Raw genomic sequence first — 103,823 nt, forward strand, 5'->3', positions numbered from 1 at the left:
TCTAATGGCTTGTCTGATGCTGGATTAAGCTCTCCATCGTGAAAGCTTGTCTTGGCGGTGGGCCCCTCTGAACAAGGTGGCCAAGGCCCCCAGTGGCAGAGCCAGTGACGTACTAACGTGCAGCAGCAATGAATCACTGCAAGACAATGCCTCTCTCCGTACCTGATGTGTTTGCAAATGAACATTCACCATGTAGGTATAACACCGGAGCAACTGTTTTAGGATGGTTATTGATTGTGCAGGAAATAGTGTTCGATGTACTTGCTGGAAAGCAGCTTTGCATCTTCATAAAAAACAAACAAACACACATTTATATAAATATTTATGTGCTGCAACAGAGTTAAAGCCCAATCCCAAAACTTGACTTAACTTTTATCTCAACTTCTAAAAAAAATAGAACTCCCACGAAACTCTCCGTTTGTTCCCAATTAACTTAGTCAGGGGGGAAAGAAGCCAGCAGGTGTGGCGCCTATAGGCCAATTCCTAAAGCGTGCAAGCGGACGCCTGTGCACGCGCACGCACGCTCCCATATGACTCATCTCATCGAAACTAAAGCACTTTGTCAGAGGGGTCCATTCACGCTACACCCATGCAAGTACGCGCAGACTCATTCTCAGCTTGGAGAGAAGCACTTATGGTGAGGGTGGGTATATAAGTCCATTCAGCATCCACCTTTAAAGTAACTATATACTTGCATCTTCAAAGGAGTGAAAGAGGGCGGCTTCTTGCCAACTGTCTGGCAACCTTCACGGCTGTACTGGACTCCCTGCACTGAAGGTATGGAAAAATTTATGTACATTTTACTTTTTCTTTCTTAATATTTTTCATAAATTGTGTATAGATATATAGATATATATATCTATATATATATAATTATTCAAATGAATTTGAGTTACGATTGGTGCAAAATACATTAACTGACAGTTTTTTAAAACATTTACAGTATTTTAATCTTTCTTTTACAATATAAAATAAAAGATAAAGTCTAAATGATTTAATTCTTTATTTTTGCATCATTACAAAGCCAAATCAGGATAATTACCCACACTAAGGTGCAATCTTACAAGACCGCACATAATTATTTATAGGTGTAAAAATGTAACTTACAGCCCTAGATAAACTATAATGCCAGTAGCAACAGTTTCAACCACTTTACATTGTTGCAGTGCCTGTTTTTGCGTGCGCAATTCCCTCTTTTACGCACGGCATTTTACCCGTATAATTGCGCATTTTCATCTTCAAGAAAACAGTTTGTTTTTTGTTTTTTCCAGATTCCAGCTGATATCCTGACATGAAGCTCAATTTATTTGGTACCACCGTGATTCTGCTTGTTGCCTTTTTGCCGCGCTTCGAATGTCGGGCTATTGAGAGCCCTGGCGGAACCCTGCGCGTCCCAGCTCCCCAAAACTCCCAGCAGCAGCAACAGTCTAGTCCCATTCTGGAGCGCCTTGGAGAGGAGTATTTTATTCGACTGGGAAACGGGGACTCAAACTCTTTCCCGTCATCGTCTCTGTATCCCGTCGGATCCCCTTCCATCTTCAACAGAGCGTTGCAGCTCCAGCGTCTCTTGCAGGGGAAAGTTGGGAACATCAGAGCGCTTCTAAGCGGCTTCGGGGATCGCGGAGAGGAATCAATGGAAAGAGGAAGGAGGTCCGAGGATCCGCCGATCTCTCTGGACCTGACCTTCCACCTGCTTCGGGAGATGATGGAGATGTCCAAGGCGGAACAGATGGCTCAGCAGGCGCAAAATAACAGAAGAATGATGGAGCTCTTTGGTAAATGAAGACCTCTCCCCAGTTCGCCAAAGATCTCAGTTCCCTTTCTTTTTCTTTTTATTCTGCATTTTTATCATCAGCACAAAACATGATCTGTGCAATATAGTGCTGCTTTATCACTCTATTATTTAGAGCTTTAACCTCAAATTATGGAGCATAAACGGGCTTGACTTAGAATGAGTCGATTGTACCTTGCCATTGTCAAATCTGTAGAGTTATGCTGTTCTTCATATTTGAGATAACATACTTTTGTTGTGGAAACATGAATTTCATTGAGAAAACTGGTATTTTGTTTTAGATTATCAATCACTGTATTTATGATATTTATTGTTTGTTAATAAACTCATGTGCAACCAGTCATTTTCTGTTGTGCAACAGAAAGTCTTATATCTATATTTTTTAATAAAAAACTAAAAGCAACGCTCACACTTCTCTGTCAACATCCTTAAGTTAACAGTAAATCCTTTGGGGGAAACAATTCTAATCTAATTTTGAAAAAATAATTGTATTAATTTGTTACTTTTTAATAAATAACATACATATGCCAGTAAACAGTTGTTTAGAGAGCAACAGTGTACTTTGCAGCTTGCATAGTGATGCTGGTTCATAGAAAAATGCCTGCTGTGTCAGCGGCACAGCCAACTAACACGCAAAATACTTTACTGGTTATATTTAGCCCAATATTTGTGCAAAAAAGTGCTTCCAGCTGCACAGATTGAGCTTCCTACAGCTTTCTATCTATTGGAAATTTAGCTATCAAAACCCATCATAATATCAGCTGTGAAGATGTTAAAGATGCCCCTGACAGCTTATAAATGTGGAATACGTTTAAGCTGCGCGTGCTGATCTCTGACCCAGTCGGAGTCGGGGTGTGCTGAACCAAAGCTGTGAGAGTGAGTCATAGCTTAGAGCTCAGTGTTGCACTGAGCGATTTTGTAAAGGATCCAACTCCCAGAGTAACACTCCACAGCAACCAAAGTAGAGTAACAGCAAGGTGAGACCTCAAAGTCTGCCTGCAGACTGGCCTATAAACAGTTTGCAGTAATAACTGCAGCAATAATATCAATACAACACTAGTACACATGTAGTGACCAAATATTACTTTTAATATCACAAAATATACAGAAAAAGCCATAAAATGTTCAAGTGCTACAACAGACATGAAACAAGGATCTGTAAAATTCAGCAAGTAAACATTTTTTCACTATGTTGGTGCGCTTAAAAAATTATATCAGTCTCAAAAATGAAGTGTGACAGCGAGGAAGAGAAAACAAGGCCGTCTGCTAATCTGGTTTAATGATGCGGATCATGTGTCGCGAAAGGTCAGCAAAGGAAAACTGTCGGAGTAAATCTGAATCTGACAAACCACCAATAAAAAGCTTTGTTTTGTCACCAATTATGATAAAAATGAAAACCAGGAAAAATAATGCAAATTTATTCAGATTAAACAAAATAAGATCAGTCTGTGTGTGTTCTGCTGTTACTTAAGTCTTCTGTAGATCATAATTCAGTTCTTTTAGCCTCCTCAATCTAAAAACATTATCAAGACGGACCTGAGACTAGTGTCAAGGTGCAACAGTGTCTGGCTTCTCGTTTGGAGATTATCTGTGCTAAGAGAAGACATCTAACTGGTAGGGGTCTTAGTTTGATTGAGCGAGGAGCTGTTCTGCAGGGCACTCGATGGCTGGACAGATCGCATCAGAGACAGCCGGTGGTCCATCTCTGACCTCTGCACCTGCATTGCCACCTTCCTCATTCTCATTGTCATCCTCTGTCATGAGCCATAAGACAGACACAAATATATGAAGCAAAGTTGACATGTGATAGAAAAAAAAAAGGAGCCATAAACAGTTTCTGTTGCCTCACCTTGGATGAAGTCAATGCAGTGCAGAGCCTTGCCCTCTTTCTTGAAATCAACGGTATAATGATCCATTTTCTCATACCCCACTTCAACTTTGTTCAAATGTGCCATGCTGGAGACTTCCGCTATCCTGAGTGATGAAAATAGAGTATTCATGGGAGAAAATTTAGCCAAATATAATCAAAACAACACTTTTTCAATATATTTTTACATCCGCAATGCTTCATACATTCCACAAGTTATTTAGGGAGGATGCAGGAACCATTTGCATCATTTCACAGAATTATTTTCTACTGCTGACACAGAGAAGGTGCGATTTTGCAGCATTGCTGAGACAGTTACAAGTGTGGTAGCAGATTGACGTTTAAAATTTTTTTATAGGAATATTTTTAAAAACTCACATGAACCACTGTAACGAATAGTGGTGATATTTTAATTGAGTTTATTTAAGTGGTTTTGGTAGACTTACTTTTTGAGAAGAGGTTTTATGCTCTAAAAGACATGAAAGACAAATTGTTTTCAACATATGTGAGATATTTTGGTGATTTCAATCAAGAAAATACTTTATGTAAATCAATTTCTGTTGATATCACCTGAAGGAAAACAGCCATTTCTGGCTCCTCCAACGTCTGAATTCCCATCTCTACGATCTTGCAGCTCTCCTCCAGATGGTCTCCGTATTCCTTTCCCAGGTTCCTGATGTAGTTCACCTTCTCTTCCTGTTCAGCTGTCAACCTTTGACTCATGTCTCTCTTCTTCCCTTCCAGGATGGTATAAAGACGGTCAAACTTTTCGCACACCAGAGTCTTCTGTCTTCGACCGTTCTCCTATACTTAGAGGAGCAACAGATAAATGGAAAACAATGTTGTTTAAAAATAGGCACAGACCATCTATATTTTACCACAGGAACTGTAAAATGAGCAACAAAAACTAAACAATTAGGTATATTTTTGGGGAACCATAATATAAACAATGTTGTCTGAACTTACAAAATGTGCAAACTCCTTCGCATCTGTCAAAAACTGAATCGGAAGACCTAAATTTACCAGAAAAGCATTGTGTCTTTCATTATATTTTACATGCAAAAACACAATCTTGGTAAAAATTTGATTTAAGATTGATTTAAGATTTTAAAACTATTAAAAAATATATTTTCTTACCTATTTGATGAACAACTGAACGTATACAGATTCATTTCTATCTCTTTCTATTAATATGATCATAATTGATTCTGATTTTTTTTGTTTTTTGTGAGGCTCTCTTTATGAATAAACTGAGTTGAATCATTTTGAGAGTTTTCATTTAATCGTTTTTTCCATCAGATACATTTTAGCTTGACATCCATCCCCAGAATGTCTTATTGTCTTCAGTGTAGGATCTGCCTTTTATCATTGGATTCTGGATCGGGTCACTCTTTAACATTTAACCTTTCCTCTTAATATTTGGGTGTGAGACGCAGCTGCTGCAAAGGCAGAAAATGGAGCAGCTCAGTAAAAGACGGGCTCATACTGGAGGAAGCTTGTAAAAGCAGGGAGTAAAGAAATAATTTTATTTCAGGGAGCTAGGACACTAAAAATAGAAAGATGGGTTGAGAAGTGTAATGTGGTAACAGAACATAGAGCTGTTTTGACGCGTTTCGTTCAGCACCGGTGTGTTCTGGCCTTAAGGGGGGACACATGGGGAACTGGAGCTCATCCAGCTTCCTCTTTACCCTGTCCAACAGTGGCACGTGAGGTAGCGGGTGCAAACAAGAATCAAAGAAAAAAAAAGGAGACCGAGAGTCAAAGGTGTGGCATCACGACACTGATGAAGCTCTAAAACTTACAGCTAAGAAAGTGGTCACGACAAGAAGGCAATGGATCAGTTTGTGAGTCTGCGCAGGTGCATTCATACACGCACAGAGTGACGCTTGCTGTGTGAGCGAGCAGCCAGGCACTGCAGTAGTTGGACACTGACCTCTATGGCACGACAGGCTTCCTCTAGATTACTAATGATCCCCTGCATCCTGTCGTTGTTACCAACCATCATGGTAATCCCATCGCTCAGCTCCGTCTAGTTTGAGGAAGCACAAAATGTGTCACACACGCTTTAGAAACAGCATTCACAACATCCACAAGTGCTGAGGCCTCACCCTTTTTGTGTGGTAGATGCTGCTGATTGGTGCCACCTCGCAGTCTTTGTGTGCTCCAAAAACCTTACACATGGAGCATGTGGGCACCCCGTGGGTAACACAGAAGATGTTGATCTTTTCGTCCTCGTGAACGTCGCACATGGGTGTCTCCTCCTTCCTCTCTGGTGCTAGTGTGCTGCTGTTTGGGAGTAATGGAAGCGGGAGTGGATTCCTGCTTTTTCAGTGCATACTGATGTGACATGAAAGGTCTGGTTGACAATGTCACTGTTATGCATCTCTACAATTTATTGATGATCCATCAGTCATGCCTCGCCACGGGCACTGTCAGCGCAGTAATCGATACATTACCTTCTTCCCTTGTGACCTTCAGGTGTTGGTGCAGGGCTAAGAGGTCATTTCAGATTTATTCAGCTTGCAATCAAATATGGAATTTAAATAAAATAAAATAAAATGAGGCTGAAAGGTCTTGAACTGAGATGAATTAGAGGATGAGGGGAATTGCTTTGGATTTATGTCACACCAGCCTTTTGGCTATTCAGTCAGACTCTGGATAAATCATCTGTACACTTGACTTCAACTAGAAGCCTCCTGTCACCCACTCCAGCAGTCTGACTCAGAATCCTCCGGCACTTGAACCACCACAGTACCTGGTGCACTTCCTGCCACTTTCTCTCTTATTTGCCTTTTATGTTCTGTGACTTGAAAACAGCTTTGACTAATCTGGGCCACTTACTAAACTCAAAACAGCTATGACAACTCATAAATGTTGCATCTCAGTAAAGGTATCCCTCACCTGCTGGACTGTTGCTTAAACATATCTATGATGTTCTCAACCAGCAGGTTCCTCTGCAGGCCGTAAACGCCATGCCTGTCGAGGACCACCTCATGTCTGCAGGATGGGCATCGGAATCGGCCTCCCGATGAGGCAGTCCTTGTTGAAAGGTAAGGGTTTGAAGACTGCAAGCAAAAAAACAGTTAGAGCCCTTACGTCTTAGTCACATGCGCCCATAAGGGGAGTTGACCCGTATGGGTTCTGCAGGTTTTTGGGTTGTCTGAACCCGTGGAGGGTCGTAGAGAGGAGTGACAACATCTCAAGAAAAACACATGTGTGTCTTGCAGTGCCCTTGAGGCTCGCACTCCCCCCCTCAAGGGACGTCATGAAAATGGAACGTACGATTGTTGTGCTTGTGGTAAATGTACCGTTAAATATTTGTAAAGACAACACACTTATGACGTATGTGTGATGCTACAGCCCTTAAGCCACACTCTAGTCATTAGTAAGGTGCGTGCACTGTCCTTACTAACGGGTTGTGCAAAAGTCCAAAGGACGCCCACACAAACTATGCACTGTTTGTCTAATTTCCTAATTTCTATCAGTCAAGCACAGAGCACGCAATTATTACGTGAGCAGCACTGACAAGCACTTGTGGATTAGGGGAGTTGCAAAAATGAAAAATCTGTTTGACAGGCCTTCATCTCACCTACTTCACCCTTTCTCACCCATGAGTGTTGTATTAGTGTTTGCTATGACCTTTTGCCCATATAAAAAATTCACAATGACTGTTGCTATACCACCTTGTTATTTAGTATGGGCCACCTGCGTAGCCCGTACAGGTTAGCCCATTCTACACCCGCAGATAGCCTGTATCCAGCCCTAAGCTCAGTTGTGACGACAGTCTAAATTTGATACGTTGACAAGGTTGTTATGAAAGATTGATTTCTGCAAAGCAAATTAACAAAATGGTTTCACTCAGCAGTTATGAAATTTTAATCCAGAAGATTAACACCCCATGTTAAAGGTGTGGAATTAAAAGTCTGACTATTCAGGATGTAATACTGAAAAAACACACTGTTATATTTCAAAGTAGCTAAAAAAAGGTTTGGTTTTTTGGTTGCTTTATTATCTACAGACTTTATTATATGTCCCGTGCTGTCAGTGGAAATACAAACATGGATTTACATTAAGAGTTTGTTAATAACGGTCTATTAACACTGATCTATGAGGTTAATACTCATCTACTTTAAGAAATAGAGCAGGGGTGCTTACCTGGAAAAAATCATTTGCGCATTTTCTGCAGAGGTTGTGCTGGCAGGGCAGGATGACAACGGGTTTTGTAAACAGTTCCAGACAAATGGGACATATCAGCTGCTTCTCTAAATCCTCCATGGTTCCAGGTCAACTTTGAATTCCAAAAATATTTGTTTCAAAGAGACCCAAACGACCAAAGATTTACTAAGTACTCATTTTCTCAAGGCAGCATGCAGTGGGACCAGCAGGAACAGAGTAGGCCTCTTGCGCTTGTCCCAAAAACTGTGGGGTCCTATCGCACTGGTGTCAGTTCTTTTTTTAGCTGCTTCTCCAGTCACACCAAGGGTTGCCATTTTCACCTTGCCCATATTTGAAATTAAGCAAGGCATTACAGAACAGCTGCCCAACAGCTTTCAGGCCATCTGCGCTCAGTAAGTGAAAAGTTAAGAAACTCATTAAAGCAATCCAAATGCATTTAAATAAAAAATAAAAAAATCCCAAAGCAAAGTTTTCATTTACTTTTTCTAACTCACTTGATCTTTTATAACAGTGGTTTTTATCTTTTTTTTTTGTTATTTTGAACCCTAATAGACACTGCTTTTCAACTTAAAATCTTCTGGATTTTAGTTATAAATTAAAAAGTAAAATATTTTATAATTGCACCGATAGCTTTCTTTTTCCACCGTTTAGTTTAAAATTTTACATTTTTATTTTTATGAGTAGTAATGGAAAGTTTGCTCTATAATTGATAAAGTGTAGGTTTTTTTTCCCTTTTTTCAAATGATATATAATGTGAAAGTTCCCTTTTTTTAATTACCTTTCATTTCCAAGACTAGTTTGTACTTTCACTTGCTGTTTATTTGTTCCAAACATTTCTTTTTTATGATTCTGTCCATGAGTCTATTAAATTAAACAAATAAAAAAGAATATTTGTTTGAAAACTGTGGCTTTATTGTTGAATCAAATTTTCACATGTTCACTATTGACTTTTACTCAAAACTGTTTTACCAAAAAAAATAATTCTTGCAAATTCAATTGTTTTGCATATCTAAAACAATGATACATTTTTCCTGCTGAGAGGTTCAATTCTGAAAGATATATAAAACCAAAAACTGTAAATTGTGTAAAAATTTAAAAAGTAAACCCACATTAGCCAATCAAATTTGACTCAATTTTTTTTTAAACAAAATTGAAAAACGTGATTGGAGGATGCGTGCATCGATCCCGCTACCTGTTGGACAGGAAAAGTTAAAAAAAAAAAGAAAAGAAAAGAACTGCGGCTACGGAAATGAATCTGCAAAAAGTTTAAATACAGTTTAAAGAGATATGACATGGATGCCACCTGAAAATAACATCAATAGAAGAAGAAAAGGGGACGCGAATACATGTATGCGGTTACAGTCACTTGGTTATGTTATTGTTGGCCACAATAGGGCTAGGAGAGGTTAGCCGGAAAAAGTCAGTGTTGTGTCGTTAGCTAACATCTACGTGGCTAACAAAACGCTGTAATCCAATCTCAAATGTGAATTCATTTTTATTTCATCCATGTGCATTGCACAAAAAAAGATAGGAAAGGCAAACCAACGGAGGTCACCACGGGCATTGGTTGCTGTATAAAAAAGCTCCGTCGAGCCATAGTTCGCAACGCCCTTCGATAGCTCAGTTGGTAGAGCGGAGGACTGTAGAGGTTGAGCGGATATCCTTAGGTCGCTGGTTCGAATCCGGCTCGAAGGAGCATTTCTTTTCCAATTCTTTTGTTCACAGAATTACAATGAATACCATATCCGTTGCTTTTCACCTAAATTGCAAATGTTTTCAAATTTATTAGTCTCTCAATTATTATAACGTTTCTCAATTATTATAACCTTTTTTCCCAGTAGACTAGTTTTTTCACAGTGATCGTTAGGTCCTTCTTTCGAGTGCATCTCATTCGATGTTCAGCCTAAGTTATTAATGTAAAAAAAAACTCAATTCATTTAACAGCTTTAACAATTGTATTTAACACTTTTAAGTGCAGTTTGCTTTGCACCAGCACTGAAAGGGTAACATTTCTCACTTCTTTTAGGTTTTTTTTTGAGCTACTAATGAGGCCAATTAAGCTTCCAAAAAGTCAAGTTAAAGTGCTGCTTAAGAAGAATATGTGTTTCTTTAATATCCACGTGAATCTCCAATTTATGTTGTACCATTTAACAGCTAAAGCCAAAACAGGTGTCACAAACTTAAAGATGAAGCCATGAAAAGATTTACAAGCTAATTGCAAATAGTCAATTTCATTTAAAGACTTCGATTTTTGTTTAATTTCTGCATTTCTTAGCATTTGTCATGTCTTGATTCTCTCCTCGAGGTTTCATTCACTTAAGTTTTAACATCTTGGCATTTTGGTCCTGATAAGAAAAACATTCAAAGTTAAAGGTTAAAGGTATACTGACGTTTTTTTCCTCAAAGTTTTTGCATTATCCGTGTTTGATGCCAAACATCCGTAGGAGGTCTGGCAAGTAAGTATACAGCATCCTCTGCATTGACCATCTGAATGTTAATTAATAAATGATTTCACCTGCGAAAACTCTGTTCTTGATGCAGTTGACAGTTTAGCACCTGATTTGCTTGTTCCTAGTGATAAAAACAAACATAATAATTTGTGTTGACTGTGAAATGGCTTATTACTGTGTGGGGATTGCATATTGATGAATGACTCAGAGATGATAATTAGCAGTGGTGAAGAGGACTGTAGAAAGAATCACTCTAATGAAATTTATTATTTTGAGTCATTTTTATCATTTTTTTTTTTGCTTGCTTCCTTTTCTCTTTAGGAACCTTGCTTAACCCTTGTGCTATCTTAGATGACCCTACCATTGCATTGACGTGTTCTCCCTACCATGACAAAGGTGGATAAAGGTGGAAAGATTTGATGGAATCCATGGACACCAGTGAGGTTCGCAAATCATTGAAGAAAAAAGGTTCAGCGCACTGTCTAGTGGGTCTAGATGACCCAACTCCCAATGTTAAAGTGCCTAGGATAGCACAAGAAACTGCAGTAGTAGTAGTTTTTGCAATAGATTGCTAAATAACTGGTAATATATCGAAAAACATGCTCCAATTTGCACAGAGATTTGGGGTTTGACTGTTGCATATCCAGAGATACCAGAAGTGTGTGGGAGTGCTTTTACTCAGAGCATTTAAAATATGTTAACAAAATTAATTGAACAGCATAAAAGCAAGCACTTTTATAGTAATCCTGATAGTTTATGACCAAACCTAATGTGCCCTTTTCTTCTGACTCATACAATATGACATCTGCATCTTGCACCTCTGTTCCCTTTATAGTAAGGCCACATGGAAACACATGCAGTGCTTTTCACACAACCCCATTAGTCAGTGAGTCATGTTTAAACATTTTAGACAGATGTTGTTGCAGAAAATAATGAATGTTTCCTGCCCCCTCCCTAATTTCTCTCCTCTTTGTTGTTATTCGTCCATCCAGGGACATCAAAAAGGCAGTTAGGAAGTGCAGCAGCAAGCATGTACCAAGTTAATGCCTTGGAGGTGAGAAAAGATGGGAAAACAGCTCAAAGTTGCACATTTTACATCCTGCTTAAATGTATAAAGCCACTTCCGTGCACGATTGGTGAATGTATGAGCTTGTAAAACAGCATAATTATTAATTTTTTGCCGCTAATTATAGGCGTTTGTGTTTCTCCCAAATCCTGTCTGCAGTTTAAGTGCTTTTCCTGTGATGCACTACAAATGAAGCTTTTTCTGGGATTTTTATGATACTGTGGGACTACAACTTTATTCACTTTTAATCACTAAAAAGGCTGAACAAGTGTGATTACGTATTCATTAATAAGCGAGGACTGCTCATCATTAAACGATGCCTAAAAGTGAATTCAGATGAGATCAATTAGGGAGATGTTCTGGGTTTTTGTGACTGAAGTGAATTCATAATTTCAAAGCTATTACCATCTGACTCATAATATTGCAGCGCCTGTTGGCAAAAATCCAATAAGGATTGACAAATTAAGAGTAGTATGGAAATTTCATGTAGATGAAAGGCCAGAATGAATGTTAAAAAGTTCTTCCTCTGAAGCTAATGATAAAGAGCACGGTGTGAAAGTCTTGTCTCAGTTGTGAAATGTGGTACTTTTAAGTATTCATAGAAAAAGAAGAGAGTACTTCCAAAATCTACAAAAAGTTGTTTACTCACATGCAATATGTAACATTTCTAGTGGCTTTGAATGGGTGTAAATGTATATGGCAGAGGAAAAGGAAGGCCACCTGTTCTCCTCTATTAATATTTTTGTCAAAAGTCTTTCTTAGTGTCTTAAAAAACATCAGCACATCAGCTTTTCTTTGTATGCCATAATTTGGCACTTCCTGTAAACATTGGAAACATTTTAATTTAGAAAAATTTGCAAGATTACATTTTTTACAAAGGTTTTTTTGGTGGACAAGTTGCAGCACCAACGGGCTTCTGATTCCGAAATTGGTAAGTAATAATTTCCATATACTTAAGTAAAAAAATTGTTTTATTGCACCACACTTTTTTGTCTTATTTGAACAGATTAATAATTAAAAACTTTGCTACTTTCTTGTTTTGCTATAATGGTGATTTTCGATCAAGTTATTCAATAGTCACATGCTTGCATTGTGTAGAGAGGAGTGGCTTGATCTTAAAGGGAGCGCAGGTGTGTTCCCTTGATGCTTGTGCAGCCACCTTAAGGGACGTCATGAAAATGGAGCATACGATTGTTGTGCGTGTGGTAAATCCATAGTCACAACTACCCTTACCGGTGAATGCAGGTGGTTTTGCTGGTCAAAAACTGGCAAGTCTAGCAGGTCACCCGCAGGAAATTTTAAGATTGTAGACAACCTGGTGAACTCCTAAGGCAAAAAAGGTCATGTACATTGCTTTCTGCAGGCATGTTGTGATTGTCAGGTTGTAGTAAACACACATAAGGGTAAGTAAGGGTGAAGTAGGTGAGATGCAGGCGTGTCCTAAAGATTTTTTTTTGACACCCTGAAAATTTGCGTGCAGTCAGTAAGGAGTCAGTTCGTGCACCTTACTAACGACTGGTGTGTTGTGTAAAGCATCACCAATACGTAGTATGTGGGTGTAACCTGCATTATCCTTACAAATGCTTACCACACACAGGCGACAATGGTACATTCCATTTTCATGAAGTCCCTTGAGGTGGCCAAATGAGCCACAAGAAAACTGCAACACCTGCACTCTCATTAAGTTGCTGTTTACGACCCTCTATGGGGCCGGATGACCCAAACCTGCAGCACCTGTACGGGTCAACCCCCGTATGGGTGCATGTGACTAGTGCTTAATATTTAATAATAATAAGCTTTATTACAGACTCAAGGTCCATTTGCCACAAAATACACAAAACAAATAAAAGACTTGACGATAAAAATAGAACACTCAAACAAGTATTAGAACAATGTCATAAAAAGTATTGAAAAACAAACAAACAATGTCTTAAAAGTATAAAAATCAATGACATAGGAATATATAATTTAATTGATGCGTCAATGAAACACATAAATACAGATTAATTTTCTTGTCTGTAATTATTAACCATTTCTTTTAATGCAAAAATGTAAATGTCTGTCCCATATTTGAACTATTTATACTAAAGATGCACAAAAATATTGGTGCAATGTTACAGTTGACAAAAGAGTGTATGAAAAAGAATTTTTTTGCATCATTGAAAATGAAGATGTGTTCCTGTAATTTTTATTGACATGGTTAAATTGTGACAATACTAATAATATTTATATATATTTATATGTATGTAAGTTTAAACCCTGTTTTGTAGGTGATACTAAACTTTAACTGAAGCTGAAGCTCCAGACAAGATAGGGGATAAAAACAAGGTGTGTCTGTGAGGGCAGATGGGGTTTTACTGGAAATAAAGAGACACTGTAAAGGAAAGACACATGTATCTTAAGACATTCTATCAGACATGGAATCTGAGAACATTTATCACCAGGGCAACCAGATGCTATCCTCACAGAGATGAAGCTGGAGGGCCACCACAAGGGCCCACATCATTACAGAGGAGGAGGAGGATCTAAGGTCCAGTCCAAGATCTGGGTAGGTGTAAAGACAGGTTTATATTTAATAGTGATCGGCCATCCCAACAATCAAAGTTTTTGTTATTTGTTTGTTTTTTAAAAGCTTCAATGTACTAAATAACTACACATTTTCCAGTTTTAAATCATTTGCCACCAGCTCCATATCTTAATTGAATAAAGCAGATGGTATAGTTGCATTTTGACATTAACTATGTAGTGAAAATGCATTTTTTTAATTATTTTTTGGAACTGAGTGAGAATGAAACAATGTCTAACCCCTCTTGTATTTAGAATGCAGTAATAGTGGCCTTGTTGTTTGGAAACGGTAATTTCCTGCATTGTGTTTGCTCTACCATTTTGCCTTCTAATCACTCAGAGTACGGTATAGGTCAAATGGCGCCACACACACGCCATAAAGTTCCAATCATAGATGATGGCATCATGTTGTTTCACCTTTTGCTCGATTTTTTATTGCTATGAAGTATAAACCGGCCTGAAGGATCGACCCCCACCTCTGGGAGGAGTGAGAGTAAAAAGTGGAGGTCTTTTATAAAAAAACAGCATACTAGGTCTCTGTTGTAGAAGATGATGGTAAAAATAGTCATCAATACTGGTACCTGATATACAAAAATGCTGAGATGTAATATGTGTAGCTTCTAGTGATATCTCCTCATCTCCTCACAGCACAGAGAGAGGACTCATAGATCTAAGGCTCCTGGCCCCCTCAAAACAACAAAACCCAAGGAGTATATATTAGCAAAAAGGCATGCATGTGACAGCTGCTTGTCTGTGTCTTTGCAAATGTGTTATATCTAACACTATTAATGTCAAAACATCCAAATTATAATTGACCATCTGTGAAATGTAAATCGGGTGCAGCTGTAAGACTAATGTGATGGCAGTTAGCGTTACTAAAGGGTGTTACAAAATGCCAAATTAATATCTGTGACTCGTACGTCAGTCCAGCCCATTTGTAAATTGGCGATTCTAAACTCACAGTAGGTGGGAATCTGCATTGTTTTTTTCCTTATCTTTTTTAAAGATTTGTTAACACTGTTAATTCATTGGATGTGCAGAAAAAGAAAAAACAGTATTACTAAAATAGGGGTTTGAAAATGTTTCTAAATTTAGGTAAAGTTGATCTGTCGGGATGCTGCAGCTGATCCATATGAGGCAAATGCCAGATCGGCAGTTGCAAAGGACGTAAATGTGGGCGACAATGGATCATTCTGCCATTAATCTCATCGCATAATCAAATCAAATATTTGCAGAGCCCCATCAGTCAGTGAGTTAAATATTTACAAAGAGAAGATTCCTGCTCCTTTGGGCTTTACATGTCAAACTGGGTGGAGGTGGTGTGGAACCTAAACGCAGATGAGGATTAGACTAAGAAATGAGGAAAAGCAGCGGTAGTTTGGAGAAATTTACCTTATTCTAACAAGTAAACCAAAAACCAAAAAAAAGATCGATTACTTGAAAATAATAACTGAAGATAAAGTCACATGTTCACATTTTAACATTTCATTTAACTTTGTTCATAAACATATATAGAACATTCTACATTACATTAAACTAACACAAAAATGCACAGGTAACACATAGATAAACACAAAATGATAGTTTCCATCCATCTATTATCATTAAACATGTCCGCAAAATAATTGATAGGAAAAAATTAAAACTTGGACCATTTATAAATGACAAAAGAAAATTTTTTGTGAACATTGACTGCACTTCTGTGGATATAACTACCCAGAATTAGAATAAACCTGGTACTGATTGATTTGCACATTAAATATAACCTGAGCCCACACTCTATTAATATTTTAACCATCATATAAATATTTTAATCATCATATTTAGCACTTATTTGCTTGATCAAAGTACCGATCAGCAAATTTACTCAGATTTCCATATGGAAATTTCTTTAACATCACCTCCCGTACAATGACGTCAAAAGGACGTCAGTGTGCTTTAGCAAGCGCCACTGCAGCTCCTGGTTATGGGAAGCTGAGATGCACTCGGCATTCAAGAGTGTCTCAAATTGACTAAAAGCTCAGGGCCTCTAAACCAGAGGAGGTGCAGTCCAGTGTTTTTACTTGAAAGTGTAGTGAAGCAGTTATTCTCCCTCAGAACAACCGGCTGTTGTTACATCAAGGGCCATCTCCATGGAATTGATACCACTGAGGATGTGGGACACATTTGGAGATATTGAACTTCTACATCTGAAATTCTCTTTAACATTTTTACATAAGCAACTTACTGAAAAAGCATGCAATGCTAATGTTTTTATGGCAGATTTTTTATTTACTAAAATCTATGAATGATAATCCACAACCATGTATATAAAATTGCATAGTGTCTTCCAAATAGATGCTATCTTGAGGACAGTGCTGAAAATGTCTTGATAAACTCATTGTCAAATATACTGATTTATTCCAGCCCAGCGTGTTTTATTTTACTTTGAGAGAAATATGTTGAAAGTAAAAAATTAAATACTCTAAATATTGTCTTAAAAGAAAATACCATTGATTCAAATCTATCGAAAAATTAACAGTAAAATCACACAAAAGCAGAAATTGGTGAATTTTAAATGAAAGTCTGTGTCTGAAAAGCTTAACTGACTGTAAAACAGTGCCATGTTGCCATCTAGTGAATAAAAGCGGTTAGCAGCTTGAAGCAACATGTTCACATGGTATTTCACATTTATTAAGGCCACTGTTTTCATATTTTACGATACATGTACCTTTCAAAGAGTTTTACACCTAAAAAAAGAATTAATTTAAAACAAAAGAGTATAGGCACAGGGAAAGCAGTCTAGATCATTCATGGCAGGAGTCAAGTTATACAATTTTAAACTTAAATGAAACACAAATACTCTGCAAATGCAAATTGAACTGTGAAGGTTTGTCAGTTTACAATCATTAAACTATTATTTTATTTATATTTAATAAATGAAAATTAGCCTTTGAACTATAGTGTACTTTAAAGTGTGAACCCGGTAATCTACTATCACTTTTAATTAATTGTGGTTTAAAAACTAATATTAGAGTATGATGGAATAAGATTATTATTATTCATTTTTCTTTCTCTTTTATTTGCAAACTAGTTGTGATGGCTCCTTTTCTCCACAAGGTGGCTCTAAATGCATGGAGAGAAGAATGGGTTTAGTGCCAACACTGTAACATTTATGGTTTTATGGAAATATTTGATTAATTTTTTTTAATTCTCCATATAATCATACACATTTAAAATGGCTGTATAAAAAACCTCAAATAAGTCAAAAAAACAATGACAATGCTGAATAAAAACAGAGCAGCTATTACATTAAATGAAAAGCAAACCTGTGTGATACTAGAGAGAGTATATGCTAAATCAATTATGTGTCTCTAGTGACATTTTAACAACACAAGAGTCTGGGGAGTGAGACATGAGGGGAATCTTACAGCCATTTTCTGCACCTGTGAGTCTGTAAGCCAGCGTTCTCACAAAAGAGTTCTGAATATATATAACTAGATCCAAGTACGTCTTTGTTCGAGCTGGCATCTGGTTCAAAACCAGAAGGCTGGATAGTTCCTATATTGCTCGCTATTTTTGTAAGATTAGTAATGTTAGATTGGGGTTGTAAAATAACCCCATAGTGTCATGGATCAGCTGGCAGCTGCACCCTTCTCCTCCCCCTTCTGTGTGTTCACCTGTTTCTCTCAGCTGTTTTCAGTTTCCTGATTATGTGGTTTGTTATTTAAGTTTCTGTCCTTGTTGTTTTCAGCGTCGCAGAGTCCTGTTTGTTTGTACAACTGGATGTTTGACTTCTTTGAGATTTCGAGTAAATCTGTGACAGTCTACTTGAGTTCGAGTTTGAGTTCCTCCTTCCTGCGTTTGGGTTCCTTCGGTCACGAGTCGTAACATTACTCTGCGACCATGACCAACCCAGCAGGAGGTTCCCAGCTGAGGGACTTACCTGGATCATCGGGTGAAGGAGGCTCCGCCGCCGGTGAAGAGCTGTTGGCCTTGGCTCAGGAGATGCGTGGGTTCATGTCCGGGATGCAACAGCTCCACGATCGTCTCTCCAGGCTGGAGCATGTTCCTTCACCTTCGACCCGACAAACCAGACTGGGTCATCCCGAGCCGTTCGATGGAACAGCTGAGGACTGCCGGGCGTTCATCACCTCCTGTCGCCTCCACTTTGATTTCAACCCCGACGAGTTCCCCTCCGAGCAGAGCAAGGTTGCTTTTGCTTTGAGCTTTCTGACGGGTAGAGCCAAACGATGGGGTTTGGCAGAGTGGGAGCGCGGAGCAGAACTTTGCCGCTCTTTCCGAGCATTTTCAACCCACCTCCTCACTGTGTTCGACCCTACTACACCCCATCGAGCAGCCGCGTCTGAGCTTCTTCGCCTCCAGCAGGGACCGCGCAGCGCCTCTGACTACGCCGTGGAGTTCCGGACCCTGGCCGCCAGCACCCGCTGGGCGGATGAGGCACTCGTGGACGTTTTTCTCCAGGGTCTCTCCAGCGTCCTCAAGGACGAGCTGGCGGCGAGGGAGATTCCAGAGGACCTAGAGGAGCTGATCGATCTGGCAGTTCGTATTGATCGGAGGATGCGGGAACGGGGTCGTGAGCGACGCCGCAACACCAGTCCCCGCCCTCGCCCGCTTCCTCCTGTGAGTGATCCTCCGCTCCGTTCCAGCACTCCTCGCCAGGATTTCGTTCCTTCCTCGGAGCCCATGCAGCTGGGTGCAGGACGTCTGACGCCCGCTGAGCGGCGGCGCCGTATGGGAGCTGGACTTTGTTTGTACTGTGGACGGTCTGGACATTTTGTGCGCGACTGCCCGGGAAACGACAGGGTTCATCAGCAAGGAGGGAACTGGTGAGCCGGATTTCGTCTTTTTCTTCTCCCTCAAGGCCTTCAACTAAGGTCTTAATAAACTATGCAGGAGTTCAGGAAGAGCTTGAGACCTTAATTGACTCTGGTTCAGATGGCGACTTCATTTCTCATGAAGTAATAAAAACACTCAAGATTCCTGTTGAACATTTGGCTCCAGTTTTGCATATTCATGCCATCAATGGGGCAGTCATTCATAAAGTGTCTGCACGTACGGTTGAAATTCATATAACTGTGTCAGGTAACCATACTGAACTGCGGAGATTTTTTGTTGTGGAATCGCTGAAACCACAGGTTATCTTAGGTTTTCCCTGGCTGTGCAGACACACCCCTCATATGGACTGGACTTCAGGACGTGTATTGTCTTGGAGTTCGTTTTGTTTGTTGAACTGTTTAACTGCAGCCACTATTCGCTCCTCAGTCAAGAGACCTTCCCCTGAACCTTTGGATCTTAGCACTGTTCCTACTGAATACCATGACCTTGGTTCTGTGTTCAGCAAGATCCTTGCCAAGTCCCTTCCCCCTCACCGTCCTTATGATTGTGCCATAGATCTTCTGCCAGGAACACATCCACCCAAGGGACATGTATATCCTCTCTCTCGTCCTGAGCAGGAGGCTATGGAGGAATACATCCAGGAGGGTCTCCAGGCTGGCATCATTCGTCCCTCTTCATCTCCTGCAGGAGCAGGATTTTTCTTTGTGGGCAAACGAGACGGGGGGTTGCGTCCTTGCATCGACTACAGGGGGTTGAACTGCATCACTGCTCGGAACACTTACCCCTTACCCCTATTACAGACTGCCTTTGATCAATTAAAGGGGGCCCAGATCTTCACCAAATTGGACCTCCGAAGTGCGTACCACCTTGTCCGTATACGTGAGGGGGATGAGTGGAAGACTGCCTTTAATGGCCACTTTGAATATTTGGTTATGCCTTTCGGGCTCACAAACGCACCTGCTGTTTTTCAGAGTCTTATTAACGATGTGCTCAAGGACATGTTGAATAAGTTCGTGTTTGTATATCTGGACGATATTTTGATCTTTTCTCCAGATCTCGGGACCCATGTGCAGCACGTCCGAGCCGTACTCCAGCGCCTCCTTGAGAACCACCTGTATTGTAAGGCCGAGAAGTGTGAATTCCACACAACACACACAAAGTTCCTTGGCCATGTGATCTCACCTGGATCAGTTCTCATGGACCAGGACAAAGTGAGGGCCGTTCTGGAGTGGCCTGTTCCTACTGGACGCAAACCAGTTCAGCGATTCCTAGGGTTTGCCAACTTCTACAGGCGGTTCATTAGAGACTTCAGTGACGTGGCTGCACCTCTGCATGGACTCACATCAGCTAAGGTACCTTTTATCTGGGATAAGGGCGCAGACAAAGCATTTTCCGAGCTGAAAAGACGCTTCTCTGCAGCTCCCGTCCTGACTCAGCCTGATCCCTCCAAACAATTTATTGTGGAGGTGGATGCGTCTGAGACGGGGGTGGGGGCTGTTTTATCTCAGAGGGCGTCTGATAATAAAGTCCATCCCTGCGCGTATTTCTCCTGCAAGCTCTCTCCTGCAGAAAGAAATTACGACATTGGGAACAGAGAACTACTTGCTGTTAAACTAGCCCTTGAGGAGTGGCGTCATTGGCTGGAGGGTGCTGAGAAACCATTTCTTGTGTGGACGGACCACAAGAATCTGGAGTATATCAGGACTGCCAAACGCCTAAGCCCTCGCCAAGCTAGGTGGGCTCTGTTTTTTGACCGTTTTGCCTTCACCCTTTATCGCCCTGGCAGCAAGAACACCAAGCCGGACGCCCTGTCTCGTCTACATCAGAGAGAGGAGGGTGGAGATTCAACTACAGCCAGCCCCATTGTCCCGTCTCATTTAGTACTGGGTGCTACACGGTGGTCCTTGGAACGCAGGGTCAAGGCCTTGGTTTCTGATCCTGCAAATATACCACCAGGTTGTCCGGCAGACTGTCTGTTTGTTCCTTCCAGTCTTCGTCCGTCAGTCCTAAAGTGGGGACATTCGTCCCGGTTAGCCTGCCACCCTGGAGTTATGAGAACTGCATTCCTGGTGGCCCAAGGATTCTGGTGGCCCACCATGTCTTCAGACATAAGGGCATTTGTTGCCTCCTGTCCTGTGTGTGCCAGTGTAAAAACTCCCAGAACTCCCCCTGCTGGTTTTCTTCAACCTCTTCCTGTACCCTCCAGGCCGTGGTCCCATATTGCTATGGATTTCGTCACCGGTCTGCCCAGCTCGAAGGGAAAAACAGTCATAATGACGATAGTGGACAGATTTTCCAAGCTGGTTCATGCTATACCACTACAGGGGCTACCATCAGCCAAGGAGATGGCAGTATTGGTGACAAAACACGTTTTTCGTCTGCACGGTCTTCCGCAGAACATAGTTTCTGATCGTGGGCCTCAGTTTGTAGCTTCTTACTGGAGGGAGTTCTGTAAAATGTTAGGAGTCAAGGTCAGTCTAAGTTCCGGTTTCCACCCCCAGACCAATGGCCAGGTAGAGAGGTTCAACCAAGATCTAGAGACCACTCTACGAGCTATGTGCTCAAAGAACCCCAACACCTGGTCATCTCATCTCCCCTGGGCAGAATATTCACACAACTCTCTCATCAATACCACCGGTTTTTCCCCCTTCCAAGCAGCTTACGGCTACCAACCGCCTCTCTTCCCACACCAGGAGCAGGCGGCCTCGGTTTCGGGTCCTGCTGCATTTGTGAGGCGTTGTCGTCGTTTTTGGGAGGACTTCCGACACCGGTTGCTGAGAAACCAAGAGAGGTTTACCGCTGTCGCCAACCGCCGGAGGACTGCCGCCCCTGAATACAAGGTGGGAGATCGAGTGTGGCTCTCTTCCGCAGACATTCCACTAAAAGGGGGCTCTAGGAAGCTGATGCCTCGCTACATTGGTCCTTACCCCATAATTGAGATCGTCAACCCTGTGGCAGTCAGGCTTGGTCTGCCCCGTACTCTCAGAGTTCACCCGGTGTTCCACGTCAGCAAACTCAAGCCTGCAAAGGACTCACCTCTTCAGCCTCCTTCCGTGCCCCCCCCTGCACCTCGTATTGTGGATGGAGATCCTGTGTATACTATTCGGGAACTCCTCGCCTCCAGGAGGGTTGGTCGAGGCGTCCAGTATCTGGTGGACTGGGAGGGTTACGGCCCTGCTGATCGTCAGTGGGTGCCAGAGCGCCACGTCCTCGACCCAAACTTGATTGCCCGTTTCCACCGTGACCACCCTGATCAGCCTCGTCGGGGTCCGTCTGGGAGCCGGACTTTGTGAGGGGGGTTATGTCATGGATCAGCTGGCAGCTGCACCCTTCTCCTCCCCCTTCTGTGTGTTCACCTGTTTCTCTCAGCTGTTTTCAGTTTCCTGATTATGTGGTTTGTTAAGTTTCTGTCCTTGTTGTTTTCAGCGTCGCAGAGTCCTGTTTGTTTGTACAACTGGATGTTTGACTTCTTTGAGATTTCGAGTAAATCTGTGACAGTCTACTTGAGTTCGAGTTTGAGTTCCTCCTTCCTGCGTTTGGGTTCCTTCGGTCACGAGTCGTAACACAGAGTGAAAACAGATGGATGACGGGATGTGGAGGCAGGGTTGCTCCTGGCCTACTGTCCCACCCACAACCCAGAGGCGAATCTCTAATGAGCTACTACCGCTCTGCAGAAACTTTGTCCTAAAAAAACCACACCAATTTAAAAAAAACATAATTAAAAGACCACCAGGAACGCTTTAGAAGTAGATCAAAAGATGATCGGAGTGGGGCTTTAAAGACTCTTCATGCTAACATAAATGTAATGCCATACAGATGTTTTTTTCATTGTTTTTTTTTTTTGAGTGATAAGAATAAAAGAGTATCTTTTAATATTGGTCTAATGATTAAATTGTAACCATGATCAGAATAAAAAATACATTTTCAGAATCGGAATATCAAGCAGGGCCTCTTAGTTAGGGGTTCAATGATGAGGAACTGCATAAAGGCCCATGGAGAGTGGGGAGATTATGCTTGCAATAGCACTTACTGGTCTGACTGTTGCCATGGTGCACTCATTGTCCCCTTGCACAGGGGCATAGACATGAGAACCCCCCCAGTGGAAACGCTCATACCTTGGATGTCTAATGCCATATCGGTAACACACCAGGATACATGTGACACTCCTTATCCCATGCCTGTCAATTTTTAAAATGTAAATACCTATATTATGGTGGTTTCTATCTGCCAATAGAGCTCAATGCAGAAGCAAATAGTTCTTTACTGCCTGCATTTCACACGTGTAGTCTCAGCGAGCAAATAGTATGAATCATGGAAAAAAGGTAATGATGTTGACCGAAGCAGGGCAAGCCCCGTTGTGCAGGAATACCCTTGAGAATGTCCATGCCGCCTGCAAGCGACTCGGTCGAGGAGCGCCCTGGCCCTGCAGCCAATCATAAAAGCCGTTTTATATTAGTCAATTGTATCGTCCAATCAGCGCTTAGATTACAACATTTACCATCACCCTATTGGTCAACTTGTCAAGTTGTGTTTTTTTCCCCTTGCTCGCTTCAACAGCACCATCTCTGGCAGGTGGTGTGCGCTTTAAAAAGCATACAGTAGGCTAATTGTTTAGGTCGATAGACAGGTAGTTGTAGGGATATTTGTATTTAAAAAACTAGTTTAGGCTTTAATTGATTGTTTTTGGTTTCTAGTTTAGTGTCACGTGTCTTTACGTTTCCTGTTGATTTACCGGAGTCGCAGTAAATGAGAGGAACGTCGGGGTTCCCCTTCTCTCAGCGAGACAATTTGTGTTTTTACGACCATCAGTGAATTAGACAAGCGGTCCTTCATCATCTGGCTCCAGAAAAAGACGGAAAAGCCCTTCGTGTTTGCACATTCTCTGACGGCGATCTGTTAGCCAGGACTGTCAAGGTCTCACATCCTGCTGGAGCGGCTTCACCTCGTCCGCCGGTGTTGCATAGAAAATGAAATGTTGATGACATTTTTTGGAAGCGGCCGTGCCTTTTCTTGTGCTCAAATCGGGATATATGTGATATGCGGATCCGCAGACGCCACGAAACCCAAATGAGCGGACGTTTGTTTCTGCTTTGAAAATGAGGAAGCGATTTCACAAAGACCCAGAACATGGCAAGAAGAAGGTCTCGTCGTCCGTGGGCCCGGATTTAAACAAAATGAGAAAGAAAGGATCAGAAGCGGCTGCGGCACGAATATAATTCCCCCCCCCCCCATACAAAATGACGCCAAAAGGAGGCAAAACGGCGGAGGTAGACGAGGCGCTGCATCGATGAAGGTGATCTGGACAAGTTTTGAGTCTCTCATAATGAACAGAAATACTACACCGCTTCGTATTAGATCGTTTTTACTATTTTGAATAGATTTTTTCCGCCTTTTTTTTTTTTGGAAGGTTTTGTAAGCCCCCAGTTTTGAATATATTACTCTTATTTTTCTACTATTTTTGATCCGGATCCCGCTTTGGCTATTCAATGGAAGTATGTTATCAGCTGCCGGTTTTGCCTCTAGACAGGCCGGTTCCCAAGCATGTCCTCAGCCGGAGGGGAGCCATTAGTTTCAGCTCCAGCTCTTCCCTCTTCGGGGCTCCTGATCCACGACAGCTGTCACAGGTACACAACTTTAAATCCTAAGTCACTTGCAGGGGACCACAGGGTAAGAAAATGTGCATTTGCTCTGGAGTAATCTATAGGAATCTTGCAGGTGGGGGTGGGGGGGCTGGATATTTAGGCCCTAATAGTGCATGCAGGCTCTTGCACGGAAGCGTTCAACATGTTATCTCTGAGACACACGCAAGACGTCTCCCAACTTTGTGTTTGTGCATGCTGCCCGCCCCCCGATTAAGGCTCTGTTGGTTAAATGCACTCCTGGGATTTACCCTGTCATAATATGTGCAGGGAGAGGGAAATGTCTTTAGAAACATCTCTGTGCGCAGATTGGTGATGGAAGCTGCAGCTTCATGGTCTGCATGACTCTCATTTGCACGCAAATATGAGCACTGTCGTGTGCATTCTTTTATCAAACATCTGCATTATTGCGTTAAAAATGTTGGACCTGTGTGTATGTGTATGTGTGTGTGTGTGTGTTTTCTCCCACTAATAGTGGGGGATGCCCTCAGAGTCTATGGGGCCACAGCCTCCTATAGCTGCTCATAAATAGATGGAAGAATGGCTTCTTTCACAGCTCAGTTGCTCATCAGCTCAACATTAGGTTACTATATTTGTTTGGACTTTTTTTTTTTTATTGGGGGAGCCATTAGTGTCAACTGCAGATCCCTGCTCCACTTAACCATCCATGTGTGGCTGCCTTGACCCTGTCACCCAGGCGCCCACAAAGGCAGTCCCCTCAAAATCAATGCATAGCCCATTATACCAATCCTGTTGATTGGTATAACTAAATAAGTCAAGTGGTCTTCCCTTTTACCCTTTCAGGCATTTCTTACTTGCCAATAGTTGGGTGATATAGCCATCAAACACCAAATCAGCCTTTAAAGTCCCATTTCGATTATCTTTTGATCTGGTCTTTTAATTTTAAGGATGCAGTTTTTGGCAAATAAAAAAAAAAGAAACCTTGTCGTTTTCTAGGACATAGTTTGTGCAGAGTGGCTGTAAGCCATTAGAAATTCACCTCTGAGTTGTGGGTGGGACCGTTGGTGTAAACCCTACCCTCCCTTCCCCTCCTTGTTTCTAGCTTACAGTACACTAGCGTACAGCCCCGCACACCCCCGACCTAACATTAGCAATGCAACAGATGCCAGCTCGGGTTAGGGTCAGGAAAACGCACGGAAGACGCACATGGATCTAGTCGTCCACACGTGGATGCATTATATGAAGTGGAGCATTCCCATTGCATTTTCTACATCACAAATACCCTCTTTCTAATGGGATTTTGGTCTGCTCCTGATTAGCAGCAATGTGAAAAAAAGAAATACTCAGAAATGCTATTTTTAAGCTTAATTTGCTTCATACATGTACTCCATCTTTAGAGAAAATGCGACAAAACATGTTCATGTATGCAGATTTTCCTCACAGTGGGTCTTTAACTGTCAAATCCAATGATCTAAATTCTATTAGATCATAGCTCTTTCTCATAACTGAGCCAAAATAAAAGCTTCTTGCCCCAAAACTTAGCTGGACTTGTCTTGCTCATGCAAACACAAAGTTAAGGTTTTAAGATCTGTGTCTCCTGTCTCCTCTTTCAGCCCTTCTTGCTCTGCATAAGGTGTTGTGCATATCTGGATATTTCTTTGGAGGTGTAAACACTACACAGAAATGGGCAGTGAGTCATGAACCACTGCCAACTCCAGTCATTTCTCATTTGCTGAAATGGATAAAGAATGCATGCATATGCATGTACTCACTCAGTGTCACATCGCCTTTTGTTGCATAGCAATTACACTTGTGCAAATATTGTGTTTCGGCCCTTATTTATGACCGTAAGGGTGCGTTTGCCCTTATTGGCTGCTGAGATTTTTCTTTCTTTCTTTTGTGTGTGTGTGTGTGTGTGTGTGGAGTTCCACAGGCCTGTTGTCTGTGGATGTAGAAATGGAATCTCCTATTACAGAAAGATGCAGTTTAGCATGTGCCTGGGCCCTGTGGGTTGTGGTTTGGCCAACTGCCAGACTCGCAGATGGCCAGAGTCTCCGTCTTTTTTTTTTGTTTGTTTCTTTCTCTGGCTATCTTATTCAGCTTTACTCGCAGGCTCCCTCTCTTTTTCGTCAGCAACCCCCTCCCTTTCCCTTGCAGATAACGACATTTCCTCTGGTAAACAGAGGACGAGCGCGCAGGTCTAAAGATATGCCTGAGTCTCAGAAGAATCTGTCACTCTCTGGTTGTGGAATGCATATGGCTGGGTGTAAATATGCTGCTGCAGAGGCGTTCCAAATGGCATCAAATAAACAGAGCCGTTTATCCGTTTATGCCTTTTCTTGCTAGAATGCAGTGATCGTTGCTGGTTTCCAGCTATGTCTCGAAAAAGTGAAAGGCAAACACAGGAAGGAGACTGGGCTGATTGGTGCAAATTGAAAGGACGGGCTGAATAACAGGAGTGACGTGCAGGCTTGTGGTTCTCATTGAAACTGTACACATGCAGTTGTGCAGCTTTGTAACACGTGGAGGGGGCTTGGGTTTCCACGCCGTGCGTCTAGAAGTCAGAATTTAGGACTCTCCGGCAGTCACACGGCCGTGCCGTTTACAACTTTGCAAACAAAAATAAATTGAATCAATAAATCATGTTGTCTCTTCCAGTAATAGCAGAGAAAAAGCATTTTACACTGAAAAACGAACCAGTGTTTCCGTGTCACAGTCAGACGTGCCATTGTTGCCACTGATCCTAGATGAACTCTTAGTTTTGAGATTTAGTGCAGACAAGATTGCGATAAGCTGGTGCATGAGGGTGGGATGTAGAAGCAATTGATCCAGCCACCCCATGGATGCTTCTTTGCACAATGTCATTAGATAATGCAGTCCAGTCCCTTTTGTGTCAGGGAGGTACCTTTTTTTATTTTTGAACTGCCGTCAGATTGACTCGGTTTCAGGATGTGGTAAGAATGCTGAAGGAGCCCTTCAGGCTCAGATTTTGAGTGTGTCACAATCTTTCACAAAAGCTTTAACCCCTGCAACACCAAAATGTGAGCTTTCACTTAAGAGCGAGCGCTTTTTTTTTTTTTTTTCATGTCTGCCAGTCTGTGCAAGGGGCCTTCTTTTATTACATGACCACAATGTTTTTGCACAGCAGCGTTGGGTGCAATCGTCCGTAAGAATGCGCCTGCACACATCAACACACAGAAACGGCGTCACCAGCCCCGGCTGAAACACGTGCAGGTCTGCAGGCGGGCAAACTGTCACAGGAACGAGACGTTTGTTTGGCGTCGAACCACAAGGAGATCACACTGGTTTGTGACCTGGCTTTTGTTTTGGCCTGCTCAGAAAAAAATTCCAAGAAAGGGTGGTGGTGGAGTGGGGGGCATTAAGCTAGCCCCAGGAAGCAATTGGAGCCTGAGGATGATGTTTGAAATGAATGAAATTCCTTTACCGGGGCAGACAGTCTGTGACAACATGAAGCAACCCCTGCCCTTCGCCCTGCACTCAGCTTATTTAATGGAGCACTGCAGTTATAATTGTTAAAAAAAAAAAAAAAGAACAAGTGAGGTAACTTATGACTCTTTTCCAGCCAAACAACCCCTCCCCAAAAGCTGCTGATTTCAATCTGTTCAACCAGTGCAGCATTGCTCGCTGAGGCATCGGATCCTCCTCAAACCTGCAGTCCTCACTCCAAATTCACTGCATCTGAAGTGGGTCACGGTGGACATAGGGCCTATAAAACACTCTTCCAGCAGGTACACTCTAGGGCTTTTGTGTATGCCGCGGCTGGTGTACAAACTCGCAGAGGCACTCGATTGCTGCGAACCTGCCAGTGTTTATGGCCTCGCACTCAGTTACCGGAATGTGGCGTCCCACACAGCGGAGCGCTGCGAGAGGTCATAACTCAAAAGGAAGCGTTCAGTTTATGAAACGGCGCCGAGTCCAGCTGGTCGTTTGTGTGTCTCTTTGTTGCTGATCTATCAGTTTATAGTGATATAGCTCACACTCATTTACATGCTGACGTATGCACCTCAACAGGACCATCCTTTGTTCAAGTTTGACTTTTGACTGAAGTGTTGCACTGGTGTTGCAAGTAAAGTGCAAGATGAGTGTTTAATTGCAATACTGTCTCAATTACAATGCTGTGAACAATAAGAAAAGCACTGATCTGCTTTCATTTAAGGATATATTACAGTTTAATTTGCACAAAAATGTGTCTTAAAAAACAAACATCACCAAAAGCAACAAAATTCAGTTGTAGAAAGAGCTTTTGCACGTCTTGACTGGTAGAATGCAATGACATTCTAGGAAGGTCATGTAGGTCTTTACTTCACACCGAAGTGTAGCTCTGGATTTACTCACAAGGTTCAAATTTTGACGTTAGGTCTTGACCTCAGAAACCTGAGTGCGGCGACCTCAGGCAGTAAGAGATGAGGCGCACAGTCGTATGTAAAGCAGCCCACTTGGAAGTGCAGCAAATACAATGAAAAGACTGTTACCATTACAGAAAAATCCAAACAAAACAAACACTGTTGAATTTGCAAAGCTGTAAGCAAATAGTTTAGTTTGCCTTCAAGGGTCAGATGCCAAAAACTGTATGTTCGTAGCTGCAGAAATGGGCATATGCTTTTTATTTTTGCGTGTTTATAAATCACGATGAGGAGACGTACACAAGCTTCATTGCCACTCCTCTTTTTAGACGTAATTTATCTCAGACGTTCCCTTTAATCGACCACATCTGGACACAGACATGGAGCTCTGTTGCGCGGCGTTAATCTGAGAAAAAGGGGTTTTATTTTGTAGCCTGGTTGTTGAATCATGCGAAAAGAACTTCAACTGCCGAATGGCTTTAGTGCACGAAAGGATCAAAACCTAATACAAATATGCTAAATAGTATTAAGTTAGGTGAATTTATAAAAATGATTTTTTTCTTTACACTTGACCATAAAAACGGGGGGGGGTTTCTGCCAGCGCTCTTGTCTCACCAGAGAAGTATCTGGTTTGAATCTCGGCTTGGCCTCCTTGAGGGAATTAACTCTGGAAACTCCAGCTTTATCCCACAGTCCAAAACCACATATTAGGTTGATTGAAAAGCTTGAAGTGAAGTAAATGTGAGGCCTGGGACGACTGACATCTAATGCATCCTAAAAAAACAACAACAACAAAACCAGCTTGAACCTAAGTTTTGTGATCGCAGTTCACGAGTGCATTTTTGGACAGCACACACCGAGTTGAGACTCGCCTTGCCAGCTGGTAGATGTTATCACAGGGAAAATTGTTAGCAATCCTAAATGAAAGAGCAAAATATCATCGCCAAAGAACATTGATGTGGTTGTCATTGGGCCCTGAAGTGACTGGCAGGTTTCCATGGAGCTTTGTTGTAACACACCTGGGATCAACAGCTCGGATAAGGACGCTGAACCACCCGGGGTTTTTTGGGAGAAAGCCCAAATGTACTTACACTCAGTTTTTATGAAGCCAACAGCTGGTACCTTTTCAAAAACAACCCTAGAAGTTCCCACATGAAGTGTGGAAAGAAAAACCCATATATAAATATAACCATGTTCCAATAAGAGTGAAGTGGAAACTTTTTGTAAAACTTTCTTATTTAGTATTTCAATTTCCCCCCCTGTAACATTAAATAAAACCAAAGGCAAGTACTAAAAAACAAATTGTAAAAAAAAAAACCTAAACTACATATACCTTTAGATTATAATGTAGATTACACATATTCAAAAGTCAACATTTTCTGTTTACTTCAATCTTTTGGGAAATGGGGTCCTTCTCCTGTTTAAAAAAATTTAATCAAAAAAATTAACTCTGCAAAGTAAGTTTAAACTTTTTTATTTACCTGTAAGAAACAAATGTTGTTGTTTTTTGAAGAAAGAATGGTTTAAGACTGCTTTACCCGATTCTCTCATTAGTTTTCTTGTGTCTCATTTTTGTCATTCTGCTTTTAAAAACGAAGCCTCCACAGTGCTTGGATGCATTTTTGCTCCGACGCTAACCAGGCCTGCACATTAGATGGCAAATTTATCATCAGTCTGTGTCATACGTAAATTGCCAAAGACGGCGTAAGCTGCGATGAACGGTTCCCTTAAGTGTTTACACATGTGGACGTGTAATACGCATTTGATCAATCAGATGGAACGGAGCCCATTTATGTTGGATGCCTGCTTCCTATGTAGACGAGGGTCATTTGGAATTCAATTTATGTTGAACTTTATTTAAATAAAACTGTTTAGTGAAATGAAAAAAATGATGCATTATAGGGCTGCATATGAGGAAAACCCGTGATTTGCGATATTAGTGATCAATATTGTGATGACATTATAACTTGTGATACATGAACAAATAGCAGAACAACTAAATACATAATTTTCATTTCACTGCAACAGTTTCATTTAAATAAGAGTCAAAATAACTTAAATTACACTCTAAATTAAACTGGTCTACATAGGAGGCGAACATCTAACATAAAAGGGCTCCATCTAATTGGTCAAATGCATAAATGGATTTATTTGATTCGTTAAATACTTAAAGCTGCCATAAGATTGTTTTGGCACATTTAAGGCAACCGTTTATCACAATTTTTGCCGTCTTTTGGGATATGCGTATTGCGCAGCTTTATATGGCGATAACGATAACTTTATTGTGCAGGCCTGATGCATTTGTTGTTTTTTGTTTTGCTAGTTGTTCATCTCTTCCAAGTTACATCGTCATACCTGTTTTTCTTCATATTGCGCGGTCGTAATGCTAACATCAATTCAGAATGGGAGGTTCAGTCACTTCTGTATTGTGTCTGCTATGCATTTTTCAAGCACTGCTTTAAACATAGAACAAATAAACAACTACTAAACATCATAATTAAAATGTGAATTTCTGTTTTGTTCTGAAAAATACAAGACAGCATCTGGATCCTTTTACACTCTTCAGTTCTTTTTCTTATTTTTATTTTTTTAATATATATTATGCATTGTAGAGCTGATGAAACTCTTCACCTGTGATTAATGCTCCTTAGAAGTGCTGTTCATAGACTTGGCCAAAGCTTTGGTGTGCAGATGTGTTTGTTTTTCAGCTGGAAGGTGTGACAGGGGTGTGTTCCATTTGGCTAATAGGGATGTGACATTTCTGTCTTTCTTTTTCTTCTGCAACCTGGTTTGGTTTGTGGCCTCATTTGCATACAGCGAACCTAAACCAAAAAGGGGTAGTTTGGGAAAGTGTGTGCAGGGCTGGTCTTTACCAGCAGCAGCCCAGTAGACCGCATTAAGCAGTTCTCACTCACAGTCCATGCATACATGCACACTATCTATAATTCTCATGCTAAACACAGGTGCCGTGTAAACACACAGACCTGTTGACACTAAAATACAGCCTTGCATGTTACCTGCTCTGACTGGAGCTGTTTGCCATCTGGTAAAATATTAGCTCCAGATTGGCAGCTGTCATGGGCTTAAAGGGCCGAAATTATTAGGTGGCTAGTGTTTGTGAAGTACATTAATAGACTATGAATTAATGAGCGCATTAGGGAGGACATTGTGTTTGCGGCTGTAATAAAATGATTGGGGTCACTGGGCTGCTGAAGCTACTGGGATGTGACCAAAAAAAAAAGTTGTTTAAGCTTTTCCCTCCAAAAAAGGAAGAGGCACAAATAACCGTGCAGGCTAAGCATCTCACCATGCTTTTGTGGGGGGGTCAACGAAGGATCACACATGAACAAAATAGTTTGTTTTTCCTTTTCTTGTTTCTTTAGGTTGAGTGGAAAGTCATTGTTTGGCAGTGAGTTGGGCCAATCTGCCTGTTAGTGGTTATTGGGTAACCCAAGATGCAGGGAGCCCCACGATGGATAATGTAGGGATTCTGCTGGAGGGGGGCCAGGACATTTAGAGTGCACAGAGAGGTGAACCAACGCCTAAGCACAGCCCGGAGCAGTTATCTGTCAACAGAGCAAAAATGCGCCTGAAAGCTTCTGATGCAGCTGCTTTACTTTGACTTTTGATTGCTGTTTTTTCTTTCTTTCTCAGAACCTTCTCCATTTTAGATTTATTGGTCCTTTTGAGCTTCCTCTGTACTTATTTTAATCACTGACTGCAGATGAGGTTCATCGTGGATACAGCACCATTCTTCATCCTGTTACATGACATTAAACTAGGCATGAATTCTTGTTTAAGGAGTCGTTAATAAAAACACTATAGTGCAGTTCCTCTTGGAAATTCCACATAAAACTCATTTGCCGTGGATAAAATGCTTCAAGAAGTAACGCGTAACATTGAAATATTTTATTGGAATTATGCTACAGGTAAACTCTCTGCATGACAACAGGCAGACACTCCCAGAACTTGTTGTCTGAAGTTTTCTTATGCTAATGAGTTCTCAGCTTATGATCATGTTCACGATAAGAGGAGACGGTGACGACAGAGGCGCTCCTAACAAAAAGTTCAGACAGTGTTGAATAGAAAGCTTTGCCAAAGGAATTAAAACAAAAATAAGAGTTCTGAGAAAAGATGCAGGTCAAAGGGCTTTGTTTTCCTGAAGGGGAAACAAACGACGGACGGTCTTCTATGAAAATATCGACATTTTTCCAAATTGACTTATAAGTACGGGTCTTGACAACTTAAAAAAGTCACCCATTTCTCTTAATTCTTCTAAAAACCTGCTCTCTGAGCGCCAGCCCAACCCCAATCCAGGAAAACAAGCGGGTTCTCACATTGTGACGTAGACTAGCACCGCCCCCAGGCTAACAAACACTCCCACTTTCTCGCTTTTGCAAGGCTTGGATGTTGTTTGTTTTCATGGGCGGTGCCTCAGAGAACAAGTCGTCTTACTTCTGGTTAGAAAAATGAGCTGTGAAAAGAACGCATATTTGAGAAAAAGATTCATTCTTGAGTGTGCCAAAGGATATACCGTATGAGGAAGGTAGAAAAGCGTTATACAACTATACGCCATTTACCATTTACCGTATTTTCCGGACTATGTCACCCTTTTTTTCATAGTTTAGCAAGGGGTGCGACTTATACTCCGCAGCGACTTATATTAGAAATAAATTGAAATAAAGACATTGTTAACCCTCCTGTTATGTTCATTTGTGAGGAACAGAGATGATGTTCCTGGGTCAATTTGATGTATGAGGTATGTTAAGTGTTAAGAGTATGTTAAGTGACTCAGAGAATCAGCAAACCTTTTTTTACAGTAAGATCTTGAAGGCTAAAAACATAATATTCTATTTTCCAATGATTTCATAGATTCAGAAATGCAATAAAAATGACAACTGTTTCTACAAATACAGGATGAAAACAGAGTATTAGTTGGCCAATGATGCTTCATGAAAGGAATAAATAAATAAGTATGAGAAAGAATTACAGTAAACCCTTGTTTATCGCGGGGGTTACGTTCCAAAAAGAACCCGTGATAGGCAAAATCCGTGAAGTAGAAACCTCTATTTTTTTTTAACAATTATTATACAATTAAATACTCTGGTATACATTGAAAAGAAGAACAAACCATTTTACAGGCTCAAACATTTGTTTCACAAATCAAAGTACTTTAAAAACGTTTTTTTTTCAACAAATAACTTCTGTACAGTACTGTCAAATAATAATTTTAATCATCAATGTGAACAGAAGGCTTCAAATCGCGGAGATTAGCCCCGCCCACCGCGACCCGAGAGTAATTGAATTAAACGGGAGAAAATTTAAAATGATCATGAAAAAAATACAAAGTACAAACGGACAAATAGTGGCTCAGGTGTATTTCACTGCTCTTCAGTCTGAGAGGCTGCAGTGTTTTCTCCTTCTCAAGCCCGCGGTGCAGCTGTGTGTGTTTGTTCGGGAGAAGAACATAGTGATTGACAGTTGGTGTCGCTCTTTTTCTATGGGTTTTAGAGAAACAGGAAATTGCAAGATGATTTGCATGTACGTAATTTGGAAAGCTGATTTACGTACGTGTACATATTAAACTGCAACATTATTGACGCGCAGGTAGAGAAGAAGCGGAGTGACTTTTTTAGCCAATCAGAATGCAGAACACAATGCACGATGCAAATCCGTGAAGTAGCGAAACCGTGAAAAGTAAACCGTGATATAGCAAGGGATCACTGTACTGTCAAATTATGAGATAAACAGTCTGCTATGATTGTGTCATGTGAGGGTGTGCAAGTTATTATATCTTGGTCTCAGATTTTGTCAAATAAATTTCCCGTCAAAATGCGACTTATAGTCCAGTGCGACTTATCTGTGTTTTTTTCTACTTTATAATGCATTTTTGGGCTGGTGCGACTTATACTCCGCAGCGACTTATAGTCCGGGAAATACGGTATATATGGACTTAGTTTACTCTGAAAGGCTTAAAAAAGCGTGGTATAGGCTCTTTAACAAAACATGCACTTTCAATATTTATTTATAGTGGATTTCATATATGTATTTCAATCCGATCCATTTGGACTCATGGCAAAACATCATAAGGGATAAATGTGGCTGTAAAAAAACACGTATCACATTTATTTCTTATTAAATCCACTAAATTCTTAATTGATGTGTTTACATAGGCAGTTTCTTTTTAATCCTTATCGTTATTGGTACATTTTTATGATCCATCCTTAATGTCCAGGAAGGAAAATTCTTTGACAAGAAAATAGTAAGGAGTACATTTGTAACATTATGAAAAAAGAGTCAACATTTTACATGAATGAAGTCATTCATTTAAAAAGGATGTAATTTTACAAAGTAAAAAAAAAAGTTTTTAAAATATTCTGTAAAAATAAAGTTGTACATTTACAAAAAAGGCAGATTCAGCAAGAATCTTGAGGAGTGTGATGTCCATTCTATTTCTCTAAATTGTCCGTAACAAATGAAATTGTTGAAATAAAATCTAAATGTAAAATGTAACTTTTCGGAAAAAAATGACAGCATAAATTTACAGCTTTATTTGGTTTAATTATGTTTTTTACAAATGTACGCGTTCATTCTCGTGAAATTTTAACTTTTTCCTCATTTCCTTATGACTTTATTCTTGTAATATCCCGACTTTTTTTCTGGAAATTTTACGACCTTGTTGTCGTATAACTATTTTTTTGTTCATTTATGGTGGCCCTAACACTCCATCTTTAAGAAGAAAACAGCAACATTTGCTAGATAATGAGATAAAAAATGTGTAGGTTTTTAAATATTTTAACAATGGCTTCAGGTTTTATCCTCATGACATTTTTATCATTCATATGTAAAAGTAAATCATTGGCTTTAGCTCGTGCTGGTTTGCGGCGCCTTCCATCCGTGAAACCAGGGTTTGAATCTGGGCTGCTCCCTGTTCCCTTCTCTGCTTCCATGCCGGTCCAAAGCCCGGATAAATTGAGAGGGTTGCATCAGGAAGGGCATCCGGCGTAAAACATTGCCAAGTTAACCGTGTGACTCATCCTCGAAAGAGAGGTTGTTTCGCTGTGGCAGCCCCTGATGGGAAAAGCCGAAAGAGAAAGAAGATGTAAGAATTAATCATTAAAGACAGGTTGGTGCACTAAAGTTTTTTTTTCTTCTTGTCATTTCCTCCAAAGTCAATTTAAATACAAATTCAAATACATTCAAATTTCAAACCGATTCTTACTTCAGGATGGGGAAGTACCTTTATTCTATACACTTATTCTATATACTTTAAAGTCTTTCTGTCAGGCATTTTTTAAGGAAGTAAACATTACAGAAAGCCTCTGGTTAGGGGTGGGATTAGGATGGGACGTAATCATTTCTGTTATGGGAAAAGGTGTGTGTTTGTGTTTCTTTGTGTTCACATGTTTCTCACATGACATGACTGATAGCAGTCCCATATCAGGCCGATGATATAGAGCTGGAACACGTTTATCAGTATAGCAACAGAGTACACACACTTTTAGACTCCCCACAGATTAGAATCGACTGTTGCAGCGTTGCGCCACCCTCCACTCACCGCACAACGTGTAAACATTACAGACCCCCTCCGACCCTCTTTTGATCTACTTTAAAAGCATTCCTAGTGGTCTTTTAATTATGATTATGCCATTTTCAGCCAAAAAAAATCATTTTCATTTTCTAAGACCTAGTTTCTGCAGAGCAGCATTAGTTCATTCAAATTTCTTTATCACGAATGCAGTTTTTTTAAACTGCATTTTTTCATCTGGTCCTGACTCACGACGATTTGAATATAGAAATACTCAGACATGCAATTTTCCGGTTTAATTTTCTTTATACATGTCCTCCATCATCAGAAAAAATGCCATGTTAAAAACACCCAAAACACTGTTTTCGTTGGAGTGGGTCTTTAAATTGTGAGAAAAGCGATTCCTGTTTCTGCGTGGAATTTGGGAAGATGAGATATAAGAATCATTTGTCACTTAAGTTAAAACTTTATGTTGATGATGTCTGTTTTTCTTTCCAGAGACGAGGGGCCATCTCCTACGACAGCTCTGATCAGACCGCCCTGTATATTCGAATGCTAGGTAAATGTTTCCTTGCTTTCAGCGCACTGCCATAAGGCACACAACACACTCTTCAAACATCTGAAGCTTTATTTGCTCCGTGATGATGCACATTTCTTAATTTAGAATAGCTCAAACAGGCAGAGGCAGGGGAACAGATGGGGTGGGGGGTGTGGAGATTATAAAGCGAAAAAGATCCCCCTAAAGTGCACATATTTGAAATGCACTCAATCCCTGGCCTTGTTCCTAATCTCTCATTCACAACCAGCGTAAACTGTGTGCATCTGCAGTGCCGAGTCTTTGAAGTTCAGTCCCAGGCTTTTACCTGAGTCCCGAAACGGGCTGAATGCTGGCATGTTTATGCACAAGTGTCTTCGTGTAAACATCATGGGGGTGTTTGCGTGTCTATTTGCCCTTACTGACTCATACGGGGTTAAGCCGTTTAGAAAATGGATGAGAGGATGCTTGGCTCGTAGCTCTGACAGTCAGCTTCGCCGATCAATCAGGCCTTTGGCAACAGATGTGATCAGAGCCTTGTTGCATCCCTGAGGTCTGTCTGCTTAATACAGATGTGCCCTCGGGTGTGACTTATGCCACCCTTTACAACGGTTTAGTGGTTGTTATTGAGGGCTCGCTAGAAAAGTAAAGATTTTCATGTCATTCTGTCAACGCCGCTCCCAAATCGATCTCATGAATGAGATTCAACTGCCAAACAACAAAAGAATCAGTTCAGCTCCCAAGTGATAACCAAATTGCTCTTTCTACAGTTTATTCAAAATTTCATATAATTGCTCCTCCTCCTTCTTCCCAGCCTGATCGTAATCTGACTGCTGCCCTGTGTGTAGTCACAGTGACAGCATGTCTTTAATCATTTCACTTGGCTAAATGAGAAAACTCTCTGTGTGTCTGTACATTTTAGATTGAGCAGGACAGACGCACTAATGCAGACGGGTGTCAGGCCTAATGCTGGTGTGCTTTCAAATAGCAGGACTGGGAGCGTTTGCCACATCACTTATAATGACATGACCTACATCCACCCCGGAGAGGCAGCACTAATGCACCGCAGGGGGAACATGGACCCTGTGACACTGGAAACTCACTAATCACACACATGTGCAGACACGTGCTAAACCCCAGTCCATGCATCTGCAAATGTGACAGATGTACACACGAGGGAAAACACTGGCTGCCTTGGAATGTTTTGTAGATGATTTTTATTTCTTTTTGCCATTTTGTCACTTTCTACAGTGGCCATGAAGTGCAAATCACATCAACTAATCACTCAATGCAAAAAGAACATATTAAAGAGCACAATGACAATGAAAAAGGAAGTGTTTCAGAAAACAAAAGTAATTTCCAGAAATCACAGTGAAATGTTAAAAAATGGAACCAAATAAGAAACCGGAAAAAGAAGGTTTTATGGGACGTCACTGATTGGATGACGATGTTTGTTTACCTTTTGAACATGGAAAAATCTTCTAGCCACTGCAAAAATAAAGTGATTGCTCAATCAACTCTTTACCACCACAATTCGGGCAAAACATCCTTCTGCTTTCGCTCTTCTTCAAAACTCAGACGTCATCATCCCAACAGTCATGTTCTATAATACCTACTTTCTTTTACTTGTCTTGGTTTCTGGATTTTTTGAAATCATTTTTAAATGCAATGTTTTTTATTTTGGCTTTTTTCTTTTTCGTGGTGATCGTTAATATGTGGAGTGATTTGTTGATGTAATTCGCATTTCAGGGCCGCTGTAACTTTCCATGTTGCTGTCCAAACTTTGCAGCTTTTCAGCATCCTGTTCAGGCTCCTTTTGGCTTTGAAGAGTAATTCTTAGTTTTTTGGTGTTTTTGATAGGAGCTTGTGTAGTATTCAAAGAGCTGTTTGCAAGTAAGTAACAAGCTGGTTGTGAGAACACATTCTTGCGACTTTGCTTTTTATTTCTGACGCACACGAGACACAACCCTGAAGTGCTATGCTGGAACACGCCGTTGCACCGTTTAGCACCTTGGTTCCTACTCTGCCATAATAGGGTCTTGCCTGAAACGACAATCAAGCATTTTGCAGCATCAGTGTCACAGCACCATCCTGTCACCTCACTTTGCTCTCGCTGCTCTTGACTGACAGTCTACAAGCAAGCTGGCCGTCGTCTGGGGTGGGGAGGTCCAAATCTTGATCTTGTTGCTCTGCCTGACTACTAAAAACAGTCATAGATGGGGTCTGAACCACTCTCTGTGGCGCTGTGTACTAATAGTAGATCAGACTGTCCTGACATGACATTGCATGCTCAGCTGTTCAACTTCTCTGTCTGTTTTCTCCTCTGAGACGTGAAATTGTGCGATTGTGTGTGCGGCTGTTCCTACACATGCCTTGTACACACCAAGCACTGGTTAAATCAAATTTTTAAGGATCCAATTTTGTTATGGTTTGCTGTAAATACACATAAAAAGATGGGTTCTACCATATCAACGGGTTTATGTCTTTGCAGCCCATTGCTTTTCTGTCAGCCAATGGGCTTCAAAATTACAAACGGTGCCTTTATGTTCAGTTGTTACCTCTCTGCATGTGTCACGGCTGAGTTTCAGCCTCTGATGTTTGAGAGAGAGATGTTTTGACTGAACCGACCCAACCGGCTCTGCTGTAGAGTCACAAAGGGACACTGTAGATATGAAGCTGTTGACAACTTCAACAACAATATGGACTTGTGCAACATGCATTCCAGCAGTAGGTAGGCCTTGACGTCATACTGCTGCAGTCTTGGCCAACATGACACTCTGTTGTGGGAAGTCACTCCTATTCCAATAAACCGGGGCAGCAGTTCATCTGGTAATCCCGTCTCTCTCTTAGTGAAAGTTCACAAAAGTACCAAAATAAAAAAAGCTGTCTTAGATGTTAACCTTTATCACTGCTGTTACACAGATCTATCCACCAAACATCTGCTTCCTTCTTCGTTTCCTCCTTTAAAACCGTGCACATGTAATTAAAGCAGATTTCTCATATCTGATGTGTTTTTCCAGTAACGCTGTTGCAGCAGAATGATATTAATCTGGCCCTTCTGTCTGCAGAGAATGAGGTCTGAGATGTTTGGTAGACTCTCTGCCCCTTCAGCGGACACTTTTAATCCTTCCAGTTGTAGTATCCATTTAAGATGGATTTCTGATGAAAAATATGACTCCCTTCTACTCTACTCTACTCCCCAGTTTTAGGCCCACTTTCTTATGAACCACTTAATGAAAACTCTTCAGAAGTTAAACTTGAGTTACTGCAGCTGTTTTATTCCCTTGATTCTTGTTGATACAAATACGCATCAAACTACTTCTGCTCCAAACTTACCTTAATTTAGCTTTTAACTTAAGAGCAATTAACACAAGTAAAATTTGTTTTCGTAACTTAAAATAAATTCAGGCGCCAAGGGGTTAAGTGCTTTTTTAAAAACATTTATTAGGAAGCTGTTGTTCGTGCATTTTATTTTGACATTCAAACTTGAATATTAAAACTTAGGAGCCATGGACCTTTTTACTATTTTACAATTTGCTCTAATAATGTAGTAATGCTTGATATCCATCTTTTTAATACAATTCTTCCTTCTTTTTTTTGTTACATGCTTTTCATTATATTACACAAATAATCCACAATGAACCTGAAACCGGACAAACCCCTCAACCCCGAGCTGTAAATTTGGTCTTATTTTAACTGAAAAAATGTAAAACAATGAGATCAAACTGTTTTTATTTATTATAATAAAGATCAAACATGTAGAGACAAAAGAAAAAAAGGTATACATCAAAAACAAAGCAAATGTGAAAAATATATTTTAAACAAAACAAGCAAACATCCACTTAACTACATATAATGATTTGTTTATGTTTCATCACTATTATGTGTCATAACTCTTGAAGAAATTAAAAAGCTAAGAATCTTTTTAAAACTTTTTACAAGACATTTTTATGTAAAATCCTTACTACCGGTAATTTGTCATTCCTACCTCATTGGAAAGAACTGATGACGTCCCAAGGAGTTCATAGACTACTAAGAGTTAGGTGATTCTTAAAAAACTTACGGTACTTATTCTTGTACAGTTATTTGTTTGTTAAAATACCCCTAAAAAAAAAAAATGTTTCTGGTGAACTCCATCAACTGCTTCAGTTGCAGTTTAGATTTTTAGTTGTGGACATTTTACAATTTGGAACCCATTAAGTGTTCTCTCACATTTTAAGTATTTAGTTCAATAATATACGCTGAATGGATCAGAATATGACAGCATATGGAATAGAATAACAAAAAACAAAAAGTCCAAAACATAAATTTGTTGCGTTTTTCTTTTTAAATTTCCAAAGAAAAAATGGAAAAATGTACACACATATTTCAGGTTTTTTTTAATATTACAAAAAAACACACTAATATCCGTAATATTAATAACTTTACAACACAGAAATTAAACAAAAAATAGACAAAAGAATTGAAAATAAAAAAACCTATATTTGGATATTGCCGGAAAACTGTTGTTTTAAGGATCGGGGCTGAATTTTAAATTTAATTTAGAGTTTTTCCTGTTGTAGCCCTTTTCATGTTTGTGTGGTAAAGCCCATCCTCAATAAGTACTTACAGCAAGAAGCCGGTTAGTGCTGCGTGCTTGAGGACATTGATGCACAGTGTTCTTTTTATTATTTTGCAGTATAAATGTTGAGGAAATAAGTGTTGATTTCTTCTAGGAGATGTGAGAGTGAGAAGTCAGGTTGGATTTGAACCCGAACGAAGGAGTTCCCACCCGTACCTGCGCATCGACTTCAGAACACTTCACAGTAAGTGTGCTTTCCTAACATTGCTTTGGATCCTTTTCATTTTAAATGGGAATCTAAATGTTGATGCAGTTGCAGAAATGTTCAGGATAAATACCTAAAAATGTCTTTGAAAGCAGTTTCTTCTCAAACGTTGTCGTCATGCAGTTTGTTTCTCCTTTTTATTTTTTTCCGTTGTCATGACACACAGTTGTGAACCAAAAAAAAGTGATGCTTTTATTGAATAGGAGTGTGATTCAGATGAATTCCTTTTTGCTGAATGAAGTGAAACAGTTAAAGACTTGTGGTAATTTTCTGTGGCATTTTGACCCAAAAGTAATCCTGCCTCATGCTGACGTATTTGGGGATTATAGCCCCATGTTGAAGAGACAAAGTGCCTTTGTTGAGTGTGTGTTTGATAGAGACCACTGACGAAGCATGTCTGCTGCATGATCCCAGACGAAAGGCTTATGCGTGGGAGGCTGTGTCAGCAGCGACTGTTTGTGTATCGCTGTCGGTGTCAGATGCCTGCCAAGCTGGACCGAGCCAAACGATGCTTCCAGCCTAATGAACTTCTGCAACAAACCAAAAACAACAATATGTGCAATTTATCAACAACTGTTGCGTTGGTTGTGAAATACCTTTGTGTGTGCACACAGCACGGCTGGGCTATGGGTCCTCATCAGACGGCTCAGGCACTGAAAGGAGAGTTCACAGGTTGCTCAGCTTCCAGAGATACTTGCACTCATCCCGCCTGCTGCGAGGAATCTCCCAGCAGATTCCCCTCCACATCCTGGATGAGGACTACAACGGACAGGCTCAAGTATGACACCGGCATTAATAAAACTGCAACTTCTCTTCTCATCCGGTTATTGAATCCATAATGATTTTGTGCTTCTTTCCTTGCTTTTATTTCAGTGCATGCTGGAGAAAGTTGGCAACTGGAACTTTGACATTTTCCTCTTTGATAGATTAACAAACGGTGAGCAAAGTAGTTTGTGGAAAACTGATGGGAAGCTTTTTCAAATGCATTCCCTCTGCTTTAGAGTTCACGTTACTGCTGGCGCCACCTAGAGGATGAAGATAACTCTGTGACTCATTTCTCATTTCCAGACAGTCGAGCCTCAGAGCAAATCCTACTTAAATTAAGACTTTATACCCTCCATGTCATTTTATGTGGCCCGCGAGAGCATAAAAGTTTTTATTTTCTTAAAATAAAATTAAAAAAAAGGGTGTGTATTTATCCCCATCTAGGGGGAATCTGACTTAAAATATCGGATTGGGCTACTATACATTGGGACTTAAACACTGTCCATCTAACCTAACCTGACAGAATCAAATTTAAAAGGATATATGCTAGAATAACAAGCAAACATATTTTTTTATGCAACTGTAATTGTCACTTTAAAAAGTTATAATAAATAAATAATGAGTTATTTAACATTAAGGAATGCTCACTTTAGAAACCAAAGGTTTCAAAGTAAATAGGCTCTTGGGTTTCTTTTTATTATTTTCTAATTTAAGCCAAGAAAATAAAAAAACACATACATAATCACAGAAAGAGCGGCTTTAACATTAAAGAATTGCTGTGGAAAAACTTCAGTGGGTGGAATTGTCATCACATGAAAGTTCCCAGATACCCCCTGTTTTTTGAGGTAAAAGAAGCTCAAACAAACAAAAATACTTTTAAAATGGTCTGTAAATATGTTTACAGTAGAGTCAACTAAAAATTACACTAAGAGACTTGTGCAGATAGCTAAGAAAAAGATTAAATCATGTCTAAAATTCATGCTTTAATTGGGAAAAACTTCACTAACAAACAAAAAATGACTGTTTTTTTAAGGTTCTAACTTTCAAGATACTTTACTTAAAATATTTAAGTGTAAATGGGTTTCCTATAATAAACTGTAAAACTCAAAAATCCTCATGTTAAACAACCGAGGGTACTTACTGTATTTTTCAAACTTATAAGTCGCTGTAGAGTAAACATGTAAGTCACAGCAGCAAAAGTAGGCATAATGAAGAAAAGAAATCCTATGCATATATATGTAATTTTTCAAAATACCGGACACAGAACAAACATTTCCCCTTGAAAACAAATTATAATAACAGAATAAAAAAAACAATAGACTAAACACGCTTCACTGCCGTAACAATGATGCTTTTTTAGCTTCATGAAGCGTAGGTGGAATGCAGTATATAAGCGCAAAATATGAACAATTATTCCGATAACCTAAGCAAAAAAAACATGCTAACAAGTCCACTAAACTCTTTGTATCACCTTAAACCACTAAATCTGTTGATTTAACCTTTATCCTCTGCGTTGCTTTGGAACAATTCCGCAGAGCCCGGCGTTAGGCTGAGCGGTGCTTCTTCTTTTGTGTTGCTGCCAGTAGCAAATACTGATACACACACCGTCAGTCCACTCTAGCGGTTATTTTAAAAAATCACATATAAGTCGCTCCTGAGAATAAGTTGCACCCCTGACCAAACTATGCAAGAAAAACGGGACTTGCACTTCCAAAAAATATGGCAATTGTTTTGTTGTTTTTAAGTAGAGCTCTTTAGACAACCAGCTCTGTAGACAAAGCTGTCTTTGTGTTTCTGACTATAGAGGACATTTAAAAAGTCAGAAATATTCACAAAGAAGCTGAAGAGAGGAGCACAAAGAAGAAAAAAAACATAAGTTTGTACACGTGCAAGTATCTGACTGTGAAATCCTCCCTGCTTAGGGAACAGCCTGGTCACACTGACTTTCCACCTGCTGAACAAGTACGGCCTGGTGGAGCTCTTCCAGCTAGATATGGTGAAACTCTGGAGGTTTCTGGTCATGGTTCAGGAGGACTACCACAACGACAACCCTTACCACAATGCTGTCCATGCTGCAGATGTCACACAGGCTATGTACTGCTTCCTGCAGGAGCCCATGGTAAGAACAGCTGCCTGGATATTTGCAGATGATTTAATCTTTCATCTTTTAGTTTTCCTTCATTTTTAAATATGCTCTCCACTGCACCAAAATAGACTACCAGTAAAAGATCTATATAACCTTATTCCCCCCTTTATAATCTTTTTGTTCTTTTTTTTGTTTTTGTGAGTGCAGCTTGCAAAGTCTCTGACCTCCTATGACATCCTCCTGGGCCTCCTAGCAGCTGCCACACATGACCTGGGTCATCCTGGGGTCAACCAGCCTTTCCTCATTAAGACTGACCACTATCTAGCCACACTCTACAGAGTAAGAGACGCAGCAGTTCCTCTGCAGACTCCAGAACGTCACCTCTCGAAAGGCACAATGTGCGTTAATGAGCTTGTGTGCCAGTGCTGCTTTTTCTTTCTACCAACAGAATACCTCAGTTCTGGAAAACCACCACTGGAAGTCGGCAGTGGGCCTCCTCAGAGAGACCAGGCTGTTCTCTCATTTACCTGCTGAGGACAGGTCAGCTAGTGTCCTGATTTTTCAGAGATTCTGCTGGTTTTGTAGAGAAACGGCTAACGGGACTTATGTGAAATCATTTCCTTTTAGTCTGAACATGGAGAGGGAATTGGGCTCCCTGATTCTGGCCACAGACATCAGCAGACAGAACGACTACCTGTCCAGGTTTCGCATGCATCTGGACAAGGAGAACTTGTGCTTAAGCAACGCCAGTCACCGTCACTTTGTCCTGCAGGTTTGTTTGCTCCTCGTGTTCTGCCGATTGGGCCCAGGAGCGTTGCTGTTTCTAATTTTGCTTCTTTTCTCTAATACTGCTCAGATGGCTCTGAAATGTGCGGACATCTGCAACCCTTGCAGACCCTGGGAGCTGAGCAAACAGTGGAGCGAGAGAGTGACAGAGGAGTTCTTCCAACAAGGTTATCTGTCCGTCTGAAGCTACGTCCACACCAGACAGGCATTCAAGAATGATGTTAAATGCACGCTCTTGACCGTGCATGCAGTCCACTGTGTTCACACTGTCCAAGCAGGGAGTTTACTAGCACCTGTCAACCACCTACAGTTGACGAGTCTTGATGCAAAAAGTTGAAGCAGTGCAAATCTGGTGAATCTTGCTCCAGGCTTTTTCATTCACAGTCGTAGAAACTTGCGAACCTACGCGTGAATGCGAGAGCTTTGAACGCAGAAGCCCGAAAAATGGGTCTACTCGCATTTAGTAGACTTTTCATTGGAGGTGGCCACTGGAACGCTGGTTACCAAGTGTGAATGTGGCTTCAGACTAGCTCCTTTGGTGTTTGATTGTAGCATAGATCCTGAACGCCTTCATTGCTCTGTTCATGCAGGAGACATTGAGAAGAAGCACAAACTTGAGGTCAGCCCTCTTTGTGACAGAGAAGCAAACACAATTGGCAACATTCAAATAGGCAAGTTTGCCGTATATTTGCTAACATTTATAGTTTGCTAAAAATGTGTTTTTTAATTTAACGCTGTCCTTCCAGGGTTTATGTCGTACGTGGTGGAGCCGCTGTTTGCAGAGTGGGCCCGCTTCTCCGACTCGCGTTTGTCCCAGACCATGTTAGGCCACATGGGGCTGAACAAAGCCAGCTGGGAGGGCTTGCAGCAGGAACAAACCGCCGCCTCAGAGGAGGCCGGGCCCAGCGCAACCGACGCAGAGAATGCCGTCGCAGGAGGAAGCAGCTCCAAAGAAATACCTCAGGGAAGCCTAGAATCCTGACACTCCCTGTGCGCTGCTTCGCCTCCTGACCCCTGACCCCAGCATCAGAGCTTTCCCACAGAACCCCAGGTGGAGCGTGCGACACTGCTGCCCCACCCACCTTTTTTTTCCTTTCGTTTTTGCATTTGCCTACCATCTAGGTGAACCACTGATTTTTATTTAATTTATTTAATTTTTATTTCCCCGTTTCGGCATAGAGCAATACATAGATACCTCATTTGCCTACTGCTGTATTTTATTTGCTCCGTTTATTTATTTGTCCACAATAGAATAGGCATTACTGGCTGAAAACACCACTTTATTTTTTGTTTTGTGAACTTTAAGGGGAAAGCAGTGTACAGAGCGAATAAGACTTTTTTTATGGTATTTTTTGAAGTGCCATTTACAAAAAAAAAAAAAACAGTTTTGGAGAATAACTGAGACGACTGGAGTATTGAGAGATGAAACCCCTCTGAGACTTTTGATTCATGCCATGTTGCATTTATATTGAAGATTCTTCCTTGTGTTTAAGAAAAAAAAAGTGACAAGCCCAGTTCTTCTGCTGCCTCTATGAAGACTGTTTACGCATCTCTGTGTTTGTTGAACTCTTTCTTTAAACTGAGGTGAATTCTGTCTGCTCCACGGTCTGCCTTTGAAGCACAGATGTGAAGAACCACTTGTTTGAACTGTCATCCCACTGCTGAAGCCATGAGCAGAACCTGATTCTAACACACCAGATGCCATAAATGACTCCACCTGTGCTACCATGTGTTCTTGCACTCCCAACTGTGATGCTGGGTGTGCAGCTACGTCTCTGTGACCTTTCCTCAACATCCTGTCAACTGTGTTATTGTTCGATATACCGTAGTCGTTTTTTTTAAATGTGTCCTCATCCAGCCCTGGTTTAACTCGGCGTCCCCGGCAGACAGGAGATCGGTCAGTCCCCTGCGCCTGCATCTCACCTGGAACTCCACCCCATGCAAATCTACTCGCTCAGGGTTTTGCCTGTCTCTTTCACAAGGGAGGGAGGTGGAGGAGAGGACAGACAGTGCATGGTTTCTTTGATGGGTGTTTGCTCGGATCAGCTGACGGAGACTCCCTCCCTGCAGAATGTCTCTCACAGCCACATGAAACCTAAAGGACTGCTCGACTGATGCCTTATAACTATGCACAAACTCTGCTAAGTGACCAAACCGACTCCTCTTTCCCATCAAGTGCATGGTGTGCTTGTTCGAATGCACTGTCCAATCCCTTTGCCTTTTTGTTGAGGAACAACTCCGGCTGACTTTTTCCTTAGTTTTTTGGTGTGTGTGTGTGTTTTCTATGGAAACGAACTGGCCGAGTGAATTCGAACATTCCATTTCTTTGTTTGATTTGTCTCTTTGGACTGTATAGTGGCTCGGATTGTGCTTGTGTTTTTGACAGGAAACAGGTGCTTTTCTTACGTTAGCTGATTAGTATTTTGCTGTAAGTGCTGCAAGACTGTTGACAAAACTGTTTACAATTTGTTGCGACAGCCATTTTTTGGGAAGACTTTCAGTGTCGAGCCAGATTTTGTAAAGGCCTTGCTGTTTTGACCTTTTTGATACATGCCTGTTGCAGTTCCAATTTGAATAATAAAACCTGTTGTTAATTTTCATAACTCAAAACATGCACTCCAATACTTCAGCCATTCTTAAAAAAAACGTTAAAGATGTAGGTTGAGTTTTAAGACCCACTCCGATCATTTTTTGAGCTCTTTTAACTCTTGTGCTATCCTAGGCACTTTAATGTTGGGTCATCTAGACCCACTAGAGAGTGCGTTAAAACTTTTTTCTTCTGATTTGTGAACCTCACTGGTGTCCATGGATTACATGAAATCTTTCCACCTTTGTCATGGTAGGGAGAACACGTCAATATAAGGGTGGGGTCATCTAAGACAGGACAAGGGTTAAAAGCGTTCCCAGTGGTCTTTAAATTATGATCATGCTGTTTTTAGCCCAAATCCAAAAATGTTTACTTTTCGAGGACGGTAGAGCAGCAGTTCATTAGAAATTTGCTTGACTTGGGGGCAGGCCGATTGGTGGTAGCAACCCCGCCCCCTCTTCCCAGTGCATTTTCTAAGCTCTTTTTCAAACTACATTTTTTCATCTGCTCCTGATTTACGGTTTGAACAAAGAAATACTCAGAGATGCAATTTTCAGCTTAATTTTCCAAATATGTCTTCCAATTTCAGAAAAACATCACAAGAACATGTTACAGTTTTTGTTGGAGTGGGTCTTTTAACAGCTTGAATGGCTGCCAAAAAAAAACAAATTATTGCTTCAATGAAATAAAGAAAATCAGACAAGATAAGGAAATTTGATTTTTTATTGAAAGATTTGACAACATAGTTTGAAATTAGTCTCCAAAATCTCAAAAGGAGATCACTTACTGACACACTCGGCTCACCTGCCCTTTATAAAAGGTAAGTGTTTACTCAGAGCAGGTTCCACACAGACGCCCACTCATCCAGAAATGCTTCAAATGCCCTAATGTGCCCCAATGTGACTCAGGTTTCAAGAAGTGCTTTTGAGCTGAGTCTACAAAAAAAGCCCCCTCATCCAGTTTACATTGTGAACTTATTGTTTTGGGTGACTAATGACTCCTCACTACAGAGGAAAGATCTGGTCACGTACCGAAAATTTCAACCAAGAATTCCCAACAAAGTATATGAATAATTTAATTTAAAAAAAACTAAAAATTCAGAAGCATCAGTGGAATGTATTTCTGTCCTAAAAAGCAAAATTATTCAAAAACAAATAACAGAAAGTGACATCTAACCTGTACAGGCACAGAAGATATAACATTTACGTTTGACTTTATCCCCTTTACTTAATGATTGACAATTCACTGTTAAAATCTAATTTAATACTTGAAACAAACAAGTCTTAAATATAAATTGATCTATTTGTAAATGTGTACAACAAAGCATGAATTTCCATTTCTGAAAACATTTTTCTTTAATGGTAGAACTGCTTGTCGACACACACAGCCTGCAAAATACAAAACTGAACAAGTCCTGATATGCGCAAATACGTTTAACACAATGCAAAAAAAGATTAAAAAATAAAACTCTTAATTTTTGTTATTGTTAGTTTTTAACAACTCAAAACAATAAGATGATAAATATAAAAGTGCAAAACTAGCCACATTTGTGCATGCAACTATGACTGAAACGAGCCATTCAAGGAAAATCCTCTGTCATTCCACAGGCTGCTGAAATTAAAAGGTTTACTTCATTTGTTCCACATTTATCCAGGCCGTGGACACTACTGCTTATAGACACGTTCTCTTTCCAGTTGCCTTCAACATGTGCTGCCCGAACTGTGAAGACAAAAGAAACAGATAAAACACAGCAGGAAAGCTTCACACAACAGGGGGGTATTCCAGAAAGCAGGTTATGCTAGCTCCCAAAGTAAGTTTGAGGCTAAGGAAGTGGATAACCTCAGGTTCCAGAAATGGAGGTATGTTTCAGGGTATGTCAAGTTGCCATAGCAACTCATGCTCTGAACATAATTAGGTATGGAGCAGGTTTTGTTGAAGGTTAGTTTGTTTTCAGAGAGGTGAAGCAGCATGACGTGTTCATTTGAAGATGATTTAGTGGATGAAGAAGCTCAGATGATACTTTTTCCACCATGAGAGGGTGATAAGACCACGTATGGATGTTAAAAAGATAAACTTTTTTACTTTGATCTAACTTAATTATTTGCTTCAGTTAAGATAAATCTTTTTTTTGTTAAGTCAGCTTAAAAATAACACAGTTATCAAACAGTTATTTTGCTTTCATTCAAATTAATTCAATTAAGTAGGTGTAACTTTGGTGCTGCTGTTAGATCGGCACCGCAAGGAATTGTGGGATACAATTCCCTTTGCCTGTCTGGACGGATTTGGGTTTAAGTGTGGGTTTTTGTCTAAATATGTTTAGTTGTTTAGCTGTTTTACTGTGTTTTGCCGAGTTATTTTGTCCTACTATGCTTAAGTCTCTGCACCATGAGTGAGAGGGAGGGAGAGGATGATGAATATATATAGCAACCCTACTGCCCCATTCTGTAATGACAATGTCGGAATATTGGTAAATGATTGTATGCATTCCATGTAAAATGTTTCTTTCCTTTTAATGTTATAAAAATTAGAATATCTGCAGGCTCAAACTTAGCCATATGAGAGTTGAAGAATTATAATAAATTAAGATGGAAAAAAAATGAATGGAAGTAATATGACATTTAGTTAGATAAATATTTAAATTTGAGTTGTATAAACACTAATTAAGTTTTATAGACGTAAGAAATTAGGTTGAATAAATGTAACTCAATTGTTAAATTGATATATATAAATATATATATCTATGTGTCACAAGGAAAATGAAAATAAGATCAGAAACTCATGCGTTTACTTTGTTCTACTACAAGCAGAAACTCTTTCTTTTGCGGATGCAGCCGTATTACTTATTTTCTTGTAATCTTCATACGCCGTCATTAAAATCTCAGACTCCGTCTCACGCGTTTCCATGGTGACTCCGGAAATTGCTGATCCATTGAGAATGTCTTCATGTACTTCATGTACTTGAGCGCAATTACGCTAACTCATGTCAACTCATATCCGGTCTTTTGGAACCGACATACCCAGAGTAAGCAGGTTCAGGCGGATTTCAGCCAGAGTTCAGGATTAAAGTCAGGGTAGTTTAAACATGCTTCCTGGACCATTTCAGCGTTTTGTTCCCCAATAGATAAACAATAGAACCACTGACTCTACGTTTAAATTGATTCTGTATGAATGAGACAAACAGATTTTTTCTCACCAGAGGCGTTTCACTTTGAGGTTTGACTTCTTTGATAGGAAGTTTGAAATCCTCCACAGCGTCCTGCTCGCTGTTGAGTCGATGGCGATGAGCAAACTTGCGCCTGAGGGCTTCGGCGATGAGAGCTGCAGCATCCACTGGCTCTTTGGATCTCACTTTGGCAACTTCTTTAGCTGGCTGACTACAAAAACATTTGGAAACAAAAGGAATTTCGCCACAGAAGACCCCAATAACAAACCAAAGAAACTTCACTTTCCAAGTCAAAATTGCTGTGTGAAACTTGCAAAGTAAATCTTTTACCGAGACAGTATTTTAAGTACAACTTTAAAATAAGAATAAGTTTCATATCCAACAATGTTATTGATTAAGCCAGAGGGGCAGAAATGAGACAATCCTTTCCCATTCATCTAGTATGAGTAGTTTGCAAGCTGACATTGAAACCAACCTATTCACAGATCGCAGCCTAACTTTGTTGAGGTCCTTCAGGACCTCCAGCATGTTGGGGATTTCTGCTGGCCTTGAATCCAAAACTGTTGCTTGGTCCGTCTTCTTTCCTTTGCGCTCTTTTATCAAATCAATGGCTGAAAATGTTCGCTGTAGACCTGGGGGTGGTAGAGGAGGAGGAGGTGGTGGTGGTGGAGGCAGACTGCCAGAAGGTGGAGGGTGTGGAGGTACCCCTGTGATAGCAGCTGGTGCAACAAAAGGAAGGGGGGAAAAAATTGTAGGCTGGACAACACAAAGATCTGCTGCCATCTAGAGGTAAAATCGTGAAATTGTAGTTTAAAAAATGCACAAATAAATAAATAAATAAAACATCCTGCTGTCAAAACGTTTTTTTAATGAAAGTAAATAATTTAATACCCGACTGTGCAGTCCTTTCTTGAGTCAAGACAATTTGAGCTATCTGTGCTCGGAGTTGTGCAAGTTCAGCTTCTAGAAGGCTGATTTTCTGAAAAGCCTCATCATTTGCAACCGTTGCACTTTGCGGATCTGGAGCCCCCTCAGGCATGCTGGGTAGTGACCTCTGGCGGGTTAGGGGTCTTCTATGAAAGTGATGCCTCTGGGCTCGAAACATGAGCCCCTGCGAGACGTCCGACCTGTTCCAAATACGGAAAATGCAGGTGTTACTGATGCACGAGTCACGACTAAAAGGTCACTTGACAGGAGAGCCGTCATTATTTTGGATCTCTGCTCTCACCTGGGTGCGTCAGAGTAGTCTTCATTCTCTCTGTCAATACAGGCAATATCTGCCAGACCGGCCACCAGGCCGTTGCGCCTCCTGGTGGTGATAAGGACACCAGCATCCTCTGAGTACGGGTAAAGCTGACAGAGAGGGGAAAAGGCCACAATCACTATTTAGAAGACACAGCAGCACAGACGATTTAAAATAAATAAATAAGAAACTTTTAACCACTACAGACATGCAACCACAGCACAAAATACATCTAATACTTTAATTTTATCCTAAATTTAAGTAACTAATCCTTTTAAAAAGTAGGATGTGGTGACGGTAAAGAGTTTTGTGAAAAATAAAAGCAAACTTCACAGAAAACCAGTAATGACTTTTTTTAAAATATAAAAAAAAATAAGTGCAACATTTAATGATTATACTCAAAAATATGACAAGGTAGTACAGAAAAAAAATGTCTAAACTGTCACATTTTAGCCAATATGGTGAAATTGTCAAAAAAAAAAAAGTAACTATTTGAAAATAGTTTTCTAAATACATGCAGCCAGTTTTGAACCTTTTTATTGGATGCACAGGAAGTGTTCGGGTTCGGTTAATACGTGCGACCAACAACAATATTTCACACTGATCTCTTAAAATGCGTGCGGGCTATGCAGTAATGTGCATCTTGACTGCACGTATTAAGTGTGGCCAACATGAATTTAGATCAGGTTTTGTGCTTGATCGCACGTAAATGCATGCAAATAACATCAGGCTAGTCAAAAAGCAAGCAAAAGCCATTCAAGGAGGACATACTTTCCCATCTAAACAGGTTTTAATTACATTGAGAGAGTCTGTGTAAAAAATGGGTAAAAAATAAAATTTTTGGTGTAAAGAAAATTGTCCACTTCAATATCCTTGAAACAAGTTGATATTTAATTTTCAACACTTAGTATGTTATCTAATCCTTATTTAAAAAAAGTGTTAAAACAGTTGAAACCAAAGCACATGCAGGAAAAACACAAGGAATAGACACGTCGAAATGTTAGAAAGGTTACTGCAGGTCAGCGAGTCTTTAGCTAGCTCAAGGTTGTTGAAGGTTGCTGAGCCAACTGACCTAAAGCAGACAAACTGCATTTCCATAAAATAAGAGAAGCTGGAAACAAAGACAAAAAGAGAGGAAAGAACAGTATTAAAGGCAGGAGAGTTTAAGAAAAAAACAGATCTTTTGTTCAAATACCAATGAGATAATATAAAAAAAAATTAACCCTGTGAACAAAACCAGAAGTTAGACAGAAAGCAACATAACATGCCCGATGTGATGACGGCACTGTTTATGTTCCAGAAATGAAAACAATCACATAAGCGCAGGTAAGCAGACTTTGAAGAGGGCGTGCAATTTATTGGTACACCGTAGAGGTATGAGGCTAAATCAACCAAAACATGACTCTTATAAAGAACTTTAGTTTCCAACAGAGCAGCTGGTTTCCTTTACGGTGAATCTTTTGAGTATAAAGCCACCCTCACCTGAAAATGAATCCGAGGACAAGGCCCAAAAGGAAGGTTTGAACCTATTCTTCTCACAATACTTCTTGAAGACCCATAGGGCTTAGCTGATCCAAAAGCCTGCAAAGGGAGACAATTTAGTTATGCTGCCTCCTTTATAGACTTTAAAGTCATTTTTATGTTTTAGTTTTCCTGTTTTCACAGGCTGCCACAAACATACCAAATCCATTTTAATCCACGCATGTCCTTGACTCCATTCTTTGGCTTTAAACCTCCTGAGAACAGGCGAGACAATGCACAAAGATCATCTAAGAATTTGGACGGAAAAAGAAAACAATTAAAACCATCATAAAAATCCCAAAGACTGAACTATACATCTCAATTGAACCACTATGAAAGTAAAATAATGTGATTTCTAATGGCTAATTTAATATTGCTAAAATACCCTTCTGGGTTGGGTCTGCTTTGCCCGAACCTCGCTGTTCATAACAGTCCGATAAAAAAGGTAATAACTTTAAATAACCTTTAAAAAAAATGAAAACATTGCGTCCATTCCTCGAATCTGGTTTCCTAATTCTGGTTAGCGGAGAAAGAGGCTAACTGTCGCTTAGCGCCGGACCGGTTATTTCAAAACAAACTTTTCTTTGCTATAATTTAAAAACACATACAAAGGTAACTTTTTTTTTAAACAAACATTTGGAACTAAATATAAGTATCGGTGTTTGAAAACAACGTACGGTTCGGTAACGTAAAGTTTTCTTTCCACCTTGCCGGGGTACATCTGCGTCAGTGTGGGAAAACCGTAGGAACACGCGTTGACAAAATTTCACCATGGAGGTGGGACGAATTGCCCCTAAAAATAACTCTATTGGTTATTCCATTTGATTGACATAAATAATTACCAATCAGCATTCAGCATGGTGAAAGTTCTGATTGATGATTCGTCACAGGCACGTTCCATCAAATGGCAATGTCCAATCATTTTTAAGGAAATCCTAGTGCGTTCGTTTTAGTCCCTTGTTCGTCCCGATGAAGAACTGTCATTCTATATTACCGGAATGCCCGCGGAACACTGGGATGCCCTTGATAACAAAACAGCTGCACCACAAAACCCAAAACACTGTGCAGTGTGCGCACAGCTGCTAGCTAAAGAAGCGCAGGCAAGACAGAGACACGGCCTTGCGTCTGTGAAATATTCTTAACATTTAGCTTTTAGACCGATATGGTAACACAGTTAGTTGTTCTCAGGCGATTTTAGATCAGTTTGTGGCGGAAGTGGAGTGGGGTTCGGGTTGGATTTTAGTGAAGACTTGACCTCAAGGTATGGAGAAACTGACAAACATATCACTTGCTAGCTTAGCTTAGCCGGCTAGCTCCTGAATACCACAGGGTGTCGTATGCGGGGAAATTGTGGGTCACATTAGTTGACTTTTGTTTAATCGGTTAAGAAATAGACATTTTCCTACGGAAAACATGGTATTCACGTCGAAGTAAATTCTATTCAAATGATATTATTAAACTATGATGGTATTCTATATTGACAATTTCAGTAAAATCATTTTTGCGACAGTGGTCCGCAGTTTTGACAATATTAGACAAACACTCGTGGAACACGTGCCTTAGTTTGTTGCTGACTTTAGTCCCTGAAGTTTTACTTTCCAGTTTACAAGCATTTTATTACAGCATTAATTTTGAGGACAGTAATTACTACGAAAGTCACAAACCCAAACTAACAGTCTGTAATGGATCAAACGCTAATCAGCATTTCCTTTGTTAATAAAAAAAATAGTAATAAAAATAAAAGATATGATTACAACTAAATCTTTGTGATTTATCTTATATTCAAGCACATTTTTAAAAAGAGGTATTGAACAATTTTGCTAAATTCTTGCAGTTTGATCCACCAAAACAAACAAAATGCTTACAGAAAACATTCAATTAACTAATGTCAGACCTTTAAACCGACTAAGAAAACAGCCTTATTTTTAAAAATATTTTTTTTTCTACTATTTTTTTGTTTTGTTATTATATTACATCACAGATTTCTTGATTTTATTTGTGTAGTAGTTTCAGTAGGAAGAAGAGGGCAGTTTGATGCATATGTCATCAAAGCCAGAAGCACCATGAGTGCAGAGATGGATGCACTGACCGTGGTGAACCAGCTACGAGATCTTGCTGCAGACCCTCTTAATCGACGGGCCATAGTTGAGGACCAAGGCTGTTTGCCAGGGCTGATCCTTTTTTTTGACCACCCAAATCCACAGGTCGTCTATTCCGCATTATTGGTAAGCAAATCTCTGGCATTTTCTCTGAAATTCTTACTGTGCATAAAGAAAAGATGTTTTAGATTCTAAACTGCTATCCCCGAAATCTAACTTTTTCTTTGGACTTTCAGATGGGTTTCTTTCACAATTTTTTTTTGTAAATTGTTTTGGATTTTGTCTCTGAAGACATAATGACTTCCCTCCTCCTTGCAGGCCGTGCGTTACCTGGCAGAATGTCGAGCCAACAGGGAGAAGATGAAGAGCGAGCTGGGCATGATGCTGAGTTTGCAGAATGTCATGCAAAAGCAAGTCTCCATTACCTTCACATTGCACACGTTTTATTTGTATCTATGTCTCATGAAACCTTTATATTCTCTATTAAGCTTTTAGTTGTCTTCTTGCAGGATGATGCCCCAGAGTAACTGTGATTGAAGCTCATGTAATACTGGGATATATTAACTATTCGATTGTGCTAACTAACCCATCATTCTGTTTAATTGATGGTTTTCCAGGGCATGAATTTTATTTTCCAATTATTACAAACCCAATTTCTGTTCTTTTTACTTATCATAACCTGTTTTAGTTAAGAGTCTGTTGCAGGATGTTGTGCTGAGGCGCCACAGTTCCTGATAAACAAACCTCCTCACCATTTAGTCTTTAGTTTGGCTTTGAGAGAAAACCTGGATAAACAGCAACAAAGTGTTGTAGTCACTGTTTTGTCTGTGGAAAGCTGAGAACGAGGGTTGAACACAACTGCACAAAACAGGTGTAAATATTATATTTAACAACTGAACTCCTTAAAAAGAGATGCATATTCAGCCTCTTCTGTTCAAACTTGTGGAAAAACACAAAACAAGTGGAAATGGCGCCCTCTAGGCCTCAATGGAGAAAGCCACTGTTAAAAAAGATTGTAGAAAAAGTGGCTGTTTGGTGACAAAGGAAGCAGTGATGCGAGTGTTCCAATAAAACTTAACTCATTGCCCTGCTTTTGCTGAGAATTTCTCGAGAAAAGCTGCTTCTATGCAAAATATAAGGCTAGAAATTTTGTCTTCTCTTTATTTAAAATAAAATTATAAAGATGAGACGGAGATGCAGAGGAGAATGATTTAAGATGAGAATGAAGGGAAAGCTTCGGAGTTTAAAAGGAACAGATGAAAGGCTTTCAGTACTTGAGGTGTTTTTATTATTAAGTCTTTTTAACGACCTTTGGAAGAATAGGCTCAATGAGAAAAATTTCTGTTAATGTTTAAACACATAGTTTTGTTCTTTTTATTTTAATTAATGCCATACTTGTGCTGAGGCCAGGTCTTTTTCTAATTCGTTAACTTGACTATTGAGACCAAATCATCACATCTCATTAAGGCCTGGCTTTGTTTTTTATTTGTATAATTGTTTAGAAATGGGAGCTACTCCCTTTTTTAATAAACAGAAAGGCAAACAAGCACAGGGAGATTTTTGAAAACTAGACTATTGAACAGTTTAATTTGAAAATATTCCTTCTTTGTGAACTCTGCTTGTATATCTATATAAACAACACAAATGGCCCGCTGCATAACATTAGCCTAATGAAAAAAAAGGGTTTTTGCTGTGACTCTGTCTTTTAAGAGATGGAATGAAAATACATTTCACAGCAAAGCTCTGTAGAAAAGGAGACCTTAATCTGAGCAAAGCTTTTTCCATCTATCTTTAGTTTAGATTAAATATGAAACAGTATTAAAACAGATCCTATTTGCTATGGAACCAGATGCAAAAAAGCGACGTTAACAGTTTGTTAAATTGCAGATGTTTTTTGTTTGAGTAGACTGTTCTGTTTATTTTTAATGAACTGCATTCACTGCTGGCTAGTGGAAATGTTCTTTAAAAGGGAAAACAAAACTCACTAGAATGTTGTACTCTTCCCCCTTTTTAGGCAGCACCACAGAGATTAAAAATAACTAATAAATTCAGAGACATCCATCTTGGATGTGTGCTACACTCAGTCTGTAAATAATTTCAGCTTTGTATGAAGTTGACGCCTCAATCGTCTGCATAGAGTTAGGAGATTCAGCTACTTTAATTTGAAAGAAAATCCACATTTATAACGTTTGTTTTCCTGTAATATTTGTTTATTAGAAGACAGCACATTTGATTTAATGTTGCACTGTTGGTCTTTGCTGTTCCTCATCCCACAGAAGTACATCTCCTGGGGAGACCAAACTGCTGGCCTCTGAGATCTACGAGATTCTGCAGTCGGCCGGTAAAGAAGAAGCCGAACAGGCCGAGGCAGCCGCTGCCTCCTGCCGGCGTAAAGCCCATTTCTTCCTCGGCTCGAACAACAAGAGGGCCAAAACTGTAGTGCTGCACATTGATGGACTGGATGACTCCGTAGGTCTTCACTCAACACATTGGCATGCATCGCTCTTGCTGGAGCACGCACCAGGCATCTGATGATAAAAGTCTCGCTTCAGATTAATATGTTTGCTGCTGTCGTGATCACAGTGTTGCCAAAGCATCTTGGGGTGTCTATCTGGCACCTGAGTGGGGAGTGGAGGGGTCAGGTTGTAAATGTCAGCTATTGAACAGCAGGACGCTGAGGCTGAACCCGAGTGTTGCTCTGCAGGAAGCCAGCTTAGAGCCAGATTTCATTACTGCAGATAGATGACCTTTCAAGCATGTGAAAGTCATATACACAATATGTTAAAGCAAGAATTTTTCAAAAAGCAAGATGCAATTTATTTTCCTTGTTGAATATTAATAAAAAATCAAATATGAGATGTGGAATCATAGACATAATTTGGGGGTATGTTTTCAAACTTTATGGTTTTCCTCCCATGTTTGATTTGTTGTTTTTAATGTTGCTCCTTTTCTTTTCTGCTCTCCCTTTCCTAGCAGGCTCGAAGAGGTCTGTGTGAGGAGGCTTTGTTAAAGATACGAGGAGTCATCAGTTTCACGTTTCAGATGGCTGTAAAGCGATGTGTTGTCAGGATCCGTTCTGATCTTAAAGCAGAGGTAAGCCTCTATAAGAAGTGAAAACATTCAGTTTTCCACATGGAGCAATGGATTGACTGTATTGTTATTAGTTTATTCACAGTTTTTATTCTTTTATTGTTTCAGAATGTTTCTCTTTTTTAACATAAGATTGGAAAAAACCAGTTGATTATATCCACTGCCCTCGGCATCACGCGGCCTACTTCCAATAAAAAGTCGACGTAAAATCACGTAAACCCAGGTTTCTGGCTTCCACGCTCAAAACTCTCGAGATCATGCATAGCTACGCAAGTTTCTACAACTGTTTTCAGACTCTACATACATACGTGGCCGTAGAACACGTGTTCCAAGTTGAGTCAAGTCGAACTTTGACCAATCAGGCACTCAGTTTGAGAGTGGCGTATGGATGGCATTCCTTTTAATTCATGGAAGTTCTAACTGTTGGAAAATTGATAATTGCGGTTTGTGCGTATATATATGACACCAAGTCTTTCATATTTCAGAATAGAGCTGTGAACGAAAAAGCCTGGAGCAAGATTTGCACCACTTCGACATTTCACACCAAACCTCTTTGTAGGTGGCAGACTTGCGCTTGTTAACAGTAGAAAAAGAAGCCCCTCCCTTCTTGTTCGGTGTGAACATTCACGTTTAGCGCGTTCTTGAACGTGCGTCAAATGCCCATTGGGTATGCAGCTTCAGTGTTGAGGTGTATTTGCTACAAAAAGAAAATAGGAATTAACACAAATGAATGCAAATGCTTGCTCATAGGCGTTGGGAACTGCAATCAACTCCACCAAAGTGATGAAGGCGCAGCAGGTGATGAAGACAGACGATGGAGGAGAGGTAAGGACAGCTGAGGGAAACAGGCATGTCTCAGTCTTCTGTCGTTTGCCATGAATGGAAACCAAACGTTTCCCTAAAGAACAGCAGACACTGTATGTGTGTTTGCTGTGTAGTGTGTGTATTTGTGTGCAGGGAGTGTAAACCCCCCCACTCTGCCTGTGGCTGAGACTTATTCACAATGACGTGATTAGCTAGTCACATCTCTGCCCCAGCCTGCAGGCTACATGTTTTTTGTCAGGGATTTAACCATTTCCTGTTGCACCTTGTTATATGGAAATCAATACTAGGAAAGCTTCAATTTTCCAGCACGAAATAATGCTTTCACTACAAATAAAATTCTAGTGTTGACAAAACTGGGCTGGTTCTTGTCTAAACAGTTGCAAAGGAAGATATAACAAATGGCCAGCAGGGGGCAGCATTGGCTTACTTTTAGATCTGAACCAGAGTTTGTATTTAGTTTTGTTGTAAAATAACTGAACTTTTATTTAAAAAATAGGGATTTTTTTTAAACATGTTTTATAAATTAAGAAGAACACCCCTAAAGTCAGTATTTTTCTTTTTTCCAGATGATTGTGCCATTCCAAGAAGACACAGCAGTGCTAGTAGAGGAAAACACAGACATCCCAGACTACCTTCCTGAAGACGAGAGTCCGTCCCAGGAGCAGGACAAGGCCGTCACACGCATAGGATCTATCACGGATGGCATGGGCTGGCTCAGCACAGCCGCCAACTTCCTGTCACGCTCGTTTTACTGGTGACAGCCTATGCATTTTCTGTCTTCTCCCTATAATATCAAGGTACTATCCAGCTGCAGGCATAGCATCTCTTACTCTTGACCCACGCTGAGCTCTGCCTCACTAGCCTAGATCTCCTCTGTAGAGCAAACAGACCTCGCCCAGAGGTGTGCAACACGTGCTGGACTGCCGACTCGAAGCTGCACTAACTTTATGTTTATGCTCACACTACTGGCTGTGCGCGAACAATAAACTAGCATAATATGCATCTAAACAACATATTCAAAGAACTATAAATCAAACAGAAACAAACAGCTTTGAGAAGCAGACATGTTGTCACAGACAAAGTAAAACGCAGGTGATTTAATTTTATGTTCATAATTTGGTTGCTTGCATCTCCTCTTTCCTGAATTTTTTTTAGGTAAAGTGTTCAATTCTTTAAAATTTTAAAATTCTTCACTTTGTCTTTCTTTTTTTAACAACTGTTACATTTTCGTGCCAATCCTGCCTCCTGCCTACATCTGTAATGTGTGTGTTTGCCTTCGTGACATTTGGTTGTAATTATTTATTCATCATCTATTCAAGCATGTGTGATCATTGTTGCATTTTAGTTTTAGCTCTCTTAGAAACATCACTTTAGTCCAAGGAAGAGTTGGAAATAATGCAGCTTGTTTCATTATTAGTCGTCTTCCAAGCATTTTAGACTGAAATGCGATCTGAAGGAGCAGCGAACGAGACTGAATGATAGCAAATGCGTCCATGTATTGAGCGGTTTCTGTCCAAAACCTGAGCTAATGTGTTTGTGTAAAGATGCAGGAAAGGCTCAATGGGAACTCTTTGAACAGACTGGGAGCTCTTTGTGTGAGTTGCACAGAACTTAGGCTACCTCTGCATTCAGCTTCCTGTCTCACAACAGCATCGCGCGTTCTGTAATACAAGTAAAACCCCAGATCGGCATGAAAAAAAAACCTTTTATCTGCTTGCTTGTCAACGATTCCCTGTGTTTTATGTGGAAATCCACAAATTGATTTATTTTTTATTTTGGCAACGTTGTAGTTCTTTTTTCATTCTCAATTGAGCCAGCAGTGTCCTTAAAGCAGAGATCACGTTGGAGCAAACTCGGACATTCTGAGGTTGAATCACTAATGCTGTCCTCTGAGCTGGAGGGGGGTGGTGGTGGCTGTTTTTACAAAAATTGGTACCTCATTCCCTTAATTCTCAAATCTGATATGTGAAGGTTGTTCTTTAATTTAAAAATGAGTGTTAGGGATTCCCATTTATGATTTAAGTCCCAAAATATGATAGCAGCAAAGGCTTTTATAGCGAGGATTTTCCTGATTCTCCAGGTCTTACAACCTCGTGAATCAGTTTAATCATTCTGACGTGTGTCTTTAATGGTTTTTGCACACAGTGCTGACCAGGTCACTTTTGTTCTTTCATGGTGCAGATGTGTCACATTGTGTTGGAGTCAAACAGAAATGGCACAGAAAGGCCCAAACGGGCGGCGGCGGTCGTCCTGTGAAAAAGCAATACATATATTTTTTTCCCCCGTTTATTGTAGCCCTTGTGGCTCAGCAACAGCCAGAGGAACAAAGTGTTTCAAGTTCCACAGTTTTTAGTTGGGTGTGAAAATGATCAACAGTATTACAGTATGAACTCATCCATGTTTTGCAGTAAGTTTCTGTGTTGCACCGTTTGTTTTCCTGTATTTTTATTTTTTTTCTCATAGCTCAAAGACTTACTTGAAGATTGCTCTGAATTTTCTTTTTATGTTTATAATTGACCACCAGATGACAAAAAAGACAAAGACTTAAAAAAAAATCCCTTTTTTGTGTACAGCAGTTGTAAAAAATAATGTGTGCATAATTTAAAAGTGTAGATTTCCCATACACTGTTAATGCAAAAAAATAAAAAAAAGCATAATTGGTCGTTTGATTAATAATTTTTTGAAAGTGTCTTTATTGGTTTATTTGTTTTGCCTACACATCTTTTATCTTCATGACATCCCTCCCCACTTTGTCAGTTGTTGACAAAAGTGTAAAGACAAGCAGAGAGGCAGAACTTATTTATTTATTTTTTTTCCACTGGTGCATAAGCGAGGGTGCCTTGGGGCAGTCCTGTAGCCTGTCCACCACTTACCCCAACCGTGGCGCTGGTAGGCAGGCAGAGGCAGCAGGCAGCCCCAGCTGGAAGCCCTGGAGCCATAGATGCTGCTGATGCTGCTGCTCAGCCTCCAATGAAATGCTGTGCCAAGCTGTGGAGAAGGCCTTCGCTTATCTGCTGCATCATTCAGATGGACGGAGGGGAGAAATAATGTTTAAAGGTAGACCTCTGAACGTCCTGAGGCGTTTATTCTTTTGATTCCCAGTTTATCAGGGTTAGTACCTATAATGGTCAATTTATTCAAAATAAAAGCATTTCCTGTCTTTTACGTAATGAAGCTTTCTGCCAAAACCTTTTTTGAAGTAAAACAGATATAAATCTTTACTTTTAGCATTTTCATGCACATCTATAGTCAATTTATAAAGACTTTTTCCAAGTCTTTTGCAGCATTTATGTTTAGGCATTTGATTCGCAGGTTTGTTGGTTTATATTTCAACACATCACCACTAGAGAGAGACAGTAACCCTAACTCAAAGTCCACCATTTAAATGAAACACTTGTTTGTAATTAAATGACCAAAGATAATTGCTGAGAGGCCCGGGATGAAACTGCGTTTCCATCTGGTGGTTTTAAACGTAGGAAAGATCCATAAGAACCATTAACAGACTTTACACATTGACCGACTCAGTGACTTTTAGATCTTATTGTAGTTTTTCGCCTAACTCCAGGTCGTCAGATTTCTCACTTTCTTCCAGCAATGTTTAAGGACACCTCCAAACTTATTTTTCTTCAACTCTGGGATAAACTTTGATTTATTCTTCTATCTGTTCTGATAAAACTCAGTCTCCTCCATATCAGCCCTTTTGCATATACATGTGTGTAAATGTGTTGTCAGTATCTCCCTCCCACCTGTGCACATTTGCATTGTTAATCTGTGGAGGAGAACAGGCTCTGATGGAGGGTAGATAGGTGCATCTCTTGTGGCCCCATTGGCTCCCGAGGATTTTTATAGGAGGTTCAGCTCCCAGTCAATGGGATCAGCTGTAAATCTCACTCGGACTGTGGCAGGAAATGATGTGACTCCAGCAATTTATGTCAAATAACTTTTGAGGATGTGTGAGGGCAGCGATCAGCGCTGCCGAGGCGGCGATAACTCTTGGACCGGCGGCCCCAGTGAAGATTTAATTGAGACATTTTTCTTTATCTGGAGCGAGGCGCCGGAGCCGTGTTGTTGTGTAACGAGACGTAATGTCTCTCTTTATACGGGGGTCAACATCTGGGATGAGGGGAGGTCATGGACTGACTGTTTGAGCATCCAATTTGCTCAGGTAATACCTGCTCTGCAGGATGCCGGGTGAAGAGTGGGAGTCACACAGTGAGGCAGGCCAAGAGCATCTCAGGAATAATAAATCTTTGTGAAACTTTCTTCTAAAATATGTTACAACGTAATGATCTTTAGAGTTTAAACCTAACATTTGACTGTTTGACAACTCAAAATGTCAACAGTCAGCTACAGCTTGTCACCATTAAAACCTTTAAACTAATCTATGCAATTTTAGTAATTAGATGATCTATTCAGAATAAGTCTTTACATTGGGAGCTATATTTTAGAACACATGCTATTGCAACACAAAAAAAAGTTATGAGTAATTAGTAGTAGAACTGTTATGTCAATGTCTTATTTGATAAGCAGCTCTGCTTTTTGTTAGTTTTAATTCCAGCATGGAGAAAATGCTTGAAACAAAATGGGTTTTGTTGTTTGTGAAGGTCCTAAAAGCCAAAAATCAAAGGCAAAATATTGGAAACCTTATTTTGAAACGACCTGAAACAGATTAATAAAGAAAAAAAGAAATAAATTAAAGATGACAGTTTAGAAAAATGGCTGAAGGTTGAACTAAAGCTAGAGGTGAAAGAACCCAACATGTTAAGAGAACAACAAACAAACAATCATCTTATAGTTCATATGAGCAGAAGCATCTGTGAAAATGACAAACTCCAACCAGGTGTGATCCTGACCAAAGATGTAAAGATACTGAAAGACACTGAACTGGATACACTGGCATTACAACACGTCACCTGTAGGAAACAAAAGTCCAAATTAAAGTGATATTATGTCAGAGAATTGGCAAACTTTGTCCCTTTTTAGTAAAATATGTAAATCTACAGTCCCTGAAAGAGTTCCAATTTAACATGAAGGTGAACATTAATAAGAGGACATGAAATGTATAAAAAACTTAAGTACTTCTGGGCAAGGCACTATGAGGATTTCACTGACTCTACTTGACTTATTTTGCATTAAAACCATTAAACATATAAATCTTATAAAAAAAAACCATCCTTCATGGATGGATTAGTATTTCACTTATGACTTTATACATATTTCCGTTAATAATTAATGGAAGTTCAGCTACAATTTAAGAGACGACCAATTAATAACCATTTAATGTATCAATAAATAATTGTTTTGTTATTAAATAACGTGTTACCCTAAAACTGAAACCATTATATATATATATATATATATATATATATATATATATATATATATATATATATATATATATATATATATATATATATATATATATAGCTATAAGCTATACAGCTATATATAAGCTGGCTAGAAACAGCTGGAAAATAATAAAAGTGAAAAATTTATTAAACATCACTAAATCAAGTAATACATTTAGGTGTAAAAGCAACTTCTTATAACAAATAACACTATTTAAATTGGAAGTAAATAACTAGTGTTATTTAGACAAATAACACTAGTGCAGAATATTACTTTTTCTTTTTAAAACGTATGCTTAAAACTTATTAAACTTGAACAACTTGTTACTTGAGTTACCAGGAAGTATAGCCCCTTTTATTAAGACTTGGGAACATTCCTTTCCTCCCATCTCATATCAGACGTGTTGTCCACAGAAGTCGATTTCTTGTTCTGAGGCCACGTTTGCATGCCTCTCCTCTTGCAGCAGCTTCCAGGGCCCTGATGAGATGCGTGCTGATAATTGTGGCCATAGCTCATTATAGTCCCCGGGATGATTTAGACCCGCCAGGGAGAGACTCTGGTCTTCTGACACTCCTGCATCCGCCCGGCGACGTCCACTTCAAACCCTGATTGGTGGGCAAAAAAAATTGCCAGGGAAAATTAAAAGGTCTCAGTGTCAAAATAATTCATGATATGCATATCTTCCCACCTTGATGAAATCCCTCATATCTGGGTAGGACAGATAATAAAAAGCTTTCAGGCTGCAGCAAAACAGTTTGAATAGCAACGGTGGCGGCGGGAGAGAAACAGCTTCTCTGTGTCAAGAGGGGTGCATGGCAGGGTCAAGAAACAACAAGTGCTGCTGTGCTGTGTGCGTGTGTGTGCGCACACGCATGGCATCGGACAAACCTGCGTCTGGCGGTGCGTGCGTGTGTGCAGCTTTTGTCAGATCTGTGATTTGAATCTCCATTGTAATTTTCCTAAAACGGCTCATCAGTGGATCTGCCTGCTGCCATTAGGGCCCAACAAAATGGGTTGACATTCAAATCCCCCCCAATGACAGGTTATTAGAGGCTCCAAGCAGCCGGCACATAATTAAGAAGCATAAAGTTGAACTGTAATATGAAGAGATGCCTCAGCCAGGGCGGGAATGAACAAAGTGCTTCTTTAAAGTACACTACAATCAATGTTTTTCTTTGAAAAGTACAAGAAATTATAAAAACAAACAGCGACATTTACATTTTACTGTGAATTGTTAGAAATCTCAAATATTTGACATCCTTTCTATTGAAAAATTGTTTATCTTAACTCCTCGAGGAACACACTGTTTATGATAAAAACCTGTATTTCCAATTTTTTGTACTTTTGTGCAAATCTAAAGCAAAGGAGATAAACAAGCTGAGAAAAAAAAAGCTAATGTGTGACTTTTATTTGTGACACTAAAAGCTTATTACACAACTTAAGATATGCAATTTAAGGCCCCCGCTGTCCCCTTAAGAACAAGTGGACGTTGTGATGAGCAATGGACCCATCTGCTGCGCCCTCTCCTCCAACTGGTGTGTGAACATGATGTAGTCTGAAGGTAGAATATGCAAGCCGGTAGCACGGCTAATACAAGTGGCACCTGAAAAAGGATCTGGTTGTAACTGCCAGGATGCTCGTTTCACCGCATAACCAAACTCCCAGTTCTGTTGAACTCTATAAAAGGAGTTTCACGACGGCTCATTGATCCAAGTGCTCACCTTCACACAGGAGCAGAGCAAATCTATGTGAAGTTGAAAGCCAGAGGCCTGTGTGATGGTGGGTCTGTCTGTGGTAGGACTGCTGAACAGAAGGTCTGCACTGCCCTCCCCTCCCTTTCCATCTCTTTGCTACTCCCCCCCCCCAACTCCCCCTCATAAGGGTGGCAGATGGCTGCAGATGAATCCCTCATAATCATGTCAGGACGGCTTCTTCGATCCCAATTCATCTCTTTAAACACATTTCATCAGATGGAGAATTACACAAAGATAAAGGCGGCCGGCAGACAACAAAAGCATACAAAGATTGTCCTTGCAAACAAGTGTTCCCAGTCCCTAACACCACTTAATCATTCGTGCTCCTGTTATTGCTCCTCACCCAGTGTGCAATCAACTCTACCCCACTTTCCTCCTCTGTCTCTCTGGGTTTATTTATGCGTTTCTACTTTGTTACGTGAGTGTTCATATCTTCACACCTTTTATTTGCCACCTGAAGTGTGCCATCCTCTTCACTTTTGATGCCCGCTTCTTATCTGATCATTTCCACACACACACACGCCCCTACCCCTCCTCCACCGACTCATTCCTTCCCACCCCTGCTCTGACTCCGTGTCAGCCATCCGCGTGATGCCATTAATTGTGGATCAGGTGAAGTTTGTCTCACCTCATTTCAAGGCCATGCTCTGCTAGGGCCATTTTCCCCACTCAAAGGCCACATAATTTCACAGCCTCCTACTTCTCATTAATCCCTCTTGAGTGGCTGCTCTCAGAGTTCCAGATCACAGATTTGTTTTGCTCTTGTTTTCTGACTCACTGCGCCTTTTTTTTTGCCCCACCCAGCGCCCCCCTCCTGCCTTCATTAACCCACTCTCTTCCCACTCCCCCCCCCCCCTTTTTAAACAAAATACTTATTTCTTAAAGAGTTTGACAGAATTTGATGCAATTCTCTGCAATTTATGTGTTTTTTTTAAATATTTTCTGTGCTTCCCAGAAACTGTCCAAATTGCCACGATCCCTTCTTTTCCCTAAGCGTAGCATCTTGCAAAAAACAAATCCATTTTAAGTGAAAAACTGACTAAAAACAAAAGAAACTGCATTTGTTTTCTTGTAAACAACTTTCTCTTTCTTTACCCAGTAAACTTTTTACACTCCCTCATAAATTATTCATCAGAAAAAGCTGACGATCTCTCATTAACATGAAATAACAATTTCCTAATTTCTGGAAACAACTAATTGCTTGTCTTATTTGCCATGACCGTATTAAATATTCATGGATATGTGATTATTTCTCTGATTTGACTGTTGTTCAGTTTAATTTGGTGTTTTTCCCAATCGATGGTAACACAGCGCTTGTTTCAGAGCCTAATGCCAAAAGCAAATAACAACAAAAGAAGAAAAACACAATTTCTTTTATTGGAGTTCATCTCCTTTTTACAATAGTCCACCGTACAAGGCTTTTTAATTTAATTTGGACCTATATTCTGGTTTTGGCAAGGTTTTTAACTCTTGATTACTCAGATTATGAGGGGATGTTTATATTTCAAGCGGTGAATTTGCAAGATAAAAGTTAAAAAGTTCATTTACAATGATTTAAAAAAAACATTTGCTAAAATGGTTTGTATTGAAGCAAAGAAATAGTGCAAAAAATAAAAGAAATCTGACAATACAAGCTTATAAATTGTGTTGATAGATCTTCACTTCATTGCACATCAAAAACCACAATTTGTTCCTTAATTTGGCCTTCATTCAGAACTAATCTTTTGATTTTTCGGTTTTGTTTCCTTGACGCCGACTTTCACTTCAGCTCGTTTCAGATTACTTGGGGACACCGAGAGTGAAATGTGGAGAAGAGTCCATCTCTGAAAGTCCCATCTTGTATTTACTGTGGCAAGCGGTTGGTTCTCTCGGCCAATTTCTTGGGAGAAAGCGGAGTCTCAGATCCCATCTGGGATGTCTAGAGGAGGTCCCTTGCTGTCATTGCGTCTGTTGTCAAGGCTGCGCTTAACCCCAAATTTATGGCTTTGTTATATCAGAATTAATTATAGATATTTTCTCCCAAAGTGAATGACGTTGACGAAAATGCTAAACACGGGCAATTTAGCTCTATTTGCAGATTAATTTGTGCCCACCTGTGATGCTTGGTGTGCTAAGTAGGTACATCAGTTTTAATTACAGCCCTCACAGAGTGGGTTTAGTGAAATTACAATATTAATTATCACATTTAGCAGATATCAGAGTGACAAACGGTTGTGAAGAATCGCTTCCCTAGAACCTCCTGTTTCTTCAGACAACGGCTTACTTCTGTCCTTCAAACAACCTTCAGACAGGTGGGTGTGGTGGGATGTTTCTGTTTACGCTGATGTTCCAGACTTGATTACCTGCTAAAGATGGCTGTTGCTGCTTCAGTGGGAAGTTAAAAGCTTTAAGTTTTGTCACATTATGGCAAAAATAAGTCGGATTATTTGAAGAAATTACCAGACGGACCAAAATACTTACCACTATCATGAAAGGGAAGAAGAGCTGCTTGCCCACATCATTAACCTCTTACCCCAACTCAGCCTTATTTATGTCCCCATTGGTAGTATGAGCCTTGCCTGACTGCCACTTCAACACATCTGAAAGAGAAAATGGTGACCTTTGACCAGCGTTGCACATAAAGTATATAAAGTTCAAGTGATTGGTTTGAGACATTAATCCTCTTCATGTTTAGGTGGGGTTAGCAAGGTGGAGATGAAAGCAGTGGGACCCACTTCAAGGAAAACAATGTTTTTAACATGTTCTTGTGGCAGTTTTCTCATTATGGAGGAAAATTTGTGTAGAAAATTAAGCTTAAAATTGCATTTCTGGATCTTTCTTTGTTCAAATAGTGTGTCAAGAGCAGATTAAAAAAAATGCAGTTTGAAAATGATTGTAATTGTGATGTAGAAAATGTGCTGGGTGGGCCACAAGTTCCCTGCTCTGCTCTATTCTGATGTATCCAGTGGTAGACGACCGAGTACGTGTATGTCTTCATTTTCGTCGCCTGAGCTGGCATCTGGCTTGAAATTGTACGGCTCGATAGCTCCAATATTGCTCGATGTTTTTGTTGCACCGTTAATGTTAGTTTGTGGGCTGTCAGGGACTGTAAGCTAGTGGGAGTGCATGTACATAAATAAGATTTCTCAGCAACGAGGAGGAAATGGAGGCGGAAATGCTATATACTAACACTCCCCACCACATTTTAGAGTTGAATTTCTAACGAACTCCTGCTGCTCTGCAGAAAATGACACTTTTTTGTGTGTGGCTAAAAACAACAAAATCATAATTAAAAGACCACTGAGAATGCTTTTAAAATAGCTAAAGATAATCGGAGTGGGTCTTTAAAAAGCAAAAATATAGAGCTTGATATTTTCCAAAGGATTTCTTGCAGACTGAGACCTTTTGCAGAGTGATAATAAAAGACTTCATTTCAGAGAATGAACAGTATTTCTCTATTATCAATTAAACCTACAGTAAACATGAATGCGTTAGATTGTACTGTTTAGTACCAAACACCTTTTGCACCTAAAAAACCCAAATTACACTTGTCATGTAGAACTCAAGCTGGCCACAAACCCATCACTTTCTTCGTGAGATTCACCTGACTTCTGACTGAAATTTTTGATCCTCTGTTTAGCAGTAAAAAAATCAACTAGATACATGTTTATTGTATGAAAAGAAAACTAGGGTCAAATAACAAATCTAAAAGATTAAATATTGTTTTTGAAATCTTTTGCCACAAAATGTCTTTTACTTTTTTTAATTTGATTCGTCTCTTTTTTTTTACATACAAACAGAACTTTCTTGTACAGCAAGAATAATCAAGACAAAAACCTTTAAAACACATTTAATGATCAGTCATTACACAAAGAATATATTCACATCACAACAAAAAAGAAAAAACTAAACTTGTAAAAACTAAACTCAACTCTCAACCTAGCCACTAGAAGTCTCTTAAAAATAAACAGGACATCGTTGGAACCAACTCCCCATATCTGATTTTTCCTCATCATCCACACCGCCAACTTGGCCCCCTGAAAGAAAATTCAACACAACATGGACTCTTCGCGTTTTTGGCCAAATATTTTGGCTCATAAATACGTACAGCCCCTGAAAAAAGAACTAAAAAGAGAAAAAGTCTTGTCAAATGTCGACAGTGCAAAGAAGATGCTCCATTGTAACAGAGCAAAACCTGCACGTAACCCCCATGCCAGGATTAAGGTGCACCAGATATCTGTTTATGGCTACGATCCCATCCACGACCATCCACTGGAGGTCACCTACCACTTTCTCAACGGGAGATTTGTACAGGAATCTCCAACAGCCCCTTGGGGAAGACCCTGTGCCAAAACTTCAGCCCACCGTGACACTCAAATGTCCATCAATGAGGGCATGATCAAAACATTGACACTGACAAAATACAAAGACTTCCTCCCAATAGTCTCAAGGTTCCCCATTTGGGGAGTAGTCCAGGGCAGGAGTTTTTTTTCTGTCCTCCTGCTATCCCTCACAGAACGGAGAAACCTGTGGAGGAGGAAAATCAAAAACCATACCATCCAGTCGCTGGTTAGATGCAGTCGGATAGGATAAAATAGGCTCCTCAAACAACCATACTCCAGATGTTGTAACCGTGTCTGTCTTGCAAAGCAAGAGTTGCCAGGCTTGTAGGACAGATTGGTAAAAAGGCGAAAGTCCAGTCAAGTCCAAGGTATGAAGCTGGGGGGGGGGGGGGGGGGGGGGGGGGGGTCTGTCATAGTCATAACCCCCGGCATTCCTCAGCAGCACACATGCAGTATCCAACCACAGCAGTGCAAAACGGTAAAGAAGACTTTGAGCTGTCTGCAGTGTGAAGGCGGCCACCCGGGCTGAAACATCTATAAACCCTGACCGCCCTCTTCAACCGGCAGGTAGAGAACAGCAGCACTTAGCCAATGGGGACCAGAAGAAATCCACCATATTCTTCTGAATCGCAGTAATGAGGCAACACTTACTATGCCAAAGTGTTGAGGCAACCGAATTATTGACAACAAGAACTCTACCCCTGAAGGAAAGCTGAGGTAGCAGGTATTTCCATTTAGACGGTCTGACACACAAAACGGAGAATGGCAGAGCAGGGAACCATGAACGTGCACTTGTAATCGGTAATCAAAGTCTTGTAAACGACAGACAAATCTAATAGATGACCAAATGCAAAGACAATGATTTGCCAGTTAAAGGAAAGAATCTAAAAAGTTATTGTTAGGAAGCTAATATAAGTAAAAACAATGTTTCTTTGGCTGATGTTTAACTGCTCAACTAAATTATTCAGGCCACAAATTACTTTGAAATAATGGAAATCTGAACTGAGACAAAAGACTAACAAACTTAACGCTGTTCCAATCTGTTTCTTTTTTGTTTGAGGAGTGACGCTGCATCCTGCATTGTCAAGATTATGTTGTAGGCCTCAGTGAATCCTCTAGAGCAGGGTGTCAAACTCCAGGTCTGGCCTGCTGTAGGTTTTCCAGAAATGCTGCCTTATCTGTTGATTACCTGGATCAGGTGTGTTTAGCCAATAAGGAGCTTCAGTTGCAGGTTGGTTGGAAAACATGTTGGACACCGGCCCTCGAGGCCTGGATTTGGACACCTCTGTTCAATTGCAACTCACTTGTTTACTTAAATTTGCTCCATATTTTGCTTTGCGCGAGCTGCACCATCACGTCAATTGTTGAAATTGATTATTATTTTTTGATTCTGGTCAAACTTTTTCTTTTTGAGAATAAAAATCACAGTCTTCGATTGTTATTGAAGCATTTTATTGTTAGAACACTTTAAAGTGCAATATGAAATTTTTTTACAATTACTTCCCCATAAAAGAGAGCAGCACACATGTCTCACAGAGATCCAGGCGGACCTGAAATGTGTCCAGCTCTGAAACCAGAGAGGGGAGGTCCTCATTTAGTTGTTGGCCCATGTTCTCTTCCACCGAAGTACCATATTAATCATAATCACACAACACCATTAAACGATGTCATTCTATTAAAGAAATCACATTATCATACATTTCATTAATTAAACCCAAACCCAGGCCATCCACTGACAGAGAAGGATGCGGGGGTGTGACAGATCAGAGGGCAGGACACTTCAGCACTCCACTCAACGTCTCTCCAAAGTGAAATCAAGGGGGGAGATCTGCATGTTGGGAGGTTCCAGTGGCGGGTTTCACCAGAGGATGAGACAATGGCTGCTGATGATGGAGGTGGAGAAGCAGGAAAATCCTTCCCACGAGTAAGCGTACGGTGGAAAAAAGCTGAGAGTTAGTAGATGGAGACGAGGAGAGAAACTTCATCCTCACATCATTGACATGATCATGTGGTGAGCCTCAAAGGTGTCATAAGCATACAGGAGATGTTTTGCCTTTTGTGAGACACAAAAACACTTCAAGTATCTGTGAAGAGACACTGGTGTAACTGATGCCTCTCAGGAAAGAATGAGTGCACCTGTTCAGACCAATGATCCAATTTTTAGTCAATTTTTTTTAGAGAACTTATCACCACACAAAACCAATAAAAGTATTCCAGCTCATTTTTCTGCCTTGAGACTCCTCTTTATGGTTCTTCTTGCAGTATCTTTACTTCAGTCTCTTCCACTCTTCATTGTTCCTCCATCTGCCCATTCCTTTTACTCCCTTCCCGTCTCCGTGGGTCTGATTAGCATGTGTAGTGTGTGTTCTGTCACGCTGTAGTGTTGACCCGTGCTGTCATCTCCCTGATTACCTCCCTGATTCACTTTCCTTGTTTAGTAATGTGCAATCAATCATAATCAATTAGGCAAAAATGTTGAATCATTAAAACCATTATCATTAATTAAAATAATTATCACTTTCTGCCAAAGCTTCATTACCAGTGTTGTGTAACGTGTCTGCCACACACCAGACTTTCCTGCTGTGATTTTTTTTCTCTTGAACAAGTGAGAATTTAAAGTTTTTTGCTGCTCAGTTGATGCTTGTATGATTTATTGGTTACTTTGTGGTGTGTTTGACATGTGAAAAAACTGCAAAATAAAGAGAAAACAAACAAATGTTATGCTAATAACTGGAAAAGAAATATATTTCAAAATATTCTTCACAGTCTGACTATTACATTATAACATTTTCAGCTTCTTCTATTTGTCTGATTTCTTTCTTTCACATGTTGTCCTCCTTCTCAGGGCTGATTTGTCTGAAGCCCACAGCAGAGATGAGATGGACAAACCCTAATGATGTGTAAACAGTCAAAGAGAGGCTGGGTGCTCGTCTAAAAAAGCCCCCAGGGCAAACAAAAGGAAAGGCAGGCAGACATGCAGCCCAGCAAGTCTGAAGCACTGCTTCAACCCAAGTGGTAATTCCACATGATCATCAGCCTGCTCCTCTTTGGTGGGCCTGTTGAAACCTGGAATAGACCTGTCACTCCTGAGCGCTCAATAATTGCTTGTGTCAAAATTTTCTTGAAAGTGGGCAGGAGAGCCGGGGAGTTGGGATGGGCGCGAAGGGTGGGTGAGCGCCTGTGTGCATATCTGTTGGTTCAGCCCAACCCACTGAGCAAAAGAGGGATCTCCTCGTTCCCCCTGCTCCTGCACTGTGGAGGAGCATCATTCACTGCCACCTGGGGAAAGCAGGCGTCTCATTGGGGTCATGCCACTCCCACTGCAATGCGAGTCAAAGGGAAATGGGCCTGAACATTGCACAGTATCCCCAATCTGAGCTTCATTAAACCAGACACGCTCACCCTGGGATGGATGTCCACTACTATACAAATCACAGGGATTGTCTTTTCTTCAGAGAGGAAATACAGTTGATCATTCTACTGCTTAAACAAATACAAATGCTTAAGTAGCTCCCTTTACCAAAAGAAATGATCAAATTTAATCCCATTGAGGATCTTGCTTGTCCGTCTGGCTTCTCCATTGCACTGGTTGGTAAAAGGAGTCGTGCAGAGAGGAACCACACGAAAAACAGGCTGTGAGACAGGAGGGGTGTCACGACATGTGGCATCTCCCGTTATCTGCTCCAGAGAAGCCTTCGAATAATCCTCTGCAGCCCACCTGATTGTGTTATCCACAAATAATCACCAGGAATGTAAAAGTACTAAGTGTGACGCTAAATTCTCTTTTCAAAAAGGGGAGTTGGAAAATATCTCAAACATTCTTAGCATTCATGTTTTGTTGTAGCGATGAAGAAAGAGCTAAAATGAACATCCAGACAAAGAAAAGCAAACATCTGACTTAGGGATGTTTGCCGCCATCTCTGCCTGTTTGTGATGAAGGGGTGAGAGCAAAAGAGACAGGATGGGCTGGCTGTCATGTCATAAAGGATGCAGTCAGAGAGAGCAGACATGATTTCATGGCTAATGATTCCTGCACTAATATCAGTGTGGGCTGCAGAGGGGATAACCAAGTTGAGCTGTCTTAGCTCAAATGATTCAATTAGGCCAGCTGTCCCTATTTGTCATGGCTCAACTGGCTTCTAGATTACCTTTCCAGTGTGCAGACGTGCCTCAGCATTGAACTTACCAGCTCAACAGTTTCACGCACACAGACACAAAATAGAAGAGGGAGCAGTGGAGAGAAAGAAAAAGAACAAAAAAGCACAGCAATAACCACATTATCTACTTAAACACTGAGGCCAATTATGGAGATAAATATGAGTTATTGTTTTGAGAGGGATCCTTGTGAAATCAAAGTAGAGCTTCAGACAATGCAAGAGATGGGATTTATGGAAATCTGATGTGCTTGACAGCGTTAGAGATCACAGCCGAAGCAATGTGAAGGTCAAGAGATAAGTGGACAGTTAAAAAAAAAAAAAGTGTTTCCTGAATCGTTGATAAAATTGCTCTGAAAGTTAGAACAGAAAATATGTCAGAATCTCTTCAACTCTTAACCCTCTATTTTTTTTCCTTTCTTCTGAATTACTTGTGTGAAAACTAATACTTAAAGAAGCATTAAAGTCATTAGTGCTGATTGAGCTGGTGGCTCCAAGGGCGGCGTCTCCTTCCTTTTCACCATTTAATAGTTAAATTTGTGCCAACTAACCTCATTAGGCGTATTTAACACAATAATCAGATTCGGGTCGTTGAGCTGAAGACCAAAATCAGCAAAGTTAAAAGGTAAAATATCTAATTTATTAAAGATAAGTACTGTTATTATAATCGTTTTTATTTGGCCTCACCTTTGTTTTCCATAAACGCTGGAACGCTGTTGCACCGTGCGGATAGAAATGTGCAGTAAAGCTCCATTAGACATCCTCCTTTACGGCTCCAATAAATAACAATCCATCAAAAGCAGAGGCATGCTTTGTGAATAGTGTTGTCAATGCTTGCATGACCATGAAAGAGCAATTTCCTTTTTTCACTTCTTTGTGGCTAACCAGCGTCACAATATTGTTCTCTACAAATGCAACATTAGCACAAGAAATAAGGGCTTTAACCTTGCAGAGACATCTTAGCAGCCGGATGGGACTAAAGTCCTTAACGTGCTGCGTTTCCGCTGTACTGCTTATGGTCTGATAGCAATAACAGCGGCCATAATGACATTACCCTGCTGTGTACGTCATAGCAGCTCCTCATCCTTTCATCTAAGGAATTTTTTTTTTAGTGTGAGCAATCATCCTTTTTAAAACAAAACCATTGTTATTTATTTACATGCTAAACTTGATTAAAGTGAGTTTAGGATGGATTTTTTTTTTGTTATTATGGTGTGGATTGAGCAACTTTCACCTCAAAAATGTAAAAAATAGTTTGATCTTTGTCGTTTGCAGCAGTGATTACGGTCAGTTGTGCCATTGATAACAATTAAAAAAAGAAAAAGTAAACATTTTAATCTTTTTTTTTCATCTTTTCATGTTTTTTCAATGCTTATGTTGTTCCAGACATATCCCTTTTGTTAGAAATGAGCAGCTATGTAAGGTGGAGGATTAAAGTTACCTGGACATTGTCCAAATCTCTCTTGTTTTTAAAAAGTAGCTGATCCAGGAGGTCATTTCTAACAATTCATCCCCCCATGTAAGTTGACTTTAATAAATAAATTCCTCAAAGTTACAAAAGAAAAAAGCCACACTTATTTAACTTAGATAAGCTGATGTCATCATTCAATAGATGATCTTCTGCTTTGGGTGAAGCTCATCATAGCAAACTGAACCATAGGGGCAAACTGGAGACCAACATCCCGAAGATAAATCGGAATTAAAGCCATGGGTGGTTGACTCAGAAGGCACTTAATAAAGCAAAATCCTTCTTATGTAGTATGCCCTCTTTGGTAACATTCTTTATCTTCTGCTTTAGGTCTGCACCAGGGTGCAATGTCAATCAGAGCAAGTTCCCAATCTCCAGTTGGACAAAGGTTTGCTTGTTTGCACCAAAATTCGGAAAAGCATTTTTACCTACCAAAGAAGACTTTTAGAGAATAAACTACTGTGGCAATATAACCCAAAATGTGAGGTCCACACATGTGGGCGCCACATCTTAAGAGGTTAATAGTCTGTCTTTAAAGGTGCCTTACCTAAAACAGAGAAAGCTGATGTAAATTTTGAAGGAAAAGAGGCTAATTTACTCAAAAACAAAAATAAAATTAGCATTTTCAAAACACCACTGTATATACTTTGTGGTACATACTTGGATAGACTTCAGGCTCAATCAGTTCTCGTGTGCACTGTAGAATGAGGACAGCTTCATCACTGAGCTGTCAAAGCTCTGACTGGGATCAGCCTTATTACAATGATTGAGAGAACAGGCTTTTTCACAGAAGTACAGTCCAAAGAAGACTGGAAGAATCACATTCATACAACCCACTTAACACATTTGTTGTCATTATTCCAATTCTTTTCTCTTTTGTCATTTTCTCAATTCAACATTTGCACAGTTGTGCCATCAGTAAAGACATAAAAGGACCAAACATTGCCAGAGGTCACAAATTAGGAAAAGTAAATAAGAGCATTTTAAAGGTCCTTTTAGTGCTTCTGTTTTTGAGTCCCATTACACAGAATGAGATGACAGAAAATGCAAAAGTTAATGACTAACTTGTATATTTATTTATTTATTAACAGAAAAAAAAAAACGGATTCTTCTTTTACTCACTAAAACACTTTTTTTGCATTAAAGGATGGTTTACATCTAAAATAATTTGATTAATTTCCCATATGTTGTCAGGATGCTAATTGGCTGTTGAGCTCCTCGCCACTGAGGCCAAATGGTGATTAACTCACTCGACAAGGCTGGGAATGCAGAACGTCATAACTGCCTTATCTTTAGAGACGGAGCGAGGTGTCAATGACACTTCTGCTGTGTGCAGGCTGCAGCTGAGCTGTGAGATGTCCTGGCACAACACACAGTCTTTCTGGCCAGAGCTGTGTAGCTTAACACCTACAGTCTTTACCTTCAAAATGAATAATTATTGCAACCACTCATGCCTTATGGTGGTGTTTTGTACATGAATTGTACATTTAAAAAATTATACATTCTAGATCTTGTGGACAGCAGTTTAGCACAAGACTTTTAGTCACATTTTATTCATAGTGTTCTCAAAAGATGTCAAACCAAACAAAAAGTAAATTAAAAACTGCATTGTGAATTATTTCAAATAAATTAGGGAGAGTGACTGTACCCGTTCTCTCACTTTTTGGAAAGTATTAACTTTTACTACATTTATTTGTTTAAACTGAAACACATTTTTAGTGCTCTTTCTCTTTTGAAAGTGTTCTGTCTCTTTTAAACATTTAAAAGAAATATTTGAATATTTTATTTTCCCATGTATCACATCGTGATGAAATGGCTGGGTCCAATATTCAGTTACTTACATTTGTTCAAAGTAACTTGACGATAAAGATGATATTTTATTTTAAATATGTGCTTTAAAAGGAAAAATAAAAAAATTAAAATCCAACAAATATCCAAGAGGAAGTAAGTAGTCAAAGCCTTATAAATTCTCACTCCCATGCTCTAAACCAATTTTATTATTACATCTAGTGCACCCACTACCCAATATAGTCCCGTTTCACGTATAGATAAAGATACACATAGAAAAATACACACATGGAAACACCAGACATACACTTTTATGTATGCTGTATGTCCCACAACAGCATCCCTAAACAATTCCAATATATATTCACGAACATTTATTGATAAATCATAGTTTATTTATTTTTTGTATATGAACATATCTATTAATAATCAATTTTCTGTATTTTTCTTAAATACTTTATGGACTCCTTTTGGATTTGTTTTCCAAAGCCATGATTCATATAGGTACACAATTTACATATATTGCAGGCCTTGTGTATAAAATAGTTTACTTTTTTCCTTAAAATTATATTTTTCCTGTCTTTTAATGAATAACTTTTGTACATTTTTGGTAGTAAATAGTTTTCTGCAATGAGTGTTATTTGAGCTGTACAGTATTCTACCAAATCTTAAAGTTTGAGTTTTTATTAGTTACTTGTGTAATCAAGGTAACTTATTTTTTGAACTATTATAAGTGAATAGGAAGTTGATTGATAATTGTTCCCTGAACTTCAGTGCATGGATGATAAAAGGTAAACACAAAGGAGGGAACTTTTATGCCAGTGCTTTTTGCATTTTCCTGGATTTTTAACACTTTGTAAAACCCTCACAAGTGAGTAAATTGTCGTAAATATTCAACCACCCACCTGTGTGCAATGCTGTTATAGTAGAGGAGAGGTTGAGACATTATTGCCTTGAAGAATTGGATATTACTGGGTAATATTATGGTCTTTTTAAGATTGTGTGGTGTCTTAATCTACGAGTCTCTGAATTTAGCTGCAAAATTCCTCCTGCTTGGCAAGAGAGCAAAGAAAAGGAGGAATTATCAAAACTGCCCTCACCTTCTCCCTTCACCCCTCCTCTTCTTCTCCATGTGTACCTGCGATACATGGCTGCACCGCATCACGGGTGCAGCTGAGGCCATGCCAAGACCCAATTTGGAATATGTCCAGCACTTCATTGGAAAGTAATGGTTTTTACTGAACTGAGTTATGACCAGCTGTTTGCAGACAGCCTGTGACATACTGATGGAGCAGTACACCGTATGTTACTTTCCAAATCAAATGATACAAGGAGTGTGACAGTGTGGAGAAACATCTGTCATTAGCAATTTTCAGCACGCTCCACTAATTCTGGACAAAATACGCCTAATGAAGTTACTGCAGGAAACTTCAAATATTGTAACAAGGCTGCAAAGAGCTCACCAAGGTCTGAAGTCTGACTCGTTTGCTGTGAGGACAACACAGAAGGAGGAGGGTAATTCTTTTTGATCATCACATTTTAAAATGCAAATGACTAATGTTCTTCTTTAATCCTTGAACAAAACCCCAGGAAATCAAGGGCAAGAGAGCGGCTTGCTCTTCTTTATTGATGTCTCTCCCTTTTTTGTGTTCGTTTACAGATGTAGTTTCCAAATGGGAGCACAGAAACCCTTTCATGACCTTGATTAATACCATGGTTCATGTATTTATGTAGTAAACTGATCCCATTTTATTGTGGTCATCCACAGAGAAACATCTTTCTTTCCTATTTTGCTTAATTAATCTGGGTGTTTATTGTGCATTTTTTTGTCTACATTATTCAAATTAAACAACCACATTAAAACTTTAGGCTTAAATTTTCCTCAGTAATAGATACTCAGGGCTGAATTGAAGCAAATGTCCATTTAATGGACTGATAAGATTAAAAAGATCATGTGCACAAATCCACCACTAACAGCATTCTTTTGGCTCCACTGTGTTCGTAACTTGCCATTTTTCAATTGGTTCTCATTTTATGCAGATTCTGCTTTGAGGATAAGAGGGTTTGTGACAGGCAGCTTTGCTGAAAGTGGTCCTCTCCTCCAGAACAGTTGTTGCTGAGAGAAGTGTTAGAGACGGGTGGGCGTCTGGACCCAAGTATGCTGCTCAAACACAAGGCCTGTGTCTATCTGGCACCGTCTCCTGGCGGCAGAAGGGCCATAAACCCGACTGTGTTAATTCTGCCGTAATTATCATGGGTGCCACATGTTATGCAGGATATCCTACCACTGCAGATCCACTCAAAAGTTTGCAGTGAAATCCTTCCACGCTGCTGCTTAAAGCTGTGGCAGATGAGCGGATGCAGAAGGTGACAGTTGGGCCGTTGTGATTAGAAAGGGCTGCTTCTGGAGCCCTGCCCCTCATCTCATTTCCTGTCGCGGCCCTTTGTAATTATGTGTTTTATGTGGTGCATCTTGGTGAATAACTGGCTGCACTGAGATGACAATAATCACCCATAATGCCCCAAGGGGAGGGTTGGCTTCTCCGAGGGACAACATTGATCATAAATATGCAAAACAGCTGCTGTCCTTTGCAAACTCTTCCTGTATATTGTTGCTCATATTAGACAAAATGAGACTTTTCTACCTGACTGACTTAGATATTTACCCGTCAATCTAGCTGGTTATGAAATCGTCTTGAGCAGCCCCTTCTCAGACTTCCTGTGCCTTGTTTTGGCAGTATTAAATGGTTTAACACCCTAAGAAACCCCACAGCCTCTGTGTTGAAGGCTTTGTGTCTTTCTTGTTTTGACCTTCTCCCACTATTGCACTCCTGTCATCCATCGGTCAGAGAATGCTTTTTTCCTGTTGTCCCATGATTTTGAAAAGATTCCCCACATGCTGCCGTCTTATCTCTTTATGGGAATTGTTTCATGCACCACATCGTCTACTGACCATCTTACATATATTTGCATGAGCACATAATCAGAGGGTGTAGGCTTTTGTCTGGGCTGAAATAACTGTCTATTTTCTGGGATGGTGAATTGTAGCTTCCTTATTACATCCTCACCGCTCTCTTATCAGTTTCACCACACCATCTCTGTTTCAAAGGCACTAAGCCCTTTGAGCAGGGCACTGGCATCTCAGCGTATTTGTCAGGTTACTAAATGCCTCTCTGCTTCACTGCACTGACGTTGATTTGCGAGCGTAATGCCTGATTACAGGATTGGTTGACAGACAAATTTTATCAAAATTAAGGCACAATTAAACATTTCATCTCGGCTAATTACTGGCTGTAGATTTGGCGCGATGACCGTGTGCCGTAGGAAATCAGCAACCATAACACATTTTAATGGGGCACAGCTGTCTTACAGCTTGGTAATATTTGCACAGTGCACCAGAACTGTAATTTATGAGACATAAAGAGAGAGAAAAAAATTGCAACTGGATTGAGCGCCAGAATAGATTTTGAATTTATATTCTTTAATGAGCTTTGGATTTGCAGCTGATGGTTGCTCTGCATACAGACTGGACTTCTCAGAGGACATTTTGGGGTGCCTGCCTAAACTAGACAAAGTTGAACAAACTCTAAAACTTTGAATTCACTAAATTTACATTTCTTTAAGAGACTCAAGGTTGCTGGATATTCAAACTGGGCAGACTTTAAGGGTTCACGCTAAAGTAATCAACCCCAGTATGCAAGTCTGCCAAGAAATAAGGCTGGGAAACTCACCAAAATGTGGGAACAGCTTGGGAACAGATTGATGCAGAAGGGTGAAAAAGGCTGACAGCGACTGTGTGCTGAAATGGATGTATATGTGTGGATGTGCTCTCAGAGCTGAGTCCAATGCAAACAAAAGGCGGCTTCCTCTAAGTAACTCAGCTCTGGTGTTCTCTGATGGCATTTCTCCACTTGGGTCTAGCAACGCTTCTTCAATTACATGGAAGTTTGGCCATCAAATCCCTTGTAAAATATAGTTGAAGCTTTTTAAAGAATATGAATTATTCACATTTTTTTACTGAATAGATTTTTTTTTCCCATATGTAATGGGCTTTTTTTGCAAGAGTTTTTACTTTGGAAAAGCCTGGAAGTAGAAACCTGGCTTATTTTCTTCAGTTTTCTTCAATCTGCAAATTTCACACATATGCCGATGATATACTGTGCTTACAAAGACAAAGTTGGGTCATCAGACAATGCCCAGCAAAATAATTGGTGGAATTTAATAGATTGTATAATCCACATGAATCTGCAAATACCATCCCAACATAGTTTTCACTGGTGTTTTGGAAGAAAGGAGAAAACATGCAAAGAAGGCTCAGAAAACAGTTCTGCATTTTGCTGCAGGTTTTTTTTTAATTTAACCACTGTTTCCTGGGTCACACCCTGACTTGTTGACAGACCACTGACTGTATACGAGAACTGGACTGAGTGATCCTTCTCTCTGGCATTCCAAACAGGAAGTACCTTCTGGTCCCAAAAAGCCAAAATCCTAAAGATTTTAACTGAGAAATCGAATGTTAAAACGTTTGGTCAGCAGATTCTTTTGAGGCTGCTTTCAGATTTAGGGGTGTGGACTTTCCAACAACCTCACTCCTGATTGGCAAAGGTGGTTGCCAAAGAAATGCTGCCTCAGACAAACTTGGAGCAATCACTGCTTATCGTAGTTGTCTGGTTCCAACATGGCAACGTTTTACTGTGGAAAAATGACTAATTGACTTAATTTCATTGGAGCTGGAAGCAAGTCATTTTCTATGGGCGATGTAACACTCGCACGATCCAGTTCTATTATACAGTCAATGTGACAGACCTTTGAGGGTCAGTTGCTTGTGGCACTTACCTTGATACCCCACTGATCTGTAGTTAGATACGCTCAGTGTTGTACACTCCCTAAAGGTCCAGCTGACCTTCTTTCTTGAGTGTTGAAGTTTACTGCACATATATATATGGGAGTGAATGTTGTTATTTATCTAATACAATTTGTTTCTGTGATGGACTTGTAGCATTCAATGATTTCTCTGTTCAATTATTATGTTTAATTAACAGAGATGAATGTTATGGAGCAAAATTAAGCCTATTTCAAAAGTTATTTGAATTGATATTATTGGGTTACAGTTCATTTTTGCATTCTTTTCAAATTGCCCTGCTTTGGTTGGATCAAAGTCAGGAGACAGTGTGCAGCCGTAAAGTCTCTTCTTTGCTCTGTGCTGAAAAAAGGCTAGAGGCTGGTGTACAGAGCGTCAGTTTGTGCATCGTGCTGGAGACTGACAAGGGGGCTCACCCTCAGAGATAGCCGGCTGTTGTCCTAAAAGTGTAGCACATTGCCTATTGCTCCGGGACAGGAAATCAGGGACAGCAAAGGACAATGTGGTGCATGCAGTCAGCACTTCAGATGACATCACACAAGTGAACAATGCAGCCATGTTTCAGGAGCTGTGCGGAACAATTGTATTTTAATTTATCAGTGATCTGCTTGAAGAGTAAATCTTTGCTGATCCATTCCAAACATTTGATTAGATGTAATTGGGAGAAATGAAGCAACGCTTCTAGCAGCTAACCCTTTTGCATCTAAGTGAATGCTCTTTGTTAATGTGTGCGATATTACCTCTCATGAAGGGCTTCGTAATGCTCATCAAGGCATTACACAGTAAACGTCTGAATAATTCAGAATAATTATTAAATCCATTTCACCTAAGTGTAAAATGACATAGTTTAGCAGACAGCGTGTGGCGTTAAAGCGAATGAACTCTGAGTTCCTAAAGGAGCATGACAAATGTGAGGTGACATTACACATGTTAGTTTTCAACCCTGAACATACTCCTCACCCTCCTGGTCATGCAGTACATATGTCAGGGATAGGGACAGCAGCCTTTTGCCAATATCTCATACCAGGCTGAATCTGTTTGAATCAGACCTACGCATGAATAGATGTGCACACTTATGCTGTTGCACAGTAAAGCCCAGGGATTTATATATATATATAATTTTTTTTTTCACTGATACCTGTTTCAGAGCACACATTCCAGGCTTGTGAGGCCACACAGGCTCTGCTGTGATCCTGTAGGATGCCGTCAACATGCTATGCCAAGGTGTGACATCCACAGCATATGTCAATAGACGTCCATGCCACTCATCAAATGACATGGTGTTACCATGACAACAGATGTCGCAAACATCTCCTCACCTATCATGCTGCTACATGCCATTTTCCCCCATAATTTAGATTTAGAAGCAGGTGTTTGTGTGTAAGTGCAAATGTGTTAATACAGCTCTCACATGACCCAAATAGATCTGTGGTTGTTTGTTTTTTCCTTTTTCTTTTTTTGACAAGTGGTCCTGTGTGCTATGTACTTGCTTGTGCATGCGTGTGCTTTGTAGCAAGCCAGTGACAGCTGAAGAAGAGGACTGTATTTGTGGAAGAACAGCATGGCTGCAGAGAGGAGTGGAGATCCTGAGGGAGGCCTAATGGTTCCACTCCTTCCTGCACAGAGATAAAGACTCATAATAAGCGTGTATGCTCACCATCTGGCCCTGTGCATGTGGCCCTTATGGAGGCGAAAGCAGCACAATCTGTAAACGATCAGGAGCCATGGCACTCCCCCTAGAGAGACCGCCATGCAATCAAGGTGACAGATGGCAGCACCGCTGCTGTGGCCTCATAGAGGAGATCAAAATCACCTTCAATAAACTCTGACTGGAATGGGCACAAGCCCCTCAAAAGTCAGTTTGTCAGTCAAACTGTGGCAGCTTGCTGAAACAGGGGGAACACACAGCGGTCCGTCCATCCACTGCCTGATTTCCATATTTTCCATCTGACTGAGTCTGAACTGTGATCTTTTTCCAGTTGTCCTTTCGACTTGTGCCTGCGTGGGCAAGCCGACTGCCAGGACAAGCAATGCTGCTGGGGGAAAATTGAGAACATGATTCCGCTAATATGGGGCAAAAATAGTGGATGTTTCCAGAATGGCATTAAATAACCAACTGGTTCTCTGATATTGATATGACAGGACCCCCATGAGTTGACTCTCTTTATCTGAGCTATTGTACATCTACTCAACCTCACATTGTTGTAAATCATTTAACACATCAGATTACTATTTTTCCTCATTCTCTATTGAGTTGAATCCCCTTCCTTCCGGCGTTTTTTTGTTTAACATCTGATAGAGCAGCATGGTCCAGCCTCCGCACCGTGTTTCTATCTGAATCTCTGTGTCCTAAACACAGACACAGAAATGCTTGGGAATGCTATTTCACACATCCCCTTCATCTGATGCGCAGCTTCTGTCAGTGATGTGAGAAAAACAGGCTGACTCTCCAATCTTTTTTTGCACCAGTGCAAAAGTTCAAAATTGAAATGCCATCTGTTCAATGAAACTAATCTGGGCAGAGAGAGCTGTGTCCAACACTCCTCTGATTGGATATGCTTCTTGTCTTTAAACTCCCCCTAATCATTTCAGGATATGGCTATAAGCATTACTGTTGTATATTTAGATGAAAAAAGATACAAACTGTTCCTCATGAATTACTAACAATTTTTTCCTTTTATACTACATTTCATGTTTTTAATTTACAAAAATATAATAATTGCATAAATTGAGGCGCTGCAGGTATTTTATGTACAAATTTTACATCTAGATTATGTAGTCTAGTCTAGACCATGTTGGGTTTTTAGTTTTAATATAAGATGACGTCAGAGGTCCTTTTAGAGAAAATCACCTTTTCTTTAAGCACTCACTTAGTTAATTGCTCCACTTTTTTATTAATTGGACATGTTCCATTGTCTCTATTTACTTCCCCTGTTTTATTGGGGTGTTTCAGAGTGCACTTAATCAAACCCTTAAAGATTTTACAAATGTTAAATATGTGCACTTTAACTAATAATTAGATCAATTACAGTAATTAGTTTCCTCAGCTCAATTGAAAATAAGGGTGCTTTCTGAACTGTATTGTGCAGTGGGCTTCCTCTGTGAGCTGACTAATTCTGAGACCAGGGGAGCTTCAGATGTTCTGCAGGTTCCTAACCACGAGGTTAGAATAATAGCAACTAAATTCTTTAAATGGAATTGGTTGTATTTTTCTCCTATAGGGGCTCGGCCACCACAGAACAGTTAAATCACGAGGGCTGTTAGGCAAAACACATTTCCTCTGTTTGACTTTAATTAATTCTGTATAGTTTTGAGCCGATGTCAGCTCAGACGAGAATGGATCCATTTGTCTGCAATTGGATGCATCAGAATGGAGCAGAGTAGGGAGCTTGTGGCATGCCAACTGTAGCACCTTTGTCACTCCTACAGGATTTGCCCAATCATATTTTTTCCTCTGCTCCTAATTCACATCAATTTTAATAAAGAAATACTCAGAAATGCAGTTTGAATCTTAGATTCCTTTATACACATCCTCCATCATGGAAAGAAAGTACTACAAGAACATGTCAAAAACACCAAAAGCATAATTTTTATTGGGGTGTGTCGTTAAACCTTTATTGATACAGGATAGTCTCTTGAGCTCTCCTTTACAAGAGAAACCTGAGGGAAAAAGGGATTTCCGGAGTGTGATCCGATTTGATGCCCAAATCTTTTCATTAATGAATGCACCATCTCTAACTTTAGATACTGTATGTAAGCAGGATAAATATAAAGATTTAAATTTCTTACCGGTCTTCCATTATATTTTAACCTTACTTTTTTGCACTGCGGTTCTAAGAAATGACTTTGATCCAAATTATATTCAATGAAACTGTTGAACAATGTGAGAAATTGTTTTTGTCAGAGCTCCAACACTTGTGTGTTGATGAGTGATAAAGTTCTGTTAAGATGGTTAATTTGGTTACACCGCGACTTACTTGATACTTACTTGAAGATTTAATTACCAAAAAGCATTAAGGCGGTAAGGTTGATCCTCAGAGTGCAGTTTGGCTGTAGCTTCTTTGATTATGTATTAAATCCCACAGATTCATAGCTGTGCTGGACTTTTTTCGTTGTTTTGTCAGATTTTAATTTGAGCCTCACCTGATGGATGCCAGTAATTTATGCTGATTGGAAACAAGGTGTCACAGTGTATTTTTCTTTACCTCCCTTCACTCATCTGAACAGAAGATTATATGGAGAAGGGTTGATTGGTTGCGAAGTGACTGCTGTACCCCACAGGCTGGAATTTATGTTCTCTATTTGAACTGAGGCCGCATTTACTGTATACATCAGGTTTGTTAATGAAATTTGTTGCCAAGAGGGAAATGGTTGCCTGCAGTTGCTCAGTGGTTTGACACATAATTGTGGAAAACATAACCTCTTAAAGTTCGAAGCGACAAAACTTCAGTTTTGTTATTACCCAGAAAAAGAGATTCTACTTTGTGATTAATATATGGCTCATAAAGAAAGTGGAGTTTTTAAAGAGCCTATGCTATTTTAGGTCTTTCAGAGTAAACTATATCCATATAAATGATGATATATCGCAATTTAAAAAAATACAATATGAGTTATTTACGCAGGTCATTTTCCGACCCAGAAATAAAACGATTCAATCTGCTTCTGGGTGCCGCCCATTTCATGACGCCAACCTAGAGCCAGCAGTGTGTCTGCGATTCCCCTACAAAAAACAAACCACATCTGAACTTTTGCAAAGAGGGATGTGCATATTGTAGATCATTACACTCTTTACCTAGAGTCCGATCCGGAATTTGAAGTGCACGTGGTACCACAGCGACCCCGAAGACATCTGCAGGAAGTTTCTGACTGGCAAATTAAAATCGAAGAGAAGTTCCTGTCGTACTGTTGCATTTATTATAGAACTAAGAATTGTCATGCCATACAATGTCATGCATGCATGTCCTCCAACCATTTCTGACGAGTAGGCTCTTCTTTGGAAAGATTGAATAAACTCCTAAATTTTTGGCAGCCTAAAACACATTTTCTCCACTAGAAGACATTGTCTTACACAAAAAAGTGAGCCGTTGTTGTCTCTGCAGATTAGTTCTGTTAAGTTCTGTTAAGATGAGGAATCGCTTCTTCTCAGAGTCGATGGCCCCCCTGGCATGGCAGATTGTTCCCGGTTGGGGCTGTTCCCCCACGTTCATATTTAAGAATGTGAGGACCCAATTGTTTTTCGTGGATTTGTTTTTTCAGAGATGCAAAATTCTGCTTTGGGGTTGCTTTTCATGATGAATTAACATTATGATACACTTAAAAGCTCAAAAAAGTAGATTTTGCATGATATTGTCCCTTTAAAATGATGCAGAAACTAGAAAAGGAATGACAGTCCCATGACCAACAGTATGAATGTAACACTGTTCTGCTGTAACATGTGGAGCTGTGCGTGCTCTTCCTCCTGTCTGTGAGTGTGTGACTGACAGGTGTCAGACTTGTCACAGCTCTCAAAGCGGCTTTGGGTGGTAGTGGATGTTTAGGGACAGCAAGAGAAGGAAACAGTTGATGGGGAGGGATGGTGAACAAGTCTATCATTTTATTCAGGCTTTTCTCTTTGTATCACGCATCTTCAGCCCCATGTTGTCCATCAGTATCAGCGGGTGACATGTAAAAGCACTGCTCAGCCTCAAACACTCATCAGGACTTTACATGTTGTACCACCTTAGGACCTTGCAGTGTTAGTGGGCAACTGTGGCATCCTCACTGTCCTCTTGCCCTTCATTCTGGCTCAGCGGCTTCACTCGTACCGTCGCAATTCTGATTGCTTTCCAAAAACTTGATTTCACAAATGGAAAAACAGCATCTGCTTTCCCGCAGCTTCACATATGGCAGTCATATCTGCTCAGACGAGCTGAAGCAGGTAAAATGGATGGGGGGGGGGCCCTTTGGGACCTTAAACAGAGGGCCAGGCCTCGGGGACTCTTGGGCCAATTTGCAACAAGGGCCACTGCTGCCCTGAGCCAGTTTAACCTGCATACAAAATGAGGCTACAGAAAACCGAGGACCACGAACATGGAGGAGAGCTATAGGCTGTTTGTTCTGTGGCTCTTCAAAATAACCACACAAAAATAGTTCAGATTCAAATAAATATTTCAATTATTTCTGATTTAAATTATTAGATTAAACCTGGATTTGCTGCAGGCAGTTTTTAAAATTAACACTTCAACACAAAATAATGGATTATATGTGTACAGAACTCAGTCATTTATCCATGTTTCTGTTTCTGATGATTAAGAGTTTTGTCATTTTTTTTAACTTGTCCTGTCCAACAGCTGGGCAAACAGATGAGAGCTGAAGGCCTCTTGTGTTGGACATATTGTACTTTAACAACAGGGGTTATGAATCTTCTGACAAACCACAGGCTTGTCTGAATAAACCCCTTCTGTAATCTAGGCCAAATTGTATTCATCTTAATCATATTTGAAAATCTTTGTGTTAGACCGGAGGGAAAAGGAAAGGAGGGAAGAGGAGGAAGGGATGTTAGAGAGGGGGGATAGGAGGGTGATTATAGAAGGGGGGGGGGGGGTAAAACCATGAAGCAGCATTAAGCAACAAGTTGCTGGATGGTTATAATCTTTACAGTGAGGTTCAGATGAAATACAAGTCTATAAGGGCGGGGCCTGTCCACACACACACTCAAATGTTATAAACACACCTGTTGGCTCCAAAAATGTTAAAATGTCAACATGTACACAGTACAAATAATGTTCACACACACATACCTATGCCTTTAAACCAACTAGTGTGAAATATTTCATTCGATCGCGCCAATTATTCGTGTAAAGATGAGCTAACACCTGTGCTCAAATGAGTGTTTAGGTTCTTTTAAAATGGAGAATGGAATGTAAAAAGAAGGAGGGAGAGTGCCCAGCCATCCCCACACCAAGACCCCCGCTGCAGCAGCAGTGGCAGCTAGACCCTCCCCAACACCCGCACGGTAGCAGATAGAGACCAACCGCCCCCCGGGGATCACATCCGTCAACCAGGCCAGGACCAGCTAGACCGCCACGGGGGCCCCCAATGCCAGAGCGCAAGGGGGCATGGGGGGACAGAGAGTGCAAGCTCCAGCCCAACCAGGAGAGCACACCCCCCCCCCCCCCCCCCCCCCCCCCCCCCGCCGCGCCACGCCAGAAGAGCACCCACGGCCCCAGACGAGCACCTCACCACCACCCAGGAGTTCTGGGCATCCCCCCACCCAAACCCCAGGTACGAGTCAGGACCCCACAAGGGAGACCCGCCCCATGCTCCAGGCATCCCCCCACCCGTAATATTTTAGATTTTTAAGCTTGTGTCAATAGCAACTGTCTGACTTTGTGTGATGTAAGAAATAAGTAATTGTATGGTAAATTATTTTATAGATAACAATAAGTCCTGTGAAGATTTTGCAGTGTTTCGCTCCCTTTTTAATTCAAACGAAGAACTCTTGGTAATTTATTGTTGTTGAAACATTTGATATTTAATTAATCATAACCTTGTTTGCCTTTTTTGCAAAGACCAGGCCCACCTTAGGTTCCCGAAGTTGAAGCAAACCAAGTGCCAAATGTTGCAGTTCCTCAAAAGACCACTGGAGGCTGATGTTAGAAGTAGGTACATCCTTATTGATTCCTATTTTAAAAACTTTAAGCCTCTTTACATTCTGGTTCCTGATGCTTTTTTTTTTTTTTTATAGGTCTTTTACATTATTCATATCAAGTTCTGATGGAGGGGGTTGATCAATTGTTTTGATTTTATTAAAGCTCAGTTTTAGAGTAGTGCTTTTATTTGAATCTTTTTTTTCTTCTCCCAATTGTTCTTTTTTTGGTATTGTTCAGCTGTTTTTGTTTTTTATTGTTTAGTATTTTTTTAGTATTTTAGTATAGTTGAGTCAATATGTCTTTTTTAGGCTTATCTTTACTGTGCAGATTTCAATGGATGATACTTGAATGCAGCCATAGGGGAGCACATCTCTGTCTCAGAATGAATGGAGAGGTTTGTGCCAGCAAGCTATCCAAATTAAAACTAAAGCCAAAAAAGATACATAATAGGGTTTATATTTGCACGCTAAAACAGCAAGTATAGGTTTAAAGTTTTCTAAAATAATTTCAGGATCCTGGACGTGTGTCTCCCTGCTTAGTTTTAATATTTTATTTGGCGAGTTCAATCATTGTTAGTTTTTATGTGGGTTTTTTGTGAAAAATAAATTAAAAATAAACAAATTTGAGTCATGTTTCTCAACTTCTGCTTTCAAAAATCTAAAAACTACATTTTCCTGTTTTTCTTTTCAGTCTGGAACCTGGTCTGTTTTTGTCGGACTCAAAATCTGATGCTGCTATTTTTCCTTTTGATACACTGTCTTTCTGCTTTTTTTCTACTATCTTCATCAAACTCCTAGAAATAAAAGTTTTCCGAGGCCTTCTTTCTGCCAAGAGCGGGTAAAAGTTAGACATGTAAGATTAACCAAAGCTGTTGCTTTTATAATGTCTTTTTACACATTTTTTTTCTTCCCTCTAGTGATCACAGAATGATGAGTCACATATAAATGAATTAGTCAAATGTTTTTTGAAGTAATTTTTGTTTGCAGAAGTTTACTTTTGAGTCTTCTAAAGCTGCTGGAGGTTATATCTTCACATTATCTGTCAGTGAAAATCATGGGAAATGGCGCCCTGGGATTTGAACCATTTTGCATGCTTGAATATTGTGTTAAATATTGACGTGAACGCCCCTCGTGCATAAATTAGAGATAAAATGCAGTGGCTAATGCTGACTTGTATCAGCCTGTAGGCAGTCCACTATAAACATTTGTAATGATTGCTAATTGCCTTGTTAGTATGAAAACAAAGCTTTTTTTCCTTGTGCTGAAGAGCTAAATTAGTGGGAAACAAACAAGTGGAGGGGAACATGAATAAGGATGTTTTCACATGAGCATCTGTGGATACAGCTGCTGCTTGCTCTGCTCACCCTGCCTGCTCCTCTCTGCTTCTCTCAGCCTCAAGCACACAAAACCAAACAAGACAACATCCTTTGTGATAATGAAATGGAACATTTCCCCTGAGTTTTATGACTCCACTTCCTGATTTTTTTTTACATCTGCCACAGATTGCTTGTAAGCTAAATTGATGTCTTCGGGTAATGATGGGAAAGTTAAACATTTGCTTAATTTTTTATGTAGTTTAAACATGTCCATCAGCTCAAAAGAGGAAGTCCCCCACCAATCTTAGGGGCAAATAAAAATTCAGGGGCCTTTTGTTCCAATCAGCTTCTCCTATCAGGCTAAACGCTCTCTAGAGACAGAGCTTATTACCTGACACAATCCTCCAGTAGAGGAGGATCCCATGAGTGGCCCGAGTCATGAGCTGGACCCTGTTTGCAGGGGCCGGTGGGGGGGAGGAGACTGACAGCTTGGGGCCAAAGAGACGAAAGGATTCCACAGCTTCATTGACGTTTTAATCAAAAGCAGTTAGTCTTGAATCAGTCTGTTTGCAGGCGGCGATGCAGGAAAGCTCTTCATCTGAGCCCACTGCAAAGATTGAAATGCAGATCCAGCCAACGAACAATTTCTCTTCTGTCATCACCTTTTTATCATAAATGGTTGAAAGGGTGGTGCTCAATGCTGTGACATGGACTTCCAGGAGCTGCTTACTCTCAATTCCTGGTGAAATGTTGATACATTTTGCAAAAAACTGGTTAAAGTGGATGGAAAAGGAAACAAAATAAGAACCAAGGTTTTAAACATATTTTTTCTTAACTTATATAATCTGCAAATACTTAAAGAATTGTTTTGTTGCATTGCTTCATTAGCTTTGCATGTACTTTTGCACTGTACACATTGCCTTAAGTTTTCTTTATTTCTTTTTTTTTCAATTGTGTCATCATTTTAAAAAATGAAAAGCTGTGAAATTAAGTCTTCACAAAAAAGCCTTAGTCCATTGTGTTAATTGTCGTGCTGGTCATCTGTGTGTCCTTTTTCAAGTTCCCCCTAAGGAACTGATAAAACGATGAATTGATTACTACTTTCCTAAGTAAACTCAGTAGATTATTATATTAAAAAGCTATGTTGAATCAAAACTTTGTGATTGGGAAGGACCCAAGCGCAAAAAATGTACTGAAACATTGAGACTGAAAAACTCAACTTTGCTATCCAAGGAAACAAAAACCTGAAACATTAGAAAACGAACTGTTTCCATGAACTTGCTATAAACTTAAAAACGCTGATCTCATTGATGGGAACAATTGATTTTTTTATTTTTTTTTATTTTAAATCTTGTGCATCAAATTAAAAACGAAAAATAACTTTAAAACAAATTTTCAGTATGAAACCCTTTTTTTGTTTAAGTATAACACATTTATTTAATGTGATCATCTGGCAACAAATGACTATTTCAAAAAGTAATGTGCTTAACGGTCTAAATCCTGACTTTCTCACATCTCTTTCATGTTTCTGGAGTTTTGGCATCTTTGAAAGAAGCCAAACAGGTAGAATGTCAAGCTATTTTGTATTAAAGTTAGCATTTTTGAAACCTGAATGCTGCAAACATTTATTATCCACAAACTAGCCAAAGATTTATTCATAAATTAGCATGTAATAATAGGAGAAAAAGGAAATAATTGTCCGCTCTGAGCTGCAGGTAAAAAGTGACAGCTGCTTAATACGGTTTTGTCACTGGCGTAACTTAATCATTTAGTGACCCCGGTGACGGCGGCCTTATAACTGCTGAAAGACAGAATGGCACTCTGGTTGCCCATTTACAGAAGCAGCAATAGAAACCAAGGTCACTTTAATTAACTGCCAAAATTACAATTTAAACGATGATACTAATCACTCACTTTTTGTGCCAGCAAGAAACCATTGGCTGTCATGTTAATTTAAGGCTGCAGAAGAAAATGACCCACAGTACACACAAGTCTGTGCTGTTCTATATTTTATTTGAGCGGCGCTGTTTTTCAGATCAGGAGTGGGGTGACCTAACGTGTCTACAACTTGTAATTACCTTGATATCTTCCTTTCTAAATTGTTTGTATTTTTTTACAATTATATTCATTGTCTTTTCCTTCCTCAGGGTTTCACTTCGATTTTTCTGCTCTTTCTTCTTTGAGAACTACTAGAAGCGATAAAAAAGTGTATCAATGACTAGAATTTGCATGTCTAGTGATTGCAACAGTAAAATATTGTTCCGTGCCTGCATGGGTTGAGGTTGCAATACCACATTTTTTCATTTTGTACATAAAAAACAAATGTTTCAATCTACATTCAGGTTTTTTTTTGTTTCATATGGGAAGTTTATCAATTGGTCAAGCCAATGTCTCAAAAAAATCTCATCAGATGTTTCAACACACAATCTCACTGAATCCTTGACTCTTAACCTTTTTATTGTCAAGGACTAGTTGATCAATGGAGGCACTAAATAAGCTACTGACTATGGGACATTTATTTAAGCCAGCCTCCACCCCATTACCGTTACTGCCCATCTGGCACTGCTACCACCCCAAGCCCTCCTAAAGGTTACTCATTTACATATGGAGGGGGGAGCATCCACTGATAAGAGTTTCAATCAGTCTGCTCTTTATGATTAGTCCAATCTAAAACACCAGCAGTTGGTTAAAGCTCTGCCTGAGTGCCTTCTAGCCACTTTTGGAAAAAAAAAGAAAAAAGGTCTTGAAACGCTAAAAACAACTGACTGCAAACAACTGATGAACAGAACTCATAAGATCTTAGATAAATTATGACAGGACGCTGAAATTGATGTATTATTGTGATCGTTGGCCATATGGCACAGATTGCTTCTCCCCCTACTCACTCCAAAATTTGTGATTGCAGGGCGAGGTCAGTTCAACCTTTACCATTGCAAAAATGAATCTCAGGCTGATCAGAAAAGATGGAAAACACAAAACGTTAATGCTCCTTTTGCTGAATTTAAACTAGGAAGACTAATTAAACACATCAGTTGAGAGAAATTAACAAAGATATTCAATATGGCCACGTTTTTTGCGTTAAAGATTCTTGGGCCGGTTCTTGAGTGAATTTTATGGCTAAATCCTGTCAAGTTGACATATTACTGATGCAAAAAGCTTTGCACTGTCTTGTTCTTTAATAGTAACAATAGTGACACGTCACACCAATGCTATCAGTATAACTTGTGTCAGATTTAGCTGATAGGACTGGATGAAGATGAGTGATGGAAGAAATTCGGATGAATATATAATTTGTTTCAGACACATTTTCCTATGTTGACTCTCTGCGGCCCCGAGCCTCCCAGAGAGCCTTAGGGCCACAGAGACTGTTCATGTTTGAAAAGACACACTAGAGACCCACTCCAATGAAAATCGTGTTTTTGGTGTTTGTGAACATGTTTTTGTGGCCTCTTTCTTATGATGGAGGACAATGAAGATTAAGCTCAAAATTGTTGTGAATCAGGATTTGACAATAAAAGCAGTTTGAAAAAGCTTGTAGCTGTGATGTGGAAACTGCTCCGCTCCATTTTGATGCATCCACCTGCAGACAAATAGGTTAATGTACAGTATGTCTTTGTTTTCCTCATCCGAGCTGACGTTTGGTTGGAAACCGTACGGCTGGATAGCTCTAATATTGCTCACCATTTTGTTGAATCAGTGATATTAGGTTGGGGTAATGAGGGGCTGTAAGCTAGCAGGAGATAGTGTAAGGCAAGGGCAAGGCAAGTTCATTTGTATAGCACAATTCGTACACAAAGTAATTCAAGGTGCTTCACAAAACATAAAAATGCATTAAAATCACAATACATCATAGAAATAATCAGCGTAAAATTTACTTTAAAAGAAAAGAAAAAAAAAAATTTGAAAATTGATTTAAAAATAAAGGAAGGAAAGTCTTAATCCTAGTGAGTAGGTGGCCGTTCGATAGTGTTGTGGAGTTGATGGCTTTTTTAATGCCCTGAACCTTGCCATTAAAAAATACAGCAAACTCATTACATTTGGGTGTGCAAACCAGTTCTATTGGTAGCTGGGTTGGAGGGTTGGAGTGGTGTAAACAAAGGGATGACGGGAAATGAAGGTGGGCTTACTCCATGCCAACTGTCCTGCCCACAATTCAGAGGCGTATTTCTAATGAACTACGTTTCTGCATCTCTGCAGAAACTATGTCCTAGGAAATGTTTTGGGATTTTTGCCAAAAAACGGAATAATCATAATTAAAAAGCACTACGAAGGCTTCTAAAATAGATCACAAGATGAATGGAGTTGGACTTAAAAAGGAGGCTCAAGACCAACTTTTCTATGTTGTGGAGGAAAACAAAGATGTACATGGATCTAGTCGTCTACAAGTGGATGAATCAGAATGGAGCGGAGCAGAGAGCTTGCGACTTGCCATAGTAACACTTACAAGCTTTTTCGAGTGGCATATTTCCTCTGCTACTGATTCATGGTGATTTGGATAAAGCAATACTCAGTATTCATCTTATTTTTGGCTGCACGGTGGAAACAGAACACCAATGGGGGACCTTTCTGTGTGGAGTTTGCATGTTCTCCCTGTGTATGCGAGGGTTTTCTCCGGGGACTCTGGCTTCCTCCCACCATCCCAAAACATGCTTCATAGGTTAATTGATTGCTCTAAATTGTCCCTAATGTGAGTTTGAATGGGTGTGCAGCCCTGCTACAGACAGGTGACCTGTCCAGCATATCCCCTGCCTTCGCCCACGAGTGGCCAGGATAGACTCCAGCAGCCCCGTGACCCCGAAAGGGACAAAACGAGTTTAGAAGATGAATGAATGAATACTCTAATGTCCTCCATTATGAGAAAAATGCTACAAGAACATTAATGTTGATCCTTTTTCTTAACAAAAGTGTAAATTGAATTAGGATTGGCTCGTTCTATCTATTAGTAAAGTATTTTCTACTGCTCTGTCAACTCTCCCTGAACTGGAAGTGGGTTTTTATTCTCCACAAGCAAAGTTTAGCCCACAGGAAGACATTTCTTTTATATTATCTTTTGCTCGTGAGCTGCCAGCATTTACACGACCGTCTCATAATAATTACAAAGTCAACCCATTTGCTGAGGGCAATGTTGTATTAAATTGTAATATCCTGCACTGTTTCCTGACACAAACTTGATGTGTCACTGTGATTGGCGTGGAAGAGATGACATGACAGAGCTGGTTTTGGGGGGCTGACAGATAGTTGGCAGGTTAAGGCTCCCCTGTTGGGTGCTGCGCTGCCTCAGGACAGTCACCTGTCAACTCAGGTGAAGGCTCGTCATAGCTGATGACTGGGGGCAGCAGAGTGGATATAATGGGATGAGCAGACTGACATAGACATAGTGCGGGACTCTCTTTGTCTGCTGGCGAAAGAGTAAGGCTTGCTTCAGTCAAGTGCGTGACTTTGCTGAAAAATGAGTTGTTGAGAGTTTTAGGTCTTGATGTTCTGGCAGTTATGTACTGAGTGGTGATATTTCTAAATTACTTTAACTGATCAAACTTCTGTTTTCTCTTAACTTTTGCACACTGCTACAGCAAATGAGACTTTGACAGTGGCTTTTGTGAATCTGGGGTCGTTCCTGTGTTCACCCAATCACTGTTGCCATTTTTGTAGAGTTTCTTCAAAAGAGCGTCCTGCCAAGCACAGAGGGAGCATGTGTCCATCAAAGTCAGACTGATATGAAGCAGGAGGGCTGAGGCCTGCTCAGGAGATGGAAGGCTGGGACTGACTCATGTACAAAACCAAGAATCAGACTGTCACTTTCGGCGCAGCCCACTGCCACCATGCATCACACAACACCGACTCCATGGAAAAACTTCTGGGTTGCAGTCAATACATTGTGAAGCAGAGCGAGGCCACAAATAAACCACAATAAATATCATAACTTTTTTTGTGTGATTTTTTTTTGTTTTTGTTTATAGATCTATGCAAGGGAGATTCAGTAACTTTAAAGTAATATTGAATTTGAGGATACATTTTTCATTTTAATGTTTAAAAAAATGTAAACTTAGATTTTTCAAATCAACCAGCCTTGTTTAAGAAATATTTTAGGCTGAAAAATATTCTAACATACTAAGACGCTCTTTAAAACAAACAGAAAATTTGTTTAAGTTCTAAAAATAGTTTTTCGTAATAAAGTAAACAGCAAACAATCTATCTTTTCAGGTTAACAGGATTTATATTATAAACAATACACAAAAAATCTTGGCAGACATTATTGCAAAAGCTACCGAAAAATCAAAATATTGAAAAAGTCACTCAAAAAATAAACAGGTTAAAGTAAAACAAAAGAAAATCAATGATTGGCTGTCACAAGTCATGATGACGTTTGAAAATAAAATATGAAAACTTTACAATGAAAATAGGGATATTTAATAAATCAACTGATTGATATTTTACTTTAATAGTGCTATTTTACTTGGTAATTTGCTATTGTCTTGTTCTTGTCGTGATTAACATTCATGTACCGGTAATTCTTTCTTGAAAAATAAATCATTAAATCAAAACAAATTTTTCCAAAGGCGCTTCACAAAAGCAAAAAAACAACAAAATTTATTACAATTCAATTTAAGGAAATTCAAGATTATTATGATTCAGTCCAGATTATTCTAAAAAAGCCAAATTATCTGATCAAGGTTTCGAATATTAGTCTATTTGAAAAAGTTCTTGTGTCTGAAATCATTAATAAAAAATGCTTGTGATTTAATATATTTGACTGCTGTAATAAGGATTTTAAAGGATTTACTGTAAAACACAAGACATTTTCATCTTGTTTCCAAAAAAACCCACTAAGTATCAGATTAGTTTTATTTCATAAAGGTTGCAAACATTCAGGGAATCTTCTGATAGCAGTTCCCTCTTCTTAATATTCTAATTACAAAAGAAGTCTGTTCGAATAAAACTATGAAACTTCCCAGTATTTCATTTACTTATTTTCTTAGCATATCATGGGGTAAAGATTGGAAATAATCCATACTAATTTATAGACTGCAACAGATTTATCAAAATCATGAAATAATTCTTCTTTCAATATTTTTTTCTTTTATTAGAATAAACTACTTTGAGTTGGTTTTAAAAGTAAAATTGTATTATTTCACTCATAATTTTTTTGACATCTCATATTTAATTTGTTTTACATTATTTTAAATATGTTTTTCATAGCCAAACAAAATTTGTTTTAAAAGCAGTTGAAGGAATAATGTATTCATATCAAATGGCAAATCAAATCAAAAAGTAAACATGTGAAATTTAGTTTTTTGGCAGTGAAACCCTTCTCAATGTGTAACTGAGCCACCTGGAAGACCACTTGAAGACTTTGTCCATGTATTTTTAATGCTCAGGCATCTGCTTTATCCTGTTCAGAGCATGAGCTGGTCACTCACTGCTGTTTTATCATCTAGTTTTGGTACAACACTCACAAATAAGTGCTCCCTTCACCTGTCTGTCAAACACCTCTTCTGTGGTAGCATCTCTCTATATCTTCCTGTCAAATCGTCTCTTCGGCCCCAGAGGCCCTGAGCGCCCGTCAGTGGGGCCTGTCAGTTATGACTTCTGATCTGTATTCGTAACTTCTGTCAGAGTCGTGCCATTTAATCCGACATGCCATCCACTGTGCTCTGCAAAAGCACCAGCAGTGCTCACTAACCTGGAGGTAATCCCTGTAACCTGCTCGAGTTATATGGCTGGATCCTGAAATGTGTCATGAACTGAGCGTTGCCACAAGATCCTCCTGACTCATGGTACGAACATGGTGAAAGAACTTACTGCAGATGTTGTCTGAACTCGTCTCACCTTCAGTTCTCACATAAGAAAATAAAAAAAATAATGAAGTTGTTCCCTCCCTTAAAAAGGAAGACCTTATTTTCATCCTTGTCTCTTTTCCCACAAATGAAAAAAATATATCCTACATCCATCCTCTATTTGTAAGGGCGTCCTCCAATGTGGAGGTTTTTAAGAAAGAACTCAAAAGACATCTTTTTCACTTTGCATTTCACAATTATTGTGAAGCAAGGCACACTTTCAGCATTGAATGGACCACAACACAGAGTTATAATGTGCTTTTTTTAGTTCATGGTTGTGGTTCATTAGTTTTGTCAGCCATCAGAGTGAAAATACTGGAATTGACTGTGTTGCATGAATAAAAGTCTCTTTATTCTGGAGATAAGAACATTTTTTTCTATTTCCATGGATGCCAGCTGTTGCCGATTAGCAACAAACCAAAAATTATACCTATTTTCTGTGCTATTGTCAAATTTACTATCTCAACTTAATTTACTTGAACATAAAAACACGATTGAAAACATTTTTTTATAATTGTAAATTGTGTGACATTCCCTTGTGTTTTAATTTGATTTTATGGATAGTTTTTTTCCCCTTTGTTTTTGTAGAATGTGTTTGTTTTTCATTATAATCACTATTTTTATTTCTTTACTATTTTTACTATTTATTTAACTAAAGCACTTTGAGGTGTTCTGTAACAGGGAAAGTGCTCTATAAATAAAGTTACATTACAATTGGATACCCGATTAATCAGCCTAATTTCTGCTATTTTGAAAAATAATCAGCATCAGTCGTTGTCCAAGCACACTAAGCTGATTAACAGGAGACAGGCCCATCTGCGGCAGCTTTCAGTTAACGTTGGAAACATTTAAACCAGTTAAATATTTTTGGTCAAAAACCAAAACAGAAGAAAGAAACATTTATTTTAATATAGCATGGAAGCTTCAAAAAGTAACTACATCTCATTGTTGTGATTTCTTTTCAAAGCCTCTTACCAAAAACAGCTACATCTTCTAAAGGACTCTGGGACACTTGGTTGTCGTATGTTTCACCTTGACCCAAAGAGCGTGTGCAATTATTTATTCGTATCAAAACAAAAGAACAGCAAAAAAATGAGAAAAAAGAAAAAGGTCAACAGTAAATGCCTCATGGCTTCATTACTTTTGCTAAATTTGTTGTGTTTTTCAGTTTTGTCTCTCCCTTGATAGCAGCTCAATTGGGGGCATATTAATTCTCTAAATGACTTTTTAAGTAGTTCCCCTGCTCTGGGTGACCCTGCTGAGTGACAGGCGCCTCTAACCCTTTCTCACGAGGGGGAAACCACGTTTAGTCAGTTTGTTTTGCCTCAATCCACAACATATGGCGACCAGCATTCAAAATACAGAAATGTCAGACTGTCAACAGTCACTGATTTGCCTATTTCCTCTTTTAAAGACAGAAATGACTGGTAGCAGACAAAAAAAATTAGGGAAATTCAGATTAAAATAAGGATATTTTTAACTTGTTGCCTTCTCAAGTCACTGTTGATCAAAGTATTTGCACAGAAAAATTACACAGAATGTTAAGGATTCTTTGGAGTCCTGGCTTGTCATTTATCCTTGTGTTTTCTAGTCAACTGGGTGAAGGATACGTTGCCTGTTTCACCACTCAAACTCTGGGCCCCATCTGCTCGCAGAAAGGCGCAACATTTGTCAAAGTAGACTGGATAATGGCTTTGGCATCCCTATTATAATTTCAGCATAATCTTCATTTGTCCACTTTTGGCGTCAGGACACTTCTGGGTTTGAGAAATCAGTCAAGAAATGTCCAGATTCAGTTTTATAAACTGAATTCTAATAAAAGCTAATTAAAAATACATTTAAAAGATGACAGTTGAAGCATCCCAATCAGTATTGCTTCTGTTTTTTAAGCATATTTAAAGCTGCATAACCAAAGCAATAAACTAAAATCTAGTTTTTACATCTTCAGATGAGTTAAACACCAAAATCAGACATGAGAATCAAAGCTTTCAAGCTTTTGCAGCAAAATTCCTGCCATCTGCCATTAAAAAGTGTGAGAAAAATCATAGAAAAATACAAGGTAAAAACATGTCACTCCTCACTTCATACTTGTAATTACAACAGGGGGACTAACTTTGTATGATGTTTAGCCATTCTCCATTAAGATTGTGGCTCTCAGCTGACTCCTGCTCCCCTGTATGTGGGTCACACACACCATTCCCAGCTGTGTAACCCAGTCAGCTGTGCCTCATGCCCGCCAACATCTGCTCCGCAAAAACAATATCCAGCTTTTAGCACTCAAATGGAGGTTACACCATATGCCAGTAAGCCACTTAGTTTCTGCCAGGGGAGCTGGGGCATGGCCGCACTCGTCAAGGTAGTGAAGGAGAGCGGCACTGGGATGTGAAGGAGACTTCAGCTCTCTTTTTGCTTTGGATCAAACACGTGTTTGTCAGGTCTTTGACTTGATGTTTTCTCTCTGTGTGTGCATCCTTTTGTTAACATCATTGACGAGTGTCAGAGTCCATCAGATCGAGGTTGTTTGGCACGTTCACTTAAAGAAAATCATCATCAAGACAAAACTTTTCCTGTAAAGTTTGTTTTCATGCAATTAAGTATAGTTTTAATTCAGAGATTATTGGTAGAAACAATACATCTTTAAGAAAAATGGTGCTCAAACTACTTTTTTTCCTTTTTTTATAAACTGGAAGACGGATTGTGTTAAAAAGCTATTTAGTCATCTAAGACCAATTAGGAATAATTAGGAAACCAGATTTTAAAGTATGTGCTGAAGTGCTGCTCGCAATGCTGGAAGGTCATAATGGATTTTTAATTAAATATGGGAACCAAAGGTCCCAAAATGGGGCTTACAGCTAACCAAGCAGCAGCCATTTGGTGACTGTACAGACAGGGTCCATTCAATTCTGAAAAACATCCTTTCTGTCCCTGTGAAGCCCTTCAAATCGCAAATGAAGCTGCCTTCCCTAGTAGAGTAGAGCGTTTCTTTTCAATAAAACCACAAAGTTGAACAACTTTTAGAAAAACAACATGTATACATTTTAGGGGAGTAACATTGAGCATCTCATTAATCTCCTGAATTGCATGACCTTGTTCAGTCCTCGGGAGTGGCGAATAAGGGGGAGGACAGCCGGGCCACGAGCCTTGGGGGTGGATCCCCTGCTAAAAGGTCGGGGCTGCCCTCCGTAGGTTATGTTTTCACCTGTGGGTATTAATTTGGGAGAGGAGAGTACAGCGTGGCAGCGTGCTGGTGTGTGTGTGTGAGATTTAAATCTGTGAGAGTGGGAGTGGTAAGGGGTGAGAAATCACCTTGACAGCGTTCCAACTGTAAATCACACTGATGCCACTCACAAATGCTGATTAAAATCTGCTGGGGGCTTAATTATGATCTGCTTAAATGCTGGAGAGCAGAGTCTGCAATGTTTAATAAAAAAAAAGAGATGACAAATGTATCTTTGTTGGCAAGAAAACAACTTTCAGGATCATGAAGGCGCTTGTTGGTTTAAAAAAAGTTCAGCTTGAGACCAGGATATTTTAATGCTGTTGAATTTATGTTTTGTTTAATAATATATTGAG

The 103,823-nt window shown here is 39.8% G+C and overlaps 5 protein-coding genes, 1 long non-coding RNA gene and 1 other non-coding gene across 18 annotated transcripts; 4 read left to right on the forward strand and 3 right to left on the reverse strand.

Moving 5' to 3' along the window:
- Positions 1 to 707: 707 nt before the first annotated feature.
- Positions 708 to 2,134, forward strand: crhb (corticotropin releasing hormone b). Its single transcript, NM_001128518.1, is given in 2 exon segments — positions 708 to 777; positions 1,272 to 2,134. A coding segment is annotated over 1 exon segment (492 nt). The 5' UTR covers positions 708 to 777; positions 1,272 to 1,291; the 3' UTR covers positions 1,784 to 2,134.
- A 726-nt stretch (positions 2,135 to 2,860) lies between these two features.
- On the reverse strand, positions 2,861 to 8,146 carry trim55b (tripartite motif containing 55b). The gene is made up of 8 exons (XM_004081038.5): positions 7,815 to 8,146; positions 6,561 to 6,724; positions 5,768 to 5,945; positions 5,593 to 5,688; positions 4,230 to 4,463; positions 4,106 to 4,128; positions 3,642 to 3,766; positions 2,861 to 3,546 (listed from the first exon to the last, which is right to left on the reverse strand). Exons 1-8 carry the CDS (start codon positions 7,932 to 7,934, stop codon positions 3,416 to 3,418), a joined length of 1,071 nt encoding a protein of 356 aa, XP_004081086.1. The 5' UTR covers positions 7,935 to 8,146; the 3' UTR covers positions 2,861 to 3,415.
- A 1,298-nt stretch (positions 8,147 to 9,444) lies between these two features.
- Positions 9,445 to 9,530, forward strand: trnay-gua (transfer RNA tyrosine (anticodon GUA)). Its single transcript is given in 2 exon segments — positions 9,445 to 9,481; positions 9,495 to 9,530. It is a non-coding gene; the product is annotated as a tRNA-Tyr (tRNA).
- Positions 9,531 to 13,806: 4,276 nt separating this feature from the next.
- pde7a (phosphodiesterase 7A) lies at positions 13,807 to 47,855 on the forward strand. 6 transcript variants are annotated; one of them, XM_078938515.1, is made up of 13 exons: positions 13,807 to 13,899; positions 36,746 to 36,806; positions 38,643 to 38,675; positions 41,498 to 41,587; positions 42,223 to 42,386; positions 42,482 to 42,545; positions 44,296 to 44,492; positions 44,667 to 44,798; positions 44,908 to 44,999; positions 45,087 to 45,231; positions 45,316 to 45,412; positions 45,836 to 45,916; positions 45,992 to 47,855. In XM_078938515.1, exons 1-13 carry the CDS (start codon positions 13,822 to 13,824, stop codon positions 46,225 to 46,227), a joined length of 1,470 nt encoding a protein of 489 aa, XP_078794641.1. In that variant the 5' UTR covers positions 13,807 to 13,821; the 3' UTR covers positions 46,228 to 47,855. The 6 variants fall into 6 exon arrangements, with proteins under 6 accessions (XP_078794641.1, XP_078794642.1, XP_078794643.1 ...); XM_011488907.4 differs by lacking the exon at positions 13,807 to 13,899 and adding an exon at positions 23,300 to 24,379; XM_078938516.1 differs by lacking the exon at positions 38,643 to 38,675.
- On the reverse strand, positions 16,973 to 18,137 carry LOC144988267 (uncharacterized). Its single transcript, XR_013652124.1, has 2 exons — positions 18,050 to 18,137; positions 16,973 to 17,973 (listed from the first exon to the last, which is right to left on the reverse strand). It is a non-coding gene; the product is annotated as an uncharacterized LOC144988267 (long non-coding RNA).
- Positions 47,856 to 48,537: 682 nt separating the features above from the next.
- On the reverse strand, positions 48,538 to 54,565 carry mtfr1 (mitochondrial fission regulator 1). 6 transcript variants are annotated; one of them, XM_011488912.3, is made up of 8 exons: positions 54,437 to 54,565; positions 53,920 to 54,007; positions 53,721 to 53,819; positions 52,224 to 52,348; positions 51,887 to 52,122; positions 51,471 to 51,714; positions 51,026 to 51,206; positions 48,538 to 49,551 (listed from the first exon to the last, which is right to left on the reverse strand). In XM_011488912.3, exons 2-8 carry the CDS (start codon positions 53,926 to 53,928, stop codon positions 49,504 to 49,506), a joined length of 942 nt encoding a protein of 313 aa, XP_011487214.2. In that variant the 5' UTR covers positions 53,929 to 54,007; positions 54,437 to 54,565; the 3' UTR covers positions 48,538 to 49,503. The 6 variants fall into 6 exon arrangements, with proteins under 6 accessions (XP_011487214.2, XP_004081089.1, XP_078794644.1 ...); XM_004081041.3 differs by having other exon boundaries at positions 53,920 to 53,974; positions 54,437 to 54,561; XM_078938518.1 differs by having other exon boundaries at positions 54,223 to 54,501.
- A 168-nt stretch (positions 54,566 to 54,733) lies between these two features.
- armc1 (armadillo repeat containing 1) lies at positions 54,734 to 62,449 on the forward strand. Of its 2 annotated transcripts, none has more exons than XM_011488914.4 (7): positions 54,734 to 55,020; positions 55,764 to 55,984; positions 56,177 to 56,268; positions 58,135 to 58,327; positions 58,832 to 58,951; positions 59,699 to 59,773; positions 60,340 to 62,449. In XM_011488914.4, the coding sequence occupies exons 2-7, from the start codon at positions 55,823 to 55,825 to the stop codon at positions 60,529 to 60,531; spliced, it is 834 nt and encodes a 277-aa protein (XP_011487216.1). In that variant the 5' UTR covers positions 54,734 to 55,020; positions 55,764 to 55,822; the 3' UTR covers positions 60,532 to 62,449. The 2 variants fall into 2 exon arrangements, with proteins under 2 accessions (XP_011487216.1, XP_004081090.1); XM_004081042.5 differs by having other exon boundaries at positions 54,736 to 55,020; positions 58,835 to 58,951.
- The last annotated feature ends 41,374 nt before the right edge of the window (positions 62,450 to 103,823 follow it).

The sequence above is a fragment of the Oryzias latipes genome, chromosome 20, assembly GCF_053564925.1.
Source record: "Oryzias latipes strain Hd-rR chromosome 20, Olatipes_Hd-rR_3.1".
In the NCBI taxonomy this organism is placed as follows: Eukaryota; Metazoa; Chordata; class Actinopteri; order Beloniformes; family Adrianichthyidae; genus Oryzias; species Oryzias latipes.

What these genes read in the sequence shown, in the direction of transcription:
- trim55b (XM_004081038.5), bottom strand. Translation starts at nt 7,934, where the DNA reads ATGGAGGATTTAGAGAAGCAGCTGATATGTCCCATTTGTCTGGAACTG. An exon ending in AAGCCTGTCGTGCCATAGAG is followed by an intron (nt 4,464 to 5,592) that starts GTCAGTGTCCAA and finishes CTCTAAGTATAG; the next exon opens with GAGAACGGTCGAAGACAGAA. An exon ending in AAATGGCTGTTTTCCTTCAG is followed by an intron (nt 4,129 to 4,229) that starts GTGATATCAACA and finishes CATGTCTTTTAG; the next exon opens with AGCATAAAACCTCTTCTCAA.
- pde7a (XM_011488907.4), top strand. Translation starts at nt 24,242, where the DNA reads ATGGAAGTATGTTATCAGCTGCCGGTTTTGCCTCTAGACAGGCCGGTT. An exon ending in ATCCACGACAGCTGTCACAG is followed by an intron (nt 24,380 to 36,745) that starts GTACACAACTTT and finishes TTTTCTTTCCAG; the next exon opens with AGACGAGGGGCCATCTCCTA. An exon ending in CTTTGATAGATTAACAAACG is followed by an intron (nt 42,546 to 44,295) that starts GTGAGCAAAGTA and finishes CTCCCTGCTTAG; the next exon opens with GGAACAGCCTGGTCACACTG.
- mtfr1 (XM_004081041.3), bottom strand. Translation starts at nt 54,480, where the DNA reads ATGTACCCCGGCAAGGTGGAAAGAAAACTTTACGTTACCGAACC. An exon ending in AAACTTTACGTTACCGAACC is followed by an intron (nt 53,975 to 54,436) that starts GTACGTTGTTTT and finishes GCCTGTTCTCAG; the next exon opens with GAGGTTTAAAGCCAAAGAAT. An exon ending in GACTACTCTGACGCACCCAG is followed by an intron (nt 52,123 to 52,223) that starts GTGAGAGCAGAG and finishes TATTTGGAACAG; the next exon opens with GTCGGACGTCTCGCAGGGGC.
- armc1 (XM_011488914.4), top strand. Translation starts at nt 55,823, where the DNA reads ATGAGTGCAGAGATGGATGCACTGACCGTGGTGAACCAGCTACGAGAT. An exon ending in TTGCAGAATGTCATGCAAAA is followed by an intron (nt 56,269 to 58,134) that starts GCAAGTCTCCAT and finishes CTCATCCCACAG; the next exon opens with AAGTACATCTCCTGGGGAGA. An exon ending in AGACAGACGATGGAGGAGAG is followed by an intron (nt 59,774 to 60,339) that starts GTAAGGACAGCT and finishes TCTTTTTTCCAG; the next exon opens with ATGATTGTGCCATTCCAAGA.